We start from the raw sequence: 143,780 nt of genomic DNA, 5'->3' as shown, positions 1-143,780 counted from the left end.
TCCAGCCCCATCTCTATTGCCACCATATCTGATGACTTCAACAAGTGTGGTCTCACTTAGTCTAAGCTTGGCCAATACTAGTTCTACACGGGCGACAGTTTGGTTCATGGTTTTGTTGAAGATGAAGCGGGTGGTAATATACGTGACTTTAACACCTTTGCTCTACAAGCACTCGAAGAATCATATTATCAATTGATGTGGCCTTACAATGGCAGTAACAACACCAAGCAGTGAGTTTTTTCTCTCATGTTCTCTCCGTCATTGTTGGTGTTTCTCTTCTATGAGAGTTTTATTGATGCTCTTTATTTTTCACATTTTCAATTTCAATTGATGTTTTGTATTAGTTTTTACGCTAGATCACGTGCAGTCACTCGTTGCATTTTGAAGATCGAGATATTTAATTACTATAAAATTAAAAATTAAGGGATAAAATAGATCCAAATCTAAGTTGGGAGTGACGCACAACCAAAATAACAAAATTGAGGGAATTTTTATGCCTTTTGCCTAAAAAGAAATGAGAAGGGGAGGAAAGATGGTTATTTTTCTGTTATTTAGGTACATAAGGAGAAAAAGTAAGTGAATCCTCTTTGAATTGTTTAATCCCATAACATTGATACTACTTTATTGTTTTTAACATGTACTCTGAATTTAATACATACATAATTATCTGTGATATTTATTATTAAATTATAATATTATATTATTAATTAAATAATATTAAGAGTCATAATTAATGACGTCATTAGTTATATTAATTATATGTCGTATCCTCGTTGAAGATGGTGCTAGAATGAGAAAATAATGGCATATAGTTTCCTTAATCTCTTTTAATAAAGATGCACCACATGATAGATGACTCATGAGTCCTAGCATTATTTTTGGGATTATCATCTTTACGTGGTCCTTGGTCGCTCGGGAGAGGTAAATTATAGGTAGACGTTTTGTCTTATTGCACAAGGTAAGAAATCGAACTTACGACTTATTGGTACGAATCCTAACTTATCATACCCTAATCACTTGACATTTACCCTGAGTGTGCCGTAAGATTATTTTTATCAACTATTACAGTATAATTATTGAATCTAAATACAATTTATTTTTCTCCATCTAAATACATTGACATTTTATTATTAAATCACGATACCACGTTAAGATGGCAACGCAATATCAGCATGATACTGAATAATTTATCTCGTCCTGATGGACTTGGTTTTGACTCACTAGATGTGTGTAATGCTTCTATCATACAACAAATCATTTGATCTTTGTTATGTTTTGGGGGTTAACAACAGTTAATCATTCGGGTGCACATATCTTTGTTTTTTAAACAGGAAAAAAAGAGTAACATAACCGATTTAGTTACCGTCTGTTAATTAAGATATATATATATATAAAATATTTTAAATAAAATTTATTTTTATTATATTTATTAAATTTATCTAGCGATTATTAAAAAAAAAATTAATTGACTACTTATTTGAATATTTTAGATAAATTTACCTCTCTCCTTTCATATAAATTTATTTTAAACTTTACAAATAAAAAAAAAATAACTCGTGTGTTTTTTAATAAATTTTTAAAAATATAACAAATAATTTAATAAAAAATTCAAAATACTTCTTAATTTTATCTTAATAATTTTATATTTTAATTTAAAAAATATTTTAATCTTATTTTAATATAATTTCATCCAATAAAACTGTTGATAATAATGATGATGGCGGCTTGGGTTGGTTAGGTTCAGCTAGCTAGATTACCAGTTCAGTTCCACGGGGGATGTGACGTCTCATGACCAACCAAATGGTACTAGTTGCTTAACAATTAAACGACAAAAATAAAAGCAAAACCTTATGGAGAGGAGTGGATAAGGATAATTGGTTGAAAATAATAGCCAGAAACTTCATCCATGGACCGAACCAAAAAAGAGAGATCCTGTGCCCTAACCGCACATGATAAATGCTGCATCAAATGCATTTTTTTTCTTGTAAATTAAATATATTTATTTATTAGCATAAATTCAATTAACAGAAAGTGTTGTCACAGAAAAAAATGCATTTAAATTTAATTCACCTGCAAGCAATAGAAAGTGTTTGTGTACCAAAAAGAAAAGCATTTAAGGCAGCTTATTTTGTGCACTTCACAGAATAGAAAAACCCAATAAAAAAATATGATTTAGATATAAATAGTGATAGCGCACACAAATTTTAGGCGTACCCACCTAATAAATTTGAATTTGACAATTGTTAGGAAAAGTAGGGACATTTATAGAAGTTAATAATGATCTTTATCAATGCAACAACTGAGGCTCTCCTCTTTTTCTTCCTTTTTCATTTTTGTCTTTTTCTGGGAGCAATGAACCAACAACTCCATCTCAGTGCCATAGGAAACAAGCAGCAGAAAGAATCAAGGTATGAATGCAGCAGAAACAAGTATCATATGCTGGGACCAACTTTTCTGCCATGACTTTAATTGTTTTGGTGTACAGCTTGGTTTCTTTCTTTCTTCTTCTTCTTCTTCTTTTTTTATTTTATTTTGGGGAGGCGGGGGGGGGGGGGGGGGGGGGGGGGGGTGTTTAATAGTGTACTGTGTACAGCTTGTCATCTACATATTTTATTGAGTTCTTTTCTTATTTGACTGTTGACTTCTTTAGGAAAATACAAACATAAGAACACACAAAAAGTAGTCCATCAATGAATGGGTGCGACCAACATGTTATGGAAATCTGAACTTAACATCCACATTCAATTTCTTAGAAGCTTGTCACTGTGGTAGGCTCATATGAATTGTTATACAAGATCACCATTGAAATGCAGAATATCCTTTCATTCATTTTAGACAGGTGAAAACCGGTACTTTAAATTGGGTACCTCTATTTGGGGGCATTGATTGTTGACAAGATCCACGACTTGGAGAAGGCGACCATCTCTTCAGCCAGAGAGCAATTGAATAGTGTGGCATCACTGATCCCTTGAGGGCCTGAGGCTAGTAGAACATAGTTGCAACTTTTCCTCTTTTAGTCAGCATTCGGCACGAATGACGGGAAGCGCTCAAACATTTAAGCTAACCTAGTTACACTTGTGAATAATGATGAAATCACCAACCATCACTTGCAGTAATAAACCAAAGGATATTAAAAACATATGGATAGACGCATAAGGCACAACTCAACCATGTAAGTATGCATTTCATCACCGAACAATCTGTACTAGTTGAAAACAGTAATTTCACTAAAAAGGAAAAGGCAAAAGAAAATGAGGCACAGTAACGTTGTTCTTAGCTGCTGAAGTAAATTTGAAATAGTGTTACACTACTACAAGCTTCTCTGACTCTTACCGAGCAGAAGGAAACCAAAGTGTTTCCAATATGTAGAACAAGATTTACCATTCTGAACCATCAGGGAAGGATTTCAATGCATCTCGCTTGCCATTAACATAGAATTCCACCACTGCTTTCATTCTTGGAAGCTTATCAGGGTGGTAATTTATATGAATGATTACTGGTTTAAGCTTGCTGAGGTTGGCATCTTTCCTAACAGTTTTGAACAAGACCTTGCTATTCATGAAAAGATAGAAGTCCATGGTTCTCCTGGCAGCATGAAGCCCGTCATATCCAGGATGTGAGGGGAAGGCGAGTTCCTCATTAAAAACTGCCTGGTCCCAAGAGTTAGGTTCCCGAGAAAGACGACCAGCCACACGGTCCAGAAGCTCAATTGCTGGTATTGTTGGCCTTATGTAAAAGAAACCAGAATTATACACCCATATCCTCATTGTATGAGCATAACGAGCCCAACCCATTGAAGGTTCATCAAATACATCATTGTACCCATAAGCAGTCTTATTATCATGACCATCAGTCATTGACTCGACATCAGAGTCACGATAAAGATGATCAAAAGGGTTTTGCAGATACACTATATCAACATCAGAGAGAAGAACACTGTAACCTAACTGCAAAAATTCCCTCAAGATGCGGAATTTCAATCCAGAAACAGCATGATTTCCTCCTGTCCTAGCAATCGAATCAATGCCCTCATCCGGGTCTCTCCTATATATTGGAACATCATTAGATTGGCAAAAGTTAGCAATCTCTTCATCCAAAGCAATGACCAAGTAATTGGGTATGCCTACTCTCTTGATGTTAGTGAACCACACTCCTAACATGTCCTTCACGTTTGAATTTGCAAGTGTAACAATAAGCTCTCTATTAACAGAAACGTTCACCAGTATCTTTGCCAATCTTGGATTCACAGATTCGTCAGGAACAACAGTGGGGTTAGTCCTTAAACCTTTAACAGTACCAAAAGGGCCAGCCTTGTGTTGTCCACCCAACGCCAATACCTGTTTTTGTGCATGATCTTTCCCTTGCTCAGCCAGCCGAAGCTTTTCTGTCAATTCCCTAATCTGCTTTTTCAACTCAGCATTTTTCCCTGAAACTGCTATAAACTCTGACTTTAACAAGTTGACCCGTTCAGATGATTCACAAGACAAGGATGAAGCAACCTACAAACATATGAATGGGAACTGTTACATCCATTACCTCTTAGTTATAGCTGATTTTTAAGAACAAACATTTTAGCTCAAACAATGAAACAGCTGACGTCAAACGCTATATATTCACATAGTTTAGATAAGAAGCAAGCACATATTGTTGAAAGACACCTGTCATGACCTGAAGGATATAACAGTAAATATAATAGTAATTGTAGTTTAATTGCAGTTATTATTTACATTTAGGTGCAGTTATTTGTAGTGGAGTAGTTACGAAGTATTGGAGAAGTAGTGGAAGGAGTTTTAACCGCTTGGTAAAATCTGTTGGTTAGCTTTATATATAAAGTTATAATCCACCGTGCTGAGATTATGAATGAATTGTCAAGAAGTTATCGAAGTTTCTCATTCCCCCCTATTGTTCTCTCTATTTCTCCTTACTTTCTGTCTGATTCTTCATATTATTCTGTCTGATTCGCCCTATTATTCTTCATATTTCTCCCTCAATTCCATTTTTATTTTCAAGGGAAACAATAGTTGGAACTAGGGTTCTCACATTTGGTATTAGAGCAGCAGTTTCTCAGCCTAAGATCTAGCTTTTCTTTTTTGAATTTCCTCCACGACTAAGGGTTGCCAGAAGCTCGAAGCTTCTATGGATAGATTTGAAAGGAAACTGGACAAACTAATGATCATGATAGCCAAATGGTATTAGGTTAGTCTTTTAGCAGAATATCCTGATCCAGTTATTCAACAAAAGAGACTAGTCCTCATGACAGTTGGAGATTCACTCTTGCTAGGTAATGCCATGATTCATAGAACTCTGCAAGTCAACTTGCAGGAGGATTTTCTGTCAAAGGAGAAGGATGAACAAATTCTAGAAGATAATGAGTTTCCCTTGAAAGAAGATGAACAATCTGAATTGGCATTTGATGAGACATATGTTCTTGGCATCTACTCTAGGCTGGAAGTAGGCCAGGTTTCAGCCATTGTGGAACCTGCGGAACATTCTCACCTCTTCCTATGCAAGCCGGATGCCAAGAAAGGAATGACAATTGCCAGAAAAATCAATGTGACACCATTGGAGGAGAAATCTGTTGAAGATGAACCCATGATGTACGATAGCAAGCTCAAAGCAAAAGATGCATTTAAGGAAAAAGCTCAGGAGGAGCAAAGGAGGATGCAGAAGGAACAATTGAAGCGGTCTGAACAGAAAAATCGTGATGCATTGCGGAAGAAGATGGGTCAAATAGTGAAAACAAGGATTGAATGAAGAATATTGGTCAAATTACTGAGATTTCTTAAGAACAAGAAATTTGTTAAGGAGGAGGAAATGTCATGACCTCATGGTTATAATAGTAAATATAATAGTAGTTGTAGTTTAATTGCAGTTTTTATTTATAGTTAGATGCAGTTATTTGTAGTGGAGCCATAGTAGTGGAAGGAGTGGAAACCGCTTGGTAAAATCTGTTGGTTAGCTTTATATATAAAGCCATAACCTACAGTGCCATGATTATCAATGAATTGTCAAGAAGTTATTGAAGTCTCTTATTTTCCCCTATTGTTCTCTCTATTTCTCCCTATTTTGTGTTAGTTTCTCTCTTATTTCTGTCTGATTCTTTCTATTTTTCTCTCTGATTCACCCTATTATTCTTTCTATTTCTCCCGCAATTTCATTTCTATCTTCAAAGAAAACATTAGTTAGGACTAGGGTCCTGACAACCTGTCAAAGACCTCTCTTTCTCAGTTACAGGTCAATTAAAAACTGAAATCAAGATCCGCTAGAACTATGCGTGTAACCAATTAGTTAGTTCATATCAACTACATTGCAGACTCGATAGTAGGAAGTCCCAGTCAGTTTCAAATAATTTACACATGATTTGTTCCTAATAGACGGACCGAATGCTTCTGCAACCACATTAACTGCTTAATTACAGTCCAAATCAACGGGCACGTAATTGGAGAAGAATACTGACGATCCCAAAACCAAATCAATTAGTAGATTCCAGCTCGTGCGCCGCTAAAAATCTCATTACAATTCAAAAAGAATTCAGTGATGCGACTCTCACGAGACATCACAAATAAATAGCGGCTCAAATTTAGACCAAAGAATTTTACCAAATTACACAAAGTCAACAACCTGAGAAATGGACAAGAACACAGGACCCTAACCGATTGGAGACCAAAACACGCGTATGCGGAAGGACTCGAACCTGAACATCCGATTTGGCGGTGCCGCGGGGGTGAACGGGAGAACTGGAGAAGAAGAGTCCGTGAGGGAAGAAGAAGGCGAAGACGCAGCCGAGGGCAACTCCGATCGCCACGGCCACGGCAATTCTCGATCGGCGAAGCGACTGCCCGCCGCCTCTCATCAAAGGAGCGTCTCTGCGGCCCGTCATTGGCTTCTTCTCCGATCCTTGCAACGGCGGTGGATTTGCGTTCAGGAGACTACAAAGCTAACGCCTCTTGCAATTTTTCCACACACGTTAACCGAATCGCATGCATATATACACACGCATATATGTAATATATACGTATATATATGTGAAGGCCGGTTTGGTAACCCTAGCTAGCAGTATTCTTCCATTTTCCTCTCTATGCTCTCTACTGTGGGGGGCTGAGAGAGAGAGAGAGAGTGAGACGGGAGAGAGAGAGAGGGAGACTGAACAGTACGATTAATTAATGGCTCGCTACTTAGCTTCGTATTTGGGCAATTAGTTCATGAAACGTCGTCGTTTGGATTGGCTTCCGTTCCTTGGCTTTAATTAATTTTCAAATGCATTATTACATGACAATATATTGCTAAATATTTTGCTTTTAAAGTTTATCCGAAAGAATTTGATAGTTTTTAACGCGATCGCTCCCTCATTAATTACTATTACTTTAGCATTATGAGCCACCTCACTTTGGTAGAATTTGATAGTTTCCATCATTTTAATTGGGTGGCATAAATTATTATCTCTTTTAACATATTTACTTAAAAAAATATTTTTTATACATAAAAAATTATCCCTTAAATTATACACGTGTGAATGATCAAAATATTTTTTACACCTCATGGTGAAACAAAACGAGATGATGAGACGTAATAAGACACGAGAGATATTTTAATTATTTATGAGTATGTGTATAATCTAAAATATAACCCATAACGTACAAATAGTATTGTCATTTACTTAATACTATGAATGAATAACCAGCCATTTTAAACCAAACCAAACCATCCAATTCCAAATTTCCTGCATATGGGCATCGGAAGGTCTTTTTGAGTGTCTTAACCATTTATTGACAACCAAATGATAATCAAATCCCATTTACAAACCCCTTGCTTGCATAAGCATATGATACAGCAGCAAATCCACTTTCACAACAATACAGCAACACATTATACTGAGGAGGCATGCATGTCCATGGGCCTCTCTCATAGTTCTTGATGTTATGCCTCTTCACTTCCCAAGTGTAATGTTACTTACTACTTGGGCTAAGAAAAATCTCACGCTATCTACAGAGGATTAATTTCCCTTCTAGGTGAGAAGATGCAATCAAACTATGCTGAATGCCCCCCCCCCCCCCCCCCCCCCCCCCCCCCCCCCCCCCCCCCCCCAAAAAGAAAAAAAATGAAAAAAAATCCTGGAATTAGATCATTCGTCGATCTCGGAACCCGAACTCAGTTCCTCTGTTGTCGGGCCTTCAATCGCTCTACTAGCATGCGTTTGCTCGTGTCTCGGGCCTTCACTTGCACCATTCTCTCCCCTCCGTGCTGGGTGAAAGATATCGCAAACAAAGTGGTTTGCTGATAAACGCGGCAGGGCAAAAAGAAGTAGCAAAAGGCACAGAGAAAGAGTAAGCACATGTTCCATGAAGAGAAGAAGACAACGGAAATAGATTAAAGAAGATCTAGATCTAAGAAAAAAAAAAAAAAAGGTGATCACAAGCCAAAATTTGAAATTAGAATGACATGAAACAGTTTTTAATTTGATGTGGCAGCAAGTCCCTAAGTGGATCATATCAATACCTGACACCGAAATCTTCGTAAAAACTGTCCTCGCAAACTGAATTTCTGCTCTGTGTGCACTAACAAATTTAGCCTGAAATTCCAGAGATCTATCAGACAACCTAAGCTTGCAACTCGGCAGATAAATGGGAAAATACAAAATGGTGAGACTTCACAGACATTCCTCTGATAAAGATTTTCATTCAAGAACTTTGGCAGGAAAAGGGATGTGTGATGAAATTTATTTATTACACCATTTACCTCACAAATCCAGTATCTAGATCCAAGAGCCAAAGTCATTTCTGCACTAGGTTTTTGAAGAGAAAGAAAGCTTTAATTAACTCTTCCTTTCGTCTAATAAACAGTAGAGGGGGTAACAGCAGAAAGGGGCATTAAAGTGGTGGCCATATATTTTATTAGTTGCCATTCCTAGTCCTATGATCAAGGGGCTTAGCAGATGTAATCATTGCCTCTGCATGATATCAACTGAATCTCTAGCAATAAACTGGAATGATCAATTGTTCAGCTGCCTCAACAACATCAGACAACAAGAGGCCTTACCATCTCGCAGTATACTGTCCCCACAATCTGATCGAGCCTAGCTTGATGCCTCAATAAGAATGGCCTCAGACAGTTGTTGTACAGTTGCTTTGAACCCTGTCAAACAGAACCAGAACATATAAAAACATGTTGGATTACAAGAAATTTCTGAGGATATTATTTAGATGAATTTTCAACTGAGCAAAGCATTGTTTGAATAAGTGACACCATGAAGAAAACAATAATGCTGAAATGAAAAAACCAATTTGTGAAGAAAAATGTGCCAAAATTAGAAGTAGTAGAACCTATAATGTTGTAATCACAAGATCTATAACTTTATCTTTTCTTACAGCAGTGTACTTTATCAAACCATTACCATGCCAACCACAGATTTAAGACATAAAGCAGCTGATCTCTTCTATCACAACCAATATGTATTACATTATACACATTTTGACTGGTGGACCGTGGATAGAATACAAATTGGGGTAGTTAACACACCGCACTTCTTTTTGGCTAAAAAGCACATGATCCACAGGTGGCCTAAAGTAAACACAAAACTGCAAATACTCAGGAAATATGTAAGGGTAAATTGCCCCCAGACCCCTTGTGGTTTGGATCATTTTCACAGAGATCCCTTGGGGTATAAAACTATCTTTGGAGGTCCCTGTGGTTTATCTTTTACACCCCCTGTATTAGTTTTTGGCAGTAACGATGTTAATTAAAACTAAATTAGGTTAAAATGAATTCCTAATCTCAATCCTAACCCCTCTCTCTAATTAAACAAACGAATAAATAAATAAAAAGGCCCAATTTGCAGCATTGCTGGCCATAAGAGAGAAGAAGGCCGCAATCCATCTCTCCTCTCCGCTCTCCAACACCTACTAGCTGCCGGCTATAGATTGCCGGTGACAGCTATTCCATGGAGATTTGTCTCCCTCCTCCTCCTCCTCTTCTTCTTCTTCTTTTCTCTCTCTCTCTCTCTCTATATATATATATATATACATAGAGAGAGAAAGATATCCCTGCCTTGCCAACTGCCACTGTTTTGATTAACGGCAACCTGGTTTGGCCATTGTAGACAATAATTTTTCTATTTCAATTTTAGTTGATTCCAGTTTGACCCGTTTCTGGGAGTTTCTATAAAAGTTGAGTGTGAGAGAAATTGAGATTTTTGACGGACAGCAAGATCATTGTAACCAAGACTTCTTCTTCTTCTTCTTCTTCTCTATCTCTCTGGGTTCCACAGTGACTGATCCCAATAGCTGGACTAATTGCTGACCAATGGGTTCCATTGGCAATTTTATTTTTTTGGTTTAATTTTACTTAATTTTGGATTAATTAATGTTGTTGGTAATGGAGGGGGTGTCTTAAGTAAAAACACACACACACTCAAGGACCTTAAAAGATGTTTTTAAACCACAAGAAATATCCACATAAATGATGACCCATGAATTATTGAATTTATCCGTATTACACTAATTGCTATGTCTTTCTGCTGAACCAAAGAATGCAAGCATAAAATCTTGCCATAAAAAATAAAGAAAATGTGGAAATAGATGAGGCAGGCCATTGGAGAAGCCTTGCGAACCCATATATGCATGCAGTGGTACATGGATAGCCTTTGCATTCTGGGTGAAAAATAAAAATGACAACAATAATAATGACAACAAAACAGAAACAAGGCAATATGGCAATGACATATGTAGGCCATTTAGTTATCTGGATTCTGGTGCATCAACTGTCTACAGAAAACGTTGTTAACCTTCAAAAGTAGGAGATCTTGCCCCCAAAAAAACTTTGAAATTTGTGGATATATGAATACAGCAAGTCAAGGTAGCTGCATAGAAGTCATATGAAATATTTAGAGATGGCTAAACAAAAGAAAATTGGAGGATCCTTGGACAACACGAAATGAGGGAGGGGCACATTGACCCATAAAGCAAATAGATGAAATCCAAAAAAATAGAAAGCAGGTAATTTAATCTTGAGAAATAATATGGGTTAAATAACTTTAAACACTAAAATAAGAAGTTTCCTGTCAATCATATTACACCAAAAAAGCATCAAACAGACAGAAAATTAATTGCCAAAGTCAACCAGAGAAACTAATGGGAATCCAATTTTCTGTTTACAGGAAATTCATAAGATGGTAATGGCAACTGTACTTCCTGTCAAGGTAATCCTTCGTTCCCAACAAAATCGCATGCAAAGAGAAGGATAAACAACAACAATGCGTGTCAACTGCAAGCTGCAGCTGGCATCGGGCATTTATTGCAGAAAGATACTGGCTCGCCTAATACAAAAGATGTGATAATGTCTTACTCTCACTAATAGAGGAGATAGCAACGAGAACAGACCAGAAAGAATCTCCAATTTTAACTGAGTGATTAGATTCGGATATCAAAAAATTATTAGTTCCTCGAACAAGTCTGTGTTATCGCATGCAGTGAAGGAAGTTTGGAGGAATGAGTGACCATTAAAGAAAAAGACTAGAAAAATTAACCAGGATTTGTTGCACTTGGAAAACATTTGAACAGCCCAGAATTCCAACTAATCTATTTCTGTGATAGAATTTTAGGGTTTAGCTAATATGGTGATAGTTTAAACTTCATGAACATGCATCACAGAGTACTCTCCATGAGCCAAACTAGTAATAGGATAACAACCACCAGAAAACTTCTCTAAAGAAATTGCAAAGAGACAAAAGAAAAAGAAGTATTCTTTCATCCTTACGTCAACAGTTGGAAGTTGAAGCCAAACCAAGAACGCAAATTTCATGTGGTAGTACAGAGGAAACCTGATGAAACCAGAGAAAAGAAGTTCTGAGATGGCATACTTCCAGCGATGAAGCCAAAATACAACTAAAAAACACAAAATTAATACAATGACACAAGAACCAAATTGAGTTGAAAACAGTACCAGGAGATAAATTTGTCAGTAAAAACTTCAGCAATGCTAAAAGATCCATATGCTGCATTAATATGTATGCCTCAGTGAGAAGTACCAAACTAGCACAGTAATAAAAGTGAGAGAAAGCATGCAATCATAGATTGACTAGAGAAAAAGCTATGACTAAACAAAACCAAGTTCCATTGATGTCCTCAATTCAAAGTTTCCAGTCTGCCCCAACATGACCAGATAAACTGGTAAGAGCCTCACTGGTTGTTGTACAGTCTTTGAATTGTAAGTTTATTTCTCAAATCTTTCTGTTCTGGAAATTTAATAACATTAATAACGCAAATCTTGTTCTCACCAGGTGGGATTGGTTACATGAGTTCAAGCTTCCCAATCATCTCTATTAATGACCACATCCATGTTACACCTACAATTTTTCCACTAAGTTTCATTGGTCTTCCTCTATTTTTTCTTTTCTTTTTTTTGCTTGAAACTTCTTCCATTCCATCCACTTTTCAGTTTGTGGCTCTTGATCTTCTTATCACATTTTCAAACTATTTTAAAAACTTGCCGCATACCTTATTTTCAATGGGCACCACCTTAATCTTATTACGGATAACCCTTTTTCTTATTCTGTCCATTTCTTAGAAATTAACTAAGGGTGTCCTGAGTGTGCAATGCTTCCCACTTTACAAGGGTTGAGGGAGGGTCGTTTTTTATATGCAACCTTAACCCTGCTTTGCAAAAATGCTGTTTCCACAACTTCAACTTGTGGTCCTCCAGTCACAAAAAACCAACCCTACCCATTGCTACCAAAGGACACCATTCCCATATTTCCTCCCCTGCCCTATATGCCCAAAAAAGCCATCATAAAATCAATCTCTCAACGTTGCAGATTTCATCTAAACTTTGGAGACCATATAATGCCATTAGAGGATGACAGGAAAAACTTTCCAAGCATAGAGAATTTTTCTCCCTTGCCACCTTAAAAAAGGTCAAGGAAAAATGAGTGTTTCTAACTGTCAAATTGACATACAAAAAGAGTACAAATGGTAAAACCATATGAAATAATTTCAAAGATACAAATGGTAAAACCATGAAACTGTTGTATTTTGCGTTGCATCTTCTTCCTGTTCCTCAAAAATATAATATAACCATAGACAACCTCACAGATGATTCCTTGGCCAAACCATCCGGTGATAGTAGGTTGAACAGTTGCAATAACAAATATTAATGGAAAATAGTAAAGCCAACCAAAAAGTTTAGAAGCAATATGATCCATGCAAGGAAATGATATAAATAAGAGCAAAAGCCTCCTGTAATAAATAAAAACAATTTTAATGCCAAGAAAGAAAAATAAATATAAATTTACTTTAAAATTTATTATAATAACAGAGAATAATACATTTAGGGTGGAAAAATTGGCAACATCACTACCTGCCCAGTACATAAGCCACTTTTTTTGCTCATTCTGGTTTTCTGTCTCAATAGCTTTAAATGTTGAGTAAACTGGTAAAATGATCCCCACCGAACAACTGCACAAACAGAGGAGTAACCAATATCAGGTCTTAGCTTTCCTCCAAATGAGGCCTAGTTATTAGTGCAAAGGTCAGTAGGGGATTTTTGTAGAGTGACAACAAGAATATTTAGCCACAACATCCATGGGCTAGCAATAATGTAAAAAAGTTCCATAACAATGACAATATATATATGGCACTAGGAATGCTAATAATCCTTATCAAAGCAATATGTTATTGTAAAGTTGAAAAAATAAAGTTAATCTCAACTCACAGCTTACCATGCTGTTCGGACAACAACATTGGAACCAATGGGACTAAGAAGCAAACGCAACCCAACCTACATCATGGAATTTAACATCAGTCTGCCATTTTTCTTCCCTATATAGTTAGAAGCAAGGAAACATAAAGCTCGGTACATTACCAGATGGATGAAACGCTGATGACTCATGCTCATAAGCATATTTTTTAAATTATTTTTAATAACATCAAATCTCAGGTGATGCATTTCCACAACAGTATAATGGAATATAAACACCATAAAGATGCAGTAACACTGGCACACCAGCAGCATCACACTTCAATTACACGAGCTCCTTCATTTTGGCATATATCTCATAACCATCTCCAAAAGCCAAATAAGAAGTGAGCTTCTTAATATGAAAAAAGAAAGATAAAGAATTTTCATTAAAGTATGGTTAATCTGGTTATAAGGAGATCAGTTGGCAGTTCTAAAGAATCCAACTATCAGCCAAAAGTTAAAATGAATAAATTACATTCATTATGGTCTAAAAATAAAAGTTAGAATACTTAACAACATAAATTAATCTACTGGTCAAAGTAAGCTGCTAAGAGGCTCTAGAAAATACATAATTATACATAAAAGGTTTCTTTCTTTCTTTTCTTTTCTTTTTTTTTTTGGCTGGGTTACATATAAAAGGTTTCAAGAAGTTCAGTGTATATGGAATGTATGTATCTCATAAAATCAAGCAAGTTGACACTTCCAGAAATCTGTCTAGCCATGAAAGCATTATTCGTGACCTAAATGCTTGAGGACTTTTCAACAACAACAATGATTTATATTTTTGGCTGTGAGTGCTGGTCTCTAATGATATTTAACAGCATATTTTTTAGCGTTTTCCATAGTTTGGATTTATAGGTTGAAAACACAACTCTGAACTTTCAATTCTAGGGAGCTCTTTCCTACACAAGATACTGTACTAGTGGTTTGTGCATCGTTATCATTTATTATCTAGTGATACAACAGGTGGCATCATCTCAAATTCCTTCAATGCATTATACTTAAAAACATAGATATGTTTATTAAAAGTCAATATTAGGTTTGGTGTAACCTCAAAAGTGAAGCTTTTTCATGTTTTAGATGCCCAAAATGTTCCAAAAGAATACTTATACCCAATATTTGCATGTTTGTTTTAGTTAGGATAAAGGATTATTATGAGACATCTGTGAACACAACCACTACCATGCATGCAATAACCTTCCCATCTCAATTGATAGTAATAACGATTCTTTAGAGATTGTACTTTGTAGCTGTAAGAAATTATTTTTACAACGACAAGAACTTAAGAGAATTGTACCTGCAATGTAGTTGTGAGAAGAAATTTGAGATAACATTGCTTTTTTAAGAATACTTTTGAGGGATTTCAAACATCTAAAAATATGACAAACTTCACTTTTGAAGCTCGACCAAATCGGACACTTGACTTTCAATAGCAGTATCGATCTATCACAAATAGCCAACCTAGAAATCCTGCTTCTAATTACCCATATCGTTTCTGATTCGGCTAATAACATCACCAACACGAGGAGAGGAGATGAATGCTTAACGTAAAGACTTCCACTGGAAGAGATGTTTCACAAATATCAGAACTATATATTATTTTGTCTTAATATCTATGCATGCGTGCGTACATAACTTGATCCGATAGACATTAATATTTAAACCAAGTTTTTAATTGCACATGCTTTCTGCAGATTTTTTAAAGAATGAAAGAAAAACGAAAACATAATTCGAAAAAAAGAAAACCGCAATACCGGCATCAAACTGCAGAAACAAACTTCCTAGTGAAACCAAAACCCTAATTCGGAAATCAAACGGCTAAAAGCGAAAAGCGAGAGCGAGCGAGAGAGAGAGAGAGAGAGTATTACATCGGTAGGCAGATTTGGTCCGAAAAGAGCCATTCCCTCGAGGAACGACCTGGAAACGATTTCCGAATCGGAGGCAGAAGAACGAATTTTCCTTAATTGAGGACTTGTCGTTGATTGTTTTACTTTCCTTCTTTTTCCGGGTGGATTGGGGCGACCGTCGATAGAGCCGTTCGATTCTCAACTCCCAAGGACCAGAATGGCTTGCCTGTCGCCTGTAACAACTGGAAGGGCAAGGAGACACGCAATGTCGTGTTTTACATTCCACTCCCTTCAGAGGAACCAATTTGCATTTTGCCCCCAAAGAATGTTACTTTTCCTTTTAGGCTCCCAAACGATCACCCTCAAGTTAAAAAAGAATAATATATGCTTTTTGTTTGCTTTGTTTTAAGGTTGTTTGATAGAATTTTTATTTTTTAAAATTTTCAAAAACATTTGAAAATAAAGAAAAGTATTTTTTACATTTTTATTTTCATTTTCATATTTTCTCTCTCACAATCTTCATTGTTAACAATTTAATATATATATTTTTTATTGTCGGCAACATTAAAAATAAATAAAGAATAAAGAATAAAAAATAAAATATAAAATTACAAATGAATACGATATATAATCAAAAAATATATTGAATTTTAATTTGTTTAAATAAAAAAAACTAAAAATTTTGTCAAACGAATCTTAAAAAGTTATTCACGTGATACAAATCTATAATGTTTACTCGTGAGAAAAAAAATAACTTCACTATTATTATCTTTCTTGTAAAGGTAAGGTTAAGTTTTACCTTATTATATTTTTAAGATATCTATAACATATTTATATACGTTTATACTTATTTATGAATAATATGTTTATCTAATAAATAAAAAATATGTATCAAAATTAAAACAAAATTCTAAAAATGTGTCAATTCTATGACAAAATCACCGTTTACCGGGGTCAATTAACCCACTAAATTTTTTTCAGAAATACTTAGTAAAAAGTTTGGGATTTAGTACAGTTATCAACTTATTCTTGTAGACAATACTGTGCAAAAATTTCTTTAGAAGATACAGCATGTGTGCAGTTGATAGAAGCATGATTCAGTTTAGGCAGCAGAGTACCATAAAGCCAAAACAAGACAAAAATCCTACTGAAATCATCCAAAATGGTGCCAACAAAATCCTACTTAACTGATATACAATTTAGCAATAACAACAACAACAACAATCTGAATCCCATTTTAGCAATATTTGAAAATAAAATGAGCATTAGGCCATTGAGCATTCAAGACAGTTGAGTAAAACATTATGACTTAAATCTCCCTAAAGGTACAAAAATGGACTTCTTGTGTGAAACAAAACAGGAAAGAAAGGTTAAACCAACCTGATAAACCACACAAACGACAAATCTAAAATTCATCCACAATTCCAAGGCCTGCAAGGTTTATCCGCTTTTAACTGTCAGCGCGATGAAGACTTTGTCGTCTTGCTTGAACTGCCGGAACTGACAGCCATCCAGCTTAAGTGACCGTGCTTCTTTGCTCCTATCAATGGTGCTTCTCAATTCTTCTCTTGTATCATGAAGTTTTTTATGTTAACAAACAGACCTGTTGGAGTAGGAAGGATAATAAAGCATCAAAAGTTGTCGGTGGCTCTTACAGCCATCATCCATGTTAGCCACCAAGATATGAAAGACGAGGCTGACAAGAAGCATTACAACTTAGATTTAACCAAATACTAGGCATACACACGATATAAGGGAGCATTTCAGTGATTGAGTAACCATTGCACACCAGAAAAAGAAACATAAATTCAACAATATTAGCTATGGAGGTAAGGCTCTGCGTTTTCCTTAAAGTGAAATCAAAACCTACAAGTTGATACGGTTGCAGCATTCTGCAATCTTTACTATTTTTTCTTGGCTACTTTTTGATTTTATCTTTTGTTCAAGTAGACTGTTGTTTTGATGATCTCTTGAAATGGATGCAGGGGAAAGAACACAAGAACTCTACTGCCCAACAGTCAATATCTGAAGCACTCCATTATGCAAAAGCAATCAAACAGAAGACAGTTATTCCAGAACCTAGATTGCTAGTTTTCCATACAAAAACAATGTAACATACCTCCCCATGAAACAAAGGTGGTGCCATCCTCCTCGCAAGGAAACTTTTCCTTGCACAATTCTTTCCAGTTGAAAGGATGCACTTCTTTGTCCACTCTAAACACACAGGTTTGTGTCTCAATAGTTCAAATGTCTTTGGCGTGAGCATGATGAGATTCACATTATGACCCCTTCAATAAAGTGTCCAAGTTCTAATTTCCACTTGAATGCATTATTTAGTTCCAAAGTCAAGCAGAGTAAGACTGAATAAACAGCCTCTGTTTGTGAGTGAGATCTATCACCAGAGGTAAAGATGTGAACTTTGTTCTCCACATATACCCAACTACACCCAGCATGCTTCTTCACCTCCTTCCCTCTCATCTTCTTCCTTATCCTCCCCATCTCAAGCCACTTCCCCCCTGCAGCGTAGAGATTGGCCAGCTGCACATATCGTGCCCCATTCTCCCCTTCAATCCTCAGTAACTCCTCCTCTGCTTCTCTAGCAAGTTCTACATTTTTGTTTATCTTGCAAGCATTCAGAAATGTGCCTAGAAGCACTCCATCACACTCTATAGGCACTCTTTTCATGAATGCTACTGCCTTTTCTAGTTGATTGGTCCTCCCATACAAATCAATTATACATGCATAGTGATCAATGTCTGGCTTTATGGCATAATCTTTTGTCATGGAGTAGAAATATTTCTCGCCCATTCGTACCAAGCCAGAATGGCGGCATGCTGATAGAAGTGCAAGAAAGGTGACTTCATCGGGTCTAAACCTTTTCTTCAACATTTCCTCAAAAAGAAGGATAGCTTCATTTTCATACCCATGATGAGCATAACCAGCCATCATTACATTGTAAAGGATCAAGTCTCCAACAGTAGCTCTCTGAAAAACATTTTGTGCATATATTATATTGCCACATTTTGAGTACATATCAACCATGGCACTAGTCAACTTCTCTTCCATTTCAATTCCCAATCGCAAAATGTAAGCATGAACTTGCTTACCAGGATCAATAATTGCCTGCATTCCACAGGCACCAAGAACACTGATGAGGATCAAAGCATCAGGAACAGTTGCTTCCTTTGCTTTAAACTCACTTAGAAGCTCAAAAACAGCATCACACTGCTGGGATTTCAGATGTCCAGAAAACATGGCTGTCCACACAACAGAATTCTTATGAGGAAATGAATCAAAAAGCCTTCTGGCTTCTACCATATTACCTTGGGATGAATATCCCACAATCATGGAAGTGATCGAAAAAGAATTGTCCATTCCAATCGCTGCATGTACAGACTCTGCATACTTCATATTGCCACATTTGCAATAAACATCAACAATACCACCACTTATGAATGGATTGCAGCTCATCCTATTCCTTAAAACCCAAGCATGAACTTCCTTGCCAAGCTTCAAATTTTTTAGACTGGAGCAAGCATTCAAAATGCTAGCAAAAGTGTGTTCACTCCATCTGAATCCATCCTCTGACATGCGATGGAACAACTTGATTGCCTCCTCCTCGTAACCATTCTGGGCATACCCTGCAATCAGTGTATTCCAAGACACGGTATCATTTAATTCTGGTTGGCTCCAGAAAAGGTCTCCAGCCATTTTCAACTCACCTTCTCTACAGCAAGCAGCAAGCATTGCATTCTTTGACACTAAATCAACCGCAAAATCACTGTCCCAATTAAAGGCATGACACGCCTCTCGAAAACAGCCACATTTTGAGTACATGTCAATCAGAGCACTCACAACAAACCCGCTAGAATCATTGGCCGTTTTAACCATAAACGAATGCAGTTGCCTTCCATAGGAGGGAACACGTAACTTTGCCGTTAGATTAAGCATGGTTGCGAGAGTAAACTCATCAACTTTAACTCGATCACCCCTTGACTGCATTTCCATAAACAGTCTGAGCGCGTGAATTTGGTACCCGTCTGTCCTCGCATACCCAGACAACAATGAATTGTACGTCACCGAATCCTTCTCCGGAGCCGATTCAAAGAGTGCTTGTGCTTGCTCCAAGTTTCGGGTTCCTACGTAAGCCCAAATCATTGCGTTCCAAGAGAACACGTTTCGTTCAGGCATTTCGTCGAACAGCTTCAGGCCTTCGTGGATTAGACCGTGTTCCGAGTAGAGGCCAATCAATTGATTGGAAGTGAAGATCGTCGGTGTAAAACCAGATTTTATGGCATGCCCATGAAATTTAAGCCCATTTAACAGCGACCTCATTTACATACATACACATATAATTAAGCAATTAAGCATATACATGTAAACATCTATCTGCATTCACAAACGCATGGACGGAAGTTCAACGAAGCCATAAAGATCTCTGTCACTCAAACTACAGCTCAATGAAATCTCCCACCTTTTTAAGCATTCATGCGCCTTAAAAAGTTATTATTATATATATGAAAAAGGTTCGGCCAAATTTCTATTTAGCTAAAATTTAGATTGAATTGTTAAATTTCTAGTCGGTTTCAAATTAGTCGTTATATTTTAAAAAGGTATTAATTACAATTGAGTTATGTTACACGAAAACACCTAATAGGTGTCGTTTTTCCATTTCTGAAATATTTCGAACCCTATTTATGCTTATTTTTTTAGAAAAACGTCAATTTCCATACAACATAACAATTGAGTGTATTGTATTTATAACTGTCTTAAATTATTTTGAATAAAAATAAAATTAACATTTTTTTTTAAAACCCAAGTGTTAAAACTTATGCATCACTATTCTTGGAAAGATGGTTTCATCTCAATTCACTTTTAAATAAATTATGATTTAATCTTTATATAACGTCTCTATGAGATTTTGAATTTGAGATTTTAAGCATGTCCACCACCTACTCTTCACACTGGAGCTACCTATAAAATGTTAAAAAAAAAATATCAATTTTTTTATTCAAAACAATTCAACACAATTATAAATATAATACACTTAATATAATTAATATATTTTTAAAATATAATGACTAATTTGAACCAACTAGTAATTTAACAATTTAATCTAAATTTTAACTTAATAGAAATGGAATTAAGATGTCGTTGAATGATATTAAAAAAAATCAACCATAATAATCCAATTTGAAAATATAATAGGCTTATTTGATATTTTTAAAATACAATAATCAAATTGACCTTTATATGAAAATAATTTATTTAACTATTATTAAAGTATAATAAAGACATAAAAAGATTCAAACTCACGATCTCGTACTTATTGTGAAAGATAGCCTCACTAAATAATAATATTTAATTACGTAATTATAGTTTCACTAAATAATAAGATTTAATTATGTGTTTATTTTTTATATTAAAATAGATAATAAAACTCACTAAGAAAACACATAAAAGGTGTCTCAACTTCAATTAATTTAAACTTGAAAATAGTATAATCGAAAGAATTATTTAACATAATTAATGAATTACATTAGATCGACTCTTTGATGTGAAATTTGTAGAGCTAAATAACAAACTAAGGACTGTAACAGAGCAATTCCAAATTTTGATTTTAATTGATTGTGTTTGTTTTTAAATTTTATTATTTCAATTAAATAAACAAAAACGTGAAACAAGTGATGAGTTATTAATGGAGTGGAGGGAAAAAAAATAACAAAAACAAAATTAAATTTTAAAAGAAAGTACTCATCTAGATTTTACGAAATAAAAAGAAAACAAAAACATGATACAATATAAAATAAAAAAATAACATTTTTTTTAAAAAAAGGAAATGCAAAAAAATACGTAAATAAAAAAAAATAAAGAGATCTTTTGTAAATATAAATTTTAATATAACAAAATTTAAAAAATAATTATTTAATATAAAATTAAATATAAAATACATAATATATTGAAATAAATATAAACATAAATTATTATGTCCTGAATTATAACTTATTAATTAAAAATAAATAATAAATATAAAATATAAAATAACCAAACATAATATAATTTGTAAAAATTAGTCTATTTTATTATTCTTTTTATCTATAGTTGCATTGATATTTTCATCAAAAAGTATTAAATTTTTGTAAAATAAAAAAGGAAGAAAAAATTCAATTTAGATTTAAAAACCTTAATTTAAAGACAAAATACCTTTTATCTTAACCTGGAGAAGAGCTTTTAATAGTTTTTTATTATTACAAAAGATATTCAAATGTTTCTAAAATTATAGAAACAGCCCAGAAACGTTTTTTTTTAATGTTTCTCAATATTTTGATATAAGAAATGTTCTAAAAACACTGAAACAACACTCGCGAACTATTTTTGTACATCATAGACTATGTTACACGAAAACAGAAAAAATAGAAAATGTGAAAACGAATATTTTTTTAAAAAATAGACATAAATAAGATTCAAAACAGATATAAGAAATGTTTCAAAAACGAAGAAACGACACCTATGAAGTATTTACATACAACATAGATACCTCCCATATTCTTGCCATCAAGACTGACCGTATACATTTTATAATCGATTAAAAGAAGTACAAAAATAGAGAGAACTTAAATAAATTGGCGTCTGTGGCTTTAAGCCTTTAACAGATTAAATAAAGTAAGTAATATTTCTACTAATAAACTTCATATTATGTTATAATGTAAAAATTTTGCAGCAAACGAACCGAACAGAGAGGCTGATTTACAGGAAGACCAAACGGATATAGGAATGGAAGGTACATTAGCTTAGGTGGTGCTACCAGAGATCTCTCCAGAAAATGCACTTCCATAGGAAGTTGACCCTGTTTGTGAAGCAGCGCTCCGAGCTTTCTGTAACTGGCGTATCCTGAAAGCGTCTCTCGGGAGCGGTTGGCTTTGGATAGTTACGGTGTCGTCGTCTTGCCCTGCAAGTGAAAAAAAGTTTTAACACCTTGTGGATTCCTAGTTATAACCTGTCCCAAGCTCCAATAAAAAGGGTTGCTTTAGACAGACAACAGCCGACAGACAGCCAATATAAAATTTGTCTGATGAGTTGTGAGCTAAAATTCATGTAACCCATTGACATGTTAATGTTTTTGTTGTACTTGAATAATATCTCAAGCATTCCCTCTATGTCCTTGCGAACGAAAGTGTTCATACTTGAAATAGAAGTTGCGTGAGGCATAGAGAATATTGACATCGAATGTGGATATGATTTTTCATGTGTTGGCGACAAGCAAATGGGCTAAGTCATGGATGTCGATCCACCCACATGGTGCTCTCGACATGGCTGTGGTGGGTAGCAGCGTTAGGTTACTAAAAACACTCATTTTACAAAGTATTAGTCATTTTAATTATTATGTTTTTGCCACGTAATTGACTTGAAACAAAGTCTACAATTAACAAATGCTTCTAACAATGCAAGTGCACATCCTTAAAATAGGATGATTAGAAGTAATGTAACACGTCAAAAAGAGAGGAAGGGTTTGACATACTGTCTAGGTCTCTCCTTTTCCCAGATTGTCGATCTCCTGTTGTTTTGAAAGATGAACCACTTCGAACAGGATGAGGTTTGCTTGATCCAGAAAGGTTACTTGTACTAGGGGCCGGTCCCTGCAGTTTTGATGCTGCCACTGATTTCCCACTTTGTGCTCTTTGTATGTTGCTTTGCAGACAGACTGACAAGACAAAATCAATATCTGGCGATGGACCTAGTAATTTTGTCAACGAACCATCATTAGAAACAGTAAATTCAACATGTAAATATGTCACATATCTTAATACAGTTGAGCTGAACAGGACAAATCTGGGAAGGCCAAAGAACCAAGTATAGAGCATTTAAGTTGGAGCAATGGCCCATAAATATGCATGCACGCAAGGCGCAAGGTGACCGCATACTTCAATATTTTGATAAAATAATTGAAAATCTCCTGATTGTTTCCAAGCATAATTCAAATCCTTGGTCTCTCTCAAAAAATTAGTAATAACTGGAATTTTTTAAGGATTCTTGAAGTGAAACACTGCCAAATAAGATTCAGAAATCTAGGAAGTGCTAACAGGCCACAAGTTTCTTTCATCACTTGCAATGTTCAGATGAAACAAAATGGTTGTCTTGTATTTACTCATTATTATTATTATTTTTTTATCTTCAAACATTTTCTAATTGAGGCAGTTTGTAATATTAATACCTTTCCACGTAATAGCAGTATCGAAGTCGCAAGGAATCAGGGTACAAGAAGACAGGACTAGAATTTTGTGGATGAAGAGTTAAGGTAGTTGGGGTTAAAGCCACTTTGGGCCAAAAAACAAAATCGAAGTAAATCCATGGATTTCTGCAGTAACTAAAAGTCAAGGTTTAGGCTTAAATGCCAAGGTAGATAACCAGAATGAGGCTTGATATCATTACAGTTCTCACAAGTAAGATAGTGTGTAAGATTGCATTAGATGTCAGATGCAATCAATGGGCAGCTTGTCAAAAAGCTCTAGGGGTGTGATTAAATCAAACAATTGGACTCAACTTGCCCAAATTGAATCAAGGAGTGTTTAATTTAATTCAAAGGAATGTCATGTAATTAACAATACTGTTTTAATGGATGAAACAGAGGCAAATACAAAGTTAGGACTTCGCAGAATAGATTTAGAATCAGGATGATTTAAGATAATCACTAAAAACAGAACATATGGAGTCTAGCTTTATTAACAATAAAATGTGAATTTGGACAATGTTGAACACGAAGAAGTATAGACTCAGAAATTTTACGTAAACTCAGTTCCACATAAGGATCAAGAGATTGTTATTTATGACTCAAGATAATTAAGAATCATGTAAGTAGGATAACGTGCTAGGTATTTAGTGATCCAAAGATATAAGACAACAGTGTTAATTTTATTGGATAACTACGCATGCTTATGGAGAGTGTTTGGACAATTAAGAAACAATTATCACAATCCTGTAGTTGAGATATGTACAAAGGTGAAATTACAGAAATGGGATATGTAAAATACATTACCAGTAGAAATCACAGAAAATCAGCCTGTACAATGAAAACACAAGTGTACCTGTTTAACAAAAGCCAATAACAATAGCATCTATATTGAGGGAAATCTCAGAGGAAAAGGCTTAGCTGCGTTGAGTTGGATTCCAGTTCAAGAGATTTATGCACCTGCTAGGCTTGATGTAGCATTCCAACTCAGTGGAATAAGGAATACCCTCATAGCATCACTTTTAGAGTGTCTAAACCTATGATAGGAAATCCATTCCAAATTGCCATCAAGACTAAGAAACAACTCCACCTTGTTTATATTAGCTTAGTTTAAATCATAGTCCCAGACATAAGATCCCCTATTCCATCATCCCAATTGACTTCTTCACTGGAGGTTTCTCATTATTTGATAAGGCTGCTTTTAATAGAAGACCTCGTCTCCACATCCAAACCCCATCAAGGAGCAAGATAATCATAATCCATTGGCTCATCTTGAATTAAATGAGATCTTAAATTGAATCATTTCTTGCCATACATTTCACTACAGTAACAAAGAATACATTTACAAATCTCTCCAGATTATCAAAAAAGAAAAAAAGGAAAAAAGAAGAAGAAATAAAGAAAGAAAGAAGGAAAAAATGTGTCTTCTCAGCCATTGTACCTCATCAATGTGGAATGTGCTATTCAACAAGATTGAACCTTGAGATTGCTAATGTAAGTTAAGACCAGATACAAACTTCTATTCTATCTGGAGAATAATTTTCTACACTTGTATTTTCATCTTTAAAATTTGGTTTCAGCTAACAGTCTAAAAATGTGGTAATGCAATATAATCTTTAATTAAACCATTAGTTTTATTTCCCCCCCTCTTCTAATGAGATTGAGTTTATTTCCATGAAATATAAAATGAAAAAATCTGAACTTAATTCTTTTTCAATTCAAACCAAAGAGCTGAAGTTTAAATTCCATAAGCATTGACAAGGGCACACATAAAGGTGCAGAAGTGAAAGGGAATCCAGACTTTTTTCTCTTGTGGTAAGCAGAAAGGGCAATCCAAACCTTACCATCTACAGCAGGCAAATTTGCTATAAATGCTAGCAAGGCAGGTGGCATTCCTTTAAAAATTTCATTTGGTGCACTGAGTGTTCCACCACCAGTCAATGTGACGGCTGAAGAAGTCAAAGCGCTTGGAATAGCTGGAAGCCCAGTACCAGATGGACCTGAAAGATATCCAACCAATCCAGTCAAAAGATGCTAGGGGCTCAGCAGATACAATTGTTAAGTACAATAACAATCCCAAGCCTTAAATCTCACTAGTGGAGTTGGCTACATGAATTCTGACTTTACATCCATCTTTATCCATGGATAAATCTTCTATAGCACCATTACACCCCATGCCATGTTTCAAGGCTTTCCACCAAGTTCTCTTTGCTACAAACTCTTCTTTCATTCACTCACCTTGCAGATGCATCTATTGGTTTTCTTTTCACATGTCCAAAATATCTTAATCATGTTTTGTGCATCTTATCTTCTCATTAGGTGTCATTTTTTCATGTACAATCACATATCCACCATCAACATCTTTATCATAGGTATGCTCGTATTTTCCACGTGTCAATACTTAACTGCCTAACATTTTAATCCATTTAATGAAGATGATCTTATAGATAAGTAAACAATGAAAAAAAGTTATAGCATACCAGACTTTTGCCTGGGATCGTAGATCACCATCCTAGAAGTATCCGGATAAACAACTTTGGCTGAGGGATTTGAGTTGGTTGTTGGTCCGGAAGAATCCTTATCTGTCTCAAAAGTAGCAGGAGTTACAAATGATATTGAAAGAAAAATTATGACAAAATTGAGCTTTGGATAACATGTACCAGTACCTATAAAACCAGCTCCATTCGCAAGAGCAGATCTCTCAACTTTCTTATTGATGTTTTTCAAAAGCCACTGAAAATTAGTACCTTTATTAGAATCAAGAGCAATATATGAAGTATGAGATATACACTTTCCCAAAGAGTAGATGGTACGGGATAGATCTTTATATTAAATTTAGCATCCAGAGACCAAGCAAGATATAAAAATAAAATTTATGGAGAGGACAAGCACATAGAAATAAATAAGGGAAAATTGCCCCAGCTCCCCTGTGGTTTGAGTCATTTGCACAGAGACCCCTGTGGTTAAAAATGTCTCTGCATGTCCCTGAGGTTTACATTTTTGGCTCAGACACCCCTCCATCGCAAACAGCATTGATTAAACTTTTATCAAGATAAAGTAAGCTAAATTAAACAAAAATAAAAATGAAAAGGAAAACATTTAAGATGCAGAACTGGGCCCAATCACTATTCTCATACAACTAAAGGAAAAAAGCATCAACAAAATTGAGTTCACCTGTGTGAGTCGAATAACAGAAGTGTGAAACCATTAACTATGAAGCCCATCTCTCACATACTTAATCCTGTACCAGCTTCTTCTTCTGAAGCCCATGAAAAATCATGCATATAGGAACTACCCTAATTCTTCACCCTCTCCAAGTAAAAAAAAAAAAAAAATTGTACCAATCCTCACACAAATGCTACACTTGTTGATGCTGCATAACTAGTGTTACAAGAAGACATCAATATCATAGCAATAAAAGAAAGATGGCACCTTTTTCATTCCAATTTTGAAGGTAGCTACTAAGATAACCCAAGCTTATTTTACTATGTATTTTCTTAAAAGTTTCATTAGAATACAATGAACTAAAATCTAGGAGGACCCATGTTTTTTTGATAAGTCAAAATGTACAGACAAGTAAAGCAAAGGAAAGCAATAATACTTCTTGAAATGAAAGTTTTACATAAAATACACTCCAAACAGGAAAGGCTCGCTTTTTAAGGATATTTGATGAATAGAAGATGCTCCAAATGTTGCAAAAACAAAAAACAAACTTATCATAAAACTTGGAGAAGAAAACCAAAAAAATGAAATTTTTAGAAAATATAAATGCATAGGGGAAGAAAAGTGATGATAGAAACTAAATTCATAGTAATCAATGACCTTTGCTTCACAAACAAAAAATACAAACATGAAGTAGCCAAGGTTAGCCAAGGTCAGAACAGAAAAACAGGGGATTTTAGTCATATTAAATACATCATGGCCGATGACTCACTAGTATCGCTGTTAGATGAGGAATTAAAAGATATATAGAAAATATACAGAAGGAGCATCCTAGGACCAAATGACATTTCTGTTTAGCCAGTAAGTTTCTAGGAGACCAGGTGATAGTGACCAAGACTAGTCACCCGTCACTGCCACAAGTTTTAGTCAATTAAAAACTAAAATGTTAACAAAATGAATACAATTGAGATGCTAAAGTGGAAGTGTCTAAATAGGAGGAACTGGGTTGTAAATGCACAAATCTGTGAGATGTTAGAGATAGCATCCATCCATTGAAAATAAAACAGGAGAAACTGATGAATCCTTCTTTTAGGTAAAAGAGACAACAATATTCATAGTGGCAATAGCACTGGGGAATCTGGAAATTGAAGTTGAATTGAAATGGGATAAAAAAAAAATAAAAACTGCCACGTATTGCGGTTTAACAAAAACAACACATTTTTTATAGAGCAGAATGAAGAAAAAGGATCAGTGACCCAAGCACTTGGGAGAAAGACTTCATTAGTAGAAAATATAATTTCTCTTGATTAATTTGGCAAAGAAAAGATACATGATTCTACATTCTTTTGTTGAATGTAGAATTGTTATATAAAATTGCTCAACTACCTAAAATTTTTCATAGTGGAGGCCATACGAGCATATCCCTATCATGTCCATTTCAGAGCATGCAGCATATCTCACATGCTTCACAAATTCACATTACACAAGGAATAAACACGTTGAAATTAGAATAAAGTTTACAGGAAAAATTCCTTGTCACCTCACAATGGAGTAAATAACCCACCTCAATGGTTTCTTACATGAAAGATCAACAACTAAGAAACAAAAACCTCCTCTTAATACTATTGGGATCCAAGAGTGCAATCTAGATCGATATATACTTTATCCTTCTTCCATATGCTACCACACTAAAAAGTGTTCCAACTCCTAAATGAGAACGTTTAAGGGCCCAAGAGAGAGAGAGAGATTCAAAGTGTTCCAGAGAGAGAGAGAGATTCATACAATTGTTGAATAAAAAATTATTTTTACCTAGAAACTGAAAAATGTCTTCAAAATGTCTATCCAAAACATGTATTCAATTGATATATAATGTATTATCATATTGATTAATAATATTACTATAACATTAAAGAACTAATAATCATACTGCTTCTTTTATAAAATTAATACTATAAATGTAACATTCACAATATTGCTAATATGATAATATTAATTATAATTATTAATGTTATTGATTATAAACTTTAATTTTTAATTTTTTTCTACAAATTATAATATAATAATACTAATATTGTTATAGTAATTAGTCAACTTTATTATTTATTAAATTTTTACTGTTTATAATGCCAAAATTGTTAATACTTGGTATATTATCTATTAAGGTAAAACACACTAAACAGCCCTAAGGTTTGGCATAATTACAAGGAACCCCCCCTCTAGTTTGAAAAATTACAGAAATCTCTCTAACATTTAAAACTTGTATCCGCCATCAAAACATGACGGTTAAATTCTATTAAGTGCGAAAAATGACGACCTATTTCAATCTCTCTCCGTCTTCTCTCTGCATTGTCTATCTCTCTCCCCTCTTCTCCAGCAACAGCAACAGCAACAGCAACATGTTCTCTCCCCCCTTTCCTCTTTCTTCCATTTGATGAACCTAGCATCTCTCCCCCCTCTTTCTTCCATTCAAAGAACTCAGCTCCTCCTCTCCACCCCTCCCGTTGTCAGAACCCCAGAAAATGTTGTGGTTCAATCCATGAAACAGTGTTCTAAAACGCATTAGACATTAGTCGGGCGCCAGACTGGGGCTTAGCGTTTAGGACGCTTAGGCAGGCCTAGGTAAACTATTATCTTTTTTTTTTAAAAAAAAGAAATTTGATGTAGTTTCATGTTATTTTTAGATAAATCAAAGTTAAAGACAAATAAAACTTATATATATATATATAAACAAATCAGATGGATTGGTTGATAGAGAAATTTATATATATATATATATATATATATAAACGGTGCCAATTGTGCTTTGGCCACCTAGACCCGATTAATCGGGCACGTCACCTAGGATGCCGACTTGTATGTATTTGTGGCGGCAAGGGTCCGCCTAACGCCTAGGCCGCTGCCTAGGCCGTGTTTTAGAACGTTGCCATCAAACCCAAGAGTTCGCTAGAGTTTTGCGAACGAACCATCACAATGATCATCAATGGCTCACCAACCACCAATAGTATTTTCTTTCTTTTTTTCCTTTTACTAAAATGATACAGAAGAGGGGGGAACGAAAACTATAGGGGTACAATAGTCATTTTACATTTTTTGTTTCCACAAAAGAGGTCTCAAACTAGAAGTGAGGTCCATGTATTTATGCCAAACCTCAAGCGTGGAAACCCAATAGTGTAATTTACTCTATTTATTATGAGTCAAATTTTCCCTTTAGTAATAGTTTCACTATTGTATAGTTGTTGAAAAATGATTTAAATTGAGCACACTAGTTTAAATTAATGAGTTGGGAACCCAATAAGCTTGGCCACCCAAAAGACATGCATTAACTAAGAACTCCAAAAGACATTTATAAATTAGGAAGGCATCCCGACAGAAATTAATAAATTAAGAAGTTCAAAAGATTAGTCTTTGAATTTTAAAACATTCATGATGAATATACATGCGCGGGCCCACATTATTATAGATTGGGCATCTAAAATCTAGATATGAGGTCAAAAAATGCTTATCCCATCGATTAGTGCAAACCCATGAGGGATTAGGATCGAATCCGAGCCAAGTTGAATTTCAAATATATAGTTGTTGGATTTCTTGCACAATGGGAAGCTCCAAGTATCTTAAAGAAGCATTGTCAGGCCTCTTAGCAATAGATTTGGCATTTGGTTCAATTATGGTTTTCTCTAACAACACTAGTAACAATCATCGTCCCGGGGTTTGGGAAGATGGTGGAGGCCTGGTGGTTGTCATGACCCCAAGGATATAACAGTAATACATGTTATATGTTTTTCCTATTAGCTGTATTTTTTGTTATTGTTGTTAATACCTTCAATTGTAAGCCTATAAATAGGCTTGAGTAGTTAGAGAAAGAAGTTGAATAAATAATTTGAATGATCTGATTTTCCCTCTCCCAATTCTCCTAGTTCTCTCTCTCATCTCTCTCTTCCTCCTCAATTCTGTCCATTTTGTTCTTTTCCTCCCTTTCTGCCCTATCTTCCTTTAATTCTTACCAAATTCCTTCCTAGAGACTAGGCAAATCCTAAGGTCGTGACAATTGGTATCAAAGCCAATCCTTCCTTGGCTGTGATTTCAATCAAACTTTAGTGAAGACGAGGCTGAGGTGATTTTGGAAATCTATAATTCATGCACGTTCAAGCAATAATTGAGTCCGGAGAACTTGCATGCGATTGAGTTTAGAATCGAGATTTGGATCTGTTTGATCTGAGAGGTGAAGCGGAATCCAGATTGATCCTAGAAGGCGAATGTTATTGGTTGCGTCGGAATCGCTAAACGGAGGAGGGCGGCTCGAATTGGTGTTGAGATCAGGCGAGTGACTTGGAATTGAGGTGTGTTGAATCACATAAGAAGTGACGAAGTGTGGCGAAGCAAAATCATATCTGATCAGGCAGCTTTCAGAATCGGGGATTCGTAGCAAGGTTTGACGGAGGTTGATGCTCATAATCGAAAGACTATATTCAGCTACGGAATCAAAATCAGGAAGGCGTTGCAAGCTAAAAGAGTTCCGACCGGACATTGATTTAAATTTTCAAGCGAATCAAAGGGCGCAGCGGAAGTAGCCCCGAAAATGAGAAGCTGGTCGGTGATTAGGTGTGGAATTGAACAAGTTACGGAAGGAGATTCAAGAAGCAGCAAACTCTGGGAAATTCTGGAGCCAATTGGACGGTGATTGGGCATGGGTTGGGGCGATTATTGAATCTGATTGACCGAAGGAAGCTAGCAATCGATTCGGAAGCCTCTTATTGATCTAACGAAAACTCTATGATATAAGTAAAAGCCTCCTTGTCAGGTTTGAATTTGCAGTTCGTTAATTTCATGTGCTTCGAGAAGTTTCCTTCAGATTCTCGGATGGTATGAACTGAAAATTGCTTGGATTTTGATCGTGTTTTTGAAGTCTGGAGTCATCGCTTAGTGAGCTGCTCCAATTTATTGCCTAAGATCGGTCGAATTAACTAAATTGAGAGACAGACACCGATTCCAGCTGGAGGGGAAGTCATTATTGGCTGTTGCGATCAACTTTTGGCTGTTGCTCACTTAATCGAAAGGTGATTTTGATTCTGTCAGGTTAAGTAACAGACCAGTACGCATGATGTGTTACTGTTTGTGATCAGAAGGCAACAAGGCTAAGCAATGTAGGATCCAGAAAGAGATCAACCCTGGCTGAATTGAGGTTAAGGCAAGTAGGAAGCTGCGGTCGGAAGTGGTAAGAAGGGAATCAATATTTTCCAGAAATAGCTTGTGGTCTTTGGAAGCTATTACAGGGGCGGGTGATTGCTGATCTATAGCAATTCCAATCTGATTTTGCAGAAGACTCAGGGAGCTGAGTGATTGTCACGGTTGCATTTCAGATGAGGCGATTATTGGAGGTTGTTCAGTAACAGCTGAACTTTGGAGGTTGCTCCTGCATCAGAGATTAAGGAAGATTGCACAGAACAACGCCCTGTGGAAGATAGGTTTTCTAAGGCAGTTGATCATTTTAAGAGGCGGAATTCTGAAGTTAAGGAATCTAAGGCAACGCAGGAGGCGATGACCCATAGCCGGGAGGATATTGCGGCCAACAAAGCAAACATGCGTTAGGATCTAGCTGCCTCTCGAGAAAGAGTGCAGAGTGACTTGGAAAGGCATAGGGAGATTATGGAGCAACATGTCCAGCAGATCAACATGTTCAACATGCTGTCTTCGCTACCTCAATGCCGGTTATCACCGAATTTTTCTCCCCGGGCAGTAGCTGATCCAATTCTGCCCAGCCAAGGCACCCTTCCTATGACCTATGGCTTGCAAGAGGCAGAGGAACTACCGGCCTTGAAACCAAAAATTCAAGTAAGATGTTCATCTTCCCACACTTCATACTCCAATGTCTAGGAAAGGGGAGATTAGGTGGACTGATCTTGTTGGGAATTTACATGACAAATTTGAGAAGAAGAACATGATTAAGGTGACTGAGGAGTTCAACAAATTAAGTCAGGACGGATCGGTCACAGATTATTGGGATAGATTTGAGGAGTTAAGGTCCCTAGTGTGGAGTGATCGGCCAGCCCTGACAAAGCGCTATTTTGTATCAAGATTTGTTAGTGGTTTGAAGGACAAACTAAGGTTAATGGTCAAGATGATGATGCCGGCAACTGTGAAAAAGGCAACCGAGAGAGCAAGGCTGCAGGAACTCGCCTTGGAAGCCATTTTTAGGAAGCAAAAGCTGCAGCCTAACAGTTATATTAAGGGCAGCCAACTGATTGAGGGAGCTTTTAAGGCTGCAAATCATGCCAAGCATGAATCGGAGGAAAAATTAGAGTTGGACCGGCCAATTATAACTAAAGAATTCAACAAGGAAGAGAGATTGGACAAGGCTATCGGTGGGGATCATTGTTCATATCTGCTGGAGGTGGAAGTGAAGGATGGCGATGGTGATAGCGTCCTTACAGCTGATGAAAAGTATGAGGTTGATAAAGACCTAAGGATAAGGACGATAGCTGCAAAGAATGAGGAAAAACCTAAATTGGATCAGGCTACCAAGGAAGTGATGGTAATTGTTGAAGAAGCTATCAAGGTTCCACTGGCAAAAAAAATCTGCTGGAAGTAGGTTTTTAGTGTACACCAGCAATTGGGAAGTTAAAGATACCCCAATTGAGGACACCTCTGCTAAAGAGAAATAAGATGTTGGGAAAATGGTGGGGAAATTCTGTGTGGAAGGAAATGAGACTTTTGCTGCTTTGATAGTTCTTATTTCCATTGGAAAGCGGTAGCATCGAATCAAGTTTTGGCCTACAAAGCAGTTTGACTTACTTTCTACGGTTGGAGAGGTTAGGGTGGAAGGCGTGATGGGTCAACTGGAATTAATTTTGAGAGCAACAAGGAATGGGTGGATGGCTGGAACAGGTGTGACAGCAAATCATGGTACTGCTGTTTTTGGAGGAAAAAACACAGAAAGACAAAAGAAAAGAAAAGTAAGAGATAAGAACAAGAAAAGGTGAAGAAGAAACCAGATTGTTAAGGCTGGAATTAGTTGAATAATAGGGTCAACAACAGTCAATTCTTGGGGACAAGAATTGTTTGAAGGGGTGGAGATTGTCATGACCCCAAGGATATAATAGTAATACATGTTATATGTTTTTCCTATTAGCTGTATTTTCGGTTATTGTTGTTAATACCTTCAATTGTAAGCCTATAAATAGGCTTGAGTAGTTAGAGAAAGAAGTTGAATGAATAATTTGAATGCTTTGATTTTCCCTCTCCCAATTCTCCTAGTTCTCTCCCCTGTCTCTCTCTTCCTCCTCAATTCTATCCGTTCTTTTCCCTCCCTTTCTGCCCTATCTTCCTTTAATTCTTACCAAATTCCTTCCTAGACTCTAGGCAAATCCTAGGATCGTGACATGGTCCTTCTGGGCTTCTAAGTTTGTGGGCTCTTGCTATTTTGCGGATAAGCTAGAGGCTCTGCGTTGTATGTTAAAGCAATGGAACAAGTCCTCAGGGTGTAATCTTCCGAAGCAAATAGAAGCGATTGAGGTTGACATTGATAAGGTTGACTTGGAGCTGGAATCAGATCCTTCCAATGCAGGCCTGAAATGTAGGAGACTGTTTTTGCAGGCAGAGCTTTGGAGGTCCTCTAGGCTCAATGAGTCTTATTGGCGTCAGCAATCCAAGATCACCTGGCTTCGTGAAGGGTATAAGAATACTAAATTCTTTCACTTGTCGGCCTCAGTAAGGCATAGGCGAAATTATATTGGGGCTCTCAGAATTAGGGGGGCTATGTATTAGACCCGAAGTTGATTAAGGAGGACATTGTGGATGGCTTGGCAGGTCAGTTTAAGGACTCGGGCTTAAAATGGCCAGGAGTCTCTTGCTTCGGCTTTAGGAGGCTGTCAGATGAGGTGGCTTCATCGTTAGAATCCCCTTTCTCATTTGAGGAAGTTAAGAGGGTGGTATGGCAATGTGAAGGGAGTAAGGCGCCTGGGTCTGACGGATTCAACTTTAACTTTATCAAGAAATTTTGGCAAGTTTTGGCTCTTGATTTTATGAGATTGGTTTAGTACTTTTATGACTTTGGCCTAATTCCAAGGAAGGCCTAAGGCTCATTGCTTACGTTAGTCCCAAAGTCTGATACCCCTCAAAGCTTAGGTGATTTTCGACCAATTAGTGTGGTGGGCTGCGTTCAAAAGGTTATATCCAACCTGCTTGCTATCAGGCTAGGTTTGGTGATCCATTCCTTGATTGGTGATTGCCAAAATGCCTTTATTAAGGGCCGACAGATCCTAGATGGAGTGCTTATTGCTAGAGAGGTGGTGGAAGTGGCGAAGAAGGCTAAGGAAAAGGCAGCTTTTCTTAAACTGGATTTTTGTAAGGCTTTTGACAGTGTGGATTGGGGGTACCTCACGGGGGTTATGGAAGCTATGGGGTTTGGGTCTAAATGGATTGGTTGGATCAGAAACAGTGTATTGAAACAACAGATAACGGTGTTAGTGAATGGCTCTATAGCAGGAAAGTTTGATATGGGGCGTAGTCAAGGTTGTTAAAATCGGGATTTTAAGTGGGATCGACAAAGGGTCCATAAAATCGTATCGTAAAATCGAATCGTAAAATCGTAAGATTTTAGAGATAATTAAAAATACCCTTTAATTTTTGTAAATATATGTTTATAATAACATAATTTTGTAGAAAATGAATTAATATCATTTAATAACCTAATTATTCCTTATTATAATTCAAAAGATGATATTTCCAAAATATAGCTCAAAAACTAGCAGGTTGGTATAGGCAATTTAAAGGCAAAATATAGGTAATTTAGAGGTAAAATATAGCTTAAAATTCTTTAGAGGATGCTTCCAACGTCTTCCATTAGATTTAGATTGCAATTTTTTCTTGATTTAACATTGATTAAATCAAGTAATATCCCGATGTGGAGTTGGGTGGTCCATTAATTAATTACTTGTTTGTCTTGATTTACTTATGTAATCAATGTTAAATCAAGTAAAAATTATAATTTAAATCAAGTAAATTGGAACTTATGCAATTAATGTTAGATGCTATGTGACATTAGAACTTATGCAATCAATGTTAAATCAAGTTCCAATTTAGAGGCAAAATATAACAATTCATTGCATAAGTTCCAATGTCAGATGCTATGTGACATTGAGACGTTGGAAGCATCCTCTAAATTACAACTTAAATCAATGGAGGTATTTGAATCGTAAAATCGTTTGGGGATCTCTGAAGCGTAAAATCGTAAAATCGTACATGTAAAATCGAGATTTTATAGGATTTTATCCCAAATTGGATTTTACATGGGATTTGAATCGTTTGGGGGTCTTCGAATCGTAAAATCGTAAAATCGTACGCATAAAATCGGGATTTTAACAACAATGGGCGTAGTCTTCGCCGAGGGGATCCGTTGTCCCCGCTCCTGTTTTTATTGGCAGGCGAGGGTCTTAACAGGCTATTCTCGCAGGCCATGGATCTAGATTTGTTTACGAGTATCCTAGTGGGGTCTCCTCCTATGCAAATCCCTATTCTCCAGTTTGCAGACAACGCATTGATTTTTTGCCGAGCTGAGCTAGGATGTATGCATGCCCTCAAGCGGATTCTTAGATGCTTTGAGCTCATGTCTGGCATTCGTATTAGTTTTAAAAAGTCCAGCCTCTCTGCAGTTAATGTTAATCAAGATTGGTTGATGGAGGTTGCTACTTTGTTGAGGTGTAAATCTGTTCCTTTCCCAATTCCATACCTGGTTTCCAGCTGGGAATTAATCCAAAGAGGGTTGTGGCTTGGAAGGCAGTTGTGGAAAGGATTAAGAGTCGGCTGGCTTCATGGAAGGCTAGGATTGTATCCATGGCTGGCCAATTATCACTGATAAAATCGGTTCTGAACCATTTGCCAATATACTACATGTCTCTTTTTAGAATTCCTATCGAGGTGGCTAAATAGATTGTTAAGCTATAAAGAAAGTTCCTATGGTCCAGGAATGAGGGTGTGGTAAAAATGGCTCTTGCTAGATGGAAATTGGTTGAGTTTCCTAAGAAGCTGGGTGGGCTTGGGGTGGGGTCCTTGTTGGCCAAAAACAAAGCCTGGCTCTTTAAATGGCTATGGAGGATGATTAGTGGGGGGGGGGGATCAGCTTTGGTGTGAAGTCATTGTGGCTAGGCATAATGGTATCTTCGTTGGAATCAATGATGTGGAGGTTAAGCGAAGTTTTAGTTCTTGGTGGAGGGGCATTGTTGACTCTTATTCCAATAGTAATGATGTTCAGGTTGTGGCCATGGAAGGGGTTAAAATCTGGCTAGGTAAGGGCGATTTGACTCAGTTTTGGGAAGACACTTGGGTGGGTATCTCCTCCCTTTCGGGTTTGTTCCCTCGGTTGTATGCGGTGTCCTGGGATAAAGGGAGGAGAGTGGCAAATTTGGGGTTTTGGGTGAATAACGAATGGTTTTGGAGCCTTAGCTAGAGAAGGCCGCTTCTTGATAGAGAAGAGTCTATTCGAGCTGAGCTGCTGAGAGTTATCTCCCAAGTTCATTTGGTAAGTGGGATGAGGGATAGGGTATTTTGGTAGCTTGAAGCGGCTGGTTCCTTTTCGTCACACTCATTCAATGAGAGGCTTTGCTCCCTAATGTTTGGTTCCAATGTCACTCAAATTAATTCAGTGGCAGCTCGGGTTTGGGGTAGTTTAGCTCCTCCAAAAGTGGAGTTGTTTGTGTGGTTGGTCATATGGGGTAAAATTAACACAAAGGACAATCTGGGCAGGAAAGGATTTCTGCAGGAGGATGATCTGTTTTGCGTCTTTTGTGGCTCTGTCTCAAAGTTTGTGGACCACCTCTTTGACCATTGTGAGGCTGTCTTGTGCTTGTGGCGGCAAATCTTTAGTTAGTGGGGCTATGAGTGGATTCGTCCGAGATCAGTTGGGGTCCTATTTGAGCAATGAAATTTCTTTGCTCAGGGTAAAGGTCAAAGGAGGGTATGGAAGTCTCTCTTTTATTCAGCGCTATGGACAATGTGGTTGGAGCGGAATAGACTAATTTTCAAAGATCGAGGGGGTTAGGTGCGGTTGATATCTTTAACTTGCTAGGTTAGTGGCATGAGAGCGAGCTGTGAAGCCATCTTTCCCTTACTCGGTGGATCAGGTCATCATGTCAACCTCTGCTCTTGGCCACTAAGTTCTTCTCCCTATTCTAGGCTTGTTGGCTATAATGTCAGTTTTGAGTTGTCATTTTCCCCCTAATGGCTTGTGTTGTAGGGGGGGGGGGGATGTTTTGGTTGGTATAGTTTCTTTGGAACCCTCTTGTTCCGGGTCATTGATGTACATCTACTATGCTTTCATTAATATAATTGCGCTCACTTATTTCAAAAAAAAAAAAAGAACAATTGCAATTTTCTGATAACAATACTAATATTGATGATATAACCAACATTATAATATTATTTATTACCAATTTATTTCAAAAGGGTAAATTAACCCCTCCCCCCCCCCCCCCCAAAACTTTGGTTAATTGGCCCAAACACGCCCTAAACTTTAAAATTCACCAATTAGTCCCTAAACATTCCAAAATTAGCCACTACACATCCTCCATTATTAATAACATTAAGTAAATTGACTGTACACCACTTAAATTTTGGATCTTTGGCTTATACATCCCCTGAACTTCTATTTTTTGCCAAAAACGTCCCTTAACTTTTCCACACGACACCCCCTAAGCCCTAAGTAAGAAAAGAAGTTGGTTAAACTAAATTAAGTTAAAATTATCCCTAATATCTATTTAATCGAGTTAAATTAAATCAAATTTAATACAAAATAGAAAATCATACAATTGCCCCACATGGTGCATATGTAGCTCACAGGAGGACCTTTGAGAGACTTAGTGAATAGATACGCTAATTGGTTATAAGAACCCACAAATGTTGTGACAATATCTTCAAAAAGCAACTTTTCTTTGACAAAATGACAATCAATCTCAATGTTTTTGGTTTTCTCATGGAAAATGAGGTTAAAAGCAATATGCATTGCAATTTGATTGTCACAAATTAACTGGATAGACTTGACCTGAATTATTCCCAACTACCTAACAAGTTGTTTTAATCATATCAACTCACATGTTGCTAGGGTCATAGCCCTATATTAAACCTCAACACTAGATCTAGCAATAATGCTTTGTTTCTTACTTTTCCAAGAGACTAGGTTGCCACCAACAAATATGTAGTATCCAAATGTGGATTGCTTGACATTAGGAGAACCTGTCCAATTAATATTTGTATATCCCACAATTTGATTATGTACATAATTCGGATTGTTGAAGAAAATGATAATAGATAGTATTTGTATTTGTATTTTTGTTTCTTATTTAGCTGTTGTTTCTATTTAATTTCAATTAGTTTTTTTGTTATCTTGTTTGCTGTTAAGGCTTAACGCCTTTTGTTATTAGCTGAGTATAAATACCAGCTAGCTTATATTTGTTATTCATTCAATACAAGATCAAGGCATTCTTTGTTACTCTTCTCTCCTGATTCTAACCTTCATTAATTACACGGATACAATATACCACAACCAAGGGTGCCTTTAACATATCAAAGGATATAAATCACTACATCTCAGTGACTGTCACAAGGAGAATCTAGAAACTGACTTACTACAATGACCGCAAATGAAATATCAAGATGGGTGACTATAAGGTAGTTAAGTTTGCTTTCTCACTAATGATAAAGCCTAGGTCAGAAATAGGCTCATATGTCCTGGTAATAATTTGATATTTGGATCCATAGGAGTATCTAATTGTTTGCATTCAATCATCCCTATTTCTTTAAGCATATCAAATGCATATTTCTTTGAGAGATATAAATGCAAGTCCTTCATCATTCTACTTCAATGCCCAAAAAATATTTCAAGTTACCCAAATCCTTGGTTTGAAAATGTTGTTGGATTTCGACCTCATCATCCTTGGTAATAATAATATCATCCACATACACCACCAAAAGAACGTGGCAACTGAATTTAGAGCGATAAAAAATTGAGTGACCAGCTCCACTTCGAGCAAACCCAAACTCCATGGTCACTAAACTGAATCTTCCAAACCAAGCTTGGGGAGATTGTTAAGGCCATACAAGATTTCTGAAGACAACAAAACCACCTAGATTCTCCTTGAGTAACAAAGCTAAGAGGTTGCTCTATATAACCTCCTCTTGTCACCATAAAGAAAGGCATTCTTGATATCAAGTTAACGAAAAGGCAGTGGTGTGTAGTAGCAACCAAAGACTGGAATGTCCAAACTAAGGAGATCATGGCCACAAGAGAAAAGGTGTCCCCATAATCAAGGCCAAAAATTTGAGTGTAGCCTTTAGCAATAAGCTGGGCCTTGAGGCAAACAATGAGACCATTGGGACAAACCTTGTTAGTATAAATCTAGTGACAACCCACAATGGACTTACCTAGAGGAAGAGCTATAAGTCCAAAGTCCCATTGGAATGTAAGGTAGACATTTCTTCAACCATTGCATCCCACCACCCCAAATGAGAAAGAGCTTCTATAACATTGTTAGGACTAGAAACATAAAACAAAAGCATGATAACTAAGCTCACTTGAAAAGGATGCTAAGTAGTACAACAAGGAGCACCTTTTGAAGGGCAATTGACAAATCAAGATCAGGAAAAGATGGACTAGAGGAGGGAAGATTAACCAACACAGAGGATAAGGGTCGTGGTCCATTAAGATCAACTATGTGCTCCATGAATGCACCTACTACTCGCTTTGCTTATGTGTCCAAATGTTAAGGATGGAGTTGGTAGGTCTGAAGATTTGTATAATTGAATCGGGAGGAGGATGGATATGGAGGATCGAAACTAGGAATAGGCAAAAATAAACTAACAGACATCAACTCAGACAAAGTAGAGGACTGAGGAAAGAAAGGGGTGGACTCAAAGAAGGTTATATCAACAGAGAGAAAACATCAAGACAACTCAAGGGAGTAGCATAAATATCCTTTTAAAAAATAAGAATAACTAAGGAAAACACACTTGAGAGACTATGCATACAATTTATTGCGGTTAGCAGCAAGCTGATGGACAAAATAGGTACAACCAACTATACAAGGTGGAAAGGAGTATACGTTAGTTCGAGGAAAAAGGCTAGAGGAAGGCATCCAATTGATTAACATGCTATGAAAACAACATCAAGCCAATACTAAATGTGGGTGTACATCTGAAGAAAAAGTTTAGTCTCAATGAGATGATGATTCTTTCATTCAACAATCCCATTTTGCTAGGGTGTGCCAGGGTAAGAAGTTTGGTGAAGAATCCCTTTGGATGCCATGTAAGATTGAAAAAGAGCAAACAGGTATTGGAGTGCATTATCACTACAAAGAGTCCAAATGGACACATTAAATTGGGTGTAAATTCCAGCACAAAAGGTAGCGAAGATGAAAAATAAGTCGAATCAATTTTTCATTAAATATAACCAAGCATTTCATGAAAAAACATCAATAAAAGTAACAAAGTAATGAAACCCTTGTTTTGAAGGAACACAACTAGGTCCCTAGACATTAGAATAAGTAAAAAAGAGAACTAACAAGTTGACTAACTCGGCTAGGAAAGGAACTATGATTGTGTTTCCCAAATTGATATGACTCACATTTTAACAATGAAAGACTAGACAAACCTAGAACCATTTTCTTTAGACTAACCAGAGATGGATACCCTAAATGGCAATGAACATGTAGGAGCGAAGTAGTAGTAGTGGGTCAAATGGAGACAAGTGGGTGTAATCCTCAAGACTCTCACCCTGTACCAATGGTTCACCCGATCCTTCAATCTTGGACAAAGACATAACAACAACAACAACATATCCAGCCTTTATCCCACTATGTGGGGTCGGCTACATGAATTCTAGACTTTCATGTATTTCTGTCTTTTGTCATATCTTCATTTAAATCCATACACTTCACATCGAACTTTAATGTCTCTCCCAAAATCTTTTTGGGTCTGACTCTACCTCTTTTTTTGACTAATTGTTCCATTTCATCAACTCTCCTCACAGGAGCGTCTCTTGGTCTCCTTCTCATATGACCAAACCATCTTAGTCTAGTCTCCCTCATCTTCTCCTCGATTGACACTACTCCTACCTTATTATGAATAACTTCATTTCTAATTTTATCCTTTCTTGTATGGCCGCACATCCATCTTAACACCCTCATCTCCGCTACACTCGTCTTTTGCTCATGTTAGTATTTGACTGCCCAACATTCCGAGCCATACAGCAAGACTGGTCTTATAACTGTCCTATAGAATTTTCCTTTTAATTTTAATGAAATTTTACCATCACATAACACCCCCGATACCCTTAATTGAGGCTTGGGAGCCATCAACCAATATAACAGTAAGTAAAGACCTCAAGCTTTGAATATAAGAGCATAGGGAATTATTATCAAATATGTGGTTAGTAGCATCTGAATCAAAGTTCCACGGGCTAAGAGATGAAGATTGTGTAAAACAAGCTATGGGATTACTAGGGTGGGCAAAAAAATGGAGTAGATGAAGTAGTCTATTGGGGAATGCAAAACTTAAGGAACTGCACACACTTTTCCTCTGAGATAGTCATTGAAGGGGAGCCATCAATGGTATCCCAGGTTCCATTTGTAATATCCTGGATCACTGAACTATGATTGGCAACTTGAGTTGTATTAGTTGTGTGAGGTGGGAAAACATGAAGGTTGTAGCAAGTCTCCTTGATGTGGCCATGACAATTGCAGTAAGGTATATTGGGACCGCGGTTGTCCATGTCCACTAGTACAACAACCACCATGACAACCCCCTCCATTAACTGTACTACCAGAATGGGATATAGTCTAAGTTGTGACAAGAGCAAATTGTTCTTTAGGAAATGAACCACCACAATCAACAATAAAGGAAGAGGCTCGAAGTAATCTAGCAAAGACCTCCATCAAAGGCGAAAGATAAGTACTACCCAAAATTTGTGTTTTGACGAGCTCAAGCTCGGACCTAATCCCGTGAAGGCAAAGAATGGTAAACATCTGATCTTGTTGCTTTTTTATATCTACACAGAATGGCAAGAGCTCATTGAATTCAATAATAAGGCCTAAAGCTTACCTAAATATGTTGTCATATCTCACTCATTTTATTATAAACGAAATAATGCACCAATAACATCACAGATACGAATTAGGACCTAGGTCGCACAAGATAGCCAGCGTCTAAGATAGTTGGGGTTTGGGTTGTCAAGATCTAGGTCACCTAATGTGAGGGAGACGAACAGTCGATGCGATTTGACGAGTTATGGAAGGACAATTGACAACAAAGATGTGTGACAAAATGCAGGTGAATCTGATGCACGATCTGACGAGCCGCACAAGGACAGCCACTGATGGGGACAAGGCCAACAACTAACAATGATGACAAACTATGATGGTTGATGGCTAAGACAAGGCTGATGGTAGCAATGACTGTTGCTTCTAAACTAACTAGGGTTAGGTTATGGTTAAGGCTCCAATACCATGTAAAAGGGCAAAAATATTTCTCCTTTGTCGCCATTGAACCTATCCCACCACAAAGGAAAATATATATCTTACATATATTCCACATATCATACAAAATATGTGGTAACTATAATATAGAGATGCGGTGTATATAAATTTGCCTAATATAAAAAAATCATAATATCTTAACAATTTCAAAATACAGGGCTGCTTTTCCACAACTGAACAACCAAGTTTATTCTAATTCCACCCTAGATATTCTCCTTCTTACTCACATAAGATCTTGAAGAATTCATCCAACACCTTCAACTTTCAAGCTTAAACTGTTTTAGTGCAACAACTTCCCATACTAACCTCGAGTCAATGATTCGCATATAATTCCACTTATTACTTTTTTGGTTTTTCTTCATTTGTTTTGACCAATTCTCTATTTGTATTCAATTAACCATGTGAAATATCAATTTAAATTTATTGGATTTTTGGTGGGCTTCTCTTTGTACATATGGTCCATCAAAGAATAGAACAACTCAATTGATCTTTGTCCTTTTGGTCACAAGGCATGACATAGTAGTTTAAGGGGTTTGACCAGAATTGTGGGTTGGTGTGCTTGGGGGTATACCAAATGTGAACCTCCTAAGAGCTCCATCTGCAGAACATCCAACCAAGTAAACATCTAAATCACAAACGGTATGCAAAATTTCTGTCTGAAGAAGACCAAAAACAACTACTTTAGCTATAGCAAGGATGATAAAGGTAGAGAGGAGACAAAGAACCAACACTATTCTGGAAATGATAATTTTGATAACAAAAAAATAAAAAAAAATGCAAAAGGAAGTACCTCTTGCCTTGCCAAATGATCCAAATCCTTTGAAGAGCAAGGCCAAAGATCCATGAAACTGTAACGAGAAACAACATCTTGTAGTGAACTCTCTAAAGCTGACTGACTCTCTTCACTTGTTCTGGAAAGTGCTTCTTTCCTTCTTTGCTCAACCTGCAAAAGAACAGTTGTAATGGTTCCAAAAAGAAAAATTGATACAACTTCTTCAAAAGAACAAATCAGTGCCGATATGTATAACAATGTCATATTTTCCCACAGTTGTCCAGATTATGCCACTCTATGAGCTAGAGAGCCATAAATGACTTGGATCCATGACATGGCTGACTCAACATAGTTCATGGTTTCAATTATCTACACTTCCATACCCTAAATGTCAAATGGAACCAACTCGAAAAGATGCTGAGAAAATACTCAAAATACAACCTGATGTTTACAGTCATTTCAGTTGATTAGCCAAGGTGCTCATGCTTGGAGGATCAGTGGCAAGTAACTATTGTTATTATGTATGATCGTACAAGCTAAAACAACAATGATATCTTTCACACACATTCTAAACAATCTTAAACACATTATATACAAATTTACTCACACATCCCCATCCAACTAAGAGAGACAAAGCATTCAGAAAATATGGATACATGATCCCTCAATTTGTGAGATCCCATAAAATAAGGATGCTTTGTCTCCATTTCCTATACTCCCCCACAAGCTGGAGAATAGATGTCCGTCATTCCTAACTTGCAAATAAAGATATTGAAACTTGATTTCCGAAATACTTTGGTTAGAACATCAGTTTCCTAGGACTTTGTAGGAATGTAGAATAAGGCAATAGTCTCATTCTTAATCTTTGACTTGATGAAGTCTCTGCCAATTCTCACATGTTTCATCTGATCATGTTGAACTGGGTTATAGACTACACTGATAGCTGATTTGCTGTCACTAAACAATTCCATAGGACTTGTTACTGGTATGTTTAAGTATGTCATCAACCACTATATCCAAATGAGTTCACATGTTCCTTGAGTTATGGCTCTATACTATGCTTTTGCATTGTTTCGAGCAACTACGGACTGTTTTTTACTTCTCTATGTTACTAGATTACCCCAAACCTTTGTGCAATACCTAGTTGTTGAGTTGCTATCATTAATAGCTCCTACCCAATCTGCATCTAAAAAACCAATAATATCCCTGACTCTAGCTTTTTTAAACAAATGTTGATATAACTCTCTATTCACTGGAGGATCACTATCTGACATCTTGTGCTTCCAGTTACGCTCTAAGAGTTGTCACGCGTCACCAGCTCTTATACCCTTTATTACTGTCAATTTTTATTTTTTGCATTCGCTACGTTGCTGTAACTTCTTATTTCAGTATTTTCTTGTTAGCATAAGTGGACAAGTGGTATATTCTGTGCATGGGCCAGCTGGCTGATTGGTTGCAACGGCCGGGCTAGGAATCTGCCCTTGGGCAGCCTACTTATAGTCAGTTATCTGACTATGGATGGCATGAATGAGAATTACCAAATTTTGTTTCTCCCTGTCGTTCTTCTCTCTCTCTCTATTTTCTCTCTTCCTCCCTCTCAAATTCGTTTCTGCAACTGCTCGGATTGAGCAGCTACTAATCCAATTCTACCCAGGTTGGAAATCTCACTATTGTTACGCGAGGATCGTGACAACTTGGTATCAGAGCACCGATTCTCGGCTGATAACATTGAACCAATGGCGGATGGAACTAGGATGAAAGGATTGGAGACGCAGCTGCAACAGGTTAGCTCGTCACTGGTCGATTTCCACAACCGAGTCGATCGGTTGGAGTTGGGAGCTACGAGGGAGCACGAAGCAATCGTAGCATTGGACTGTAAGGTCGAGAGTTCAATGGAAGGAATGGAACGTAGGCTGGATGGTTCCATTGCGAGAGTGAGGGATGAGTTGGGAGCCCAGATGCAACGATTTATGTTGATGTTTACCGGATAACATGCAATAAGACTCTCGCCTGATTTTCCTCCCAGGGGAAGAACGGAACCTATTCTGGGGGACCATATAATGAACCAAGGAAACGACCACCGGGAAAACGAGATGGAACCTGAAGAGCAAATGGAAGGATCAGTGAGGAGAAGGAGAGATGACCAAGTTCATCACCAACCACCTGGGTTTCCTATGCGCCGAATGGAGATACCAACCTTCGAGGGAGCCAATCCCCGATGGTGGGTCAGGAGGTGTGAGAGAGTATTCGAATGGTATAATATGCCTGAGAGACAAAGGATCACGTTGGTGTCAGCCTACTTTAACAAGGTGGTGGACGCATGGTATCAAGGATGTGTGGGAATGGGAAGGACTCACACTTGGGAGGAATTTGCAGAAAAATTGAATGAACGCTTTGGAGAAAGAAGTATGGTGGATGTGGTAGAAGAGTTTAATAAGCTGAAGCAGGTTGGGAGTGTCGAATCCTACCAAAAACGGTTTGAGGAGCTTAAGTCCCTTATGATTCACCATAATCTGCACCTATCTAAAGCTTATTTCGTGTCCAGTTATTTAAGTGGGTTGAATGATGAACTGAGACCCATGGTGAAAGTATTAAAGCCCAGAATGATCGAGCAGGCGTTAGAAAGCGCGCGGCTACAGGAGATGGTGGTTGAAGCTCTAGTGAAGAAGCAGAAACAGCAACAGAGAAGCATGGGACCAGGAACGTTTCCTCCGGGAAATAGGAACCCCACTAGGGAAGCAGCCAAGGAGAATGCTGCAACAAAGAATGTGGTTGGAGGAGGATTCCCATCATATGGTGGTCGGTTGGGAGATCAAAGGAGACTGTCGAGGTTGTGCTATAGGTGTGGGGACAAGTACTTCCCTAGACACCAATGTAAGAGACAAATTTTGTTGTTAGAAGGCGATGAGGAAGGGATGCAAGAAGGAGAAGAAGAAGCTGCTGAAGAAGAGAGTGAAGGGGAGCACGATGGAGAAATTTCCATACATGCACTCAAGGGAGTCCCTAACAATAAAATAATTAAGGTTGAAGGGAAGGTGAATGACTGCAGCTTGATGATCCTGATTGATAGTGGAAGCACTCATAGCTTCCTTGATGAAGGAATGGCGAGAAAGCTTAAGTGCAAATTGGCGAGTACACCACTGAGTGTAACTGTATCCAACGGAAGCAGGGTAATAAGTAAGTCAACATGCCGAGAGTTCTGCTAGGAGATGCAGGGGGAACCATTTGAGGCTGACTTGAGGCTGTTGGGCTTAGGGGGATGTGATGTCGTATTGGGCGTAGATTGGATGAAAGAAGTTAGTCCTATTAGTTTCGATTTTAATAGGATGGAAGTCTCCTTTGAGAAAGGAGGAAGGAGACTGACTCTTTCAGGAGGAAGGGAAGCAGAGGTATGCAAGATGATAACTGGAAAAAGGCTCCACAAGGTATTTAAGAACAAGTGGGGAAGGTTAACGCAATTGTGTCAATAGAAGAGGAGTCGGGCAGTGCTGAGCCAGGAGAAGCCTATTTCAGCATCAAGGCTCCGGACACCCCTGAGAAACAGGTACAAAACACTGCCTTACTTGATAAATTGCTGATTGAGTTTAATGATCTATTCCAAGAACCAAAAGGCTTACCCCCCAATCGAGAGTTTGACCATGTTATCCATCTTAAACCCAACTCAGAGCCTGTTAATGTGAGATCCTACAGATACCCACCCATTCAGAAATCTGTTATAGAAACTATGGTTAGGGAAATGTTGTAATAGTCTATTGTTAAACCCAGCCATAGCCCCTTTGCTTCTCCGATTTTATTGGTGAGGAAAAAAGATGGTTCATGGCGTTTTTGTGTGGATTATCACCAACTTAACGCCATAACTATCAAAGACAAATTCCCTATACCTTTGGTGGAAGATCTCTTGGATGAGCTAAGTCAATCCAAATTCTTTTCCAAGCTTGATCTTCGTTCGGGTTATCATCAAATTAGGATGAAACCCAAAGACACCCCTAAAACAGCCTTTAGAACCCATCATGGACATTTTGAGTTTTTAGTGATGCCATTTGGGCTCACTAATGCCCCTGCCACCTTTCAATCACTAATGAACCGAATTTTTTAGCCTTACTTAAGAAAATTTATATTAGTTTTCTTCGATGACATACTATAGCCCCTCTTTTGAAACTCACCTACAACACCTTAAAACCACCTTTGAGATCCTTAAATCCAACCAGCTCTATATCAAGAAGTCTAAATGTGCTTTTAATCAAAGCCAAGTAGAGTACCTGGGGCATGTGATATCGGAAAATGGGGTTAGCACCGATCAAAGCAAGATAGAGGCAATGTTGAATTGGCCAAAACCCAAATCGGTCAGAGCTTTAAGGAGATTCTTGGGCCTCACAGGTTACTACCGCAGATTTGTCAAGGGATATGGGGTCATTAGCATGAAGAATGAAGGATTTAAGTGGGGTGAAGAGGCTGACATGGCCTTTGAAAGGGTGAAGGAGGTGGTGAGTAGGGTGCCTACTTCGGGGTTACCAGATTTTGACAAACCCTTTGTATTGGAGACGGATGCAAGTGAAACTGGCATTGGGGCAGTGTTGATGCAAGACGGGAGACCACTGGCCTTTCTCAGCCGTGCACTGGGACCAAGGCATGTGGGGTTAAGTATTTATGAAAAGGAGTTCCTGGTTGTGTTGATGGCCGTTGATAAATGGCGGCATGATTTCGAAGGAGGGAGGTTTATAATTAAAACCAACCATGAGAGTTTGAAGTTTTTACTACAATAGAAATTGTACACTCAGCTACAAAAGAAGGGAATGTCCAAGCTTATGGGGCTAGACTATGTGATCCAGTACCGAAGAGGGAAAGAAAATGTGGCTGCCGATGCTTTACCCAGGTGTCATGAGGTTGGGGAAGTGTCCCTTATTACTACGGTAATTCCTGAGTGGTGCAAGGAAATTAGTGATAGCTACGAAGGAAATGCAAGGATTAAATAGATATTGGAAAGAGTTGCTACAGGCAGCCAGGAGAGAGATGGGTATAGCCTAAGTGGAGGAGTGCTAAGATACCAGGGGAGGATAGTGGTTGGAGACGATGATGCTCTCAAAGAGAGGATACTACGGTCCCTTCATGAGTCAGCTCTAGGAGGGCATTCGGGAGTGCAAAACACCTATCTAAGGGTAAAACAACTGTTTTATTGGCAAGGTCTTAAGGCAGAGGTGAAGAAATTTGTCATGGCCTGTGAGGTGTGCAAGCGGTGCAAGAGTGAGACGGTGGCTTATCCTGGGCTTCTACAACCTTTACCGATTTCAGACCAAGCTTGGGAAAGCATATCTATGGACTTCATTGAAGGGCTGCTGAAGTCTGAAGGGAGGGACAACATTTTAGTAGTGGTTGACAGGCTCACAAAGTTCGCATACTTCATAGGGCTGACACATCCATTCACAGCCCAAGATGTGGCTCGTGCCTTCCTGGACCAGGTAGTTAAGGTTCATAGGGTCCCAAAGGTTATAATTTCCGACCGAGACAAAGTGTTTACTAGTATTCTATAGCAAGAGCTCATGAAAGCCTTGGGGACGAGGTTGAACATGTCCACAGCTTATCACCCTTAAACGGATGGCCAAACCGAGAGGGTAAATCAAAGCTTGGAATCTTATCTACGATGCATGAGTTTCCTGCACCCTAAAGAGTGGAATAAGTGGTTGCCAATGGCTCAGTGGTGGTACAATTCTAACCATCACTCATCACTCAAAATGTCTCCATTCGAGGCTCTTTTTGGGTACCTACCACCCTTACTACCGGCTGTGGGAAATTACTCAACAGTGGCTAAGGTGGAAGACTATCTGCAACAAAGGAAAAGGGTATTGCAACAGATAAAAAAGGAGTTGGCATCCGCTCAAAATAGGATGAAACAGATGTCTGACCGCAAAAGGAGTGACCGAGAGTTCGAAGTGGGTGAGGAAGTTTTCCTAAGGCTGCGATATCCTCATCTTAAATCCATTTCGTCCGGGCTTGTATCTAAGCTTAGCCCAAAGTATTTCGGGCCATTTCCCATAATTGCCAGAGTTGGTTGGGTGGCTTATCGACTGAAACCAGAGATGGCAAACGGGTCGGGCCGGCCCGGCCCGGCCCGGCACCAAGTGGCCCGCAGGCCGGGCCAAATCAGCCCGCTTAAAAACGGGCCAGCAGATTGCTGACCCTAGCCCGACCCTACACGGGCCCGCTGGCTAGCCCAGAGGTAGGCGGCGTGAGAGCAAGGGCGAGCAGCAGCAGGCAATGAGCGAGAGAGGGCGAGGGGCGAGACTGAGAGTGAGGGGCGCGGGTGACAGAGGGCGAGCGAGGGCGAGACAGAGGGTGAGACGAGGGCGAGGGCGAGAGCGAGACGAGGGCGAGACAGAAGGTGAGGGCGAGGGCGAGACAGAGGGCGAGAGGCGAGGCTGAGAGCGAGGGGCGCGGGCTGTTTGGGAGCAAGCTGTTTGGGGGGGGGGGGGGCGACTAGCAGGCCAAGCGGGCCGGGCCAAATTGGCCCAGCCTTAAATGGGCCAGCAAAATGCTAGCCCTAGCCCGATGCCGGGCCGGGCCCCAACGGGCCAGCTCGTCAGGCCAAGCCCATTTTTCCATCTCTAACTGAAACTTCCAAAGGAGTCGCGCATCCACCCTATATTCCATGTTTCGCTATTGAAGAAGTCAGCTGGATCACAACTGGTGAGTCCTTTGCTGCCACAACTACTGAAGGAGGCAAGCAGATTGGTGGAGCCGGAGGTGATATTGGATCGTCGAGTCTTCTACAGGCAGGGGGCCCCTATCATACAAGTGTTGGTTAAATGGCAGGGCGCAGGAGAGGAAGAGAGCACATGGGAATACCTACCGCAGCTACTGCAGCAGTTTCCTAGGTCCGCCAGCCTCCTCAGCCTTCCTTGAGGACAAGAAAGGGCTAACGGGGGAGGAATTGTCACGCGTCACCAGCTCTTATACCCTTTATTACTGTCAATTTTTATTTTTTGCATTCGCTACGTTGCTATAACTTCTTATTTCAGTATTTTCTTGTTAGCATAAGTGGACAAGTGGTATATTCTGTGCATGGGCCAGCTGGCTGATTGGTTGCGACGGTCGAGCTGGGAATCTGCCCTTGGGCAGCCTACTTATAGTCAATTATCTGACTATGGATGGCATGAATGAGAATTACCAAATTATGTTTCTCCCTGTCATTCTTCTCTCTCTCTCTCTCTCTATTTTCTCTCTTCCTCCCTCTCAAATTCGTTTCTGCAACTGCTCGGATTGAGCAGCTACTAATCCAATCCTACCCGAGTTGGAAATCTCACTATTGTTACGCGAGGATCGTGACAGGAGCGTACTAGAAAGTTTACACCCAAGTTTTCTTGTCTCTTTAAGTAAGTCAAATGTGTACTTTCTTTGTGAAAAGAAGATTCGTTTGTGACTTCTTGTAACCTCCATTCCAAGAAAGTATCCTAGTTCCCCAAGATCTTTTACCATGAATTTAGTTTGAAGTCTCTTTTTAAGATTTTCAATCTCCATTTCATCATCACCTGTGATCATCATATCATCTACATATACAATGAGAATTGCTTGCTGTCTTGACTTATTCTTCTTTACAGACAGGGTGTGATTAGTTTGCCCTCAATTGTATCCAAGATCCTTCATAACAATGTTGAATCGTGTAAATCAAGCCCGAGGTGATTGTTTCAAACTATAAAGGGCCCTTTTAGCTTACATACCTTATCTGGACTTCCCTTTGCTTCAAATCCAGGAGGAACTCTCATGTATACTTCCTCTTCTAATGTGCCATCGAGAAAAGCATTCTTGATATCTAGTTAGTGTAATTTCCAATCTAAATTAGCAACAATAGACAATAGAACTCTGATTGAGTTAAGTTTGGCAACTAGTGCACAGGTTTCTTCGTAATCAATTCCAGGTTTGAGTAAAATCTTGTGCTACTAGTCTTGCCTTATATCGTTCTATCGTTCCATTTGGTTTATACTTCACAAAGAAGATCCATTTACTGCCAACTGTTTTCTTCCTTTCTGGTAACTTCACCATCTCCCAAGTCTCATTATCATTTAACGCATTCATCTCTTCTAGCACCACTTTCTTCCAATTTGGATCTTAAAGTACCTTTTGAACATTTCTAGGAACATGAATCTCATCAATCTTTGCAACAAAGGTTTTGAAATTTCTTGATAACTTAGTATATGCAACATAATCCGATATAGGATACTTAGAACTTCTCATACAAGACCTTACCCCATTCCTTATGGCAATCGAAAGATCAATGTTATTGATTGGTTCTTCTTCCTCACAACATGACTCACTCTTCTCATCATCTTCTTGATTATCCGTCGTAATGGGATCTTCCATCAGTTCATATTCTTGAGTTTGCATTGGAGTTTGTGGTCTCCTAGAGTAAACCAAAAGTGGTTTTGGGTCTATAGTGTTAGATTCTCCCCCTTGACCTATATCACCACTGTTATTGGACACAGATTCTAATTGGGAAGGAAAGGATGAGGAGATCGAAGGAAAAGGCTCGAAGAGATTAGGTTCCCCATGTTTGTCTTCTTGACAATTAATCTCCCCCTGGACATAAACATGGGGATAGAAGGTTTGATCTTCGATAAAGGAAACATCACATGAGATCAGGAACCATTTCGTAGAAAGATGATAGCACTTATAACCCTTTTGTGTGGTGGAGTAACCAAGAAAGATACATTTGAGAGCTTTAGGATCAAACTTGTCTCGGTTGAGTTGAACATTATTGACAAATACCACACACCCAAACACATGAAATTCAAGAGAATTAATTTCATGAGAATTATGAACCCGAGAGGAGGGAAAGACAGATAACAATACATTGAGGGGTGTTCGGTATTAAAGGACTTTGGAGGGAACATGATTGATAAGAAATGCTAATGTAAGAATGGCTTCACCCCAAAAAGAGTGTGGAACATGACTAGCAAACATGATGGATCGAGCAACTTCCAGTAGATGACGATTTTTTCTCTCAGCAACCCCATTTTATTGAGGAGTATATGCACATGAACTTTGATGAAGTATCCCATATTCTTGGAGATATTTTTTCAGCTCATGAGAGAAATATTCTCTATCATTATCTGTTTGAAGAATATGGATAGATGACTAGAAAAAATTTATGACAAGCTTGTGGAATAGTTTAAAAATTGTAGTCACTTCGGATTTTTCTCTCATCAAGTAAACCCAACATACCCGAGTATAGTCATCAATAAAGGTAACAAACCATCGTTCCCCAGTTAAATTTAACACTCGTGATGGTCCCCATACATCACTATGAATTAAATGGAATGCAGTAGAAGGTTTGTATGTGTGAGGTGGATAAAATGCACATTTTTGTTTAGCGAGAGAACAATGATCACACCGGAATGATGAAGGATTTTTATTAACGAATAAATGAGAGTACAAATGCTTTAGAAAAAAGAAACTGGGGTGACCTAATCTATGATGCCACAACCAAACATTGGAATTAGAGAACAAGGAAAAAACAATAGGTAACTTTGGTCTTGAAGGAGAACTAACACCTAATAAGTAATGGAGACCATTTCGCTCCTCAACATTCCCAATCGTCCTCTTCGATGACAAATCCTGAAATTTACAACAAGGAAAAAATGTTTCTGAACAGTTCAAATTTTTCTACAGTAATACCAACATTTTTCTTACATTGTTGATAGTTATTGAATCTTGTGTTGGAGCTTATCATATGGTCTGAAGCACCTGTGTCCACTATCCAAGTATCATGTGAGTTTTTATATGACAATAAGAAAACAATACTTTTATGTGATGTAAGCGCTGTAGGGCTAATAAAAGTTGATGGGACATTTCTAGAGGCATCTATCATTGATGATGAAGTCATCAGTTTTCGAAGAATTTCTATCTGCTCTACTGTGAATGGTTGAGAGGCTACACCAATTGTTATCTCAACCACATAAGCATTTTTTCTTCTCTGGCTTCGTGGCTTCCAATCTAGGGGATTGCCATGAATATCCTAACACGTCTTTGGTATGATTGGGCTTCTTACAATGCTCACACCACATCCGTTTTTCCTTTCTGAGATTTCCTTTTAGATTATATCCTTCATTTCGTTTTGCTGCTAAAGCAAATCCTTGGACTGTTGTTTTAGTGGATGAGCTCTATACTGGAGAGGACATCACTTTCCTCCTTGTCTCTTCTCGTCAAACTTCAGCAAACACCTCTTTCAGGTTGGGTAAAGGCTTCGTGTCAAGTATACATCCTCAAACATCATCAAATTCTTGATTCAACACTTGCAAGAAATCAAATATTCGATCTTTTTCTACCATCTTATTGTATAGAATTCCATCATCAGTACATTTCCATTCAATATTGTGAAACAGATCGATTTGTTGCCACCGTTCTGAGAGTGTATTAAAATACCAGGTGATAGATAATGTACCTTGTTGAGTGTTTTGAATCTTAGAGCGAACCTCAAAACTTTGTGATATAACTTCAAGGTCTGAGTACATTTCTTGTACTGCATCCCACACTTCTTTTACTGTTTGATAAAACAGGTACAGACGCTCAATCTTTTATTCCATCGAGTTTATCAACCATGACATCACAATTGAGTTCTCTGCTTCTCATACACTATAGGTGACAGAATTTGAAGGAGGTGGTGTTGTTGCTCATGTCAGATATCCTATTTTTCCTCTTCCATTGATCACAGGCAATACTGATTGATACCACTCTCTAAAATTGCTCCCGTTCAATTTATGAGAGGTAATTTGTATTATGGGATTTTCAGAATGACTGGGAACTAAGGATAATTGAGGGTTGGAGACAATCAAGACACTGGTCAATTTTGTTATGGATGATGTACTAGAGTTGGTCATTTTATTGGTAATGGTGGTTGTTGGTTTGAAATCAGAGGGACGTTGCACACCAAATTTGAGATTGTGAAAATCAGAGGGAGGACTGTGATAGAAAGAGTAGGGAGTAGTGGCAGAAGTTCGCTGGAGAACTAATGAAGTTGGGACGAGCAGTGGCTGGCGGCGGCAGTGGATGGCGAAAAGTGAAGAAATCACAGGGATCTGAACGGGTTGAGTGAGATGAGTCCAGCGGTGGTAACGGTGTTGCATTTGGGGCACCGGAGAGGGAGATCAGAGCAAAAAAAAACCTCAGTGCACAGCTCCAATCGACAGGGCGTGGAGGCTTAACGATGACTGTGCTCTGGGTGGGTGGTCGATCTAAGGCCGGGGACAATGGTGATAGTGGTGGCGCGACTGGCGGATCTCGAGGAGGAATCTGGGCAGCAGTGTGTGGCAACGCGTGGAAACTCAACGGTGGCTGTGCTCCGGGGGGTGGTCGATCTAAGGCCGGCGACGGTGATGGTGGTGGTGCGTGACTGGCAAGCAACTTTGGGCAGGTCTTGGTCGTTGATGGCAAAGGCTTGTTGTGACGGAAGCTGGAGATGAACGTAGCTTCTGGAAAGGACGGATAGGAGACCCCTTGTCTTCTCCGCTCTTGGTGCGTGACAGCAACGGCGAGTTCGTCTACTAGAACGATGGCAGATCGACAACGGTTGTGGGTGGCTCTGATACCATGTGATCGTACAAGCTAAAACAGCAATGATATCTTTCACACACGTTCTAAACAATCTTCAACACATTATATACAAATTTACTCACGTCCCCATCCAACTAAGAGAGACAAAGCATCTAGAAAATATGGATACATGATCCCTCAATTTGTGGGATCCCATAAAGTAAGGATGCTTTGTCTCCTTTTCCTACATTATGTATAAAACATGCCCAACTGCGAATAACTATCACATTTGGATACCACAGACACATAGCAGAATGCCTTTCCAGTAATTGGCTAATGTGAGAATAGTTGTGCTAATAAATTTGGTATGATGCACTATATCTATGGCCAGGGTACTATAATTTTTAGAGTAATATATCTAACCTTATTTCACCACTACAATCTGAAACGCATCAGAGCATTATTTTTTGGAATGGCAAAATGAGCTATCATGTTGTGGTCAAGAGAGCATGAAATGGTCAATGATTGAGCCAAGTGAAATGGCTAGGGATTATAGAAAAATGAGGCAAGTGGAAACTTTCATTACTAACTCAACCCTGACACTTAACCTCAATTTGGTTCAGTTCTCTTGCATCGCCAATTCTGTTCCACGTATCTTGAACCAGATGTTATTCAGATTATTTCCTTACTTCTTTTTTCTCAGAATGAAAGACTAAGGAAGAAAAAGACACATAAATTTAAAGGAATTCTATATTTATAAGTTTGAAAGAAGGATTTCATATTTTAAAGCATGTTACAAGATGTAAAACACTAGAATACAAGCTTATCATTTTTTTTCATTTGAAAGTATTCTAATCGAATCCCTGCTAAAACATTTACTCAGCTAGACATAAACGTTCAAGATGATCAAAGAAAAACTATTAAGTCAAAACAGATAGCAAAGATACGAAGTTCCAGATAGAAAGAAGACAATTACCTTCTATATTCTAGATAATAGGATGGCAATACAATCAATCAAAATGAAAAAGAGAAAACTAACACAGCATCAAAACATGGTTGTGTTTAAATGTTTCACAGGTTGGTTTCACAATATCAATTATGTGAGGGAATATAACCATATCAATTATCAGCATTCCCTCACTAGAGAGCTGGTCAGGAAGGGCATCCATCGCAAAATTTTACTACATTGTTCGTTTGCATGGATTTGTATAATCAATGTAAATTTGAGAAGTTGGTTGAGATTACAAATGCCATGCCACAAACCCCAATAGGATAAGGTGCAGTTGATGATGATGATGATGAATGATCAAAACATGGAACTACCTTCAACATGCTAGCAAGATCTCCATATGTCTGCTCAAATTCAGTGAATCTTTTCCAAACCTACAAGACACAACAAACTAAAGGCCTTCATTATAGCATCAATTAGCAATAACAGGAAAAGGATGACGAATGCACAACCAGGGAACATAATAAATTAAAAACTTATATCAAGTGTGCTCCAGCTGTAGAGGGGTGCACTGAGATTAAATGACAAGGAAAACTGTCAAAATGCAGAACAAAAATGCAGATAACCGAGTCTAGAAGATTCAATGCTTGGGATGGGTTCAGATGGGAGGAACCTAAACCCTAACAAAAGACTAACCAAATTTGGGTTGTAAATATTTTCTTGTAACCCAGCCTCACTTGATTATATCAATATCTAAGCCTATCCAACAGAGTTGAGGCCAGGACATGGTCCCACTATTTAGGGAAAATTGCATCTCAAGGCATACTCATTACTGTGCTAGGCTGGAGGCTCAGGAAGGAAAAGACTAAAGCAGGATAGGTCTCCATTTAGTAGCCAGTCTTTCCTTCGAGATCCACCATCTGAACTGCACAAAAAAGCTCATTTCTAGTCAAATATAATGCAAATTCAACTCAAAGACACCATCTGCAAGAACCAGTTATGTAACTAAATCACCATAGAAAGATCGTACAGTCAACTTCAAGTTCACTTTCCTTTCTTGTGAAGAGGGGGGAGGAACTTATCATATTGATATTACATTAACATGCATGTCAATACCTCATGACAGAGGCTCCAACTCATTGAATAAAAAACAGAAAGCCAGCAACAAAGATGTCACACTATAAACATTTAAACCCATAGTGCACAAAGAATGAAGTTTTTATAAGCAGTTCTTCAGAAAGTGGCTATCAAGTATCCACCATAGTGACTGCAACTAGAAACTATATAATATAAACAAATGCACACACACGCGCGCGCGCGACATATATTACCTCAACAGACTCCTCCGGTGGGAGTGTGCTTAATGCCCGCTCAAACAATGCCCTGATATTTCTATCATCATTCAATCGAGACAAGAAATCAGCATATCTGCAACAATAGGTCAGGACATAAACAATCACAAGCATTAATCCCAATAGGTGGCTTAGGAGATAATGATATGGCATACAAATCATTCAGGTAATTATAAAATATTTTCTTCATTTTCCGTCATGATGTAGTTGCTTTTACAAGTATCAAGACCTATAAGCCAATATTTTCAGCAGAAGTAACGGTTAGAAGGTTCCAAGTCTAGTGCAATTGAGCGCCACACGCCCAGCTTGGCCAACTACATCCATGCCATGATCTAAATAATTGTAGGCATTATGAACACCAAGTTGGCATCCTGTCAACATAATGTCTCTATCCCACATATTCAAGGCCACGGGGCAACAAGAAGCACACTCTTGTAACAATACATGGTTTCTGAAGAAGGAAGAAAAGACAGACTCACTCTAGAATATATCCAGGTTCATGCATGAACCGTTTCAAGCCTGCTTCAAAAACATTATGTGCCATCTGCATAAAAATGCAGCAACCATTTAGATAACCACAGCAGTGAAGCCCTCAATCAAAATGACAAGGATTGTCTACTCATCTAGAGCATTTTACAAGGTTTGAATTATCAGAGTATATGAAAGAAAAAGAAATTACTCTTGATACTAACAGAAACGGGATAATGGATGAAGGAATTAAAAAGGTTTTCCATTCCTGTACTGAGGCAATACTGGAAGCAAATTAAGTTTGGCACTGGAACCACATAGTAGAACATTGATTGCTGATATTTGGCTTTTCCTTGTACTTACAGGGATTTGTCATATATATATATGTCTATGCCAAGACCAATACAAGGTGACCAATTACCTTTGCATCTTTGTCAAGACAAAAGGCCATAAGGGCATAAGCTACATAAACATGGTACGTGCAATTTGGAGATTTACGGGCGTCCACAAAGTACTTGCGAGCTGCTTCTACTCCTTCAGCTCTTCTTAGAAAGCGAATATACTGCACCATCAATGCTGTAAACACTTCAAAATCTTGTAAAATTTAAGAGAATAAAGCATTCTTCTATAAATGTCCAAATACCATAGATAACCTTCAACAGTTGTAAATCTTACTTTGTCTCAACTGGAATATAAAAATGTAGTGCACATTTCTAAGCATGCTAAAATTAAAATAATAAGAGTGGTTAAACAAGTAATGGTGCACGCTTTTGAAAAGAATTGATGGGGAAGAAGCTAAGGTACATGATCTGAAAACTCAGAAGTAATTCCCAGATCATAATCAAGCAATTGATATAAGTGGAGAGACAGAGAAATTGATGGATAAAGGGATTGGTTTCCTTCTTGTTTGGAGTGAAAGGAAGAGGATAATTGATGCTCAACAAACATAGGCAAAATAGATGCAATAGAGATTTCAATATTGTCAAAGTTGGGAAAGGGAAATTATCTGACATAGCACTTGCACAGCTTGAGTAGGAAAAGGCAAAAGCATTAGTCCTAAATTTGATATATCCTAAAAAAATTTGAAAATCTTTGTACAGAAGCAGATCGTGCCCAATACAGCTCCTACTCTGGTTTTGAAACACACACAATTAAGAAAATAAACCATCATCAGGCTATTCAAGATTATTCCCTCAACTAAGCAAATGCCCCTGCTGGCATAGCCCAGCGATTGGGGGTGGACACGAGTTGAAGAGCATTGGACTCTAGCCGCTATATAGCCGGTGAGAGGTCCCGTGTTCGATCCTTGGCCGTTGGGTTCCATGATTAACATCCCTCCCTCTGTGGGGCCAGCAGGCGCCGGGGGGGGGGGGGCCTTATGGTGAGGGATTTCACCTTTTGAAGATTATTCCCTCAACTAGACCCATCCACATAGTTGGATACCAAGATAGACATATCAATTAAAATGATGAATGGATACCATGAAAATGAAGTTTCCAATAAAAAACTCAAAAAGCATGCACAAGTTCATACCTGAATATGTGAGAGTGCTGTTGCACTGGTACCATCCCCTAAAAGGCTTTCGTAGACTTTCTTTGCAAGCTGAATGAAGACTAAATTGTATCAGAAAACAGGCACAGAGAAAATTTGTTCATAAGAAAGAAAGCATCATACTGTCATTACCTGAACTGCTCCTCGAGATTCCTCCAGCTCGGCATATGCATATTTCAGCACTTCGGAATCTAACCATGAAAATCAAGTTAAATTCCTCAAAGTGACGAGTAGAAAAAAAAAAATATGATTCCTAACTAGGCTCTCAATGGCCATAGTATAGTATGATAAATACCAGGAAGAGCCTTCACAGCTCGATGGAAAACTTTGATTGCAGAATCTACTGAGCCACCTTTGGCATGCCATGTAGCATAATCAAACCATATATCAGGATAATGATATAAATACATGAGGCACTGCAAATGGAAACAAATAGGAATTTATTCATGTCAAAGATAAAAGTAATACATATATACAGACGGAGAAAAATGCACCAAAAAATAAACAAAAAAGTATTCATGTGATAATGAAATAAACTTGATGGAAGGTCAGACAGCAATTTAATATACTAAGCCTTTATACAATAAAAGTAACACACAAAATATTGATTACAAGTAATGCACAAGAAAGAGAAGAGAACAATATAAACTTCAAGAGAATCTTAGTAGGAGCAGAAGCAGAAAAGCATAGGCTAGAATGTCCCATCTAAAGGGATGCCCAAACCAGTCAAGCTACTGACAGGTTCATCCAACAATAGAAATTGCTTCATGGAGATGGTTTCTATAGATCATCAGCCTCTCCATTTGTGAACATAAGGTACCTACGTGTATGGGTAAGCCAAACAAAAAAAGGATAACTGAACAAGTATAGGTAACATGAAAAATGATATGCATACATAAGCCAAAGATTTGAGGTAAGTCATAAATTGCCAGGGATGTTAGTTTTTTCAGTTTCCCAGTGCACAAGGCTCTCAGAAAGGGCAATTGTACACAGCCTTCCATTTCTTAGCAAAGAGCAACTATTTTCTGACTTGAACCTGTGACCTCTGGGTCATAAATGGAGCAACCTTACTGTTGTGCCAAGGCTCACCTTCCCCAGAATCAGTCCATAACTTCCAGCTTATAATTGAAATCTTTGTCTGAACAAATTGGAGGATCCAGGTAGGAGCTTAGTTTCTACCAGACCCTTATCAACAGGTAAATTCTTGCCACATGTCAGGCATGCCCTGGATCTGTGGCAATATAAATAAGCTTTTCTTCTGATATTTGACCAGCACTTAGCCAATGCAAGTTGGATGGCTTATGAAAATTCAGACTACTAAATCAAACTTCCAGGCAATACTAACACACAAATTTTGTATAATACATCAATTAGAAACTGCATTTATGACTACTATAAACTAAAAACAGAGAACACAACAAAAATTAAACTTGGAGTACCTGTTCATAGGTGAATGCAATTCGTTTGTTGGCAGAAGCAGTATCTATTCTTTGAGGATTTCCTCTGAAACAAATGTTAGTTTGAAGTCAGAAGCATCTCAAGTAACTATAAAATTACAGTTTCACATTTTAATAGTTGCAAAGAAAAATATGCATATAACCGTAGCAAATTGCACCACATTCAATTATCTATCCTTTGAGGCTCTCCTCTGAAGCAAATGTTATTAGCTGGAAGTCAGAACCATCTCAATTGAACTTTAAAGCTACAGTATGTTCCACATCCTTATATTTGCGAAGAGTCAACATCGCATCACCTTCTACTGTTGATTCCTGAAGGAAAAGATAAGGAAGTTTGGCTAGAATCTCAAAGAGATTTGTTAGTCAAACCATCCTTACTTTAGAAGCTAATCTCATCTTTAGTTTTTTAGAAATTTCTGAATCAGTTTTAGGATACTTTCCTATTCTTGTATAGTCAATTGACCTAAGGTTTAGAAGCTTAGGTTCAAGTCAGTAAGGTTGCTCCATTTATGTTTAGGAACATGATGAGATTAGCTTCTAAAACTGTCGTGCCAAGGTTTAGAAGCTTAGGTTCAATTGACCTAAGGTTTAGAAGCTTAGGAACATGATGGTTTAGAAGCTTGGCATTCAATTGACTTAGGTCAGATGAGATTTTTGGGGAGAAGCCATTTTAACTGTTGCCTACTTAAATCAATCGAGTCCCCTCTAAACTCCGAAACATCAAAGCCCATTACAGTGTTTGTCTTCCTATTTTTCTAATGTTGGCCTTCATACCTCTCTTCCTCTCAAAGTATTTGGTTGTGTCTCTTTTGTCCATATTCCTAAGCACCATGGAGATAAGCTTAATCCTCCGACACTTAAGTGCATCTTTCTTGACTATTCTCCTACTCAAAAGGGATACAAATGCTATCATCCCCTATCTCAGAAGTTCTATATGTCCAAGGATGTTACCTTTGTTGAAACTCAATCCTTTTTTGAGTCCTCTAGTTCTGGTCAGTTGGGGGAGAATGTCAATTGTGGTGACCAAGATGACCTTCCCATCTTGGATTTGGCCCCTTTGATACCATTAAAGACAGAAACAGCTGCCCAACATAGACCTAGCTCACCTGCTCCCTCACCCAACTTAGGTGAGCGGGACATATTAGAACAAGAAGCACAACCATTGATAGTGCTTCCATCCTCAATCAGGTTTAAAGGCTCTTCCTATGTCTTCGAGAGAAGGTCTCAGCCTATTCTAAATCCTCAACTTGGACCAATATATGTTCCAAGCCCAAGTATTGAATTCTCTCATTCCTCTATTCCTTGTGACCCTATTCCTAATGACTTGGATCTACCTATTGCTATTCAAAAAGGGATTAGGAGTTGTACACAGCATCCATTGGCTAACTATATCTCTATTAATCATCTCTCCCTAAAGCACAAAAGCTTCTTAACCTCTCTAGATACCACTGTCTAGGGGTGTTCGTGGTGCGGTTTGGCCAGTCTGAATCATTTTCAGCACGTCAAACCGCTAGTGCGGTTTTTCAACCAAACCAGACCGCGGTTTGGTTTGGGTTCGGCCAAACCAGACCGCATTTGCGGTCTGGTTTGGTGCAGTTTATCGCGGTTTGAAATGCTATTTAAAATCACTAAAAAATATATTTAAAAATGGTAAATAAAGACACAAATATTGATAAATAAAGACAATTAAATGTAAATAAATAGGAGCAAAAAATAAAGACAAAATAGTGTAAAAAATAAATAGGATGGGCTACCAATTATTAGATTTTTATAATAATAATTTTTTTATAATTTTTTTTATTATTTTCTTGGGCGGTTCGATTTAAAACCGAACCGCAAACTGTCCAAACCGCGCGGTTTGGACAGAATCCAAACCGTTTTCGACCACAAAAAAAAAAAAAAAACCGATCGGATCGGTTTGGTTCAGTTCGGTTCGGTTCGGTTTGGTCGGTTTCCGCGGTGCATCGATTTTTTTGAACACCCCTACCACTGTCATTCCTAAGACAATTGATGAGGCCTTAAAGGATCAGAATTGGACACAAGCAATGCAAGAGGAGATGAGAGCTTTGGAGAAAAATCAGACCTAGGAAATGGTGCCTAGACCAAAGGGAGTTAGACTTGTGGACTGCAGGTGGGTCTTTAACTAGAAATATAATGCAGATAGCACATTGGAGAGATATAAGGCTCGGCTAGTTGTCAAAGGATACACACAAACCTATGGAATTGATTACCTAGAGACCTTTGCACCTATGGCAACATGTTATGGTTGGCAGTTGCAACAATTTGATGTAAAGAATGTTTTTCTTCATGGGGATTTAGAGAAAGAGGTGTTTATGGAGCCACCACCAGGGTCTAATAAAGGAGCCTCAGGCAAGGTATGCAAGCTTAAAAAGGCACTTTATGGGCCTAAGCAGTCACTAAGGGCACGGTTTCTAATAGATTCTAAGGCTATGAGACAAATGGGATATTGTAAAATTAGAGGAGATCATACTCTCTTTATTAAACATTCAATGAATGAGAGAATCTCAAATAGATTTGGCTAGAATCTCAAATAGATTTGTTAGTCAAACCATCCTTAGTTTAGAAGTTAATCTCATCTTTAGTTTTTTAGAAATTGCTAAAACAATTTTAGGATACTTTCCTATTCTTGTATAGTGAATCTTTCCTAGTTTTAGCCATTGTCATCTTTCCTATGTTGTAATTCTTCAACCATATAAATAGGGATGTATTGTTTGTGTAAATATATGAGAAAAACATTATATTCTCACATCTACACTTTGCAAAAACATCTCAAAGTGAAAGAAAGGAATAAACTGAAGTGAGGAAGGGGGAAAAATGAGGAGCAAGTCAAGATGAACATGCAGAAAAAAAACTACTAACATGATTTTCTCATAAGAAGAAAAAAGAACACTTTTGATGTCCAACCCCCAAACTCGAAAAAAAAAAAAAAAAGAAGTAAATTATAATGGTCTTATCAGCAGCCCTTAGCATCCAAAAAAATAAATAATACACATCAATAGAATAGTATTGTAGGCTTCAAGCACTTCCAAGAGTCAATTAGCTTGGAAATTTGCATCAGCTTCTACATGAGTAGAGATACATTTTGAGGCCAACAAGTCAGATTTCTTGTTTAATTAGCTTGGAAGAATGTATTATGGAGCAAAGATGTGATTTAGAACATGTGGAGGAGATACTGAGGTTTTCCAATTACAATGGGATTGCATTAAAGATTAGCTTTAAGTCCTTACATATTTGCCCAGTAATGGATGAACATGTTAAACATATCCAGGCAGAGGTGCCATAGTATATGCTATTTGTAGATGAGAGTGTGTTGGTGGATGAGACAGGAAAAGGCATGAACACTAAGCTTGAGTTATGGAGGAACACTTTAGAATCTGAAATTTTAAATTAAGTACAATACTACAATGTAAACCGAATATATGAAATGAAAGTTTAGTAAAAATATGAGTGTGCATGATGATATGGTAAAATTGGAAGATCAAATCATACCAAGAAAAGACCAATTTAGAGATCTTGGATCAACCATCCAAAAAGAATGGGAGATTAATGAGGATATTACCCATAGAATTAAGGCAAGATGGTTAAAGTGGAAAATGCATATAGTGTTTTATGTGATAGTAAGAATCCATTAAAGCTAAAAGGAAAAAAAAAATTATAAGAAAACTCTAAGACCAATTTGTTGTATGGCACATGATGTTGGGTAGTAAAGTACCAACATGTATAAAATATGAGCATAACCGTGATGAGGATGCTAAAAGGGATGTACAGCCATACAAGAAAAGATAAAATTAGGCTCCTATTGAAGATAAAATATAGGAGATACGAATAAAATGGTTTAGTCATGTAAAAAGAAAACTAATAAAGGTTCTTGTGAGAAGAGTTGATGGAATGAAATAAGTAGATAGAAAAAGCAAAGCTTAAAAAAGGGCACTTTAAATGCAAAGCACGAAGTGCAACAAGCTTGGGACTTTTTTGTGTGAAGCTCAAGGACTTTAGCAAAACACAATTAAAGCGCAGTTAAGTTGCACTTTTACCTGAGCTCCGAAGCGCAATAAAGTGCGCTTCAAAAATACACTTGGTTGTTTTTTATCAAACAATATGAATTGTTGGATTTGTTTAAATTTTTGCAATAGCAAGGCTACTTGTATCGAATCCTTACCCAATAAAAACTATTATCAGATCATAGAAAAATCTAAATAAAATCATATGTACATTTGTTTAAAAGAAAAAAAGAAGACTCAGCTATATTTACTAAGTAAAAAATATTGAAACAAATATGTAATTAGGTGTAAATTAAGGGTTGTTATTTTATACCTAATTGTTGTAAACTACAAATTGATGATTGATTCTAGATTGCCCTAAATTAGGGATAGATGATTGATTCCTGATTGTTGTAAATTATGAATTGTTGATTGATTGCAAATTAGGGGTTGATTGATTGGCAATTGCAGTAAATTAGGAATTGATTGGCTGGGGATTGCTGTAAATTAGAGATTGATTAATTAAGAATTGTTGTAAATTAGGGATGATCTTTTTTCCTTATTCTTCTATAGATCCTCTGTATAAATCGTGTTAATGAAATAGAATGGGTTTTGTTGCCAAAATTTTACAAAAAGCAAAAGATGATGCAACAAATTAAAAAAGAAGCCTTCGCCTATTCATATCCTTCAACCTAGAGTTCAAATCAATTTATCTTCCAAGTTCCATCAAGACTAACAACTAACCAGATTGTATCCTCATATGTCCCCTATGTGTTTTTGCTATAATTGCATGAACTTGTAAACTAGTATAACATATAAATGAAAAACGGTATCTCATCTTTTGTTAAATTTGCAACCCTCATTCATATTTAGTTTTTTTTTTAATGATTGCTTTTTTAATAGTTTATATTTTGTATGCTTATAAAAGTTTATATTCTTTATTTTATTTATAAGCACTTCACTTTGCTTAAACGAGTGCTTCGCTTTGTGTTATTTTATTTCGTTTAGGCATTCACTTTGCCTATAAAAGTTTATGTGCTTTTCAAAACACTAAGAAAAAGAGGTAGAGGAAGACCAAAAATACACTTGGTGGGAGACAATTAGATTTGATATTAAGTATATGAGCCTTATAGTTATAGAAGATAAGGCAACGGATAGAAATAAACGGAAAGCTAGAATTCATGTAACTGACATCACATAGTGAGATAAAGGCTTGGTATGTTGTTATTGTTGTTCTTTGCAAGTACTACTACAATGTACTTAGAACCTGTTTCATAAGAGGGACAAAAACAGAGGAAAATATCAAAATTAGAAGTTTGAATAACATTGTCCACCTTAATCATGACAAGCTAGTCAAATTAGTTAATGGCCCAACCCACTACCAGAGTGATTCTGGTCACTAAATACAACCAGGTAAATCTCTTATAGCAAAGAAACCTCAGGTACAGGGACGTGTATGAGCCTTGATCTAACCTCAAAGTGGATAACGTTAAAAACTGCATGCCTATCTTATTTATACTTTCTTTTTTTCAATTTATCTTTGTTCCACTCAGAGGGTCCAGCAATTTCGGAATAAAGTAGTTTAAACCCAAACTTACATCCTTAGCACAAAAATAAATAAATAAACAAAAATGTATTAATGTAAAAGTCTTTTATAAAAAAAACATTATGCAAATTTTGTTTTAGGCATTAGAAAAATCTCAAAAATTAAGTTCAGAACAAAGTTCTGGTAACAAAAATGATAAGATAGCTAAATACTCATTTAGTCCAAATAAAAAAGCATCCCCGGTGGATGGAGCTGCCCACCTTGCGAGGGTCAATAAAAGGTAGTTTTTGCAGTGAACCCAAATAATTGCATGAAAGGTTTATGGTTCTCCCTTGATCCATTAATGCATCTTCTCACCAAATCCACCCCCCACCCCCAAAAAAAAAAAAAAACTGTTCAGTATTTTCTGAAAGATAGCAAAAGGAACAACTTTTTATATTGCAATGAGGTTTAATTCACAAACTTGTGTCCCGATGATAGCATCGATCAAAATAGGTTATTGAAATATAAAATCTTATCATGTGAAAATTTGTCCCGCAAACATTCCATGTACCACTTCGATTTCCTAACTTTACGGAAATCATGGAACTCTCCCTTGATAATGCACAAGTGCAAACCATCACCCCATCATAATTTCAGACCCTATTCAAGTAGCCTAGTATAGAAAGTAGTATCATGCCAAAAGAAATGCAAAAGTAAGATGCTAAATAAAACAGAAACCGGTTCTGTTTCTTACTTTTCAAAAGCTAGAAACCTTTTCCATGCCATCCATTGAAGTTCTTCCTGCAGAAACAAATAATAGATTACATTCTGCAAGAAATTTAGAAAAATAAGAACACATAATTATATTTGTAGTGTGAAAATGTTACAAAAATACAAAAAGAATGCTAATAAAGTACATTGTGCCCCATAAAAAAGACATGAGAGCTCTGTAATATTGTCAATGTGAGCCAACAGTGCTATTTTTTCCATTCAAAAGCACTCATCTCAACAAGTGATCTTTAAGAAAGGAGGAGAAGAAACAACACAAGTGACAAGAAGTGAATATTTGCTAGCAATTTTCTCACTTCTTCACAAAATAGAACACAAACATCTAGAAAGGAAATTCAGCCATAGTAGGCTAAGACTGCAGATCTGTAACAGAATATAAATAAGAATAACCAATTTGGTGAGTAATCCAACAAAAAATAACAAAAAGAAACAATAATTGCCTTGTAAGAACCAGAGGGTGGCACAGCAAGCATATTCCAATCAATTTCATCAGCATATTTCTTCCGTTCCCGGTAGACAGCCCTTGCACTGTTATACTTTGGCTGATATTCAGATAATAATCCTTTTGCCTGCATAACACCAAATCATCATATTTACTTCTAATATAACTGTTATAAAATAGATATGATGCCAACAAAGAAATCAAACAATAAAACATGTATATTTACACAAGCATCGAAAGCTCATTCTGTTATTGCCCTTCCAAATACTAAATATTAAGTTTGAAGAGTAATCTGAGTTGTATTAGTCCTTCCAAAAGAAACTTCAACAATTGACTACTCATATGGAAACATCACCTAAAAAAATCATCTGCAAATTAAGCCTGATAGTTTATATATATATATATATATGATAATTTTAGAATACAAATTACGGTTACCACATATACAATGGTTATCTACACCATTTGAGTAAAGTAATATTGCACACATTCTGGAGATTCTATCCCTTTTCCTTTTGGAAAGCTGTTTGGTACCTCAATTCAGGAAAAATCTGCCACTATAGAGGTAGCCTTCCAGTTAGTAGGGAGCACTAGCAGCAATGGTAATTTCTCAGTCAACTCATTCTATAAATCATTGCACACAAGGGAGTCTTCTTTTCTGTGGAAGAGGAATTTCAAGCCAACTCTTCCACAGGAGGTGGTTGTGAAGCAGATACAGAAGATTTTCTAATTACAATTAGATTACATCAAAGTTCTACATTTAACCCTTGCTTCTTTGCTCTTGTGATGGATGAATTCATACAAAGCACATCCAAGAAGAAACACCTTGGTGTATGCTAATTGCAGACAAATATGTCTTGGTAAATTAGACAAAAGAAGCTGTGAGTAATAAACTTGAATTATGGAGAAACAGCTTAGAATCCAAGGGGCTGGACCTGTTTGCTGGAATTTTTTTCCATAAGAAACAGAAAACTGAAAAACATATTCAAGTGAGAAATTTTTCAAAGAGAAAATAGAAAATTCTGTTTCCCAATTTTTCAAATCTTTAGGATGTTGTCCACTGTTCTCGTCACAAAAATATCCTTGTGTTCTCTGAATGAAAAAATGAGCTTCCAACCAACCAAAATCAATATTTTTATATATATTCAATATAAGTATTAAAAATATTAATTTAAAAATTAATATTAAATAATAATAATAATAATATAATATAAAATATCAACATAGTTAATAAATACAAAAATTGATTAACATTAAATAATTTAATAAAAAATAGTAAAATAATTTTAGAATTGATTAATAAGCAGTAATACTATAACATTAGCAATATAAAAATATTAGTCTTAAATAGAAAAATAATAAAAATAGTAAAAATATTAATAATAACAATATCAGTACAAATAATTTCTAAAATTATAGAAAAGAATTAAAATTTATAATCAACATCATTAGAGATCATCATTAATATTCTAATATTAATCTTTAATTATCATCAATCCAATTTATTCATAATCTTAATATAATAATATTACTGATAGACTTGTCATATAAAATATAGCATTAGCAATATCATAAATATTGTATTGATATTATTAATTTTGCAATAGTAATCTAATTAAAATTATAATATAATAATATTATTAAGAATGAGATAGTAAATTATATAACAATTCAACACATGCTTTATGTAACTATTTTGAACACTTTTTTCAGTTTCCAAAATAAAAGAATCTTCCCCATATTTGACAATTGGACGTGTGTTTCAAATCTCTATGGAAAAAATAAAAACTAAAGATGAAGTAGAAAAGTGCAGACAGAAAACTAGAAAATGTTTTCTGTAAATAAGTCGAAAACCTAAAATGTAGAATGTAAGTTTGTTAAAAATTGAACCCGATGATGAAGTCATTGAGAAACCTAAAGATTAAGTTATCTCAAGAAACGATGAATAGATATATTGGACCAATTGCCCAAAAAGAATGAGAGATTATGAAGGATGTTACTCATAAAATAAAGGGAAGATGTTAAAATAGAGAACTGCCCCAGCATTTTATGTGATTGTAAAAGAGAAGTTTTATCAAACTACTATAAGGCCACTTCCTTATGTGGCTCAAAGTGCTAGACAATTAAGTAACATGTGCAAAGTATGAAGACCAATAGACACAATTAGGATGGTTTGGACAAGTGCAAAGAAGACCAATAGACATGCTTACAAAGTCAACAGACAAATGGATGAAGTCTGTGGCAAAAGAGAAACTGAAGACAAAGAAAACTTGATGGAATGCCCTTAAACATGGAATGGAATATAATGGTCTTATAGAGAATATGACTATGAATAGAGATGGCTGGAGGTCTAGATTTATGTAGCCAACACCACTTAATGGGATTTAAGGCTTGTGGTTGTTGTATGACTTGCCAATGAGGATGTTCTTGTTGATAATCCTCTTAGGAAGAGAAATTTATTGTTCATTTTTCAAGCCCCGGACATGCAAATTTCGATAACAATCCAGGACCTGTCTTGTTTTGTGAAGAACCCAGACCTGGTGGGTTCTTTGTCCTTTTTCTTCTTCTTTACTCTTCTTCCTCTTCTCGTCATCCCTGTGGGTAAACTGAAATTGGCATCTGCATTTGCAATGAACCCAAACAGCTGGGTTAACAAGGAACCCAGATCCTATCTGGCTTCAACTGGGTTTATTGTCACAAATGCAATTGGGTTCTGGTTCTTTGAAAACCTAGATTCAAAGAGGAAAAAGGAAGAAAAGTGAAGAATAAAAAGACAAGGGGGTGGTCAAAGTCACCATCAGGATCTGATCAAGGTCAGTGAAAGGGAAGCTGAGGGAGGGAGAAGGAATAATAAAAAGAAATTAAGAATGAAAGAAGAATTGAAGAAGAAAATCAGGACTGGAGGAGTTTTGAGTTGAAAGTGAAACGGAATGAGAAAATGGAACACCATTTTGAGTTAGTTAATTTTTTGCAGAAGTTTTCAAATTTTTCTTTTTCTTTAAAATGAAAACAAGCAGCCAAACACCAATTTCTGTTTACATTTCCAAAATTTTGAAATGGAAGCTTAAAAGTGAAACTGGAAGCCAACCAAACGGGCCCTTAAAAATTTGTAGCTTCATATTGCCAGTGCATTTTAGAACCAAAGAGATACCAATGTCCGACTGACGGAATTTTCAAAATTTTCGTAGTCCTTCCAAAGCTGTTCAACATGATGGGTTGGGGTAACAATAGCTTTTTGATATGCTTTCCTCACAGCAGTCATTCGCTGTGACTCTTCTTGTGTGGTTTGAGCCTGCACGATCATCAATATATGAAATTAGTAAACAAAAAACAGTGAAAAAACAGAAAGCAAAGCAATTAATAAAGCGTGTTCTCTGTACAAAAGGTAGCATATAACAGACCGGGATGGACTTTAGAAAGTTAATGTACTCCATCCAAACAGGCCCCGATGCAATGTCTGCTCCTGTTAGCACATTGGAAAAAGCATAATTAAACAGTGGTGAATCTACTAAAAAATGAAAATGTTCAATTACTTTTTACTTTATAATGCATAAGTGAAATTAATTGTTAATTAACCCCACTAAGAAAATGAAAATCTTCAATTGACACCACTGATTAGAAAATTACAAAAAATAAATAAATAAGAAAATTTGGCACTTGCAATTGATAAGATTTGATTTCTTAGTTGACGTTTCTTCACTCTGCATTGTTATTAAGTTGAATTGTGTAATGATGTTATATATAAATAGACAACTTCAAGAGCTTAATAACCTTTTTTGAAGAGATCATAGATCTAAGTTATTCATTCTTAGCACAAGCCATATGCAACAAGTAAATACACAAAAATATGTGTGAGGGCTCACCCCTGGGAGGTTTGAACCCTGGTTGTAGATGAGACAACTATGGCCTCTTACTACCAGGACAACCCATAGAAATTGCTATAAGTTAGTTGAGACACAGAAAATTGTCGTCTATTCCTTGTTAAATTTAATTGTGAAGTTCGCTTTGATTTTACCAGTTGCAATAACAAGTGTTGAAAGAGCTTTTTCTATGATGAAAATAATTTTAAAAAAAATATTATGTACTTGAATGGAAGATGCTTCGGTGAATGATTATTTGATTATGTATTGAAAGAGATGTAACTAACAATATTGATAATGATGTGATTATACAATGCGGTCAAAATATGAAAACTTATCGTAAACAATTGTGGTAGTATAATTGTACACTAAAAATGTTATTTTAGCATTAATTTTTTTATAGTTATGCTTAATTGCATTTGTAAACTTAATACTAGGTTATTTTATTTTAATAATACTTTAAACTTAATACATTGAACCCAATCACCCCAAGTCTTGGCTTCACCACTGCAATTAAACCACACTAATAAAGCTTCAAAATAAATAATTTACTTCTAAACCATGCTGTAATATCTAACATGTGCTTGAGTAAGTCAATAAAATTCACCTATACCCCCACTTCAAGAATACTGTCCTGTTTGATTTGTAAGAATACTAGAAAGCAAAGTCTACTTGCCCCTTTGATTTATTCTCTATGTATAATCTCTTAAATTACAACTTAAGAATCTTAAACAAAAGGAAAGAATACAAAAGTCATCCTAATTATAACTCATATACACAAAAGTCATCCTGATTGTCTCTATAGAATCTGCCATTTACAGCTGTAACAACTATATGCTTGACTTATCCCTTGATTGTGATATTTCCAACACCTTCTATTTCCTTTTTTTATTCCAACACTTCCCCTTGAGCTGGTGAGTGGATGTCATCCATTCCCAACTTGCCAGTAATCTTTTGAAATCTAGAAGTGGATAATCTTTTGGTTAGAACATCAACTAATTGGTTTTCTGATGTCACATATGGGATAGTGATGAGTCCACTATCAATTTTCTCTTTGATGAAATGTATGTCCACTTCTACATGCTTCATTCAATCGTGTTATACTAGGTTATGTGCTATACTAATAGCTAATTTGTTATCACAGTATAGATTTATCGATCCACTTTCAATCCTCAAATCCTTTAGAATTATTTTAATCCACAAAAGCTCACAAACCCCTAGAGCCATTGTACGAAAAATTCTTTTGCACTTGATCTGGCTACCACATTTTACTTTTTGTTTCTTCAAGTAACCAAATTACCTCCTATAAAAGTGCAGTAGCCTGTAGTTAACCTCGTCTGTAAGAGATCCTGCATAGCCAGCATCAGTGTATCCTTCTATTATCAGATTACTTCATTTTTTGAATAAGAGTCCCTTTCCTGGAGTAGCCTTTAAGTTCTTGAGAATTCTCTGAACTGCTTGTAGATACTCCTCCTTAGGATCATGCATGAACTGACTAACTACTCTCACAGCATAAGCAATGTCAAGTCTAATGTGTGAGAGATAAATCAATCTTCCTACTAACCTCTAGTAGCGCCCTTTATCAATGATTATTCCCTCTTTGCAGTCTTGGCTCATTCTATGATTCAGATCAATAGGTGTGTCCACTGGTTTGCATCCAATGGTACTTGTTTCCTTGAGCAGTTCAAGAATATACTTCTATTGGCATATAAATATCCCTTGTCTTGAATAAGCTACTTCAATTCCAAAAAAATATTTCAGTTTCCCCAACTCTTTCATTTCAAATTCTCGAGCCAATTGCATTTTCAGCCTTAGTTTTTCTTCTTCATCGCTCCCAATAACTATAATATCATCAACATATACTAATAGGACTGTAATCTTGTCCTTACTTGAGTGTTTCACAAATAAAGTGTGGTCATTATGACTTTGCTTATACCCGAACTGCATCATAGCTTTAGTGAATCTTCCAAACCAAGCTCGCAGAGATTGTTTTAACCCATACAAGGCTTTCTTCAATTTGCATACTTTATTTGGGCCATATTTGTCATCAAAGCTCAATGGTGGCTCCATGTACACCTCATCTTCTAAGTCTCCATGGAGAAATGCATCTTTTACATCATTCTGTCGAATTTCCCAACCAAAATGAACTACTAGAGATAATAGGAGTCTTACCGTGTTCATTTTTGCCACCGGTGCAAAGGTCTCCTGGTAATCTACCCCATAGATTTGTGTATAGTCCTTTGCAACTAGCCTTGTTTTGTACCGTTCAATAGTCCCATCTGCATTAAATTTAACAGTGTAGACCCATTTGCAACACACTGCTTTCTTTTCCTTAGGGTGCACCACCATCTCCCATGTCTCAGTTTTTCTCCAAAGCTCCCATTTCCTCCTCCATGGCATATCTCCAATTCCTGTCCCTTAAAGCATCATATAAGGTCTTGGGTATTTGGGTTGAGTTTAAGATGGAGAGAAAGCTTTTGTGCTGGGAGAATAGTCAATGTGAGGAGATGAAATGGGCTTATAGGATGTTGGGTACACTTTCGTGTCCCTTTTCTCCAAGCAATAAGAAGATAGAGATCACAATTTGATTCAGTATCACAAATAGTAGTGTTGTCAGTTTCAGAATTGAAAAAGTTCAGAGTGTTTGCATTACCTAGACTTGGAGTTGATTCTTGGACTTGCTTAAGCAGTTGTGAGGGTTGTATTTTCCTTAAATACTGCTTTAGTGTCTTTAAAGGGTTATGGATTTGCACCTGTTCATGGACATTGGTAGTGTCATTGGCAAGTTCAATGGCATTGGTATGGTCAAGAGCATTTGCAGTGTCATTCACATGTGATCCAATGTAATTGGCAAGTTCAAGGACCTTCGCAGTGTCATTGGTAGCTTTAATGATGTCAGTATCACCTACTGTAACGTTCTTTAGGGTAGTGATATCAGTGTTATTAAAGGTGCACCCTAGGTGCCTGAAAGCATTCCAGGCGGGCATAGACCAAAAGGCACAACAAGGCGCGCCTCAAGCTAAGGCACAACTTGGGCTTTTTAACTATTTTTCAAGGTTTTTATTTCACTATTTATTACTTTATTTAATTTTTTTATTGTTTAGGGTTTAAATTTATTACTTCAATTACAAATTTGACAATAAGTAAAAAGGCTACTACTTCAAATGCTCCTATTGAATTTGAACTAGATGAAGATGGATAGAGAATTGAACAAATTCAAGGCATGCAATAACAAAATGCAACATTAAGTCACCAAAATAGCACCCCCATACTTGCAACCATCTTTCTTAGGCTTCTATATATCACCTACGATCTCCAGATGCAAGAAGTGGACAAAAAAGGAAAAAGAAAATTATATTTTCATAAGCCCAAGTTAAATAGTGGCTTTTCCTTAGTTTCCCATCTTCCCTGATTGTGTTTCATTTACTTCAACAATATTTTGTTAAAGTTGTTCAAGTTTCGATTTTCTTAAGATTATATTATTCCAGTAATAAAAAGTCAAACTACACTCAATATCCAATTATCAACATTCTATTGGCATGATCAATATTTATAGACACCACAAAGGCTGAGTTTTCATTATACAAAGAAAGATGCAAATTCAAGCCTAATATATTACCTACCAAAAAAATGTATGAAACTATCATCACACTTCTAAACCATAGAAATCATCCAACAAGAGGAGTAGATGATGCGGAAGAAGATATTAGAGATGATACTTCTAATGATGAAAATATAAAAATGTTTGATCTTAATGATGAGGATGATTTTTAGATTATTTAAAATGTATAATTAGTTAATCTTGATTAAGATTTAAGACGAATAATTTTTTTAAGATTTAATTTAAGTTGAATTAAAGACTTTTAGATTACATCTTTTGGCATTTTTTATTATTCTTTTCATTAGTATATGTTGAATTTTTTAATTTCCTTGATAACATACTTGTAAATATGTCATTAGGAGTTAGGACTTATTTTATACCTTATTTTACAAATAGGATATATATTTTTCTTTTTTTCTTTTTTAGTAAGCATGTGCCTAGTTCTATTAGGAGCGTGCCTCGCCTTGCCCCTCGGACTCCAACACCATTTTGCGCATTAGTGCGCCTTGAGCCTTTAATAACACTGGATGATATCTGCCATTTCTGCAGTCCAGTCCATCATTTCTAGAGTGATAACACTGGGAAAGGGTTGAGATGATGATGGTTTATCAGAAAGGTTTGTATTTAGGTCATTTAGTTTGAGAAAGAGAATGGAACCTGAGCACACATCTTCAATTCTAGACTGCTCCCCCTGAAGATGAGTGCGAGGAGTTCTGTAGAAAGGTTGGGACTCATGAAATGTGACATCAAGAGAGACATAAGTGTGTCAACTAGAAGGATCATAACATTTGTAACCCTTTTTGGTTGAAGAATAACCAACAAAGATGCACTTTTGTGCCCTAGGGTCCAATTCAGATCTATGAGTCTTGTGAATATGCACGAAAGCAACAAAGCCAAATACTTTTGGGGACAGATTTCTAATAGACACAAGGTCTAGAAAATGGTTGGACAGAGTATATATGGGACTGAGATTGGCTAGGACTTTAGAAAGAAGGCGATTTATGAGATAAGTAGCTATTAGAATTGCCCCCCCCCCCCCCCCCCCGGAATTTTGGAGCATTGGACTAAAAAAGAAGTGCTCGAGTGACTTCTAAGATACGGCGGTTTTTTCGTTCTACCACCTCATTTTGCTGTGGGGTTTCAACACAGAAAAATTCATGCACAATACCCTTCTTGATAAGAAAGGAAGAGAGAGTTTGATTGAAATAATCCTGGGCATTGTCTTAGCGAAACCTTCTTATTACTGCTCCAAACTGAGTAAAAATCATTTTTTGAAATTGAGGAAGTAGCGAACTAACCTCATATTTGTCTTTCATCAAAAACAACCAAGTAGTCCTAGTGTAATCATCAATTAAAGTAACAAACCACCTAACCCCATGAATATCAGAAATCTTTGCAGGCCCCCAAATATCAGAATGTATCAAGGTAAAAGGCTGACTACATTTTTTTGAAGTGATAGGAAAGGAGGTATGACAATGTTTAGCAAATTGACACACTTCACATTGAAAATCTAACATAACTAGACCATTAAACAATAATGGATACATATGTAGGAGAGGGAAAAGGGGATGACCAAGACGAAGATGATGTGCCCAGATCATTTGTTTATTAGTTGTGGCTACAAGAGCTTGGGAGAAATGAGACTGGGTTCCCTTTATTTGACCATTGTCCAAATTCTCAACGTAGTACAACCCGTCACACTTTCTAGCAAATCCAATCATCTTCCCCAAGACTTGATCCTGAAACACACAATGAGAGTCAAAGAATGTTAGCTTGCAATGAAGGTTTTTAGTGATTTTTTGGACAGAGATCAGATTAGTTGAAAGATGAGGGATATGAAAGACATTGGAAAGAGTTATGGAAGGGGTAAGATGAAGACTTCCTTGTCCAGCAATAGCCATTAGCTATAGTAATTTTTTGGTGTCCTTGGGTTGGTTTATATGAATCAAAAAGAGAGATATCATAAGTCATATGATCAGTAGCCCTGGAATCTACAACCCATCTACCTATTTTCGTATGTGATGCTTTAAAAGAGTCGGTCATAAAACATATACCACTTCTGGCAATGGAACAAGAACATGTAGATTTGTGATAGATTCAAGGAGACGTTTCAATCTTTCAATATCTTCTTTGTTGAATTCTGTGGATTCCTCCCTTGGCCCTTGAATCTTCCTATCCGTGCCAAAACTTGGGCTTTTCCATGTAGTTTAAAGCAGTTTTCTCGAGTGTGGCGAGGTTTGTTGTAGTGGGTGCACCACAATCCATCTTTGTTGGATTGTTTTCTTACTTCTATTGGCCTCCAATTTCCTTTATTTCATCCTTCACCCGGTCGATGAGTGACCATTGTTGCAGCCTCTTGTATACGAGGTTCCAACATAACCCCTCGTCAACTCTCTTCAGCACGAACAATTGAAAAACATTCACTAAGGGTTGGTATAGAAACCTTACCAAGGATTTGAACTCTAATCTGATCATACTCAGAATTCAAACCTACAAGGAATTCAAGTACTCGATCATTTTCCAACAGCCCTTGAACCATTTGAATATCATAGCTGCATTCCAGTTTTAGATCTCGGTTGTGGTCAATTTCAAGCCAAAATCCATTCATCTGATTGTAATATTCAGTGACAGACATGCCCCTTGTTGAGTAGAATTTACTTGTTTTTTCAGCTCATAGATTAAAGTTGCATCATTCTTTTTGGAGTAAGTCTGATGTAGGACAACGAAACAAATAGAAGAAGAATTGGACCAAAAGAAGAAACACCCTAGCGACGAGAAAGGGAGGCGCGACCATGAGGGGCAGAACAGTCATTAGTTTCCATTAGTTTTTGTTAGTTTCTGTTTTAATTGATTTAATTTTATAATTACAGCTGATGTCTATTTTAGTCTTTTCTATTTTAGGGTTTTTTTCAATTGCGTTTAGGATTGTTGATTGCTAGGAAGTATTTAAACACTTTTCTCTTGTTTGAGAGAACTTTTTTTTCAATAAACTTATGAGTTTACATGGTGGAATCCAGTTCTCTTTGTTTCCCTAAGGTCTTCGCTTGAAACATTTACTCATGGCTACGTCAAGTGGTATCAGAGCACAATTTCTTCTTCTCCATGTCGTTGATTGCTATCCTTTCCCATTGAATCTACCATGGGCGATGAAATTGCTTCCATTAGAGTCGAACTTGATGCCCGAAACCAACGAATTGACAATCTTTCCACACAACTCGGAGAGATTCGTCAATTATTGTTGCAGGTCGTTGGAAACAGCAGAGGAAACAACGTTGATAACCCTCCTCAAGCCCCCGATGGTAACCATCCACAATATAACCGAAGGAGCCATCTTGACGCAACGTGTAGCGCGTGTGTGAAGAAAACACACTAAAATAAACCCTTAAAAGAGCAAACTTCAATGGCCGAAGCTTGGCTTTCAAGAAAACGCAAAAACAAGACTGTTTTGCTAAGAAAACCCAAATAGGTTGCTGAAATTTGATTGATTAAAACTTGATTACAAACTCTAGATCCTAGGCATATTTATAGTATTTGGCTAATCCAAATCCATCTAATATTTGGAAAACAAAATCCAACTAGAATCCTAATAGAAATAAATCCTAATCAAACATGAAGTAGAATCTTAAATCAAGTAGAAACATGAAATAAAATCCTAAATCAAGTAGAATTTTAAAAACTTAAGAAGTATTAAAATATTGTTCCAGCATAGTCGGGTCGGCTTTGGGCCAGGTCTTGATTGGTGACCGCATCACATCTCGATATGGGCACCCATGTTGAGGGGCAGCGAGGGATTAACTGGAGGCATGTAGTAGATAACAGCGAGTTGGATTCCATAGAAGATTTCAAGGATCTGCCTATATGTTGTAACAGTCAAAATCGAAACACCATCGACGATTATAGGATTAAGGCGGATATCCCTCCTTTCTCGAGAAACTTGAGGATTGAAGAGTTCCTAGATTGGATGATGGAAGTGGAGCGGTTTGTGGAGACCATGGAGGTTCCAAAAGAGAAAGTCGTTAAGATGGTGGCTTTCCGTTCGAACTCGGCTACAATATGGTGGGATCAGTTGTAGAAAACTCGCTAGAGACAAGGAAAGAGTAGAGTTTGAACCTAGAGGAAGATGAAACAACTTTTGATGGACCAATTTTTACCCGCTGACTATGAGCAGATTTTGTATTGCATGTATTTGGGATGCACGCAAGGCAATCGGTTAATATCAAGCTACACCAATGACTTCATGAGACTGGTCGAGCGTAACAATCTGACTGAATCTAAAAATCAGAAAGTAACCAGGCATATTAATGGACTGAAAATCGCTTTACAAGATAAAATTGGGTTGCAGAATATTTGGACTTTGCAGGAAGCAATTAACACGACGCTGAAGGCTGAGATGATTGGAGCTAACAAGCCAAGCCCCAACTATCGGAGGGTAGTTCCCCCTATTGAACAGCCACCGACCAGCATTGTTAACAAAGGAAAAGTCACTGCCAATTCATCCAATTCCCAGAATAAGGCCGGTACAGAAAAAGGCAGCAACAGGATTCCTAATAGAGGGCAAGGCCAAGCTCCACTTCAAAGGGATAATCCGTATGCCAGACCTACAGTAGATATCTGCTACAAGTGCCAAAAATTTGGGCACCGCTCCAACAACTGCCCAGAACGAAGACAAGCCAATTTGGTGGAACGTGAGGAACTTATAGAGGTGGAAGAAGAGGTAGCAGATGAAGGTGAATATGAGAGAGCCGAGTTTGCTGTTGAGGAAGGACTAGAGAGGCTAAATTTGGTGTTGCAGTGAGTTCTCTTATCACCAAAAGAAGAGGGACAGAGACATAACATATTCTAGTCGCTTTGTTCTATCAGGAATAAAGTGTGCGAGGTGATTGTGGATAATGGAAGCTGTGAGAATTTTGTATCCAAGAAGTTGGTAAGTCTGTTGCAACTACCAACTGAGAACCATCCTCGTCCATATTCCCTTAGTTAGGTGAAGATGGGACCTTCTGTTCAAGTTACTGAGACTTGTATGGTACCACTCTCCATTGGTAGACATTACAGGGATGAAGTGGTATGTGATGTCATTGATATGGATGCTTGCCATATTCTTTTGGGTCACCCTTGGCAATTTGATGTTGACTCTACTTTCAAGTGACGTGATAATGTGGTGATATTTACATGGGGCAATCACAAGATCGTCGTGGCTCCTCTCAAACAGACCGGTAATGCGAACAAACAGCGATTAGAAAATTTCTTTACTCTTGCAAGAAGCAAGCGAGAGATAGTGGATTATGCAAGACACTCGGACTGCATCTATCTAGTGGTGGTTAAAGGGCTTATGATGACCATTAATGAAGGAGAAACGATTCTGGTTGAAGTGCAAAAAATACTAAATGATTTTCAGATTTTGATTTCAGACAAGCTATCAAATGAATTGCCTCCCATGTGAGATATTTAACACCAGATTGATCTAATACCAGGGGCAAGCCTTCCAAATTGCCTCACTACAAAATGAGTCCGAAGGAGAAAGAAATTCTGCTAGAACAGATCAAAGACTTGTTGAGGAAAGGGTTCATTAGAGAGAGCATAAGTCTGTGTGTTGCTCATGTTTTGTTGGTTCCTAAGAAAGGAGGGACCTAGTGCATGTGTGTGGCAGTCACACCATCAATAAAATAACTGTGAAGTACAGGTTCCCTATTCCTCGACTAGAAGACATGTTGGATGTACTTTAGGGGTCCCGTATGTTTTCAAAGATAGATCTTTGCAGTGGATACCACCAGATCCGAATCAAGCCTAGAGACGAGTGGAAAATTGCATTCAAAAGCAAGGATGGACTCTACAAATGGTTGGTAATGCCTTTCGTATTAACCAACGCTCCAAGCACCTTCTTGAGATTAATGAATCAGGTACTTAAAGCTTTCATTGGCTCTTTTGTTGTTCTGTATTTCGACAATATTCCCATCTACAGCAAGGCCAAAGGAGAACATCTAAATCATTTGAGGCAAGTCCTAGACATGCTAAAAGAAAATCAGCTTTACATCAACCTTAAGAAGTGTACATTCTGCACCAATAAACTCCTCTTCTTGGGTTATATGGTTGGTGAGGATGAGGAGAAGACAAAGGCAACCCGAGATTAGCCAACTCCAAAATCCATGTCAGATGTGAGAAGTTTCCATGGTTTAAACACTTTCTATAGACGATTCGTTTGACATTTCAACACCATCGTGGCTCCACTTACTAAGTGTTTGAAGGAGGGACGATTCAACTAGGGAGAGGAACAAGATAAGAGCTTCACCCTCATTAAGAAGAAATTGTGCACCGCTCCAGTACTAGCAAGGGCGGAGCTACACACAGCCAAGGGTGGGCAATTGCCCACCCTGGTTTTTTAAATAATGTTACTGTATGCATGTAATTTAATTTTTTTTTATTTTTTTCTCAATACCCACCTCATTTTCTCTCTCTCTCTCTCTCTCTCTCTCTCTCTGATAGGACTTAATTATATACATATTTTTATCTAAATTTTATCTTAACATTGTGTTATTATTGTGTGTTTATATGGATTTTACATTATTTTAATCTTTTTTTGTAGGAAGCAAGCAAAGGAATTAAATTCGAAGATTTGAGCGTAAAAAGAAAAAAATATATATTATATTATATAATACAAATTATATTATATCATATAAGTTAATATTATATAGTATTATAAAGTTAAAAAGAAGTCCACGTTGAGGGGAAGACTTGGGCTAGGGCATTAAGTGCATACATATATATATTATATGATTAAATTGGAAAGGAAGAAACAAGGAGAAGTGACAGAAGCCGCAAGGCACATTGGAATTAAAGGAGGCGGCGCACAGGGAATTAAAGAAAGTGGCGCACAGGAAGGACTTGGAAAAGGAGGGGCACACAGTGAAGGCAATTGGAGACGGTTGGAGACGGCAGGAGGCGCAAATATGGCCACCTCTTGAGCAGAATAAGGGTGAGTCAAACCAATAAAATGTGCAAATTTCGTGAACCTATTCACTACTACCATAATACAATCCTTTCCCTTCGACATAGGCAATCCCTCAATAAAGTCCATGTTGATGCTCTCCCATGCTTGAGCAGGGATAAGTAGGGGTTGTAATAGATCTGGTGGGGCTACTATTTCATATTTGCAATAGCTGCAAATGTCACAGGTCATTATGAATTCAGTCACATACCTTTTTAACTAGGGCCAATAGAAGAACTGCCTCACCTTATGGTAGGTGTTCTGGATGCCTGAGTAGCCCCCTAAGGGTGACTCATGTAGGGAGCTCAATATCTTCATCTTTAGGGGTTGTAATAGACCTGGTGGGACTACTGTTTCATATTTGCAACGGCTGCAAATGTCACAGGTCATTATGAATTCAGTCACATACTTTTTAACTAGGGCCAATAGAAGAACTACCTCACCTTATGGTAGGTGTTCTGGATGCCTGAGTGGCCCCCTAAGGGTGACTCATGTAGGGAGCTCAATATCTTCATCTTTAGGACCTCATCGTTCCCAATTACCAGTCTTCCTTTATATCTCACCATTCCCTGATTCAGGGTATATCCACGCTTGTTGTTGGGGCTTAGGATCAATTGTTTTCTTAGTTCCTTCATCTTATCATCTCCTTCATAACTCTCCTCTACCTCCTTATACCAATCCGAGGTCACCACTGTGAGGGCTGCAGTTTGCCCTTCCTCATAGCACCTGGAAAGCGCATCAACCACGTTCTCCCTCCCCTTCTTATATTGTATGGTATAGTCCAAGCCCATGAGTTTGGCCATCCCTTTCCTCTGAAGATGTGTATGCAGTTTATGTTGGAGGAGAAATTTCAAATTTTCATGGTCAGTGCGTAAGATGAACTGACCTCCTTCTAAATAATGTCTCCATCTTTCTACAGCCATCACCATCGCCAACAACTCCTTCTCATATATGCTCAGCCCTTCATGCCTAGGAGATAAGGCCTAGATGAGATAAGCCAAGGACCTCCCTTCTTGCATTAATATCGCCCCTATCCCTGTGCCACAAGCATCTGTCTTTAGGGTGAAAGGTTTACTAAAGTCAGGTAAACCCAAAACTGGTGCCTTGGTCATGGCATCCTTCAACTTCCCAAATGCCTTTTCTACCTCCGGCCCCTATCTGAACCCATCTTTCTTCAATAGTTTTGTTAATGGCCAACTTATGAGGCCATAATTCCTTACAAAACATCTGTAATAACCTATCAACCCCAAGAAGCCCTTCAAAGCCTTCAGGTTGCTAGGTCTAGGCCAATTCACCATGGCTGCCACTTTCCTTGAATCAACACTCACCCCTGCCCTTGAAATAACATGGCCGAAGTACTCCACCTGCTTCTAACCAAAGGCACATTTAGACCGTTTAATATACAATTGGTTGGACTTGAGGATCTCGAATGTAGTCCTTAGGTGTTGTAAGTGTTGGGGTAAGTTTGGTTGTAGATTAGGATGTCATCGAAGAAAACTAGAATGAATTTACGTAGGAAAGGCTCAAAGACTTGGTTCATAAGTGCTTGAAAAGTAGCTGGGGCATTGGTGAGCTCAAATGGCATCACCAAGAACTCATAGTAGCCATGGTGGGTTCTGAAGGCTGTCTTGTGGATATCATCAAGATTCATGCGAATCTGATGGTACCCCGAGCGTAAGTCCAATTTGGAAAAGATGGAAGCATTTTTCAGTTCATCAAGTAAATCTTCAATTATAGGGATTGGGAATTTATCTTTGATGGTCAAGGCATTAACTAGACAATAGTCAACGCAAAAGTGTCATGAGCCATCATTCTTCTTGACAAGTAGGACAGGGGATGTGTATGGGCTTTAGCTTGGCCGGATTAAGGATTGCCGAAGCATCTCCTTCACCATCTTTTCAATTTCAATTTTCTAGTGAAGGGGGTATCTATAGGATCTAATGTTAACAGGTTCTAAATTGGGTTTCAGGTTGATTGAGTGATCGAAGGATCTTTTGGGTGGCAGGGAGTTAGGTTCTACAAATAATTCCTCGTATTCAACCAAAAGCATATTAAGACAGTTTAGTTGATGTACCTCTAACTGATTTTGGTCTTAATTGAGCATAGTTAGGTGAAATTCTCCTTCTAGTTCACTTCCTTCCTCTGCCTCATCCACTGCTTGGATTGAAAACAATTGGGTTACTTGAGACCACTTGTGTTTGAGTAGTTTTTTAAGTCTCCTTCCAGTGATCATCTTACAAGCCCCAATTTCTCTACTGCTTGTGAGAGTCATCTTCTTTCACCCTTCTCAAAGGTGACTTCCATTTGGTTAAAGTCAAAGCTGATAAGACTAACCTGTTTCATCCAATCCACTCCCAACACCACGTCACAGCCCCCTAGCTTAAGCAACCTCAAATCCGCCTCAAACAACTCACCTTGCATTTCCCAACAAAACCCTGGTGCAAGCTAATTTGCTTAGCACCTTGTGTCCATTGGCAACAGTCACCGATAAAGGTTGGGTTCCTGTCATCCTGCAATGAAGTCTCTTGGCAGTACTCTCGTCCGAGAAATTGAGGGTACTCCCACTGTCGATTAAAATCCTTAGACTTCCCTCCTACACCTTACCTTCCATTTTGATAATTTTGTTGTTGGTTAACCCCTTGAGGGCATGTAACGAAATTTCTCCATTATCTTCCCCCTCTAACTCCTCTTCTTCCACTATCTCCTCTTCTTCTTCCATAGCTCCTTCTTCACCTTCTACCAAGAGTAATTGCCTCTTACATTGGTGTCCCAGATGGTACCGGTCATCACATTTGAAGCATAGCCCAAACTGTCTCCTCTAATCTATCAAGTTTACACTCTAGCCTACCGGATGGCTACCAGGTGCAGCCACTGCCACTCCTCTCACCCCGGGGTTTACCCTTACCAACTCCCTTCCATACGGTCATCATTGGCCCAACGGTTCCGTACCCTTTCATCATTGGCACAACAGTTCCCACATTAGTTCCCCTATTCTGCTGCCTCTGTTTCTTCATGATCACTTCTACCATGATCTCTTGCAGCCTTGCATTCTCGGCTGCTTCCTCCACTATCTCCAACCTGAGCATCGTGACTATAGGTTGAAGCTCTTCATTCAAGTCACTCAAGAAGCTAGAGACAAAATATGCTTCTAAGAGATGGGATTCAAGGTGACCATAATCAATCTCAACTCTTCAAAATGCGTTTAATAAGCCTACACACCCCCTTCTTGTCGCAATTTATTGAACTGTTCTACTTCATCTTTCCTATTTCTGTCACCAAATCTTTCACATAATTTGTCTGCAAATTCCCCCCAAGGACTCTCTCCCCTATTCTGTGACCAGCCTTGGTATGCGGCTGCTAGGGCTACCTTACGTTCCTCCTATATATTGTACCATCCGAACATCCTCTCACATCTCCTCACCCACCATCTCAAATTACTCCCATCAAACATGGGAATCTCCAGCTTAGGCATAGGGAACCTCGATTGATTGTGGACAACCAGTCCCTCTCGCCTAAGTTCCATTTTCATATCCTCTTCCTCCCTCGGGGCTACCTCAATTTCAAAGGGCCCGACATTCCCATTCCGTCCTCCCAACACCGGTAAAAACCGGTTCGGTCCCTTCTCTCGGGGGAAAATCAAGTGATAAACTTACCTGATTTTAACATGTAAACATTACCATGAAGCTCTGCAATTGTTCACGAATCTGAGTTCCTACTTCGTCTCAAATCCCATCCAACCTCGTCTCCAAATTCCCTAGAGAGGCATCCATCTTTCGGTCCATCGCCGTGATCGCTTCATGGTTGCAATTGGATCCAATCTCCAGCAATTCCACCCGAGCTTGCAGGTCGATCACCGTCGAACGAAACTGCTGCACCTGCGACTCAAAATTCTTCATTCAAGTCCTTTCTGCCATCGCTTCTCCTATTGACTCCTTTGCCCCGGGCCTTACTCTGATACCAATTTGTCAAATCTTGAAGGATCTAACAAGGAACTCCCAAGAATTTGCAAGAATTAGGGAGAGTGATAAAATTCGGGAGAGAAAGAGAGTTAAGGAAGAATTTTGATTCAAATCAAGTGGGTCCTTTATATAGAAAGGATCCCGCACTTCAATTCCCGCCAAAGGGGAGTTTATTTACACTAGTACCCTTTTCTAAAAATAACTACCCCAACTTCTTAACCGTTCATGTGACAGCCCTGCCACTTGCATGGTATATTCCCTTGTCGCAACTTATATCATGACAGCTACTTGAAAACTACTCCAGGTAAAGGAACCCTATTTAAAGTAGAAGGTTCTTTGGATATATAAGGGTATATAGATGCGGACTATGCTGGATCTATAACTAAAAGGAGATCTACTACAGGGTATTGTATGTTTTTGGGGGGAAATTTGGTCTCTTGGCGAAGTAAGAAGTAGAGCATAGTGGTGAGATCAAGTGTTGAAGCCGAGTTTAAAGCTATGGCACTTGGTCTATGTGAATTACTATGGATGCGGATTGTACTAGAAGATTTGAAGATTGTTGATAGAGAACCAATCAGGTTATTTTGTAACAACCAATCGGCCATAAGCATTGCACATAATCCTGTACAGTATGACAGGACCAAGTACATTGAGATTGAACGACACTTTATAAAAGAAAAGCTTGAAAAATGTATAATTCAAATTCCCTATATTCCTTCTAAGCAACAGGTGGCAGATTGTTTGACAAAAGGATTGGCGACTAAGAGATTTGAAGACCTAATATGCAAGCTGGAAATTATAGATATTCATTCACCAGCTTGAGGGGGACCGTTGGCGTGAAAGGATTCTTCAGAAAGGAAAGGAGAGGAGGCAGCAATGAAGTTTTTAGAATGTTTTATTTTTTGATCTTGATTAGATTAGTTTCTTAAAACAGATTAAGAAACTTTCCTAATTCTTTGTATTATAATCTTTCGTAAACATGTTGTAATCCTTCCTATTGTAAACTTCCTATAACTGTATATTCCAACCCAATAACTAGGGTTGCATGTAAATGAATTAATATGCTTTTCTGTTCAAAATCTTCATATTAGAATATCATTTGTACCTCATTCAGAAAATAAGAAATGGGAGAATTGCTCCCTACTTGATTATACTAGAACATCTTAAGCAACCCATTAGCCGACCCAACATAGAAGGATACAGGCTTGGCATGTTGTTCTTGTGGTTGTTATTTGAAGCAGCTGCACCATATAATCTTCTTTGCCCTTGTTCAATCATTTGTGTTCAAAGGAAATATATAACTGGCTACCCCTCAACCCCATGGTACTAAAACCAACACTAGATATAACATTCTAATAAGGGGCTCAAAGATGTTGGTGACTAAACACCTATAAGAATTAGAGATATTTATAGGTCTATTTTCTTGATGCATCTCAATCAATTAATCTCTTTTAGCTGACAAGAGAACACTTTGTGTTTGTCATTTGGAAAGAAATATACAATTAAGTTGCAACCAAACACTAAAATGACAGAGAGATTAAGAAGCATTACAGACCAACATAGCTGAGCATAAAATCAAATGCTTTCCTAGTCTCTTCCTGACCATCTACCCCTTTCTTATCATTGACTTTCCTGATAAAACGGATATAGCATCGCCTACAATGCCAAAAGTTGCAGTAAAATGAATCCAAATCAGCAAATATCAATTGATTGAGAAAGACATGAGAGAGAGAGAGAGAGAGTGAGGAAATCTGACTTTAAAAAGGCATTTTAAGGGGCAACAAATTGTATGACATAATAGAACTGCAACCAGAGATAAATAGAGAACATTAACTCCATTAAAAGGGGAACGAGATGAATAATGCAAATTCTCAAATTATTTCAAGGAAGAAAAGAAGATAATCTGCCTTGTAAACTGTAATAAAATATACTGCACCTTTTTCTCATCTATGACCAAATAAATTTCCGATAAAACTTTTTATAGAATAGCATCACCCTTAGTTAAGTATATATTAAACATGCAAATGCATATATTCATAATAAGCATCGTCCTAACCTTATCTTACAAGTCATGCACATATTTTTAAAATGTAACCTCACGCACTTTATTTTTACTCTCTGATATAAAATCCTAATATATACTTTTCTTTCATACACGGTGCTCTATGATTTTATTTTTTTAAGCCTCACCAAAAAGGCCCACTACATCCTTAATCTCTAATATAAAGTTCTAAAGTTAAAAGGGAACCACTAGAAAGAACAAATACCCCACCGGATAGGCTTTTTGTCTAATTTGATATGATAAATGTGGTACATAGAAGTAGTGTTTGCTCCCAAATTATTTCCATATATGTTGAACAAGATAGAAAAGAGAGATGTTGAACAAGATAGAAAAGAGAGAAAACCCTTCTTTTATGAGTAGAACTCTGTATTAGGTCTAGCCTCTCTCTATTGAAATTTATAGTAAGTTGTACAATAATTAAGGCTAAAATTAAGGCCTAAATTATAGTTAATTACATCTAATCACATGCATAATTGACTGCTAATTGACAACTAATCCAACGATGGCAAATCTTCCTTCCTTAATTTGTGGCAAATCTCCCTTCCTTGATTTATGGCGACTCTTCTTGATTTTTCTACCTTGATTCACGACTCTCTCTCTCAAGTTGGTGAATAAACATTGTCCATTCTCAGAAGACAGGACTAGGGAGTCCCTTGGTTAAAACATTAGCTAGCTGGGATTCATTTGGTATATAGGGAGTACAAATAAGCCCTCTGTCTAATTTCTCTTTAATAAAATATCGATTAACCTCAATGTGTTTTGTTTTGCCATGTTACACAGGATTGTGTGCAATGCTAATAGCAGACTTATTATCACAATAGAGTTTCATAGGGCTGTCACATTTGAGTCTCAAGTCTTCAACAATAATTTTCAACCATAGCAACTCACATATACCTTGTGCCATTGCCCGAAATTCCAATTCTACACTCGACCTAACCACAACAGTCTACTTTTTACTCCTCCGAGTAACTAGATTTCCTCCCAAGAAAGTGCAATACCCAGTGGTAGATCTCCTATCAACCGTTGAACTTGCATAACCTGTATCGGTATAGGCCTCTAGGGTAAGTTTCGATCCCTTTTTGAACAAAATTCCCTTTCCTAGGGCGCCTTTAAGGTAGGGCAAAATTCTATAGATTGCTTGCAAGTGAAGCTCATTGGGTTTGTGCATAAACTAACTTATAATGCTCACTGCATAGGCTATGTTCGACATTATGTGAGATAGATAAATCAACCTGCCAACTAATCTTTGACAGGCTTCTTTGTCGGTATCTTTGTCTCCCTCTACGTCTCCCAATTTGTGATTAGGATCAATTGGGATGTTGGCTGGTTTGCAAGCAAATTTCCCTATGTCCTCAAAAAGTCAAGAACATACTTGTGTTGAGATATGAATATCTCATGCCTAGATCGTGCCACTTCAATACCTAGGAAATATTTTAAATTCTCTAGTTCCTTGATTTCAAATTCCATAGCCAAACATCTCCCCAAGTTTTGTCTCTCATTTTCATCACTCTGTCACTATAATATCATCAACATAGATAATAACAATTGTAACTGAACCTAAATCTGAGTGGTTTATGAACAAAGTGTGGTCCCCTTGGCTTGGTTAATACTCCATGGTTTGCATCACCTTGGAAAATCTCTCAAACCAAGCTCTAGGTGATTGTTTCAAGCCATATAGTGCTTTCTTGAGTTTGCAGACTTTAGTTCCAAGTTTGTTTTCACTGAATGAATCCTGTAGGTATATCCATGTAGATCTCCTTCTCAAGGTGTCCATGTGAGAAATCATTCTTCACATCAAATTGCTGTAAAGGCCAATAAAAAATAGCTGCTAGGGACAAAAGAATTCTTACCGTGTTAATTTTGGCTACTAAAGCAAAAATTTGATGATAGTTAATTCCATATGTTTAGATGTATCCCTTAGCTACCAACCGAGATTTATACCTTTCAAGTGACTCATTTGTTTTATATTTGACTGTGAAAACCCATTTGCAGCCCACCGGTTTCTTTCTTTTTGGCAAATCCACAATCTCCCAAGTATTATTATTCTCAGGGCCTACATTTCAACACTCATAGCATTCTTCCACTTTTTACACTTTAAAGCCTCTAATAATGTGGTAGGAATGGATATTGTATGAATGTTTGCAAGAAACTTTTATGAGTTGGAGAGCACCTTTGAAAGGAAAAAAAAAATGAGATAATGGATATAAGGGATATTTTGTACACTCTCGAGTTCCTTTCCTTAGGGCTATGGGCAGGTCTATTTCTATCCTAGAATTAGTCTTAGAATGTGAGCTAAGAGACCTTACTTCATTTCCAAAATCTGGTTCTGATGATAGGTGCAGCCTTGGTTCAGGTTCTGGATTAGTCCTTCTTGTGTAAATCTATGAGAAACATTCGTTGATAATGGTTTGTCCCTTTCCAAGATCATGGGGTTCAGGGAGGTTTGATATAGGAGATTCTAGTTTAGGGTAAGCAGGCTAAGGCTAGGTTTTTGGTGTAGGGGTAAAGGCAGGTTCTGTAATAGTATATTCAGGAGCAAGGTCTTCAAGATTTGCAACTTTAGGTAAAGGTTCTGGCATGGGAATCGGTGCAACTTCAAGTTTTTGCACTTCAAGTGGAAAGGAGGTAAGGAGAGGCAAAAGCTCATCCTTATCTTCCATACTTGAAGTCTCCCTCTGAAGATAAGGTTGAAAAAAATATGATTCATTCTCAACAAAGGTAACATCAACAGTGATTAGAACCCTTTTAGTGAGAGGGTGATAGCATTTGTATCCTTTTTGGTTAGAAGGATAGCCCACAAAGACGCATTTAACTGCTCGATGATCCAATTTCCCTCTATTATGGCTGTGAACATGAACAAAAAAAACACACCCAAAGACTCTAAGGCTAAGGGAAGGTATGGAAGAAAGACCCGGATAGAAGTGAGATAACATGGCCATTGGAGTTTGAAAATTTACCACGTAAGATGGCAAGCAATTGATGGTGTAAGTTGCTGTAAGGACTGCTTCCCCCCAAAAGTGTCATGACCCTAGGAGCAATAAAAGGATAATATGATAATAGACTTATAATAGTTATTAGGAAATATTTTACAAGTTGTTAGGATCACATAGGTGTTGTTAGGAATCAGTTAATAGCTAGCTAAGGCCTATATAAAGGCTACTTGTAATAGGTTGGAGGGATATATGTGAAATGAAACTAAATTTCTTTCCTTCTAATTTCTCTATCCCTCTCTCGTTTCTTCTCTAATTCCTCTCCCTCCAACCTATTACAAAATAGAAACATAGAATGATTTTCTGGGGAGAGAGGGGGCAAAGAAAGCAAATACAAATGATGCCATATGGAGTTGGGCAATACAAGTCTCAAAATCAGAACTTAGGAGCAAAATAGCATAGCCTCACTGTCTGGCAATGGAATTAATGATACTGCTGCCGTTGATTCATCACAGAAGAAATTGCTGTGCATGAAGATTTAGCAGAATATCATGTGTAGGTATAAATATTGGGTGGGCCTACATGTCTAGGCTTTAGATCTTGTGAACTGGGTACAGCTATGTGTCCAGGCCTAGGATCTTGTGAGCCCTTAAACTTAGTATAGAGAGATATTTATTCAAAATAAAACTACGAGCATGAATATGGTGTGTATATGAAATTAGTAGAAATGTATACTACCAAGTGACTAGCGCCTATTTCAACATGATGCTAGTCTTTGAATAGCGAATAGAAAACCATACTTTGAAACAACTGCAAAATCAAAATAACCATCAAGTGAAAGCAAAAATATACCAAAGAGGAATTTGCAGACAGTTCAACAAACAGCGGCTGAAGATCTGTTTTGTAGCATCATCATTATTCACGGCCAAGTGTGCCTCCACATATTGCTTCCAGTATTTTGCCTAGAAGAACAGGGAGATAAAGTCAGCAATCCAACATGCATGCCACGTCAGTTCAGGTGATCCAAAAGGATAGAGAAATTCGTATGATGTGAATCCAGTTATTCAAACCCGCAATCTACTATCTTTGAGATACTAGTTCATAGTAACATTGGACCTTGACAGAGCAGGCTTAAAGATATTACATTTCGGGCTATTTAGTACACATGTAAAAAGCATGAAACATCTAGAATTGGAAATTCACAAGGTAACTGCATAACAATGTCAACAGCATCCCCTAGCAATTAGACAGTCCATTCATTCTCCCCCACCAACACCCACAATATATGCACACTTTCCAAAAGTTTTCTCTTTCAGCCATAACAAGATCGCATACCTATTAAGATAAATATGTAAGCTATTGGCTCGCATCATGCACTCAACTCCTTTCAAAAATAATTTCCCATATGTACCTCCCTTTCTGCTAACATTAGCATACTTCTCCAAGCATGAGACAAGAGTGAAGATGGATGAGTTTGGCATCCATCAAGTGATGGAGCTTTTTATTTTGGCTCATCTTATGCTCCCCTTTGTGATACAGGCAGAGTGGACTTCCCTTGTAAGTCCTTGCCAAAGTGGTTTCATTTTTTCCTCGGACATGTCAGGAACCCGAGTCTAACTTGTGATTATCTTGAAGATAGAATCAAGAGAAATAGAGAGAAATGGGGAAGAATCAGACAAAATACAACAACAATAACATATCCAGCCTTTATCCCACTATGTGAGGTCGGCTACATGAATTCTAGACTTCCATGTATTTCTGTCTTTTTTCATATCCTCATTTAGATCCATATATTTCATATCAAATTTTAATGTCTCTCCCAAAGTTTTCTTGGGTCTACCTCTACCTCTTTTTGTGACTAATTGTTCCATTTCATCAACTCTCCTCACAAGAGCGTCTCTTAGTCTCCTTCTCACATGACCAAACCATCTTAGTCTAGTCTCTCTCATCTTTTCCTCGATTGGCACTACTCCTACCTTATTACGAATAACTTCATTTCTAATTTTATCCTTTCTTGTATGTCCGCACATCCATCTTAACATCCTCATCTCCGCTACACTCGTCTTTTGCTCATGCTGGTATTTGACTGCCCAACATTCTGAGCCATACAGGAAGAATAATAGAGAGAAATGGAGGATTAGACAGGAAAATGGAGAGAGAGAGAGAGAGAGAGGGAAATAGTCGGGAGAAAAGGGAGAATTTTAGATAGAAGGGAATAACTTTTAATTCATACAAAAAACATAAAATCAGCCAAGAGGTTACAGCTTTATATAGGAAGCTGACCAGCAATTATTTGTGGTAGTTACCACTCCCCCACTACCAATAATTGCTCCTAAACACTACACAACTATCTCTAATATCTAAATAACTAACTAATACAATTTTGCAGAAATAAAAATAAAAAGTAACTAGCCTAAACCGTGACACGACAATCTTACAAAGCATGGCCACTTGGTGGTAAATTGGTGCTTCCTTCTCCATTTTGAAATGCATTTGGTTGTGCCAGCTTTAAGTGTTGAGTTTATTAATCATAGGAACAGGCTTGTCTGGATAGGAGCCAGGCACAAGTTTGAAGCCATATTCCTTTCTACGATGCAATGTTGTTAAAAGTGTGCCTAAGCCCCATTAAAGCTCAAAGTGCAATTCTAGTGCTTTTTCATGTCAAAGCGAAGCACGAATAAGAAAGCCCAGCTAAAGCACAAGGCACACGTAGCACGCTTATTTATTCCTTTTTTGTTTTACAATAAAATAAGAGTTGTGGCTGTGTACCCTAACACTAAAACGCACCCATCTATTATATAAATATCTTGGAGTGGTGGACAAGAGAATGATTCGGTATTTTTTTTTTTCCACATGGGGTGCTATTGCTAATATAACTAGAATAGTTTAAATATCATAAGCAAATGAGGCAATGCAGCAACTAGAAGATCAGCTTCACCTTCTAGTTCACAGGTAGGTTTTGCAACGAATTTACAAAAAAAAAAAAAAGTCTTTTGTTCTCTTTTAGCATGAATTTTTGTCTTGACAATATTATCTAATAATTTAGTTGCAATTATTATATTATCTCTTTTATCTTTTTCTAAGATTTGCACTTTGTTTCAACTAAGTGTGCGCTTGCACTTTGCAATTTGTGCTTAAGCTCTATAAGGCCTTTGCAATTAAGTGTGCTTGGAGCTTTTAAAAACACAGCTGCAAGGCATATTTGGCACAAAAATAAATTTGAGAGCTTGTGAGAGGATTGCAATAAAGTGTTGTCACATTAAAGAAAAATCTTGCTTCCTTCTTTCCGTGGCTTACAGAGGATTTGGTTTATTTCTTAAGTCTTTCTATCAGGATCCTAGCTTTTGAATCTAGGATTTCTAGTTGATAGTCATGAAAGAAGAAAGAGAGGGAGGAATGAGAAAATGTAGGGAGAAAACAGAGAAAATAATAGAGGGAAACAGAGAATAGAGAGAAAATGAGAGAATTTTGGAAGAAAATAGAGAGAACAACAGAGGGAAGCAGAGAATAGATAGAGAGAAAATGAGATAACTTCAATATAAGGGTGTGTTTGATAGCATGGAAAATGTCACATCCAAGGAATTGAATTCCATGATGCAACCATTAAAGCATGTTTTTGGCTCTTTTCCATGAAAAATTCCATCTAGGGGGGAGATGGTTTCCATACAAGTTGGAAAATGTTTTCCTTTCCAACTAAATGCTATCAAACACACCCTAATTTCCTAGATTCTCGGCATACTATGGTGTAGCTTTATATAGGGCTATCCCAGCAGTTATCACTACTACACAACTGTAAAATAACACCCCACAACTACATAATTGTAAAAATAACACCCCACTATTACATAACTGTAAAAATAACAACTCCAATACACATAACTGCTTTGCTTATCTCCTAATTCCTCTGCTAATCCTCTAATTCCCGACGCTTTCATCAGTTTTTTTTTCATAACACTATGCTGTAAATTGGTTAGTTTTTCTTTGTATATAGTTGGTTCCATTTTTTGCTCTTCATGCATTTTGACTTTTCAAATCCTCTCTCAATGTATTTGTATCCTTTTTTCCTTCTACTCTTACTTCACATTCCCAAGCAAGGTGTTGACAAGAAAAAATTATTGTCGTGGTTTACCAACACCCAGTGGCACAAGCCAGGATTGGAAGTTAAGAGATAAAGAAAAAACCCTTCACAAACAAAAGGCAACAGAAAAAAAAAAAATATATGAGGGATTGCGGAAAAAACTAGACCTATCTACAGTAAGAAAACCAATAGAAACCCAACACATTTTAACTCAGCCAGCCATGTCAATTTTCTCCTCATACTACACAGACATTAGAAATGTACTGAATGCAAATTATGATGAATTTCAGAAAATAGTAGACCTATCTACCATTAAACCAACAGAAACATAAAACATTTTAACTCGGCCATGTCAAATTCTTCTTCATACCACACAAACAAAATGAAATATCACTCAACATCCTTATTGGGGAAATTGTGCGGCTTCTACATCATTCCAAATCAGTGAACAATTGAAACAAAACACAGAGCACATCCTATGTATATTGAAAATCAAATAGGCAAATATCCAACCAAAAAAAAACAAACAAAGGAACTCACCGCAGTTGGAAATGTGGCTAAGAGTTGCTCGTATACTGGAACTGCCTCCGCAATGGGCAAGTGCTGACCAAACATACAAACATGTCGACAATAAGAAAAAGGCACCATCAAATATCAACCAAAGACAACGTAAAGCATTCAAAATAGCAAAAAGTAAGTAAACAAACGTCGCTGACTCACCAGTGCCTCGTCGGCAAGTGCCTCGGCAGCCTCAACATTGTACTTATCAGCCATGACGACTCAATTTCTAGTCCCTCCTTGAGAAATCCAGTTTTCTGTAAAACCTAAATTGCTGAACTTCAGTCAACTCGAAACCCCAACCCCTGATCATGAACTCATGCTGGAAGAGAATGATATGAGAGAGAGAGATAGAGCAGATCGCAGCGCGGTACACCGTTAAAATTTGGGGATTTGCCCGTTGCGCGATCTCCTCTCCTCCTCCATCGTGCCCCCCTTCATTTTCATAAGGAATCAAACAAAAATATTTAAATGGATAACTAATCCAAATTATTTCCATGCCTACTCAGTACTCAATCAGTCCATTCATTTGGTCAATGGGAACATAATTATAATTACCCCCATTTAGTTAAATAATTAAATAAGTGATGCTAATATTTGTTTAAGGTACCATTTGATAAAATAAAGTTATATTAATATAATGTTTGAATAATTTCTGTATTAAAATATGAAATGGTCAATAAAAAATTATAAATCATTCTAATATTTTATCAAATTATTTGTTAAATTTTTTAAAATGTACTGAATGACATATACTTCATTTTTTCTTATCTTTAGAGTCTAATACATACTTATCTTTATATGGAGAGAGATAAGCATATCTAAAAAATGTCAAATAAGAAGTCACATAACTTTTTTTTTTCAATTGTTGCTAGATAAGTTTAACAAATATATTAGAAATGACAAAAGTTTATAATATTTTTCATATCTTATATTTTTCGGTCTATATATTGATTAACAAATAGTATCTAAATCCATGTTTAATAAACTCTTATATCGGTTCGGTTAAGAATTGTGAGAAATTGAAAATCCTTTTTAAGATAGGCCATATTTTGGTTCATACAGTAAGTCTTATAACTATAAAGTTTTGTTAGATATATATGTATAAATAAAAATATGATGGAATTTCAAGATAATCTTTAATAAGATTCCTACAACCCTATCAGCATGAGTTTTCTACAATTTTGTTGGCAATTGATTGAAATCGATAAATCAACCTGTCATTGTGAATTATGGTTGAATGAGAGATAAAAAAATAATGATAGGGTTTTGATTAGGGGTGTGCATTCAGTTATAACCGAACCAAACCGCCCCATTTTACCTAACCTAACTGAACCGCCCCATTGAATATAACCGAACCAAACCAACTTGATACACTAACCGAAACCGAATTAACCGATTTGAACTAACTAACCGAACCAGAAAAATAGCCCAAAAATCGAACCGAATTAATCGATTTGGCCTTTAAACTAACCGAACCAAAAACTAAACTGAAAAACGGCCCAAAAAATCGAACTGAATACATCTTGATTCAATTCCTTGACATCCTGATATATTAATTTAATTTACCTCCAAGTCAATTCCAAATACATCTTGATTTTGAAGTTCCTAACCCCCTATCATCAGCAACAGCAAACACTGAAAACCAACAAAACAGAAAACGTGGGATGATTTTTGACTCGTGGCAATTACAATGGATTACTGAGTTCCTACTACACTAAGGAACCAAATTCAAATTCCTTTTCCAGAAAGCATATGCTAAGGAAAACTTAATTGCTCAAAGTTAGACACAAGTGTGGGGCATCATCCTCAGCCTCATCATCATCATCATCATCATCCAATAAAAAGCTTTCTGTTCCAAAATTGATTGCCATATTCACCCATCACAGCCCCCAGAGATTGCAATCTCTTCGTGTTTTTTAATTTTGTCATCAATTCAACATTCAGTACACGGATATCCCAACATTGGATACATGGAAGAAAACCAATAGATACATGGAAGGTAACTACAGGTTAAACAAACAGCAAATCACAAAACACTGAAACAGAACCAAATCACAAAACACAATACAGAAACAAGTAAACAACGAACCAAATCACAAAAAAGAAACAAGTTAAACAACGAATTCCCAAAGCCAAGTCAAAGCATCGAAAGATTAAACAAACAGCAAGGAAACCAACCAGATCGGACATGACAATCAAAACCACACGACGATTAAGTTGCCGAAATTGTATTACCTTCTCAAATCGATGACGGTGATACCCGCAAGATCGTTGACGGTGAGGTGAGGTAAGGAGAGTGAAATGGCTTAGGTTTTGCTGTCGAGTTCGACGGGGTGCGGGGTGGGCCGGGTCTCGGACTATCAGGTGCAGGGGGCTGGGTATTGGGTGGGGGAAGCCGTCAAATATTTATATGTAAATAGGAACTAGAGCTTTAAGCATTTAAAAGATGTGTAACATTAGTCATAATTTTAACTAATTTTATAAGAGATCTATGTAAATAGGCGATATCGTTGTAATTATACCTCATATATTTATATCATGTTAAATATATAAATACATAAGTATCAGATTTGTTGTGTAGAGTTTTGTCAAATTTGTTAGTTTTTAAAATATTCTTTAATATCTTACTAAAAAGTAACATTTAATTATGTTAACTAGATTTCAACTTCCGGTTTCTCTAATTAAAATAAATAAATTTGTAAACATTTTTACTGTTATACCAATATTTTTTTTAGTTTAAAATTGTGCTTAAAATCTTTAAAATTAAATTACAAGCCTCAATAATTACCCAATGAACCTTTATTTGATTTTTTTGCTTGAATGTGCATGACAAAGGCTACCACTTTGATGTAAATTATATTTATGGTGTATGTGGTAAATTTAGAGCTAGTATTTTTTTACGCGACTTTATTATATGACACAAAACGACACAGAGTTAAGTGAATTAGGATTGGTACTAATTAGGTTCGGATCATAAACGGGTGAGTTATTTTTATGTTTTAGGTAAATCAAATCGTCTAACTCGTTTAAATATGTAATAACACGTTTAATTAAATAAGTTTACTTAAACACGTTAACACGATTATATACGAAATGATATGTTTAATTAAAAAGGTTCGTGGGTTAATCTGAACATGTTAACACAATTATACACAAAATGACACGTTTAAGACCAATTTACAAAAAAAAAAATAAAACAATTATAATATTGAAAAAACTATTATGTATTCAAAAATTTTAAAGTAAATTATATGAAACCCCCCTACACTTAAGGTCATGTGCAACTTATTCCCATATGCATTCGATTGTATCAAAAAAACCCCTTATACTTTCAAAATCTTGCAATCAGTCATAATTTACTTTTTTTTACACAATTTTATGCAATTTATTGGTTGATTAATGTAAAATTTTGTATTTCTTTTATATATTGAAATTATATATTTTGTATGTAGATTATTGTACAAAATTATGTAAAATAACAACAAATTATGGCTGATTGCAATATTTTGAAAGTGCAAGGGATTTTTTGATGCAATCGAAAGCACGAGGGGTAAATTACACATGACTCTAAGTGCATGGGAGTTTCATATAATTTACTCAAAATTTTATGATTATAATTTAATATTTATAATCAATAGATCTAATATATAATTTTGTAAGTTTTTTGATCTCAAGATTATAAATATTATAAAATAATATATATAGAGAGAGAAATAAATGGGGTTAGGGTAAGAGGGTGACAAGATTCAAACTATTAATCTATTATACTATGAGATAAAACACTTGATCAATAGTTATTTATAATACTTTAGAATTAATAATTAAATTTTATCTCTTTTACTAGTCTGTAAGATTGATAATGATTTTATAGGTGCACATGCAAAAACTCTTAAAAAATTTACATGATCAAGTCACAAATATAAATTGTTAGATAATTATACTTTAAGCCATAAATTTAAATAGCAAATAGCTCTAAAATTAAACTATGTTATTTATTTATTTTTAAATAAATTTAATATACATATATATTTTATTATAATTTATAGTAAATTATTGGGTTTTCAATTAAAGAGTCACAAAATCAGCTTGGGCAATTATTAGTTGATATTATATCATTTATCCAAATTAGATCTCCAATTAACAATTGTGACAAAAATTTTAGCATATTGTGACAAAATAATTGTGATAAACTAAGAGCACTATAAGAATTTTAGTATATTGTGACAAAATAATTATGATGGATTAAATTTTGTCATAAAAAATATATTTTTTGTGATAAAATAGAATTTTTTCGTACAAAATTTAAAAAATGAGTAAAATTGTGATAAATCATATTTTAAATTATTATTTTATTAGTTATCATAATCATAAATTATTTTAGTAAATTTCAATCAAATAATTAATAATATTATTTTTATTTAATAAATAAATATTTCAAAAAAATAAAAATAAAAACCAAAAAATTTCACACCCAAATCCCCGCTTCTTTCCCCAAATCCCCCCATTTCCTTATTTCCCTCCACCGAAAACCCTAACTTCCCCCCCCCCCCCCCCCCCCCAATCTCTCTCTCTCTCTCGTCGTCGACCCATCCGCCTCCGGTAGTCGACGTTGCCTCTGCCTCCAGTCTTCGCCGCTGCCGCTCGACGCCTCGGCCTCCGATCGTCGCCGCCTCCCCCAGATCGGCCTCCGTTCCTCTTCATCCAGCTTCGCCGACCGACTTTCAGGTACGCTTCTTCTTATTCGTAAGTGTATTTCAGCTTAGGCAAATAGTTAGGTTTCCTTAACAGTCCACGGATTGCTTGCTTCTGCATATATATTTTGTACTTGAATAGTTGCAATAAAATGGTTTGGGGTATTTTTCTTTCATCATTTTGTATTTTATTTTTGGTTGAATCCAGTATCAGTGCTTGTAGCATATTTAGTTAGTCTGTGACTTCGGTTCCCACTACCTTGAATGAATGATAACTGAGAAACCAAGCAATAAGCATCGCCTTCTCTCACACCCACAAGTTTCATTTCTCTTTTGCTTTTAATGATTTTGTAGAAGATATATATAAAATTGATTTCAGTAGAGCCCTCAAGAGGGGCACCCCAGCGAGAATTAGCCCTTGAACAAATGTCCTTAAATGACATGTTCTATATTGTATGCATGGGACTTCGGTGATTGATCATCTACGAGTCTTTCTCTCTTAAGAATGATTTAATTAATGATATTTTGTAGACATTGATGCACGAGAGATGTAGTGTAACAATAAAAAAAAAAAGTTGTGTAACAATATTAGAACGTACACAGTAAAAACAATATATATAGAGATAGCTAGGCATGTTTATAGCTGGAGGCCTTGTGGAGTTTATTCTTCTGTCAAGCAGTGATGTTTGTGTATATACATATATATATATATATATAGAGAGAGAGAGAGAGAGAGAGAGAGAGAGAGAGAGAGAAGGGGGGGGTCTTTTCAACTAGGGAAGAAACAAACTGTGGATGAGGCAAGAGGGTTAATAATTTTATTTTATTGTTGGATGACTGTATTTTATTTTATTATTGGGATGATTGTATTTTATTTTCTTATTGGATGACTGTATTTTATTTTGCATGTTAGATGACTTTTATTATGTGTTGATTGTTGAGAATATTCCTATTTTAACAGGTTAAATGTGTTTTATTCGTGTCAATAGGTTTTTATTCGTGCTTAATGTGTCATGTTTGTTTAATAAGTGGGTTACTGTGTCGTGTTTGTTTAATAAGTGGGTTACTGTGTCGTGTGTGATATGTTTAATTTGTTTGTTAAACGGGTTACATGTGTCGTGTCGTATAACCCGTTTAATAAATACGTCCGTGTTAGGGTTGAGGGTTTTGACACGATTAGTTAACCGTGTTGTGTTTGTGTTTGTCATAATCGTGTTATACGTGTGTCTCGATACGACACGATTATGACCCGCCAACCCGTTTTGCCACCCCAAGATAAATTTCACATATATCTATGGTATATGTAAAAATTGCATCGCTTTGAATTTTTACATGTATATGTCTTTTAGTATAATTTGTTGTTCAAAACCTTAATTAAATTAAATTTATCAAGGCTAATTGAGTTAAATTACGTGTAAATTTAATCACAACTAAATATAAAAAGTTAAAAAAATATTAATCAACTATAACACATCTCTAGATATGAGTTTCAACTAATAACTAGTAAAAGCAAACTCACTACCCATAAGTGAATTTAGATATTACAATAATAAAGATTGAACAACAAATCGGGTAAGTTGTTGTAAATAACTTATATTGGGTTTAATTTTAACATTTTTGTTATTTTTTAATCGAACTCATGATATGGAATGAACCCATCTAGGTTTTGATCAAATAAGAACCAATTGAATCTATGTGGGTTTGATCCAATAACAACAAATAATATTGAAACAACAAAGCAATGAATTTAGATTAATAAAAAATTGAGAAAATTAAATTTATTTGGGTTCATTCCAAATTTAGAACGAATCTAGATGGGCTCAATTGGAGAAGAAGCGCAAAAACTTATATAAGTTAATAACTTATATGGGGTTAAACATTCTAGAATACATCTAAAATGAATGAAATGAAAGAGAAAAAAAAATAACAAGAAGAATAAGGAGAATAAGAGTCATCTATCAAAATCTTATGATTCTTATTGTGATTTTTTATTAATTTAAAATAAATATAATTTAGTTAAAGATATTATATTTATTAATTAATATAATACAATTAAATATAAGACGTTAGTAAATACAATATAACTAATTATATTAATTAATGAGTATAATTATAATTACAACAATTAACTAATTAAGCAAACAAATAATAATAATTAATTATATTAATTTAATATCACAGTTATAAAAATATAATAAAAAATAAATTAAAATAATTATCTGTACAAGCTAAGTTAATATAATAATATAATTAATAAATCATATTAATTAACATAATTTAACTTAATTCCTTAATAAAATTAATGTGGAAAGAGTTTATGGGGTTGAATGCAAATTCAGAAAATTAAACACTCTTTTTAATTTCTTGACAGCTGACAATAAAATGGGTAATATTTATAGTTTTTATTTTCTTCAACAGAAATAAAACAAAATAAACTGAAATAAAAATAATAAAGAGGTAAAATAAATTTCTTAATAATATTTTTAAACCAAGTTTTTAATATATAAAATTTTAAAATTAATGAAAAAAACTAACTTTTAAATAAGAGTTGTCATGTAACGGCCCGCCTCCCGGAGCCCCCGAGCACCAAGAGGATCCGTGAGAGGGTCATTACTAAAATGATATCGAACAATGACGCACCTACAACACACACATAACCCTTTTTGAAATCATAATTTTTCTTTATTACAACATCTCATCATAATCTTTACAAACCATTCATCAGTTGGGCCCACCTGGGCTTACATAACATGCGACAAACTCTGAAAACATTAATCTTATTAGGACACGATGACACCCAGGATCTAGGTTTGGGAGAGCTCTGCACTTGCTACCATGACATGTCAATCTGAACCCAACCTCGATGAACGTACCTGGAATGATGTTAAAAACAACGTGAGTCGCGAGACTCAGCAAGCTCTAGAAAAGAAGGGTTACGGGTTTAGGATAGGACTCTTCCCATGACACCCCATGCAATTCATGTCAATGAAATCACGCCATGTCATGAGCTATACGTACCTTACTTCTACATGCATAACATAAAATAAACTGCACATAAGGAACCAGGGGCCCACATAAGTCAAACATTGGCACCCGGGTCCCACATACAAACCTGTTGTAGCCTAACATAGGCCACCATATCATCATTCTCTTAGACCAGCCTTTTCCTGACATGGTCGGCTTTTCCTGACATTCAACTTTTGTCCTTTCCTGATACTTGTTACATACTTTTCCTGATTCCCATCATATTCTCATGTGTTCATCATGTCATACATCACATAATCATATACTTCCGCGATCTTGGTCTTCCCTCGGGCCAACCCCGAGCTAAAATCTAAGCCGAGCCGAAGCTCACATGAGTCGGTACTCCCGACACCTGGCACGGTACTCCCGTCCAGAATAACAGTAACATTAGAACCATGCAATGCAACACATAAGAAATGCAAGGGCTTCCGTAGCATAAACGTGATGACAAGGCCCCCATAAACCAAACATCAGGCCCTGCTACGCCCACACATAAGAATTCACACATGCGACATGCTCTAAATGCATATGCTCGCCTAGGATACCCAAATTGGCTCTTAGACCAACCGGGTCATGCAAATGTTCACACATCCCGTCACACACAAAGCATGCCCCCACGTGAATGTAACCCAGCCCTTTGTAGCACACACATCATGAAATGCACAAATCAAGGCGGGAATCTGGAGTACCAGCTCTTCTGGCCGTCTAGCGCTTATCGTAACAACCGATGACTGGCGCCCATACATCCAGCCATCAACTGCCACGACCCACGGTCAACAGTCAGTGGCTTTGTATCCATACCCTTAGACACACTTACTGACCCTATTAACTTTAGATTCTCTAAACTTAACATTGCACAACATTTCTCCATAACTTTTCATGTACATAATCACATAGCATCATGACATCATTCTCATTCATAGAAAACCATCTCAACATTAGACTTTTTAACACATTTTCCTAATTCTGACCATAACCAATTTATCTAAGAACCTAACCCCAATGGGTTCGGCATCATTCCCAAGGAAAGCGGAGCGATACGAAGCTCCGTAACGGTTGAAATAAAAGACGCCGTGACATCCTTACTTAGCTTATCCCATTAACAATAAACTCATTAATAAAATAAAAGTCATAAAATGGTTACTACGCGAATTATTATTATTTATGCGTAGAACCGAGTCACAGTGAGGGAGGGTTTAGAGTAGAAGAAACCTCAAAGACTTTCAAGGGAAATAAATAACGTGAGAAGAGGGTTAAGAGCTTGCCTGTAGACAGCCGATCGTAGCTTCTCTCATACTGCCGCTGCGAAGTAAAACGTTTAACATAAAATAATAAGTTTACGACCTATTTTAATCAAATCTAACCGTATAAAATCTATGATTTAAACGTATAATACTTATAATAATTTTACCCACTTACCTGGATACTTTAATCACCAATTAATCCACAAAATTCCTTAATTTTTCTCACTTTTCCTCCCATTTTTAGCCGCGGAGCGCCTGCTGCTCTTCTCGCTCAACTTCTCTCTTCCTCTTCATCTTTTCCTCTCTCTTTCTCGGCAACAAAAGTGGCTAAATTGGCCTTCAAGATGAACCCAATGCTTGCTGCCCAAGTTTATCCTATTTATATATCACCTAAGTGGCTTTTAAGCCACAAAATTATATGGCTATGGATGCGCCACGCACAGCACACACAAACACACACACATATATATATATATATATATTAATTAATTAATTTAATTTAATTTGATTTGATTGTCTCTTTTTTATTATTATTATTATTATTATTATTTCCATTATTATTATTTTTGTCACTATATGTTATTTTATTTTATTATTTTCATTAATACTTTCAATTAATTTAATTAATCACCTTAATTTCCTATTTCTTTAAAATATCATAAATGAATATTTCTCAAAAATTTCTAAATATTCTAAAATATCCACAAACATCTAAATTAATTATTTTTAGTTGTCTCCAAATTTTTGGGATGCTACATTTCTCCCCTCCTTATTGGAATTTCGTCCTCGAAATTCGCATTCGGTCCATTTCCTTAAGACACACTCGTAACTCTCATAAGATTACTCAACCTCACTTCTGAGACATTCCATATCATTCCATATCATCATTTTCTAGTATCTCACTGGGCATCTTGCGTCACTAAATCATCCTCGAGGTCTCGTTTTTTTTTTTTTTTTTTTTTTGTACTGAGTCAACTATCAACCTCAATTTTCTTATAGCACTAATGACTTCCAAATCGTCTTATCACTCACTTCAACTATAAGGTTGACCCTAATTTGGCTAGCACCATTATACACCTTGCCCACTGAATTCCCATTTGGGAGTCCTTATCGACCGCAAATTCCCTTAGGTGGGTTCTAATATCCAACTTTTGCTTATTGGCTCACATAACACTTCCTATTATAGCTTTCTACTGGCAATCACTTTTGCTACCATGAAACCACCCAAGCACATCCTTAACAATCTATAATCATTTATCATGCACCTAGCCTCTCACTTATATCCTATCTTCCATCAGGGCCGCAAGCTAACACCAATAGGGACACAAACACCAAGATCAACCTGGACGTCGAGCATGTACCTTGAGTGGGGTTTATTCCTACCATTTACTCGTGGTTAACCTTAACGCCCATAGAACCCTGACCTGTTCTTCTTTTTCTTCTTATCATTGCTATCCTGGTCACTACTTACCTGGACCTGAGTCGTTAGCCTTCCACCACACATCGAGACATTCCCATCCTCAACACTCATTTTCCTATACCACAACCAGGCTTTTAATTCATGATTCTAACTGTATGCACCTCGCATTAGGATTACAATCCTAGCCTTATAATCAATGACGCACTCTTAACTCTACTCGACCGTCCTATGCGTGCAGAGTCTCCTTCTTTAAACTTAAACTTGCTCTGATACCAAACTGTAACGGCCCGCCTCCCGGAGCCCCTACCGCAGATAGAGGATCCGTGAGAGGGTCATTACTAAAATGATATCGAACAATGACGCACCTACAACACACACATAACCCTTTTTGAAATCATAATTTTTCTTTATTACAACATCTCATCATAATCTTTACAAACCATTCATCAGTTGGGCCCACCTGGGCTTACATAACATGCGACAAACTCTGAAAACATTAATCTTATTAGGACACGATGACACCCAGGATCTAGGTTTGGGAGAGCTCTGCACTTGCTACCATGACATGTCAATCTGAACCCAACCTCGATGAACGTACCTGGAATGATGTTAAAAACAACGTGAGTCGCGAGACTCAGCAAGCTCTAGAAAAGAAGGGTTACGGGTTTAGGATAGGACTCTTCCCATGACACCCCATGCAATTCATGTCAATGAAATCACGCCATGTCATGAGCTATACGTACCTTACTTCTACATGCATAACATAAAATAAACTGCACATAAGGAACCAGGGGCCCACATAAGTCAAACATTGGCACCCGGGTCCCACATACAAACCTGTTGTAGCCTAACATAGGCCACCATATCATCATTCTCTTAGACCAGCCTTTTCCTGACATGGTCGGCTTTTCCTGACATTCAACTTTTGTCCTTTCCTGATACTTGTTACATACTTTTCCTGATTCCCATCATATTCTCATGTGTTCATCATGTCATACATCACATAATCATATACTTCCGCGATCTTGGTCTTCCCTCGGGCCAACCCCGAGCTAAAATCTAAGCCGAGCCGAAGCTCACATGAGTCGGTACTCCCGACACCTGGCACGGTACTCCCGTCCAGAATAACAGTAACATTAGAACCATGCAATGCAACACATAAGAAATGCAAGGGCTTCCGTAGCATAAACGTGATGACAAGGCCCCCATAAACCAAACATCAGGCCCTGCTACGCCCACACATAAGAATTCACACATGCGACATGCTCTAAATGCATATGCTCGCCTAGGATACCCAAATTGGCTCTTAGACCAACCGGGTCATGCAAATGTTCACACATCCCGTCACACACAAAGCATGCCCCCACGTGAATGTAACCCAGCCCTTTGTAGCACACACATCATGAAATGCACAAATCAAGGCGGGAATCTGGAGTACCAGCTCTTCTGGCCGTCTAGCGCTTATCGTAACAACCGATGACTGGCGCCCATACATCCAGCCATCAACTGCCACGACCCACGGTCAACAGTCAGTGGCTTTGTATCCATACCCTTAGACACACTTACTGACCCTATTAACTTTAGATTCTCTAAACTTAACATTGCACAACATTTCTCCATAACTTTTCATGTACATAATCACATAGCATCATGACATCATTCTCATTCATAGAAAACCATCTCAACATTAGACTTTTTAACACATTTTCCTAATTCTGACCATAACCAATTTATCTAAGAACCTAACCCCAATGGGTTCGGCATCATTCCCAAGGAAAGCGGAGCGATACGAAGCTCCGTAACGGTTGAAATAAAAGACGCCGTGACATCCTTACTTAGCTTATCCCATTAACAATAAACTCATTAATAAAATAAAAGTCATAAAATGGTTACTACGCGAATTATTATTATTTATGCGTAGAACCGAGTCACAGTGAGGGAGGGTTTAGAGTAGAAGAAACCTCAAAGACTTTCAAGGGAAATAAATAACGTGAGAAGAGGGTTAAGAGCTTGCCTGTAGACAGCCGATCGTAGCTTCTCTCATACTGCCGCTGCGAAGTAAAACGTTTAACATAAAATAATAAGTTTACGACCTATTTTAATCAAATCTAACCGTATAAAATCTATGATTTAAACGTATAATACTTATAATAATTTTACCCACTTACCTGGATACTTTAATCACCAATTAATCCACAAAATTCCTTAATTTTTCTCACTTTTCCTCCCATTTTTAGCCGCGGAGCGCCTGCTGCTCTTCTCGCTCAACTTCTCTCTTCCTCTTCATCTTTTCCTCTCTCTTTCTCGGCAACAAAAGTGGCTAAATTGGCCTTCAAGATGAACCCAATGCTTGCTGCCCAAGTTTATCCTATTTATATATCACCTAAGTGGCTTTTAAGCCACAAAATTATATGGCTATGGATGCGCCACGCACAGCACACACAAACACACACACATATATATATATATATATTAATTAATTAATTTAATTTAATTTGATTTGATTGTCTCTTTTTTATTATTATTATTATTATTATTATTTCCATTATTATTATTTTTGTCACTATATGTTATTTTATTTTATTATTTTCATTAATACTTTCAATTAATTTAATTAATCACCTTAATTTCCTATTTCTTTAAAATATCATAAATGAATATTTCTCAAAAATTTCTAAATATTCTAAAATATCCACAAACATCTAAATTAATTATTTTTAGTTGTCTCCAAATTTTTGGGATGCTACATGTCAAATCCCTAACCAAGATCACATCCCTCCAATCAATTTCTCATCTCCCTTTTACCTCTCATGGCATCTTCTGCCCGTCATCTCTGCCAGAGGCAAATTTATATGTAAATTGCCCTGAATTAAAGCCCAGAGTAGTTCACAATAAAATTTAAATTTATAAAATAATTTTTTAAATTATTTAGTAATGGAAAATGCTATCGGTACACCTTTGTGTACACCTTGGGCTACATAAAGGTGTACCAATGACAAAAAAGCCCCTCATAAGGCACATAGAGGCGCATGTGAGGCGTAGGGTATTTTGGTCATAATACCCCCTTATGTAACCTAAAATGTACAAAATGGGTGTGCATCTAGCATGATTCTTTAGTAATAGCCCACTTCAAATTAGGTCCAGTCCACCTCAATTTTTTTCAGCCTAGCCCACCCCACCTGCCTGCAAATCCTTCTCCTTCCTCTCTCGACCTCGCTCTCGCTCACCCTCGCTGCCTCTCGCTCTTTGCCCGTTCTTTTTTGCTCGTCCACTCGCGCTCGCCCTTGCTTTCTGCCTCTCTCTTGCTCTCGCTCGGGCTCGGCCCCTCTTGCTCTCGCTTGCCCTCACTGCCTCTCACCCTCGCTGCCTTTCTCTTGCTCGCCCTCACTGCCTCTCACCCTCGGCCCCTCGCTCTTTGCCTGACTGCCTCTCTCTTGCTCTCGCTCACCCTCACCCTCGCCCCCACGCTCGCTCGACCAGTCAGCCTCTCCCTCGCTCTTGCTCGCCCTCTCGCTCACTGCCTCTGATTCAGGTTTTCGTTTTACCCCCCAAACTTCAAATCCCCAGATCTGCTTCATTCGAGCCCGGATCAGTATTACTGGTATGTTTTCCCTAATTTGATTCTCTCGGTTGACAGCTAAATCTAGATAGTTTTTCTGTTTTTCGGCCATATTTTTTACCTGTTTATGCTTGATTTGTTGTTGAAGTCGCCTTTTTTCAACAAGTTTTAAGTAAGTGACTTTTCTAACTTTGTGTCTGGTTGCCTATTTGACTACTACATTTAGTTAGGAATTGTCGTGACTGGAAGCTTGGAATTTGTTATTGTGAATCTGTGATCGAATATTTGAATCGACCATACTTTTGCCTTCTCTTGTTTGAACTCTAGAAATACAGTTGTTGTATTGGCCTTGCATTTTCCTCAAATCTTGAGTTAAATATTTTAATTGTTCTATTATTGAATTGTGCTATTTTTTGTTTGTGTATCTTAGAATTTAGAATGGAACAACAATCTTCTGCCAAGAAAGGAAAAACATTGTTATCTTTTTTTAGAAAGAGAGATCATCATACTAGGGAAAGTACTTCAATTCATAGCGTGTAAAATCAATCTAGTGAATTTACATCAATTCCTTCAAGTTTATCTCTTGAAATTTACATCAATCTAGATGATTTTTTTTGTTTTAAAACCTCGTCTAGCACAAGTTTAATGAAAATTTGTTGTACTAACTTCTTGATTAAATAAGAATTTTATTATATTAAGTTTTTAAAATTTCAGCCCCCCCAACCTAAATTCCTGGGTCCCCCCCTGTCTTTGGTGTTCCTCATCTCTGGCGGCTGTGTGCATCTCCTTCGTCCCTCATCCATTGCCGCTGCTTCATCTTCCTTGCTCCGTTCACCCTGTCATCTTCGGCCTCACAGCATTCCATCGCCTCCGTCTTCTTTGCTGCTGCCACTGCTTCTGCTAGTCGGCCAGCGTCCCACTACGGCATCACGGCAATTCAGATTTAAGAGGTATCCCATTTTTTGCTGTATTTTGTTGCTGTTAACGGGTTTTTGCTGTCTTTTGTTGTTGGATTTGGATTTGTTGTTTTGTTGGATTTGGATCTGTCGTTTTGTTGTGATATTTGTTGTTTAGGATTACTGTGCACATAGTTCTTTAGTTGCTGGGTGGCTGATTTTTGCTGTTATTTGTAGCTGTGAACAAGAATTAAGGAAAATTCCCGTTGGGTATAGTTTCATATGTACCTTGTGTTTTTACAGGTTCTTGATCCTTCAAGTTGGGTATAGTTTTTGATCAAGATGTGCTTGGTTATGTGTTACTTCATAGAAGGGATTGAATTACAAATTGTAAATGTTGAATTGCTTTTATAAAAAAGTTAAGGAGTTCAAGCCTTGTTATCTCTTGAATTAAAATTCATTCCTTATATTGAATGTAAAATAGGCAGCAAAAAATTTAAATGAAATGCTATTCCTAATCTTGTGAGATGTTATTCGGTCCTTATATTAGCCAATGTCATATTTGTGTGAAATGCTGTCAATGACTTTTTTTTGCCATTCATGTTTTAACTTAGATCCTATTAAAGGTTATAAATGTATGAAACCAAAAATTGTGTAATATCCATATTTGGATCTTGTTATATATGCAATATGTTTGGACCACCTTTACATTTTGATATCCATAATACATACACTACACATCAAGACGACAATTATGATATCCATAGTACATTATGACATCACATGATATTTGTTTATGATCTCAGTTTGTTTCAAAGAGTCCTCCATTATGCCTTGTGGAACAATAAGATAGACTAAGCCAATACATTTTGGGGTTCTTATTGTCTACAAGCTCTAGGTTATAAGGTTTCTACAAGCCATGGAGTTGTCCACACACTATGCGTGTGTAATATTTATCTATATATAAAACATGATTAAAGAACCCAGAATTACAATTTGAAACATTAATACTATTATATAAAATGGAGAACATGAGTTTGATTTTCTCCTTATCTTGAAACTGTGCCGCTCTTTTCCAACATCTAAAAGTTTATATATTTACTATATTGGGGCAACATGCTGAATTAGACATATAATAACTGTTTCAAATTTTTGCTTTTTTAACCATCTAAATATATGGATCTAAATGAGGATATGACAAAAGATAGAAATACATGAAAGTCTAGAATTCATGTAGCCAACCCCACATAGTGGGATAAAGGCTGGATATGTTGTTGTTGTTAACCATTTAGATTGCGAGAGAGAAGGGGCTTCATAAATACATCAGATCAGTACTCTATTTCCAACTTTCTCAAATTTTTTTAAAGTGAGAAATTAAAGAAGAAAACAAGATAAAATGTAGCATATTTTTGGAACGTGGATTAAATGTGTATTCTAGACCTTACTTCAATGGATGGAGTAAGCATCTGCAATTAGAAAAAATTTATTGCCTTTATTCAGGTGAACCCACATTCGTTTTGCTAAAGGGATGCATACGCAAAACAATTCACACCCCTCCTGGGCACACTTGCAGACAAAAAACCCTAGGTTCAGTATTAATGGCGAATGTAGTTGCATCACAAAGATTCACCACCCAGTAGTATTAAAAATGAGAGAACAAAGGCCAAAGTGAGAAATGCAAAAAAGACAAAATCCCTTGATTCTCTCAACAAAAACAAAAAGAAAAATAATACCCTAGATGTCCATGCCAATTTTGACTCTTGCACGTGCTATTATATATAAACAACAATGTATCCAAAAAGTATTGTACAGAGAATTTTGTTCAGTCCTCAGTTCTGACAGGGAAATTCTCTGCTAATTGAGAGAATTTAGGGCAGAAATTAGGGGGAAATTGGAGAAGGAGAAATAACAGAAATTGGCGAGAGAGAGAAGCAGGATCAAGAGAGAGAAAGTCAAAAGAGAAAGACAGAATGTTTTCGAAAATGTACTTACCTCTTTATCATTCAGTTGGATTAGTTTATATACTAATCCAGGATAGACGGTAATTGATGAATTGGCGCCAATGAGGCTGCCATCTCACTTGTACAATCTATAGTAGCTTTCTATCAGTACAACTACTATAACTACCAAGCCAAATGTACCAAATAGCCCTCATACAAGTATTAAGTTCCTGACAAATTTTTATAGAGCAAAGAGAGGGAAATTGTACTTGATGAATGAAGCAGAGAAGTAATCTGTAAAGGAAATTGTTTGAAAATTGAAGCTGTTAGTATGCATTTTCAAATGTAACTCTGAAACATCAAAAAATTTGCCCCTTGATTGATATTTGTATTCAAAATCCATATAAAGTTGCACTAAGCTCAATATGTATGTATATATGTTATATATGGCATTTGTGATTCATGTAAACATTTTTTTTTCCTTTTTTATTCTTTTTCAAATACTTGAACACAGTTGTTTACATTGTTCTGATAGATACATTTAGTAGATTATGCAAGGGAAAATCTTTTCTTTTCAAATAAGTACACAATTTCATAATAGAACTTAATGCTGATAGTATGAATGAATATGTTATCCTCAAAAATAATACTATGCAAGACCCTGTGATCTTGTTTACCTTTTTTAACTCTTTTTCCATCTAAGGCCATTCAGGTTATTGCTTAACAATTTCTGGTAGAACAAATTTCTATAATTTTTCTTGTTGAATGATGTGAAACAATAGAAATCTCACGTTATGGTTATCTCCTATATTTGAATATACATTGTAGGTGTTTCCATCCTGGAAAAATGTACACTATCCTAGTTGACACAAATATCGCTTCTTGGTGTCTTAGGCCAAAAGAGGAAAGGGAGGAGGGGAATTGTATGTGTGTGTGTGTGTGTGTGTATATGTTTATATATATATATATTGAGAGAGAGGCTTCTGAGTTACTGGACTTGGGAAATGGACCTGATCATGGTTATAAGCAACTGCCTTGTCCCATATACCTTTTTAATAGATATTCTTCATGCAATGGCTTGCCTTGAACCAGGTGTACCTTATCTATTGTGTAATGTAGCACAAGCACAACCACCCATGTCCACGAGATCAACCTCAAACGTCATGTTCAAGATTCCTTCCTCAGGCTTGTCTTAAAACTTCTATAGGACTCTAGGTTGGGAATTACAGATTCCAACCATTTTATCTTTGGTCCCTTTTCACATCAATGCACGCGTTTTTACTTCAACCGTACACCTCTTGACTTTATTCCTTTAAATTTTTGCATCGTTCACTTCTACAACCAACCTCAACAGTTGACTTTCCGTTAGATAGGTAATGTTCATTCTGTTGTTGGTAGTTGACCAACGACTGACTATCCCTCCTTTGATGGTTGATATCTTTGGTGGCAGTCAACCCCTCTTTATTAGGAATGTGTACGGATCATATCTGTTATGGTTTTTGGGAAAATCATAACTATCTGATATTTAATGTTTGTATCCATGTCCATTGTTAAAACTGAGAGTAGTAATTCACAATATCTCACCCAATCACTCACCAACTAAATCACAAATCATACACAAACAGAAAATAAATGAAAGGCAGAATTGAAATACAGAAAAAGAAAGATCAAACTACAATTTTGCACGCTGATTTTTACCCTGGTTCATGCCACAGAAATGACACTATATCCAGCAACTCTAATGAGAGAACAATCCACTAAGAATGAAAAACAGTACAACGGAGTCATTCACCCTCTCATAAAACCTGAGTACAATCCTCACAAAAGAATTCAAGAACTATTCTTCTCACTGCTCTCTCTCTTTTTCACTGCACTCGTATGCAAGAGAATAGAATGATTAATTGATGATCACAACCAATCCCCTGCCCTCGTATTTATAGACCATGGGGCGGACCAACCTAGGGATATAACCGACTCTACAAAAGTCTAAACTATCCCTAGTATATCTGGTTAATTACAGAAATGCCCTGCACACTAACTGCCACTCGATCATCATCCTTGACTTCTCTGATTTATTTTAAGTTTCCAGCACACTTAACTTGGGCAAAACATCAACATCCATAATCATAACTACAGAGGTTGAATTTCCACAACCATATTCATAACTGCGCTAGATAAATAAAATTATTTATTTTAAGGTGAGATTATTAAGTGCAAAATAAAATTAAATCATATAATAAATACATATAATACAAAACAACTTAAACATCTACAATATAAATAACTTAAATAGATAAATAATAATAATCTAAGAAAAAAATAACAAGTAATAAAAATTATATGACAAAAATCCAAGTTCTACAACAATTTAAACAACTGAAGTGCTATAATAATATTACAAACAACAAATAAATAAAGTTACAACAAAAAGTAGCAGTTCCATAAGATTTATATATATATATATATATATATAACAAATAACGATTTCTATTAAAACCAAAAGTTCAAAACACAGTTTGTACCCAATAACTCACTCAAATACTCACCGAATCAATCACAATGCATACACAAAACAGAAAGTAAAAGAAAAACATAATTTGAAATAGAAAAGAAGATAAAACCACAAGTCTTGCATGCCGATTTTACCCTGGTTCATGCCATGGAAATGGCACTACATCTAGCAACTCCACCAAGGGAACAATCCACTAAGAATGAAAGAAATAAGTACAATGAATCACTTGCCCTCTCTTACAACTTGAGTACAATTCTCTCAAAAGACTCCAAGAACTGTCCTCACAGCTTTCTCTCTTTTTCACTGCACTCAAACAAGAGAATGAAATGATTTATGATTGATGATCACAACTGATCCCTTGCCCTCATATTTATAAACTAAAAGGGGCACCTAGGGACATAACTGACTCTTATAAAGTCCAAACTACCGCTAATATTTTCAGTTAATTACAGATATATCCTGCACATTAACTGCCATTCGATCATCATCATAGACTCCTCTGATTTCTTCTAAGCTTCCAGCATACTAAACTCGGGCAAAACATCAACAATTTCATTAATAATTTGACATCTATGGATATTTTAATAACTAATATTATTTCAGTTACAGATATGCTTACAGTTACAATTTTCGGTTGTGAATAAAATTTTCATAATGTAACTGTTGTACTAAGGACTGCCACATACACAGCCTAACTATCACTCAAGAACTCTACGATTACACCCCCAAACAATAAGCCACACAATACACGACAATAGCAACAAGAATGGGAATACAAACAGCAACACAACCACACAAGAATCAGGGATTTTATCCTGGTTCAGTCTCATAAATGAGACTTACATCCAGACTGCCTTGGGCACCATGAAAACTCCACTATCTTGAATACTTTGGTGATTACATGCGCTAGAACCACCTCTCTTTCCCGCAGTCTAAAATCCTAGACTATACAGAGGTGAAAAGCCCGAGAGAACATACAATGATAACCCTTCTCTCAGCCTAGCACATACTCGGTCAACACCTCTCAAGATATCCAACTGTTTTCCATATCTTAGCCATGCCCTCCCAACCCCTATTTATAAACCATAAGGGCGGGCAGGTCAGGTTATAACCGACTGACCCCCTGACCGGATTTCTAACAAACTTCCGGTCAACCTATGCTATTCAATAAACCTCTCATTACAACAGAGAAACATGCCAACAGATTTACAGAAGAAAAAATAACAAAGTACAGAAACCTAATCTAAGTCAAATGACTTCACAGTAACTTTTGTCTTTTCTAATCTTGTAACCGTAACTGTGTTCATGTCTGTTTCTGTCAGTTTTTAACTGTCCATCGGATGCAATTATATTTTTTTCCTCGGATCAACCTAACTGTGTCAATGCCTACTCTTTATCAGTGCGGTCTTTAGCTCTTTGGTTTTGACGATTAATTTAACAACCAACTTTTCTTGTCCATAATGGATCTTTCAGACTTTTCATCCACCCATAGTTGACTCAACATTTGATTGTTTCTCCCTTCAGTTGACCTGACAGGCAACTCTTCCCATCAACTATGTCTCATATCCTTCACTTGCCTCATCTTTTAGTTGACTTTCACCTGGTACCAACTCATCCTTTACCCTATACAAGCTCAACCCACTTAACGAGCATTTATTCAAGGTTTCACAAGACCTAATAAACATCCCACTGGTTTAGACAACATCATGTAATTCCATGTACAATTCCACTGGTTTAGATAATATTCCATAGTTGTACATTACATGTCATCATTTCAAATACACATTTGGTAGCAAAGTGTCTAGCTTATATATTCTTCCATGTTATAAAGCGCTTGGTAACAAAATATTGTGCATATCTTCAATCTTTAAAACATGATAGCGTCCCTCCAACCTTGTGCTCAATAGGGTTCACCTGAGTTTGAAATGGTAATATGCACATTGGCATGAGTCCGCTACCCAAGAAGGGCGTATACAACATGCATGGACATAACCAATACACAAGCACACTCAACATGATGATAGCCTCTTTACTCTTGGGTGCACCCTAGAAGAAGACCCTATGCTGACCCTTAGCAGATCATCATTCCTCATGCCACGAGGGGCACTTGGCTCACCCTTGGCAATCTTCATTCCACATGGCATAAGGGGAGTCTCTCGCACATAGCCATTAACCCTCACATATGCAACATGTTGGCATACCCATACCTTCCTACCAACAATACAATGCATGCAGAATCATTCTAATATGCCGCTACAATTAGTTCGTGCACATGTTGAACAACATGCCACACATAAGAATGCCATAAAATGCAACATACCTCATCCAACAAAATAAGCAAACACCAAGGATAACATCAGCTGTGAAACATGCTTAATTACAGAACTATGGCAGGACATACCTAGTGCACAAGTTAATATGCTCAAGTAAAGCACCTAACACGTGGTTGGGAAATTTTGCCCCACTTAAATTGATTAAAGCTATATCTAATATGGCTGAGAGAGAGAGAATAAAAAGGATTTTACATGTGGAAAACCCAATCTTTGTATATACAGATGGGAACATATATGACTGCAGGTTCTGGTTCCCTCACAATGTTTTATTCAACTTATGGGTAGTGACTGATGGAATCATATGGTTAAAATAAAATGTTTGATGATAAGTAAGAGCTGGAGAAACAATATGCAAAAATCTTGTCCAGTATTGGAGTTCCATAAAGTGTTAACAGAAATTTAAGTGATAAAAAAAGAGAAAGAAATGCCATAGAAAGGTTACCATATGCAACATGTATGCATTACCAATAGTTGTAAACACTTATGTGTGTCAAAGCAGTTGATCTCTAAATTGTTTACTTGAATTAGGTTTCAAGTAAGGAATTGTGAGATTTGTCAAGTTCGATGAAATAAATTTGTGTTTTCCATCCTTCTGAACTCTGAAGTCAGAAATGAGTTTTCATCTCGTCACTCATTGGTCCATTCCTTGCTGTCCTTCTTGATGAAATAAATTTGTGTTTGCCATCCTTCTGAATTCTGAAGTCAGAAATGGGTTTTCATCTCTTGTCACTTATTGGTCCATTCCTTGCTGTCCTTCTTGGCAGGTTTCTCAGGGGACATCTCCCGAACCTGAGTTACCTCTGAACTCCTTTGCTTGCTACGGCACTAGTTATGATTGAAAATCACTGAAGCTCTCCTTCCTACTTTAGCTCAACAGCAGACTTAAGCTAAAAGGGAAGAGAGGAGAACATGAGATCCTCTTTTGGTTGCTAGGGCACTATCTAACTGTTTGTTCCTGTTGTGGAATTAATTAGTATCAGCCATCCACTTCATATTGCTTGTTGAGATATAACTTTATATGTTAAAAAGTAATTTTTCTTGTGCCTTGAATTGTGGAGAGTACTGTCCCTGTTGTGGAAATTTAGTAGTATCAACCATCCACTCATGTTGCATGTTGATACGGAACTTTATATGTTCTCGTGCCTTGAATTATGGAGAATACTTTCTCCCTGTGGTGAAAATAAGTAGAGTATCAACCATCCACTTCATATTGCTTGTTTATACAAAACTTTATATGTTAAATTATTTTTTCCTCGTGCCTTGAATTGTGGAGAGCACTCTCTCTCACATCCAGACACATGCGCACATGCATCTTCAATATTTTTCTTATTTCAGAGAATTTTCCTATTAATCACTGATTGTTTTACTTGAAAGGGAGTTTCATGCGTGGACATTTTTTTTGCAGCTACTAACTGTTTCTATTTTTTTTGTCATAGAGTCCCAACACTTGCGTCTATTCAAAAGATAAGGTCGCCCTAATGGACAACATTGTAGATTCTTTAAGCAATGCGTATCAGGAATTTGTTGCTGCAGCAGCTGGTGTGCTTGAAGCCAGGGAGAGTTCTGGCGGCCAGAAAACAGCAGCTACAGATGCAGCTCTCGAAAACTTTAAGCAGCGTTGGGAGCTCTTCAGAGTGGCTTGTGATCAAGCCGAAGAGTTCGTTGAGTCTGTCAAACAAAGGATAGGGTCGGAGTGCCTGGTTGATGAAGCCACAGGTTCAGTTGCTGGGAAGCCGGGGCAGGCTGCCACAGCGGGGCTTCCGCCAATCAGTGCCGTTCGGTTGGAACAAATGAGCAAGGCTGTTAGATGGCTAGTGATTGAACTGCAGCAAGGATCTGGAAGTGCAGGCGGTTCATCACACCCCCACCCTTCTGCTCCTTTTGATGCCCGATTCTCTGAAGATGCAGCTCAATAGATCGATCCCATGGAAAATCAAGTTGCCTATGTTTCTGAAAAAAGAAATCTAGTTTTTATTGTTTCAGTTCTAGTAATTAGCTGTGTAAGTATTGCTGTTATAATGGTGCAACAAACTCCTCTTTTAAGACTAGCATTGTTCAAGTTCTTTTGACTTCTTGGTAAGCTACCGGGATGAGGTGCTGGCTGGTTGAGTCCTGGAGGATTATTCAATGTGTATCTTACATGGAGTCGCTGTACAAAATTTTAAGATTATATTTATATTGAATAATAAATATGAAATATTCTTTTAGAAATGACCAAAATTGTTAAAACTCAATCGAGTGTATTCATGGCAATGACAACATAAAATTTGTGTTTCTATTTTATAAATAGTATTACGTATTAATAATGATAATGATATTTCTTAAGAACCTACCTGTAACTTCAAAATCTTTGGAATTGAAAATTCTAGTTTAGAATAAAAGGGTGTATGAATTAAAATTTTATTTATTTTCAAACCATGAAATTAATAAAGTAAAAGTTAGAATTCTTAAACTCTATTTATTTATCATCTTCCAAAGGCTTTTTTTTTTTTTTATCTTATTCTTCTCTTTCTCTTTGTTATGTTAATTTTTTATATCTTATTTTAATTGAAAGTTATGAATAAATACATGCTTAAATAATATTTTTAATTATGCCATTTTTAATAATAAAATATTAATGATTACATAATTTTATTTTTAATATTTAATAACTGAACTAATTTGTTTCTATAATAAGGAATATTACGTTTTCATCCTTATATTTTCTTAAATTACTTAATATTACATATATAAGTATGTATTGAATCATTTTCAATTTTCAATGAACTCATTTTTGTGCATAACCTCTCCGCAACTGGATAAGTCTGGAAGCTAGAGAGGGTGACCGATGGAGTTACCGAAAGGAGGTAAAAAGATAAAATTGCCCCCACTCAGCCTTCGCCTCTCTGTTTTTCTCCTTCTCCCATGGCCGCGCACTCAGCCCTCGCCTCTCTCCTCTCTCGCTTCTTCTCTTTTCGACCATCTTCGGTAAGCCTTTTTGTAAGGCTGTCTACCCTGTATATAACCCCTCCCAACTACGTGGAGTGCCGCTGCCGCTGGTTGGTTGGAAATTGCTGTCAGTTACTTATCATTTCTCTTATTTTTGAAGTTTTCGGTGTGATACCTTGTCTTCCACTGTGAACCACCATCTCCCTTAGTCTTCCACCACGACCATTCGTCTTATCTGAACCAAATCTGGCCGAGAGCCACCATTAACCGCCCCTCATCTGTTGTCGGCACCACCGCGAGTCTCTCTCATTTCTTCCTCCTCCAAAACTCACCAGAAACCACAGCGTGCGTCCCACCCACTTCTCTTCCGCCGCCAGCCATCGCGATCGTCTGCCTCCTCCAAACTAAATCTAGCCGGAATCCGCCGTTACCTGCCCCTCCTCCACTGTTAGCACTAACCTCCTCTCTTTCTCTACAGGTCACACCATCACAACCCACGCCCTCCCTTCCTCGGGAAACCACCGCTCATTCCCTTCTGGTTGCATTGGGTTTTGATCTCAATCTGATATGGAAGTGTATATTTTGCTGCTTGATTGAGTTTTTCATTTATTACTTAGAGGCTGTTTGGGTTAGCGGTTTGATCGCTTATAAGCTGCATATAAGCTAGATAGTGTTTTATGTTTAACTGTTTGACAACCACATGTAGTGTAAAAGCTAGACAACTTAAAAGCGGTTGTAATAGCGTTTTGCAAAAGGTGGTAACCCCTAGCTTTTGAAAAAAACGCTATTAAGTTGACCGATTAAAGTACCAATTTGCCCTCGACTATTTTACATATTTACATACTTGTCCCCGTTGCATCTTCTTCTCCATCTTTCTTCTGTCATTTTCATCTTCTTCACCCAGTACCGTCACCCTTCATCTATCGCCATCGCCCATCTGCGTCGTCGCGGACCGCCGCAAGCCGCCTCCTTACGGTGGGTCGCGTCATCATCGCTCCTGCAACAGATCTGTTCGGTGGGTCGCCCCATCGGCAACAGATCTGCTGCCGCAAGCTACCGTCGCCCCCATCGACAGCTGCTCCCATCGCCTTGACCGCCGTTGCCCCTATCTCCTCCGCCCCAATCGCAGCTACCCGCTGCCGTCGCCACTATCATCTCTTCTACGCCAATTGCTGTGTATGTATATATATTATATATATAACAACAATTATGTTATATGATAAAATTACGTTATATATAACATATATAATAATATTGTATTAATATATTTTTAATAATTATATATAATTTATTAATATTTAATGATAAAATTTTATATTATTTAACACCATGTTTATTTTAGTCTTTTTATCAAGTTTTGATAACTTGTCAGTTATTTCAAACCAAACACATAACTAATAATTGATAGGTTAAAAGTATGTCTACCCAAACACATTATCAATTTAAACACTATCTAACTTTTAACTTAAAAGTTAAATAACTTAAAAGCTATTGATAAAAACGTTAAGCAAAACAGCCTCTTGGTTAAGCGGTTTGACTGTTGTGTAGTGTTTTTTTTTAACTTAAAAGTTAGGTAGCTTAAACACTATTCAATTGCTAATGGTTGAGCCGTAAATAAGTTAGTTAGCTTGGGGCTCAATTGTCATTTACTGTAATTTACGGAGCACCATACAGATATAGATATAGATATTGAGTTTTATGTGGCAGTCATTTAGCTTGGGGCTCAATTGTCATTTACTGTAAGCACCACACAGATAGAGATATAGATATTGAGTTTTCTGTGGCAGTCATTTTGTGTTTTATTTTAAAAAGATGAAAAAAAGTAGATACTATAATCTGATTTTTCATTTATTACTTACCCAAAATAACAAGTCAAATATATTAATTTGTTGCCAAATGCTAAGGGTTGAGCCGTAAATAAGTTAGTTAGCTTGGGGCCCAATTGTCATTTACTATAATTTACGTGGCACCGCATATATAGATATAGGTGTAGATGTAGCCTCTTCGCCTTCCGCCAACGGCCGACCAACCTAGTGTTAGTGGCCAAAGCAAGCAATTGATCTCTAATCCGGCGATTGCGTCCCGGCGGCGGCCTGACTGTCTCTCTGGAGTTGGAGAGACACGCACGGTATGGGTTTACATGTAGATTTTGAATCAATTCACACTTATTTGTTATGGTAATTTGTGTGTGTATATATATGTATATCAGATATGTATATACACATCCGAGCTATTCGCTAATTACGCGTAGCACATTTGCATCACAGTATATCTCATTCTCAAATCAATTTTCAATTCTCGCGTCCATAGGCATTCTGTAAATTAAAGTCGGCAATATCTTCCAGGGATCAAGGTCTGAAGCTGATTTAAGGCCTTGTTGCTTTGGTGAATCAGTGTTTTTATTCTCTGCTTCTTGCGGTGCTACTGTGTTTGTGCTTCCAGCATTCCATTCCATTGAAAAATTGTCTAGGTTTTGATCTTTGAACTAAAATAACGCCGGTGACTCCCCGGAACTGCTCTCTCGGCCTTTTGGTTTAGTCTCTCCTCTCCTATTCATTCTATAGAATTTGATACATTAGAGATTGGTTTTGTATATCTTTTTCTCGTGTCAGTAAGCATGACTTGCAGTTGGATACTAATTTCCTATCTTTGAAGCCTTAAGATATTGGTTTTCTATTTCAGTAAACATCAATTTGGTAACATTATTTTTCTCTAAAACCTCGCAGTAAACATGGCCTGCTAATCTTTCTGGCAATTCAGTAAAGCTGATGGTCTTCTATCTATTATTCTTTTTTTCACTTTATCTTAAAAAAAAAAATGTATTGCAAACATATAAAAGTATAGAAAAATTACTAGAAAATCTAGAAAAATATAGAAAAACATAAAGATGCTGAATAAGAATAAAATTGATACATTAAAAAGGTAAAAAGGAGAATGATTAAGTATGTGAAGCTCTGGTAGTTCAATGGCATTACTTATCAAGGGTTATTGTTCTTGTTAGTACAAACCCATTTGATTTTTTATCTTTTATTGGGCGGATGCCTATTAGATAGAATGTAAAAAGCATTACCCACTGAAGCGTTTCCTCAAGGAGACGTGCTTTCCACAATTGCCACCAAAGGCAATTTTGCTTTGCCCTAGGAACACCCCAATTTTGCCTTTTGAAACTATGATTGCAAATAATGGTTAACACTGTTTGATGATGTGAAGAAGTGGACATTGGACAGTGACATTTCTGTTGCTAATATGACTTGAATTGGTACAAGTTAATTACCCTTCAATTGGTGCAAGTTTCTTTTAGTATGAATAAGGTTATTGAAATTTAGGGCTTCTTAGTATCCTTAAACTCTACACTAATTTCTTTTTTTTTTTAAGTTTTGTGCAGATGGGCAATATTGTGCTTCTACTATTGTGGAATTTTCTACATTTTGTCTTTAGTATATGGTACTTAGCACTTGGTGTGGTTTATGTGCTCGAAAGCTATGTTATTTCAAGTGGTTTATTGAAGAGGTATGAAGACCTTAATTTAGAAAAACTCCAGTACCTGGCAATTGTTGTAGATAATGAAGCAGCTCACCAGATTTCAAGAATTGCTGAGCTTCTGCAGTGGCTGGCAGCTATTGGTGTGAAGAATGTCTGCCTGTATGACAATGAAGGTAATATTGGCTGTCAATTGGAGTAATACCAGGGTTCTGTGCTCACTCTATCTAACAACAGAAACATGTATCTGCACAAATTTTCTGCAATACTGGTGTCCCTTGGTCTATTGTTATTGCAGGAGTGTTAAAGAGATCCAAGGAAGAGGTCTTGGCGAGACTGTCTGTTGCACAAATGCTTGAGGTACTGTTTTCCAGCTCTGCAGTCATGATTCTATTTTTCTATTCATATCTATTCATGAAAGAAATTTCCCAAATTTTGAAGGCCTTTTGGGCAATTTCTACACATGAAAAATGTACTGACTACCTTAATAAAATCCATTTGTTTTATGATATAGCTGGTTAACAAAGAAATCTTTTTTGTTGGAAAATAAAAGTGAAAAAAAAAAAAATTCTACCTCTTTCTGATATTGAAGTTACAATGAAACCATTTGCTTCTTCTTGCCCTATCTGATTGACATGGTTAGAATTCTTGCATTTTGTTCCTGATGCTGTATCCTCCGGTATTACTGAGTTTATGGTTTCCATTTCTTGCAGGAAGCTACTAAACATGTTCCACTTGTTGAACCAAGACACTTAAACTTGGATTTTGCCTCCTACTCTGATGGGAAAGAAGCAGTGGCTAGAGCAGCAAATTCACTGTTTGTGAAACATTACTTGCTCGGAGACCAGAAGGAGCCAATCCTCACCGAATCAGACGTAGCTGAGGAACTAAAAGCAGTTGGTTTGTTTGCTTTTTCACTTCACTCATTTGAATTTACTGGTCCTTTCAATCTTCCAAATATCTAACTGTTGGTTGTTGATGCCTGTGGATTATCAGGTTCTGGAGGGCCAGACCCTGATCTGGTACTAGTTTATGGGGCTGCAAGATGCCACGAAGGCTTTCCAGCATGGCGAATGCGGTACACTGAGATTGTGTGAGTATTTTATTGCAGTTGCCTGATAGAACAGTGCTTTCCTGGTTATGCTGACAAAGTGACAAGTCATGGATGCTTATGAACCTTTGATGGGAACACCCCCCCCAAAAAAAAAAAAAAAAAAAGAAAGAAAACCTAAAGTTGATTACAAACAGTTTCATCATTGAGCAAATTGATGAAATTAATTACGTCGTCATCGTCATCATCAACTATACCTTATCCTAACCAAGTTAGGATTGGTGGCATGACATTCATAATGTCAATTAGCTTCTAAAAGTCAAACTAATAATACAAATCCATGCAAACCAAGTTAGGATTGGTGGCATGACATTCATAATGTCAATTAGCTTCTAAAACTTATACTAATAATACAAATCCATGCAACGTTTTATGTTGGATGCCCTTCTTGATGCAACGCTCTTGTGAGGGAATGATAAGATAAAATTCCAACACCATTTTCGTATGGAAAAAATTCATGAGATGGCTATGTATGAAGATAATTGATATGATCGTGTTTCATCACATAGTTGTATTAGTGAAACCAACTTGTACAATATAAACACAACTATATGAAAATAATTACATAAATAAACAGTTGGAAATAGAACATAGAGTGAGTTTTCTAGCTATTAATGATAATTTGAGGATGTCAAAAACTCATACCCTAGATTATTGCTTGAGATAACAATTCCAACCAGCTTGCTTCTTTATTTATTTTCATTTATTTGTTTTATTTTATTTGGCTCTCTATCTCCTCTCTCTTACTTGGCATTTCGATGTCTTTTCAATAATCAATGAATTGGTTGAAGTGAAGTGTCTTAAAAGACTTGTTGTATTGCTTTATCAGCATTTCATCATCTACAAGAAGTCTTTGCTGATTGTTTTGGGACTGGCAGGCTTAAAATCTTTGCTTATTGCTAAATTTGACCTTATGCATCTAGGAGTTTCAACTTTGTAATTTCCAATTGGTGGACTTGAGAACGATTTCATAGCTTTAAGACATCATTCTGTGACTTAGAAATGTGAAGGATTATTCAAGCATACATGTATAGACATTATCCGTTAATGCATCCTGTCTCAATTCCAGATACTTTCTATATTCATTCTTGTTAGTATTTGTATTGTATTTTTCCTTTCTATTTTGGATTAGCCCATTCAGCGTGAAACATTAGCTCATAATCAGAACAATGCGCAAACAGTTTAATTGATGCACTAACAATATAAATTTTTCACTTGGTATGGCACTAGAATGCAGCATTCATCATGAATATTGCTTTCTATATTGCGCATAAACTCAAATGAAAACGTGTAACATTGCTGTCCCACTTGTTTAAAAAGCTTCATACCATCAGGATTCGGCTATTTTTCCTTGTTTTTTTTTTTTTTTTTTAATTTCATCTATTATTTTGTGTCTTATATTGTTATATACTTGGAAGAGTGTTGCTTTTTGATTCCACCCCTACTAGCTTTTCGTGAGCCGTATATTGTTGTATGAAAATATTTGTTCCTTTTGTGCTAGACAGAATTGGGAACTGGCTTTTGATCTTTTTTTTTCCTTTTCAGACATATGGGACCCTTGAAGACCATGAAATACGGTTCCCTGGTAAAAGCAATTTGGAAGTTCACAACGGTGAGGCAGAACTATGGTAAGTACGCCTTCATATTCTATAATTTCTACCTTCTTACATCCATGTATAGTTTTATTTTATCTTGACAAATCCATGATGAGGCTTACTCTGCTATTTTAGAAATCTGTAATTGGTAAAGAATTCGAAACTCCTGTTTGAGCAGCAACCCTCTATTACCATTATCCTTCTGAAGGTTAACTATGCTGGTTAGAGGCTAACATTTACCTATTGTACTTAAAAGACCTGGTAGCATAGTGGATCATGCACCGAATTTGAATTGTCCACACCTTTTCAATAATTTCAATTGCAGGTTCTGGTCATTAAATGGAATATATTCTAAGCCAAAAAAAAGAGTTTGTACCTCCTCTGCTTTTATCATCCTATGCTTTTCCCCTTTAAGACAAGTGAGAAGACTTGAGTTGAATGCAAGTCTTGAGAGTTTTTAGTATACAAAATTACAGCTTTAAGGTCTCTGCAGTCTTGGCTCTGTGTGAGTTGAAACTAAATTAGGCCAATAGTTTTCCTGTTTTAGATTGCAATAAGTGTTAGATTTGTAAAATGCATTAATCGAATTTAAGAGGAACTGATTTGTCTATGAAATTTTGGTCCAACAGGTAAATGAGAGAGTTGCTTTTGGAGGAGACTGGCTTCTTACACCATTTGGCAGCAGTATAGAAAAAGCGGAAAAATGAAGTATATAATATATTTAGCAGACATTGTTGTCAAACTTATGAGTCAACTTGTATGAGTTTACGAGTTGTATAGCTTTAAACGAGTCAATTTACTTATAAACTCGGATTTTTATAGAATCGGAGTTAACTCGTGATTCAATATTATAAATTCAGTCTGAAAACTCGTAAACTTGCATATTTTTGTTAGATATTTAATAATGTGTGTTGTTTTTATTTATATTAGGTTGTGATTGATTAATGAGAATTTACATTATATATAAATTAATATTTAAAATTTTGATTATGGATGAATGATAACAAAAGATGGATTTAAATATTTAGAAATTTTATATTATTAAGTATTTTTTAAATTAATAGATAAATTTATTTTGAAATAGGTATATATATATATATTTTATTAATAAAAAATATGATTGTAAATTATAATAATTATGTTATTAAATAATATTAACTAAATTTTTATAGAATTATGTCATTCTAAATATATATTTACATATATTAAAAAGTATTTTTAATTATATTTAAAATCTTACAATTCAAGTTTACGATTTAATTTTTTGAATTTTTATTCTATCCCACTTCAAATATCAATTTTAACAACTTTACTAGCAGATTAAGTTTAATGCTTTTTAACTGTTCATTTTAAGTTGCAACATTTGTTTTTTGAATGTTACCGTGACTGGTGGCTTTGTTTAGTGAAATTTCTATTTAATTTGTTATGAAAAAGTGTTCTTAAAATCTTTTATGTTCAGCTTTCATCGCCAAGATTTTAAGAACACATTTTCAGAACACATTAAATTTCACTAAACAAAGCCACCACCATTCACTATGAGTTTGCTGGGCAATCTCTTTAAGAACACATATTTTGCAGACCAGAAAAAGTAAATACCTTCTTTATCGTTTTTATTTCTTTCAAAAATCGAAGTCTCTTTTTATTTTTAAAAAATAGTAAAAATTAAAATAGAGGCTCCACCAAGTAGTCCTTTGCAAACTTCAACTTAAAATGTACAAATAGCATTTCCCTCTATTTCAGCACCAGGTATTATTAGATTAAAATATATGATTGCAAAATACAATCAAAAGCCTCCCTCTTGTAATTGCAACTTCGGCTACCAAACTTGGTCCATTATTAGCATGCCCCCATAAGAGGTACAAATTACATCTGTAATCCACCAAAAAGAAGAGAAAAAAGGGTACAATTCAAGTGTGCCCCATGTAGGTTCACTGAATCTGAGTTATCAGATATCCATGAATAAGCTTGTGCCGTTTGAGACGTCAAAAAAATTTGGCCTTCAAGTTTGAAACGAGGATATCCATTTTACTGTTCCACATGCAGATCATCACCACCGTCATCTGTGATTATGAAATTCTGAAATGATAATCCCTGCAATCAATATTCTGTTTCCAATACCCCATCAATGAGGCCAAACTCCATAGCCTGCAAATGGGAGAGCAAAAATCAGCTTTGTTATTGTAATGGAGCAACGTGTTGTGGCAAAAAATGGCCATAATGATTTGGGTAGTAACATGGAAAGTCAAAACACAGGATGAAATGCATGGAAAGATGTGACAAAACATGAACCCTCTAGTAGCTATGAGTTTGCTGGGCAATCTCTTTGCAGACCAAATTCTCCAGACCAAGTGTACCACATCATTTGCTACAATCCTCCAAGAAAACTAGATCAACTATACCATCTATATCAACAACAACATATCAAAGCTTTAATCCTATTATGTGCATTATAGCTTGCTGGTCATTTCCACCTATAATTTTATCTTTCTTATTATGACTCTCATTAGAGTTTCCCACCAAGTTTCTTTTTTTTTTTGTGTGGTTTTTATCTATTTCTTTTGCTAAATACTTGTTCTGTTTCATTCACTCTTCTCAAAGGAACACCTATTAGTCTTAAGATCAACGATTTAATCTGATTATTAAATTTCCTAATGAATATAAGAGTGTGGCAAATTTGAAGGGGTGGCTGTGTGATATCAGTGTGTGTTAAGATGTGGCCCAAATCTCCATACTTCTACCTCAGGCATTTACGCAGGCAGATTTTTTTTTCTTTTTTTGCTAATTCCAGGCAGATTTGATTAAATGAAAAGTTATGTGTTATGTTTCCTCTCCTGAACGTGCTTTCTCCAAATTATTCTCAAGTTCATCCCTACAAGAGCCAGATATGAGGCTAACAAAAAGGGGAAATGATGACAATTAATAAAAGCCCTTTTACCCAACAACTAGAAGGGATTGAACTCACCTCTGAAACAGACAAGAAGCGGTCCCTCTCGGTGTACTGTTGCACTTTTTCCAGAGGTTGGCCAGTAAAGGCAACATACATTTTGTCAATTTTCTGTGCCAAGCAACCAGGTAAAGGAAAAGACCAGAGTGAGTTTAATGCACACGCAGTTTGTAAGATAGGGGCATGAGAACCACAGCTATTTTATTGAAGTTTTCATCAACAAAATGGAGGCAACTTTATTCCCAGCAAAGTAATCCCCCCCCCCCCCCCCCCCCCCAACACACACAAACCTTTTATTATTTTAAAAAGAAAATAAAATAGAAAAATAATTCAAATAAACAAAATAAATAAGATATAACCAGTGCAGATGGCATTAAAATCATAAGGAGACTATGAAAAGCATATAAACCAAGAAAGAGAGACTGACATGGCGAGTTTGAACTGCTTCATTCACTTGGCGCCTCACGTCTTCCACATGCCCCTACAAGCAGAAAGCATGAGCAGACCTAAATGTTTAATTAAACGAAATACTCTTGTGCGCGCAAATAGCATAATGCTTTAAAGAATCTAATATCTGCTGGTTTTAGGCATGCATAAGCAGCTGATATTCACACACAAACACATAGGCTCCTATGCCATCCAGGAAGGGGCAGTAGGGAAGGAATAGTAAGGAGATGATATGAGGAGTAACAAAATCAAATTGTGAAAAGATAAGAGATAGGCTGTAGCTTAAAGATATATGTCAGATCCTAAACCACTTTTAAAGTACAGTTTCCATGCTATGACTGTAATAGCACAGACTCACCCAAAAGCGCTAGGTGAAATTAACTCATTGGACAAGTAATATCCCCAAGATCTCTTGAGTATACTTCTCTCTTTATTTAGGCCCTCACAATTCTTGTCAATCAAAAAATCCCACATCTCATAATTCTGACCCACAGTTAGTGCCTTGAACTTCCACACTTGACCTGCCACACATGATAATGGTCCCTGGCTGACTTTGATACCACTTATAACAATATGAGCTATCAACAAAAAGTTTAAACTGAGGTTAATTCCAGGCTACTGAAATCATACTATCAATGTAAGACGGTACATGCTCAAGATTTCCCCAGAATACCACCCGTTCATTCAATCAAATCTTTTACGCCAGCCCAAACTAATTACTATCTTCGGAAAGGAAGGAATGCAGGGAACAACACATTCCTTCCTGCTGGTTCTTGAAAGCTATCAATCCCTGCCTCTCCTATATTTATTCTCCTTCTCGCATTGGTTCTGCATCAGACAATGACCCCATGTGAAAACTACTACTTTTATTGGCGCCTGATAGGTAGACTAAACAATTGAGTCGAAAGCCTACCAACACATAAAAAGTTTCGATTTGAGCGAGAGCCGAAATGGGGGAGGCGAGAACATTTTGATCGAAAGCTCCACTGTTCTAAATAGTGAGAAAGACTTTTCAAAATTCAATCAAATTGATCAAGAATATCATCAGATGTTAGGTGGGCCAACCAACCGACTGAGTTGGGCTGCGTGTCCATGTCACAGAACCTTTCTCTAGCCAAGAATCCCATTATTGATCGAGTTGGGGTACTATCAATGTAAGATAAAATTAAGCTCACTTCAAACCCCTAGCACAAAGATACACACCTAAAAGGCCCAACACTAATATGAGAAAAGGAATGTCTTTATATATTTGGCCCCTCTTTCTTCATAAATGAATATAGTACAAAATCAATATACTAACAATTTTTGGTAGGTAAGAAAGCAGCTGACTCTTTTTGTCAATGGATATCCAAAACAGAGACACCAAACCAACATGATCAACCAATAAATTGCAAATAGTAAACCTATTTTCTTTTCTACATTGTATTTTGCAGCCATTATTCTACAACGACAGCAACAACATGCCCCAAACAGTTTAATAAATCTAAGCTATGAGAATATATCGTGTATCTATTAACTCACCTAACAGGACTTCAAGCCCCAAAATGAGTTTTTGTTTACTCCACTTCTCATCCTTATTGAAGGATTCAGAAAGACGATCTTACTGCATGAATAAGGGTGGGGTAGTTGAAAAGGAGCTCTCTCTCTCTCTCTCTCTCATAAATTTGGGAACTGTTGTAATGTAGCAAATTTGAAGGCATGGCATGAACTGAGACAGCACCAAGCCCTCCCTCCCTTGTTCGTAAATTTGGAAAATGTTGCAATGTAGCAAATTTAAAGTCACAGCATGAATGAGACAACACCAGGGTAGTATGTTTAGAGAACATATGTAAGTTGTTGTAAAACAAGTAATAGAAGAACAAATTATTATGTCTTGGGTCAATTGTTCCCAATTAATAGGAGATCATAGAGGATGTTACTCATCAACAATTGGAGATTGCAGAGTATGTTTATATCCTAATATTTAGAGAAGTCTTGTGTAAGGTGTTGAAGAAGAAAGGAGTACGGATTTTGCTTACATTCAAGTTACTGAGAACATGTATCATCAAGCATAAACATGTTTTAGAACTTGTGGAGGAAATATTAAAGCTTTCCCAATTATAATTGAATTACATTAAGGATGGTATCGAGTCCTTACCTCTTTGCTCTTCTTATAGTTGAACCCACAAAATACATACAAGACAGATGCGGGACCATAGGAAGATAAGAGATTAAGAAGAAGAAGAAGAAGAAGGGTGAAGAGAACAGAGACACATAGAGAAATGGAAGAAGGGGAAATCATATTATTCAATCATCGATAGCTAAATAAAAGGTTACATTAAATAGGCAATTAAAAGATAACCTATCTAAAGATAAAAACTAATCAAAATATGATTATGATATTTAAAATCAAAGATAACTCTATCTAATCCCTAAATCAAATAAAATTCTATTATCTAAACAACTATGATAAATCAAAATAGAACAAGATAAAACCTAATCTAAATCTTATTTTTAAAATCAAAATAGAAAAATATCCCCATCATTCTCCCTGGGTGGGAGAAAAACTAGTCTTCGAGTTTTATAAGTCTAGATTTGTGTCATTAGTAGTCAAATATTGTTGTCATCGCCAGCTTGCTCAAAGCAAGATAAACTTGTGCTTCGATGGTTTGATGGCTTAGTGACAAGGATTGTGATTGTTTGCCATTGGAATGGTGATGGTGGCTTTCATGAACTCTACATGGTTATTGATGAAGGAATGTTGTCGTGCAGCCATTGTTATGTGCTGATGGCAATGATGGTTTGGTGATATAGAACTGATAGAAGCTGATGAAAATTCAAAATCAAGTTTTGCTAGGATAACAAATTTGATGCAAGACCATAGGAAGATAAGAGATTAAGAAGAAGAAGAAGAAGAAGAAGAAGAAGCTGAATAACAGAAGAGGCCAAGATGAAGAAGCAAGAAGGAAAAGTCGAGGGGAGAGAGGAGTTGCAGAAAGTAGGGAAGAAATAGAAGAGATTAAGAAGAAGAAGGAGAAGAAAACAAGGAGAGATAGAGAAACACAAGAAGGGGAAATCATATTATTCAATCATCAAAAGCTGAATAAAAGGTTACATTATGTTGCCTATTTATAGGCAATTAAAAGATAACCTATCTAAAGGTAACAACTAATCAACATATGATTATAATCTTTAAAATCAAATATAACTCTATCTAATCCCTAAATCAAATAAGATTTTATTATCTAAACAACTATGATAAATCAAAATAGAGCAAGATAAAACCTAATCTAAATCTTATTTTTAAAATCAAAATGGAAAAAATACCCCTATCAAAGATGAAGTGCCTAGATATATGCTATTTGCAGATGATGTTGTCACAAACAATAAATTTGAATTAAGGAGACACACCTTAGAATCCAACGTTTTAAAGTAAGTAGCCTACAAACTGAGTATGTGAAAAGTACGTTCACTAAAGATATAAATGTGGATGATATTATTGTCAAACTTGGAGATCAAGTAATTCCTAGAAAAAAAAAAAAAGGATCAATTTTGATATCTTGGATCAATTGTTCAAAAAGAATGGGAAATTATGGAAGACGTTACTCACAGAATAAAAGCAGGTTGATTAATGTGGAAAAGTATGTCTAACGTAAAATGCAATCACAAAATTCCTTTCAAGTTAAAAGGAAGTTTTATTGGGTGACTATAAGACCATCGTTGTTGTATGGCTCAAAATGTTGGGCAATTAAGCACCAAATTCGAGGGTAACTAAGATGAGAATGTAAAGTAAATGTGGTGCACCTACTGAAGATAGCATGAGGGAGTTAAGATTAAAATATCTACTGAAGATAACATGAGGGAGTTATGATTAAAACTGTTTAGAAATGTGAGAAAAGACCATAGAAGTACCTACAAGATGAGTGGATTTAGTAGAGGAAATATGTAGCAAAATAAGAGGAAGACCAAAGAAAACTTGGTGGGATACCCTTAAGCATGACATAGGATGCCATACAAAGGATAATAGGATGCCGTACAAAGGATACAACCATGGATAGAGCTTATTGGAGATTTAGAATACATATAGCTGACCCAACTAGTGGATTAAGGCATGTGATTGTTGTTGTTGAAGAAAAAATTGTTTTGTCATTCTGCAATTTGATTTACAACATAACTTTAGTTGTCCATTAAGGAATGCAATAGAACAGGATTTTACCTCCACTAAATAAGGGGGCAAAATGTGCATGGACTTTCCGAAATAGAATAATGAGAATAACAAGTGCTAAATTTGTAACAACTTCCAACTATGCCAGGCAGATGAGATGCTAACTTAAGACCAAATTTCAGTACATACCCCACATCCACTCTGCGGTTGATGGATCATGATACGAGCATTTGGCATTGCATAGCGCATTCCCTTTTCACCACCAGCAAGAAGAAGTGCCCCTTGGCTTGCAGCAACTCCAAAACACACAGTGCCAACCTTAGGTTTTATCTGGAAAATGAATGATCTGAATAAATAGTTGGAACCAAGAAAAGCTTACCAGGAAAAAAAAATGCAGGCATACTACAGAGTTGTGCACTGCATTAGAAACATTGCTCTATGGATTATTGAACAGACATGATATGCATTAAGTCATTTAAAAGCAAAAGTAATGTCTCAGCCTCCAAGTTCTATAAGGTTCTCAATTCAACTCAACTGAACAATTCCCTCACCTCTTCTTTATTAATATGGTAAGAAAGTAATGGAAATGGATTAACTTCCTTTATATCCACACGCGTGCGCGCACGTGTATATATAGGAAGGGAGGGAGGAGGGTGAAGACTAATCCTTTCTTGCACTCATCTTAGCTGCGCTGCTTCTTTCTTTTTCTTCCTTTCCTCTTAATACCAGAACACATTTCAATATTGGCATAAGGCCCTGTCTCTAATGTTCTTTCTCTCTGGCAATGTCTCTTTCACCTCCCTTCAACCCACAGCAGCTCGGAACCCTTGCACATTATATTGACTGGTTTCTGACTATCTTTCCATTCAGTCCACTGACTTCCACTGGCTGTGGTAGTCCACTACCTTTATTATTTAAATGTGGTTGGTATTAAGAAGTTTAAATTTGCATGCCCAACAGGTTAATATTAGGTTCATATGATGATTGCAGCATTCTTCTTATTGCTCATTTCTGTAATTGACATCGAGTGATCTACATGCTTTTGCATATACCATATGCTTTGTTATGGAGTTATTGCACTCATAGTTCTCAAATGCACGTGGAACCCTAGTTGTTGCTCAAGTGAGCATCACATGTTATCAGGATTCAGAAGCCTCACCAGGTGATCTTGTAATGACAATAGTTGCAGTAATCATCTTATGAAAATAAATAAATAAAACAAAAATCCACATTATAACTGATCAAGAAAGAGGAAGGGTTGGGGGGGGGTTGGAAGAATTGTTGCAGTTGTAGTCAGGATAACCATATACGCTTAACAAAATGCCTTCTCCAAACTAACTCCAGGTCTTTATGTTTCCAAAGATCCATTCACAAGGGAGTATGCAAATCCATGCTTCCATAACTATTATGTAATAATCAACTACAAAGCTGATGTTATCACATTAGCATAAAAAGATGTGTAAAAATAAAGGCGAGAGCAAAAGAAAGAGAAGACCCACAGAAACAAACTAAAATAAATGACATCCGCATCTTACCCAAGACATGCAATCATAAATTGCTAAAACAGAGTAGGTGCTCCCACCAGGACAGTTTAGATACATCTGGCATGGAAATGAAATAATTACAGTTAGGAATAAAATGGTAAAGATAATTTGAGCTCGCAGCTCCAATATCCAAACTACAACAGTGAGTGCAAAGCAAATTTTCCATTTATGTGAAATTAACATATCCAAATATACCACACCAGAATATCTGCATCCTCATCTATAGTTGCAAGGGTAACCAGTTGGGATACAACTCGCTGTGCAACTTGTGAGTTTACTGGCTGCCCAATGAAGATGATTCGATTCCTGAATAAAACAGTTGAAAGATCTAGTGGTCCTCCTGGAGTCATAACAGCTGGCATTATAGGCAGATTCCCCTTTTTTGCTTCTATCACACCATACCTGTCAACAATAAAATGTAATCAAATTATATTTTCTAATAAGTTGATGATTCAACTTATCATATAAAAAGGGTAAATTTCCCTCAGACCCCCGTAATTTGGGTCATTTGCATGGAGAACCCTTATTGTTTAAAAATATCTCTAGAGGCCCTTGTGGTTTATCTTTTTTGCTCGAACACCCCTCCATTACAAAAGACATTAATTAAACCCTAATTAAGTTAAATTCAACCAAAAAAACAAAAAAGCTTGCTGGAACCCATCACTCATGATGGATTTTCAAAGAAGAAGAAGTTTTTTTTTTGTGGTTGGGGCCATTTACAGATGTCTTTGAAGGTCCATGTGGTTTATCTTTTGCTCAAACACCCCCTCTACTGCAAACAACATTAATTAAACCTTAATTAAGTTAAATTTAACAATAAAAATTAAAAAAAAAAAAACAAAAAACCCTTGCCAGCTGGAACTCATTGCTGGAGTTCAGATGGAACCCATTGGCAATGCATACATGGGTTCCATCATCTTCTTTTTTGCCAATGGGTAAAAGATATCGTAGGTTGACAGCTGTTTCTTCTTCCTCTCTCTCCCCGTCTCTTTCTCTCTCTTGCTAGGTTCTAGTGGTTGGAACCCATTGATGGTGGGTGGTGGCTGTGGGGCGAACCAGCTGCTAGTGATGGGGCTTCTATTTATTTTTTGATTTTTTTTGTTAAATTTAATATAATTATGGTTTAATTAACTTAATTAGGTTTAATCAATTTCGTTCGGGAGTGTATGGGAAAAAAAAAGAAAAACCATGGAGAGCTCCAAAGACATTTTTAAACAACAGGGGATCTCCAATCAAATGGACCAAAGCACAGGGGGTCTGGGAGGCAATTTATCCAACAAATTATATGTCTTAAGCTGGGTTGTGCACCATCAAAGGACTATACAGAAAATTGATGGGAAAAATTCCAGCCAACAATGCTTTCCTTAAATTTGATTCTCTTTTTATAGATGTGCAACAAATACCATTCATTCTCAGAAGTTGGATGTCATTCTTAGGTGAAACAAAAATGAATCGTTGCAATATCAAAAGTAGACAAAGTTATAAAAAGCCATTTGAGTAGCCTATTGAAATTCATCAAAGAACTTTTTTAGAATGTCAAGTAAGACTGAAACCAAACTCAAAGAACATTTGACTATAATAGATGTTCCAAGCACCCTTACTATTTTAATTCTGGTAGCAATGCAGAAATCTTCTGTGCCTAAATCTTTGATATCTTTGTTTATGTGCGGAAAGTTCTCAGAAGAGACAGAAAATGAGAAAAACATAAGCTACATGTACCCCTTTTTGATCAAAGAAAAAGTAACAAAATTAAGGTCCCTCATGAAAAAATATGTTAATTATCTTTGGACTGGCATATCTCAGTACAAACATCCACAATCTTAACAAGTCACAATCCAATCCCAAAAGCGGCTTAAACCTGACACAATTGCTATAATAAGCAAACTATTCTGCTAGATTATCTATCTTTTTGGTTAGCTAGAGAAGGAATTAAAAAATCTGGTTTAGTTATCCATAAAAAATATGTTCATAACTATTTTTCCTTCGTTTTCCTTCACATTGAAAAATCCTGGTCCCAGCCACAGCATAAAAGTTAAGGTTAAAGAAATATAATTGAAACAACTAAAAGACATACTATTTCATGTCCTCCGAAAGCTTTTTTAGACAGTTTACGGAGGAATATAGGCTTCAAAACTAAAAATTTACAGCACATATGCTTCATATCATAGCTCAGTACTAAAACTCATAAATATTAAGGCATACGAGGATAGAAAAAGTAAACCTTTGACTACTTGTACCACGGAGATCATTATCGTTGATGTTTAGAGGAAGCCCGCCTGTTTTATTTGATAATCCTGGAAATAAGACAACATTTTCAACTCAAATAATTGAAATAGTTGTATTGCAAATATTCGAGAAAAATACACTGCTAAATTGCAAGTTATCAGAGTTTGCTACATCCAAAATATTCTACTAGGTCAATTTGACTAACTTTGCCTCCCAGCCAGCCCTAAACCGAGTTCTAAACTCAGTTTGGAAATTCGAATTACATTCCAACAGAAAGCTGATGTTCGTGAGAAACGACTTGAAAATTTACCGATTTCCGACAAGTCACCATAAGGACTAGGCAGAGCGCAGAATGAAGTCGATCTTGTTGATTTCCTGCACGGGACAAAACTTTCAGCGATTAAAAACAATGGCGCTAAGCTTCACAATTTTCCTAATTTCATGAACAAGCAGAAACAAATGAACCGCGTGGAGATAGAGAGATTCAAATACCTACGCGAAGCTAATGGCAGAGGCGACGCTCTGTTGCGAGAAGCGATTGAAAAACTCAACGGAGCTGAGAGAGCTGATGCCATTACCATTTCTACAGAGAGCGAGAGAGAGTGTGTTTAGATGCAAGGGAGATGGATAGAAGAGCTCCAATAAAACTTACCGATGATGGGCCCGTTTACATATATAAATAAAGGCCCAATATATTGGTGTTGTTAGAATGGCTGTTTCGGCCTGATCCAATCCAATATGAGTGTCCGGCCCAATACCTCATTTTTTTTCCTTATTTTTCTTTTTCTTTCTTTTTTAATTTTAAATAAACATTTTGGTTTGTTAATATTTATTATAAATACAGTGTTTGAAAATTTAATCCAAACTGTATTTATTAAGATGAGAACAAGAAAATTCAATTATTTGGAGATTATTTTGCTTTCACGATTCAAATATAAATTAGAAACTAATTTATTTTTGTGATTCAAAAATGAATTAATTTTTTTTTAAATTATAAACTAAATTTTATATTTTTTAGAGATAAATTGAGATTTTGATTGAATTTAGAGACTAACCAGAGTTAGTGATTATATTTTCTCACTGCTTTCTTTATGTCTACTTTTTAGATCATCAATTAGCACAACTTTCCTACTTGACGAAATTTAAATAACTTTTAATTATATAAAAAAAATTAAATAAGAAATACAAATATACAATTACATATAAGAGAAAACATTTTGCGTAAATGTCATAATATCCGATAAAGTTTTGTTAAGCACGAGACATGAATAAATGACAATAAATAGAAAATTCTATTTTTTTTTACTTTTAATCTTATTAAAAATTTGATGTGACTTCATTTTCAAATTTATTATAATTTCTTAGTCACATCAAAAAACTATAATTGAATAGAGAGAGAGAGTTGTGAAAACATCAAAAGACTACCACGTCAGTGTACATGAGTATCACTTATTAACTAGATATTTAAAGCAATAATTTTGCATAATTCAACGATACATTTAAAACTACGAAAAGTTCGTGAACATAAATATGCTTTTGATCACAAAAAGTTTAGTTAAAAAGAACACACACGCACAAATTGAGAGACATAAATATGATTTTGGCCTAATTTCTTTCATAGACATATGGTGTATCAGAGTTATATGAAATATATTTTTGGTGGTGAAAGGAGCCTAACCTAGGCCTAGTGTAGTCTATTGGATTAGAAGGGAATATGTTGAATTTACTACGTGGGTGTTTGGCTTATCTGTTTGACCACTTATAAGTTATTCTTATAGTTTATTTGGTTATATGTTTATTAAAATTTAAGAGTTTGAATATTACTGAACTTATAAGTTATTTTAGAAGCTTATTCAATAAGCTACTTTCCTAACTTTTCTAAATAAACTATTGATAGTTTATTTTGTTAACCAACTCAATTACAAAATACAATTTAAATATTTATATTATCTCATCCTTTCCGATCTCTTTCTCTTGTTGTCTCATCCATGGCCAATTGTTCATCGCCACCTTCAACCCAACATCATCATCGTCGCCTTGATCTTCTCATTCCGTGTTCATCGTCGCCTCATTGTGGTTGTCCTCTTCCATCATCTCAGTTGCTACCTCATCTTATCGTATCGTAGTTGTCCGCTCTTTATTGTGTATATATATAAAACATAATATATATTGATTTTCACATTATACATATATATTTTAATATCTATTATATTAATATATTTAATATTTTTATAAATTAAATTTAAATTTAAACATAAAATATTATATCAATATATTTTTTAATAATTATATATAATTTATCAATATCTAATGATAAATACATTAATTTATAATTTTTTTATTAAAAATTAATATTTTTATATATTTTATTCAATAATATGTTTATTTTAATCTTTTTGTTATGTTATTATTTTTTTAAAATTAAATACATAATTATATAAATAATAATTTAAAACACATTTATCTAAATATCTTATTAATTTAAACATAACTTATAAAAAACAAGAAAGGGTAAGCCAAGCAGCCTCAGTAGAAAAGAAAAGCTTATCAAGTGAGCTGTTTGTTTGTTTCACTGGACTTGCAACCCCTACAGAGATTACAAGACTTGGATATATTGCAGGCAAATTATAAGTCTAGGACATCATCAACTAGATACCGGAAGGTGAAGCCATGGCCACCCAGATGATGTTATCGGCCGGGAAGAAATGGCACACGGGAGATCTCCCCGGCGACGTCTTCAGCACCCGGAACGCCACGTGATCGGGGTCCCACTGGGAAGTGTCCACGTGGCAAACGCCGAACGCCTCAACCCTCTCGCCGTTGTCGCCGCGGAGGGCGAACCGGAACAGGCGCCGGTCACCGTCCTGGCCGTGGCAATAGAAAACCGCGTACGGGTACGGCATCGGGTGGCAAGCCACCATCTTCGACATCGCCATCTCCGCCGGCGGCTCCAGCAGGGTGTAGTTCTGCAGAGCCGCGGTGTGGCCGGTGAGGTGGCTGGTGGACAGAGCCTTGAACGGCGATCCAGAACCGAAGAAGGCGGCGGCGGAATCGAGCATGGATTCCAGCGAGGTGGTGCAGAACTTGGTTTCGGCTCTAAGCGGCGGCAGCTCGCATTCGGTGAGGGTGTATTTCATGGCCTTGGCTTGGGGAGAGTTCTCCGGAAAGGAGAAGAAGTCAAGGAGGTCGGGGAGTTTTCCCGATGAGAAAGGGATGGAATCAGCTTCTTCTCGGGGGAGAAGACGAGGCGAGGAAGACGAGTTCTTGATGGCGAAGAAGATGGGCATTCTCTTTCCGGCTTTCAGATCATCAACTTTGAAGAAGACGTTCAGTGAAGGATCGATATCCACGGCGGTTTCCGGCACCTTGATGTTCGCGCTTGGCTCTAGTACTATCTCCCTGCCGCTGTTGAATAGGATGCACTGCAATCAAACCACGCCAGATTTAGCGAAAACAAACTGTCGTTTTGAATTCGCTGCAAAGACACAGATATTCGAGTATATATAGCTTGCTTGTTTTCACAGAAAATCCTTAATTTTCTCGGGAAAAACGGGAACAGTACCCATCTCTATTTCTCGTAAAGAAGTACTCAAGACTTCCCCCTTTTTCCCGTTTGATTCCCGAGAAAATTACATAATTTTCCCAGAAACTTAACTTGAAGAAACAGTATATACAATTGAATGGCTGATAAGGCCATGGAATCATAAAAGCCATTAATGAACAAATTAATTAAGAGAGAAAAGAAAGAGATCAGAACGATATTGGATGCATCTGAAAGATGAAAGATCATACACAGGGAAAATGGATACACACACACACACACACACACACACATATACATATAATTAGTACCCGTGCAAGAAGAAGAACACGGAAGACGAAGCTCCAAGAAGCAAAGTTGGAAGCCATCTCTCTCTCTTATTTTCTTCTGCAAAATCTTTGTCCTCTCAAGCCTGCAATAAAGGGGGGTTGCTTTGGGAGCGGAGTTAGAACCAGGGATAATAATAAATGCAATATATTTCTCATTAAATTAAAATAATATACATGCGATGATAGTAGATAAATATTTTGCCCATATTAATAACATGCAACTGGGCCGGTATTGGTTAATCATCATATATTAATATTTTCCCCATATTAAAAATAAAATATATTAAATAAAATCTAAGGCTACAGATGGTAGTTGTCGATTAGTCGGTTTCATTAATAAAACAGCTTTCGATATTTTTGAACGAGACATCCTACAAATTTTTTATAAATTATTTTTTTTTTAAAATAACGGGAGAAATGAGCTTTTAGTCTAATAATAGTCTACTAATAGGTAATCACATGAATTTATAATTTTATATTATATATAGTTAGCTAACGTTTGTTAAAATTTGATCGTATCGAGATAATGTCAGAGAATATTTTTCGAATCAAGATATGGAATGGTTAAAATAAGATTGAAAAACATTTTAAGATTTTTATCAAACTGTTTGTAAAATTTTTTAGGAACGTATTGAAAGATACATGCGTTATTTTTTTTTATCTGTAAGGAACAATATAAATTTATCTGAAAGGAGAGGAGAAATAAATTTATCTGAAAAAACTCAAATAAGAAGTCATGTGACTTCTTTTTCAATGATTACCAAATAAATTTAATAAATACAATAAAAAATATTTTTGTCTAAAAAACTTTTCATATTTTATTTTTTTGAGTCTATATCTTGATTACCAGGCACTACATTATTGAAATATATATGTATTTTTTTTTTCAATGAGAACATGCATCCATGAAATAAATATCAAGTTAATAACCCCTCAAAATAACACAAACAGTACATCACACACGATCTCGAGCTTGGGATATTACAAGATCGTGGATTCAATTCTAGCAATTGATTGTGTCTATCCATAGAGATAGGTTTTGAGTTTTGACTTACTATGAATCTATCCATTTACCTAAAATCGTGAAACAAGTTGATATGAGTTTTAACGAGGATGATATAATTTTGAGTTAAAATGTGACTCATCAAGATCGTTTCAAGTTTCTTACATTGAATATATATATATATATAGATGGATATTTGGAAAAATAATATATTGTTGAATGAGGGAGGATTAACTGTGTCGACATAAATTAAATAAAGTTCATTTTGTCTGGGTTGGACCCTCATGACAAGAGCCTAAACGAAAAACTCTCCATAAATAGCAATTTTAAACTCAATACCTTTCATGTCTCCTGTTGCAGGTTGCAGCTTAGATCATTGCACCAATCCAAATCTCAAAAAAGTCAAGCAACCATACCTCAATTAATTACACTTAGATTTTGACAACTGAAAAGGGTGTGTTTAGAATTAAATAAAAGAAAATAGGGTAGCCACATTATTATGAATTAGAGATCTTATGGGTTG

At 36.6% G+C, this 143,780-nt stretch overlaps 8 protein-coding genes across 18 annotated transcripts; 2 read left to right on the top strand and 6 right to left on the bottom strand.

The window, feature by feature from the left end:
• Positions 1-3,153: 3,153 nt before the first annotated feature.
• LOC127802761 (arabinosyltransferase RRA3-like) lies at positions 3,154-7,143 on the bottom strand. Its single transcript, XM_052338772.1, has 2 exons — positions 6,695-7,143; positions 3,154-4,499 (listed from the first exon to the last, which is right to left on the bottom strand). Exons 1-2 carry the CDS (start codon positions 6,878-6,880, stop codon positions 3,378-3,380), a joined length of 1,308 nt encoding a protein of 435 aa, XP_052194732.1. The 5' UTR covers positions 6,881-7,143; the 3' UTR covers positions 3,154-3,377.
• Positions 7,144-8,061: 918 nt separating this feature from the next.
• LOC127802296 (HVA22-like protein k) lies at positions 8,062-15,834 on the bottom strand. The gene is made up of 8 exons (XM_052338012.1): positions 15,600-15,834; positions 13,712-13,770; positions 13,351-13,448; positions 11,938-11,989; positions 11,752-11,815; positions 9,037-9,132; positions 8,497-8,569; positions 8,062-8,274 (listed from the first exon to the last, which is right to left on the bottom strand). The coding sequence occupies exons 1-8, from the start codon at positions 15,630-15,632 to the stop codon at positions 8,123-8,125; spliced, it is 627 nt and encodes a 208-aa protein (XP_052193972.1). The 5' UTR covers positions 15,633-15,834; the 3' UTR covers positions 8,062-8,122.
• Positions 15,835-16,639: 805 nt separating this feature from the next.
• On the bottom strand, positions 16,640-20,066 carry LOC127802295 (putative pentatricopeptide repeat-containing protein At3g18840). Its single transcript, XM_052338011.1, has 2 exons — positions 17,698-20,066; positions 16,640-17,181 (listed from the first exon to the last, which is right to left on the bottom strand). The coding sequence occupies exon 1, from the start codon at positions 19,911-19,913 to the stop codon at positions 17,853-17,855; it is 2,061 nt and encodes a 686-aa protein (XP_052193971.1). The 5' UTR covers positions 19,914-20,066; the 3' UTR covers positions 16,640-17,181; positions 17,698-17,852.
• Positions 20,067-22,160: 2,094 nt separating this feature from the next.
• On the bottom strand, positions 22,161-98,730 carry LOC127801033 (cleavage stimulation factor subunit 77). 8 transcript variants are annotated; one of them, XM_052335824.1, is made up of 24 exons: positions 98,582-98,715; positions 97,913-97,981; positions 96,506-96,609; positions 96,326-96,388; positions 92,560-92,669; positions 88,271-88,371; positions 71,715-71,776; positions 71,465-71,605; positions 68,312-68,440; positions 67,837-67,883; positions 61,536-61,599; positions 60,392-60,512; positions 60,229-60,287; positions 60,079-60,147; positions 58,967-59,107; positions 58,557-58,621; positions 58,057-58,153; positions 57,100-57,159; positions 44,275-44,427; positions 26,472-26,538; positions 26,286-26,387; positions 25,650-25,805; positions 23,098-23,313; positions 22,161-22,527 (listed from the first exon to the last, which is right to left on the bottom strand). In XM_052335824.1, exons 3-24 carry the CDS (start codon positions 96,557-96,559, stop codon positions 22,370-22,372), a joined length of 2,235 nt encoding a protein of 744 aa, XP_052191784.1. In that variant the 5' UTR covers positions 96,560-96,609; positions 97,913-97,981; positions 98,582-98,715; the 3' UTR covers positions 22,161-22,369. The 8 variants fall into 8 exon arrangements, 7 of the variants coding, with proteins under 7 accessions (XP_052191784.1, XP_052191785.1, XP_052191782.1 ...); XM_052335825.1 differs by having other exon boundaries at positions 96,506-96,600; XM_052335822.1 differs by lacking the exon at positions 97,913-97,981 and having other exon boundaries at positions 96,506-96,778; positions 98,582-98,730.
• A 2,143-nt stretch (positions 98,731-100,873) lies between these two features.
• On the top strand, positions 100,874-120,176 carry LOC127801713 (mediator of RNA polymerase II transcription subunit 32). Of its 3 annotated transcripts, none has more exons than XM_052337076.1 (3): positions 100,922-101,071; positions 110,999-111,234; positions 119,402-120,176. In XM_052337076.1, exon 3 carries the CDS (start codon positions 119,444-119,446, stop codon positions 119,879-119,881), a length of 438 nt encoding a protein of 145 aa, XP_052193036.1. In that variant the 5' UTR covers positions 100,922-101,071; positions 110,999-111,234; positions 119,402-119,443; the 3' UTR covers positions 119,882-120,176. The 3 variants fall into 3 exon arrangements, with proteins under 3 accessions (XP_052193037.1, XP_052193036.1, XP_052193035.1); XM_052337075.1 differs by having other exon boundaries at positions 100,935-101,071; positions 110,984-111,234; XM_052337077.1 differs by lacking the exon at positions 110,999-111,234 and having other exon boundaries at positions 100,874-101,071.
• A 2,700-nt stretch (positions 120,177-122,876) lies between these two features.
• LOC127800985 (uncharacterized) lies at positions 122,877-127,961 on the top strand. Of its 2 annotated transcripts, none has more exons than XM_052335712.1 (7): positions 122,877-123,021; positions 124,269-124,549; positions 124,672-124,733; positions 125,087-125,273; positions 125,370-125,466; positions 127,030-127,112; positions 127,709-127,961. In XM_052335712.1, the coding sequence occupies exons 2-7, from the start codon at positions 124,279-124,281 to the stop codon at positions 127,714-127,716; spliced, it is 708 nt and encodes a 235-aa protein (XP_052191672.1). In that variant the 5' UTR covers positions 122,877-123,021; positions 124,269-124,278; the 3' UTR covers positions 127,717-127,961. The 2 variants fall into 2 exon arrangements, with proteins under 2 accessions (XP_052191672.1, XP_052191673.1); XM_052335713.1 differs by having other exon boundaries at positions 122,882-123,021; positions 124,279-124,549.
• An 896-nt stretch (positions 127,962-128,857) lies between these two features.
• On the bottom strand, positions 128,858-139,017 carry LOC127802567 (ATP-dependent Clp protease proteolytic subunit 6, chloroplastic). Its single transcript, XM_052338436.1, has 9 exons — positions 138,877-139,017; positions 138,695-138,759; positions 138,380-138,452; positions 136,359-136,560; positions 136,150-136,215; positions 134,804-134,944; positions 130,451-130,504; positions 130,042-130,134; positions 128,858-129,224 (listed from the first exon to the last, which is right to left on the bottom strand). Exons 1-9 carry the CDS (start codon positions 138,963-138,965, stop codon positions 129,177-129,179), a joined length of 831 nt encoding a protein of 276 aa, XP_052194396.1. The 5' UTR covers positions 138,966-139,017; the 3' UTR covers positions 128,858-129,176.
• Positions 139,018-140,832: 1,815 nt separating this feature from the next.
• On the bottom strand, positions 140,833-142,400 carry LOC127802292 (BURP domain protein USPL1). The gene is made up of 2 exons (XM_052338008.1): positions 142,237-142,400; positions 140,833-141,806 (listed from the first exon to the last, which is right to left on the bottom strand). The coding sequence occupies exons 1-2, from the start codon at positions 142,291-142,293 to the stop codon at positions 141,033-141,035; spliced, it is 831 nt and encodes a 276-aa protein (XP_052193968.1). The 5' UTR covers positions 142,294-142,400; the 3' UTR covers positions 140,833-141,032.
• Between the last annotated feature and the right edge of the window lie 1,380 nt (positions 142,401-143,780).

The sequence above is a fragment of the Diospyros lotus genome, chromosome 5, assembly GCF_014633365.1.
Source record: "Diospyros lotus cultivar Yz01 chromosome 5, ASM1463336v1, whole genome shotgun sequence".
Lineage (NCBI taxonomy): Eukaryota > Viridiplantae > Streptophyta > Magnoliopsida > Ericales > Ebenaceae > Diospyros > Diospyros lotus.
The sequence above is the reverse complement of the archived record's forward strand: the minus strand, read 5'-3'. Positions and strand labels throughout refer to the sequence as shown.

What these genes read in the sequence shown, in the direction of transcription:
- LOC127802295 (XM_052338011.1), bottom strand. Translation starts at nt 19,913, where the DNA reads ATGAGGTCGCTGTTAAATGGGCTTAAATTTCATGGGCATGCCATAAAA.
- LOC127802296 (XM_052338012.1), bottom strand. Translation starts at nt 15,632, where the DNA reads ATGGCTCTTTTCGGACCAAATCTGCCTACCGAT. An exon ending in GTGGCTTATGTACTGGGCAG is followed by an intron (nt 11,990 to 13,350) that starts GTAGTGATGTTG and finishes ATATTAATGCAG; the next exon opens with CATATGGATCTTTTAGCATT. An exon ending in GGACAGTATACTGCGAGATG is followed by an intron (nt 8,570 to 9,036) that starts GTAAGGCCTCTT and finishes CTGGAATTTCAG; the next exon opens with GCTAAATTTGTTAGTGCACA.
- LOC127802567 (XM_052338436.1), bottom strand. Translation starts at nt 138,965, where the DNA reads ATGGTAATGGCATCAGCTCTCTCAGCTCCGTTGAGTTTTTCAATCGCT. An exon ending in ATGAGGATGCAGATATTCTG is followed by an intron (nt 136,216 to 136,358) that starts GTGTGGTATATT and finishes TTTCCATGCCAG; the next exon opens with ATGTATCTAAACTGTCCTGG. An exon ending in AACCGCAGAGTGGATGTGGG is followed by an intron (nt 130,505 to 134,803) that starts GTATGTACTGAA and finishes TTCTGCTTGTAG; the next exon opens with GGGCATGTGGAAGACGTGAG.
- LOC127802292 (XM_052338008.1), bottom strand. Translation starts at nt 142,293, where the DNA reads ATGGCTTCCAACTTTGCTTCTTGGAGCTTCGTCTTCCGTGTTCTTCTT. An exon ending in GTGTTCTTCTTCTTGCACGG is followed by an intron (nt 141,807 to 142,236) that starts GTACTAATTATA and finishes GTTTGATTGCAG; the next exon opens with TGCATCCTATTCAACAGCGG.
- LOC127801713 (XM_052337077.1), top strand. Translation starts at nt 119,444, where the DNA reads ATGGACAACATTGTAGATTCTTTAAGCAATGCGTATCAGGAATTTGTT.
- LOC127801033 (XM_052335822.1), bottom strand. Translation starts at nt 96,559, where the DNA reads ATGGCTGATAAGTACAATGTTGAGGCTGCCGAGGCACTTGCCGACGAG. An exon ending in CACCGGAGGAGTCTGTTGAG is followed by an intron (nt 57,160 to 58,056) that starts GTAATATATGTC and finishes TGTGTCTTGTAG; the next exon opens with GTTTGGAAAAGATTCACTGA. An exon ending in CGATCCCAGGCAAAAGTCTG is followed by an intron (nt 25,806 to 26,285) that starts GTATGCTATAAC and finishes GATATCTTTCAG; the next exon opens with GTCCATCTGGTACTGGGCTT.
- LOC127802761 (XM_052338772.1), bottom strand. Translation starts at nt 6,880, where the DNA reads ATGACGGGCCGCAGAGACGCTCCTTTGATGAGAGGCGGCGGGCAGTCG. An exon ending in CCGCCAAATCGGATGTTCAG is followed by an intron (nt 4,500 to 6,694) that starts GTTCGAGTCCTT and finishes ATATGTTTGTAG; the next exon opens with GTTGCTTCATCCTTGTCTTG.
- LOC127800985 (XM_052335712.1), top strand. Translation starts at nt 124,279, where the DNA reads ATGGGCAATATTGTGCTTCTACTATTGTGGAATTTTCTACATTTTGTC. An exon ending in CTGCCTGTATGACAATGAAG is followed by an intron (nt 124,550 to 124,671) that starts GTAATATTGGCT and finishes TTGTTATTGCAG; the next exon opens with GAGTGTTAAAGAGATCCAAG. An exon ending in TGAGGAACTAAAAGCAGTTG is followed by an intron (nt 125,274 to 125,369) that starts GTTTGTTTGCTT and finishes GTGGATTATCAG; the next exon opens with GTTCTGGAGGGCCAGACCCT.